At 46.0% G+C, this 144,179-nt stretch overlaps 1 protein-coding gene across 1 annotated transcript; it reads left to right on the top strand.

Moving 5' to 3' along the window:
- The first annotated feature begins 23,054 nt into the window (after window positions 1–23,054).
- Window positions 23,055–120,222, top strand: LOC144753351 (beta-microseminoprotein-like). Its single transcript, XM_078641075.1, has 4 exons — window positions 23,055–23,106; window positions 30,854–30,947; window positions 38,283–38,385; window positions 119,770–120,222. The coding sequence occupies exons 1-4, from the start codon at window positions 23,104–23,106 to the stop codon at window positions 119,897–119,899; spliced, it is 330 nt and encodes a 109-aa protein (XP_078497201.1). The 5' UTR covers window positions 23,055–23,103; the 3' UTR covers window positions 119,900–120,222.
- Window positions 120,223–144,179: the final 23,957 nt, after the last annotated feature.

Below are 144,179 nucleotides of genomic sequence, written 5' to 3'. Positions count from 1 at the left end.
CCCTGGCAAACAGCTCGGCAGCTCTCAGGGGGGCTGGCCGAGCTCTTTGCCAAGGCCAGTTTTTGTTCCCACTCCGGCCCTGACTATTGGTACCATCTGGGCGCAAGACTGCAGTACCTAAAATTGGAATAGTCACAGGCCTGCCCATGTTCACTCTCTACTATCAAGCCTTATGGCCTATTTAGGTCACCTACAGAGATACAGACACTTCAAACTACATATTGGGCCTGAGTTAAGTTACAGCGCTATTTGAATGCTGACTTCCTCTATTCTCCACACATACCAATTTTGGATACCCATGGCTGTCCCCAAATACAGAAACCTTAGCTAAAAGAACGCAAACCTGATGTAAGTGCATACTTTGGATGATCTATTCTGTGACTCCCAGTTGTGCTCAAATGCAGATCTTGTGGGAGGATATAACGTGTCCCATATGGACAGGTTTATCCTGCACATAACATGCGCCTCCATGTACCCCACACTCCAATCTTCTTTAGCGGAACCAGCGGATTTTCCCCCACTCTCACTATTCATTACATCAGCCAGAAATGCCCATTTGGTCTCATGACCATATCATTTAGCCCTGACGCTTTGGTCACTGGACGGGATGAGGGCGCAAGCGGCATGGAAGAGAAATCTAGGTAGCCCCTTCGAGATAAGACATGGGTCTACTGCTGTGAAAAAACTCTGCTCATCTTTAGAAATCATCGACATAAACTACATTTTAAATACTTGCATAGATCATACATTACACCAAAATTGCTGGCGAAGATGGACCTTACCAAACAACATTGCTGCCCTAGATGTGCGGCTGAACATGCTGATTTTCTTATTTAGCATGGAACTGGGCACTAACATTGGCATATTGATAAGAAAGTTATTCATCATCTCGCTCCGATGACCAACTCTGAATTAAGCCCTTCCCCATTAATGGCTTTGTTAGTTAAAGTTAAGTCATTGAGAACCGGTGTTCGTCAATTCGCTGCTATCGCTTTACTCCTCGCTACCAAGCAAGTCTCTAAATACTGGGGTGGATCCACAGTCTCAACAGTCAAGGCCTATATGAGGTACTTTTTTTACAAACTGTACCCCTGAAAGAATTAATAACAAGGAAAAAGTAAAGCTGTTCTGATTTTACTAAATTAGTTACTAGCTGAATTAATTTAATAATAGTTTAGGGGTAAAGCATCTACTCAAGAGAAAGTTTGGTCTCCAATACAAGTAAAATATTGGTTCAATGGGCTTGCTATAATATCTGGGCAAAGGCTTGGCGCACTGTGAAGTAGTTTAGGGAATTAATATGCCTGCTACTTTGCTGAGCATCTCGTGCAATCTTCCCAAATAGGAAAAAGCTCAGTCAAAAATAATTACAAGAGGAGGAGCTACGCTGCGAAGCAAGATGGCCGCATAAGCTCCCGGCTCCGCCGACCTCCGCCGGCAGCTCGAATATCCTGCTTTCTATCCTTTCCTCCCGCCGGACTCCCGTGCATATGAAGTGCTCCTGACTCCTGCGATGCAATCCCGGAATTTCCAACTTACCGGGTGACGAAGATATGTCGTGTTTTCTTTTTGGCCTACTTCAGGGCTGAAGCCGGGGCCTCGATTTCTAGCCCATCCGGGTTAGAGTTGATCAACATCGGCTGTGGGACCAGGGTTGCGTCCGGTCTTCCGAACTCGGATCATACTTGCATATACGATTGGCTACTCTGTAACCGGCTTACGCTAAGGACACGGTACAGTGACGCAAGTGCACATCGGTAGCCGCGGTCGGGGGTCCGACGCCCGGAGACCCTGCTGGGGGGGCCGGGGTTGACGGGCTTGGGCCCCGCGAGCGGCGAAGGTGTCGATATTGCCAGTTTTGAGAGCGCCCACTGTTGTCATCGGCTCCGTGTGTGCCTGGTGCCTCGGAGTTGTCCTCTACGGGGTTCGAGTCCTGCTTCGTCGCTTCGCGAGAGGAGATGGAGGGGACAGACGGCACACAAACATTAAGGTTCGTAATGGCCGCCATTGGGGCGCTCCACTCTCAAATCACCGTCATGTACCATCAGTTGTCTGTAACGCTGGGCAAAGTCTGTCTGAGACCGGACGACGACACTCCGACATGCTATCAGCACACTGTGGTTCCCGTGGAGTACTCTGCCTGCCATTTTGAGGTCCCCGTGCGGAAGCCTGATTCAGCCCGCTTTGATGACTCTGGCTTCATAGATAGCGCACCTATGATCATCGTCAGCTTTCCCTGCTCGAACCCTGCTCGGCGGAACATCGTTGCTAAAGGTTTTGATCGCCACAAACAGTTCTTCAGTGACTATCGGAGAGGTTTGCCATTCTTCTTCACTCTTCCTTGCCGGTTTTGTGGATGTCGCGAACTTATATCCTGTCTTCAATCCGATTTCAATGACTTGAACTTTTATGAACGCTTCAATTTCCTCGTGGTGACTGTGGCCTGGGAGACAAGGGCTTTCGTAAAGAACCGTACTGGCCAGGGTTGACTTTGACTTTTAGGGTTTGCTAATTTACATGATCTGTGCCGGGATTGTACCTTATAGTGTAACGGGAGTCGGGTGGTTTTGTTGATGTCCTCCCCAGGCTGGGGTTTAATACTTTGCTTCAAACAGTGGATAATACGTCTTGGGGAGGTCGCTGATGGCGGGGGGTAAGGGAGCCCGGGACTGTGTTTTTTTTTTTTTTTTTTGTTCTCCTCCTCCGCTTTTCTTTTCCTTCCTTTAGGGCGAGTTTCGGGGCGACAGGCACGCTGTTAGTGGGGTAGGCCGTAGCCATTACAGGGGTGCAGGGTGGGGGGATACGGGGGGGGTTTGTTATTTTAGTTTGTTTTGTTCTATGGTCCCTTTCTTTTCCTTTCTTTCTTTTCAGGGTGGTTGGCTGTTTATCCTTCAGTTATTTCTTACTCTATTGGGCGTCTTCACTAGCTTTTACTTTACTGTCTCCAAAGAGTGAGTTTTCTGGATGGTACTCGCACTAGATCGCTCGCTAATCGATTATTCTTTACTGCTTGTCTGCCTCTGCTAGGCGTTGCGTTACTAAGGCTATATTATTCGTTACCTTCTATTGACTGCAGTGCGAGGTACATCCCCCATCTCTAATTGCTCCTTCTTATATGGTGTGACGCCTCTTATAGTAATGCCACTACTGCTTCTTCAAAAAAGAAAAAAGAAACCTCTGTATTATCCTGTTTATCGATATCGCATTCTACCATACGCTGTAACTTACATCACAGCTGGTGCCAGGGCTGTTGACTGATAAGTAAATTTCCTATCTGATTTGCTGAGTTTACGGCCGGCCCCTGTGGTTGTAGGCCTGTGCTTGTAATGCTTTTGAATGCTTCAATAAAGGTTTTTAAAAAAAAAAAAATTACAAATTGCCCAGGAATGGAGGCAGTTCGAGGGGAGGTAGCAAGCTTGTTCTATTTTACAAAGATATGTGACTAGTGGCTTCCAGATTGTGGTGAAGCGAGTGTCTCGAGACTTCTTTTGCGCTGTGAAAAGTTCCATAGTCACTACATGCCATAAGGGCACAAACCAGGCAGCAATTGGTGGGGTCTCAGCTTTCTTCCAATATAACGCTATAAGTTGCTTAGCAGCTCCAAGCATGTGAAGGGCTATGCATCAATCACTACGGGTAAGTGCTTTTAAGTTGTCGGGCTTAAGGCCTAAGAGGATCGTGGCTGTGGACTCAGGCAGAGGGAAACCCAGCACCTCCTTGATGTGGCTAAGAACTTCCTTCCAGAGCAGGGTCAGAAGAGGGCATGCCCACCAAATGTGAATGAAGTCTCCAAACGCATTTGAACATCTCCAGCACAATGGGGAGGTTGCAGGGAACACTTTATGCAATCGAGAGGGCGTATAGTACCACTGCGTCATGATCTTGTACCCAGTTTCTCGTTGTGATATACTGTGATAGACCTTTGGGATGTCTCGCCACAAGCGACTCCACTGCGCAGGCGTGATCTCAGTGAGGGACGTCAACTGCCATTGTCACTGATACGGATGAGTGGGTACTAGCGGGGGATGCTGCAAGAGCTGGTACGTCCGGGAGATAAGGCCCTTTGATTCATCAAAGGAGCGAACCAATCGTTCAAAGGGGGTGAACGGGCGAGTGGCCGCCTGTTGCATCTCCATCGAGGATAACTAATGCCGCAGCTGTGCGTAGTAAAGCCCTGCTTTCGCCTGAAGTTGGAACTCCTCTCTGCATTGAGTAAACATTTTAAATGTGCCCCTTCGTAAAGATCACTGATCATTCTGCATACCTTTTTGCCATTTTGAAAATGCCTGGGAATTAAAGGCCGGGGGGAAGAGCGGGTTGGCCGCTCTGGGAGTGTTGAGGGGAGGGGAAGGTCGTGAGTCCCTTATGCACGGCCACTTTGTCCTATATATCCAACACCGTCTTTGTGGGCACTGCGATATAGGCACTGCGAGAGAGCGCAGTCCGGTGCAGCCAAACAAGATCCCAAATGGTTCGCCCTGTTACAGTCCTATCCATGTGAAACCAGATCTTGTCACTCACAGTCGTTGTCCACTCCGAGACAACCCGGAGATGGGCTGTCCAATAGTACTCCAGGAGGTTGGGACAAGCCAATCCTCCTCTGTCCCGCTGGAGCATGAGGATTTTATGGGAGAAGCATGGTCTACGCCCGCCCCATATGAAGCTTGTGAGATCCCATTGAAGGCTCTGAATCTGATGTTGCGGGATTGGGGTGGGGAGACATTGAAACAAATACAGTATTTTAGGAAGTATCGAAATTTTTATAGTGTTGAGGCGACCCAGCCAAGAAAGAGTCAGAGATTTCCATCCTCTCAGATCCTCCAAAACTGTCTTTCTGCATTCCCGCCAATTTACTTGGGTCCACGAGTCAGGGGAGGGAGTCAGCTGGAGTCCTAAATATCGAATATGATTAGCAGCCCATTTATAGGGGGCGAGTGTTTTAAGAACTGGTATCTCATCTTCACGAATTGTAAGATTCAAAGCCCAAGAATTACCATGGTTAATTTTGACTGCAATAGGGAGTGGAGCGCAGGGAGATATATATGTGGGCGTGACAGTGTAAGGTTGAGGTCATCCGCAAAAGGCGCCACCTTATTCTGCCGCCCCCAAGGGAAAGGCCATGTACATCCGCTGCTTGCCTAATTAGCACTGCTAGAGGCTCTACCACAAGGGCAAACAGCAGAGGGGACAGGGGGCAACCCTGCTGCGTACCTCTGTAGATGGGGAAAGGGTCCCTAAGCTGTCCGTTGACCCGTACCCTGGCCTGCGGTGAAAGGTAGGGAGCCATGATCATAGCTATCATGTTCCTACCCAAACCGATTTTCTGCGGCACTGCCCGGAGGAATGACCAATCCACCCGGTGAATGCCTTCTCCGCGTCGAGCGATAGAAGGCATGCTGGTATCTTCCAGTGTTGTGCCTTCCCCACAAGGTATGCAATTCTACGTACATTGTCCGCTCCCTGCCGGCCTTGAATGAAGCTGACCTGGTCCTGCTCCACAAGGCCACGCGTTTGGCCAGCATTTTAGTGTAAATTTTACGGTCCGTATTTAACAGAGCTATGGGGCAATAGGATGCACACAACGTGGGGTCTTTCCAGAGCTTGGGTATAAGGGCTATTTCAGCCATGCCCATGGAGGGTGTTGGCCCTTCCATGTCGGAGAAAGAGTGGTACAACCTCAGGAGGTGAGGTGGGAGCTGAATCTGAAACAGCCGATAAAAGACCAGCGGAAGGCCGTCCGGTCCTGTCGATTTCCCAAGGGGAAGGTCCTTTAGCTCTGCCGCCAGCTCCTCCGTAATGAGGGGTTCCTCCAGTTGTTTGGCGTGATGGGGGTGGAGTGAGGTCCAGGGGCATTGATCTAAAATATCACAAATCTGCTCGTGGGACGGCTCGTCTGGCGTGTAGAGGGCTGAATAGTAGGCCCAGAAAGCCGCGCACTCGGCCCTTTCTGTGGTGACCCCCTCCCCATCAGGGAGCTGGAGGTTGGCTATGTGGGCTTTAGCAGTGCGTGCTCGGAGGCGTTTCGCCAACAGTCTGCCCATCTTGTCCCCCCCTCGAAATGCCATTGTTTTATTGCTAACAGGGTTTGCTCGGCCTTATTGGTGCGGAGGCATCAGAGTTGTCCCCTAAGGTTCGCGAGCCGTCGCTTATATACGAGCGTGGGGTGTTCCTGGTCTGCCTTTCCAGGCTTTTAATATCTTTGGTAAGATTATCCTCCAAGAGACGGGCCTTGCACGCCTGTGCAATCGACGGGGATGTGATGTGACTGCGGATTGTAGCCTTAAAGGCATCCCACACTACAGGGAAGGGTGTTTCGGGATATCATTACTCGCGAAGTAGACTCAATGGCAGTCCGCATGCTGTCCACATCTTCTGGATCCCGCAGGATATGCAGCTGCAGGCGCCACCACGGAGTGTGTGTGGGGCAAGCGGCCGGATCCTGCAGGAGAAGTTCAACATGGGCATGGTCGGAGAGCGATATGGCGGACATAGAGACCACCAACGTATCCTTTATCGGGGTGTGAGAGATAAAAATATAGTCAATGCGCGAGTACGAGCGATGGACGTGTGAGTAATATGAAAAGTCCCGCACCTCAGGAGAATGGCAACACCAGGAGTCCAGCCGACCAAGGATTGCTATTTGTCTCCTGAGTGCAGAGGACATAGTCCCTGTCCGGTGCGAGGAGGCTTCACTATGGCCCTTCTTAGGCTCCCACGCCAAGTTAAAGTCACCCCCAAGATCAGCGCAGAGCCATCCTGTGGCACATGTTCCCGCAAAACTGCCCAAAGGTAGGAGTCCTGCATCTGGTTTGGTGCATACACATTACACAATGTGAAGAAGCGTTGCTCAATCCGTACCCCTGCCCTGATGAAGCGGCCATCCGAGCTACGGAATACCTTGGATTCCCCCTGCCTGATACCAACCCTGCATAGGATAGCCACTCCTGCCGTTTTAGTGGGTGCTGCAGCCCAGAATTGGAGAGGGTATTTAGGGTGCATCTGCTTTCAAAAGCTGGGTTTCTTGAAGGAGAATAATGTCAGGGTTGTGTTGTAAGAGGTAACGCCATGTTTGTGGGCGTTTGTTGGGAGAGTTAAGCCCCTTAACATTAAGGGATCTAGGGCCAGGTGTAGGTAGGCTTTTACCGGTTGGTAACGACCAAAATCGGCCGTTACCGACCGGTAAAAGCCTTTTCCTATGTAGGAGGCTATTTTACCGATTCGGTAAATAACGAATCGGTATTTATCGATTCGGTATTTACCGAATCATCATTTACTGATTCGGTATTTACCGAATCGGTAAATGATATGTAGGGAGCACTGTAAACAGTGATTCTGGGCTTTAAGAATTCGTTATTTACCACCAACTATTAGTTGGTGGTAAATAAGGAAAGCCTATGTAAATGAATAAATGTGCATTTACATCTGTGCCATGTGACAGACATACATGCCCTTAAGGCATGTATGTATGCCACATGTGCACACCAGCACTAATCAGGGGTGCAACAGGGTGTCAAAGTGACACCCTGCCACCCTTGAGTTTTTCCCAATTTTACCGAATCGGTAATTACAGATTCGGTAATTGACATTCATTCCTGTGGGCCTCCAGGCCCATAGGAATCAATGTCAAATACCGAATCGGTAATTACCGATTTGGTAAATACCGCATCTTAACGATTCGGTAATTTTTTACCGATTAATTACCTACATAGGATTTACCGATTCTAAAATACCGAATCGGTAAAATTCGGTATTTTAGAATCGGTAAAACCTATTTACCTACATCAAGCCCATAATCTTTAAGGAGCAGGGAACAGCCATAGTTGTATCCATAGCCATATTAGTCCATCATGCCACCATAGAGAGCAAGCTGGGGTTAGGTGAAGAGGGTGTAGGGGCTTGCCGCTTCTGTCTAAGGAAAAGCACTGTCGAGTACGGATTCCCCATCCGCCGCAGTCAGAGAAGGAAAACAAGGAGGAAAGAGGGACAGAGAAGTAGAGACATGTAGAAACAAAAAAAATGTAATCAACATTGGCCAACCAGGCCATATTGTTCTGTTCCAATCACGGGTCAGCCTACACCGCAGTGCCCGGGTGATCCCAGAGACGTCACTCTCTCAAGAACAGCTAGGGGGTGGGTCGTCAGCTGCTCCCAAAGTCGTCCAGATGAGAGATCCGGCTCCATCAGCACTGCATGTAGGGAGCTGGGGTGTGTACAAAACCTTGGGGTGATCGCCAACCCCGACTGGCCAGGGACATGTTCTGGGAGCAGAACTTGCAGTCGGTTGCATATGTGGGGATCAGTCCATCAAGGAGTTGGAGATCCTGAGCTTGCTGTCGACTGTTCCCCTTCCAAGGACCTGATGTGTTGTATAATATCATGCTTGGCTTGCAAGGTTGATTGGTCATCGAGATGCGGTGAGAGTCTGTGACCACGCACAGTAGACCAGGATGGTTTGGCAGGCACCCGTGTGAGAGGCGGGAGGCATGTGGGGCTAGCAGGCGGTGTTGAGGAGAGATATAGTAGTTGCGCCGCTTCTTTATAGGACCGTAGCACCCGAGGGTTGGAGTCCCACTGGAAGATGAGAGCGAATGGGTGAACCCACTGGTAGGAGATGTCCATGCCTCTCAATTTGTCTGTCACGGGTTTAAACTCTCGACGTCTACGCAAGGTGTTGGGTGCAAGAGCTTGAAAGATTTGTATCTTATTTCCACCGTAGATGAGGTCCGGCTTGGCACTCACCGCCCTGAGTATAGCCTCCTTTACCGTAAAGAAATGGACCCTAGTTAAGATGTCTGGGAGGACGCCCGGCCTGCCCGCAGGACCTGAAACCCGGTGAGCCCTATCCAAGGCCGGTGGTGATGCATCCTCGTCCCCCCAGACCTCGTGCAGGATCTGAGCCATGTAGGTCATAATGTCTTTCCCCTCCGCCCCAAGGGGAACCTCCCGAATGTAGAGGTTATTCCAGTGACTCCGATTTTCCAGGTCCTCCTGTTTCAGTTGTAACTCTATGTGCTGCTCTTCCAGGGTGGCCAGGAGCTGCCAGATTTGTTCCTGGTCCTACGTTCGGGCATCCACGGGCTTTTCAAACCCGTCTGCACATTCTCCAAGATCCGTAACCTCCTTCTGAAGCTCCCGGGCACAGGAGTGGACCTTAGTGCGGAGAAAGCCTATCTCAGTTTTGAGCTCTGACATGAATGTGGCCATAAAAGCTTGCGTGATGGGTGGCGAGTCCCCTCCCGTCTGCGAGGCCACCTCCGCAGGGGCCGATGCACCCGCCCTGCCCCACATAGCAGCTACAGGGTTATCTTTAGGGGCCGTCGCCGAGTCCTTTCCCACTTTGTTGCGTGTCATCTTTGAATGTAGTACGTCCTTCAGCAGCGCCACCTGTAGAGGCCAATGGGCGGTCACAGAGTTGCACTAGAGTGGGCCCGGGTGCCAACTGTACTTGCCTCACAGCAGTAATGGGGAATCAGGACGGGCCACCTCGGGGTCAGCAACAACACTGCAGTGGCCTCCGACGAGATGAGTCAGATCACTGCTCGTTTGTGTTGTCCCGTCAACGCTCCCCGCACCTTTCAAGATGTGCACTGTCCCACAGATCGGTAGAGGCCAATAAGGTTATGGTCTGGATTGGGGTGAGGTCGTATGCAGCTATTCCAGTGCATAGGTGAGAGGCGGTCGTATCTGGGGTCAGGGGCTATATGTATCAGCCAGTACCCCCCCCCCCCCCCCCAAGGCTGGTAGCTTACTGTCGTTCCCTCTAGCCCGTCTCACGCCTCTGTGCAGTGCACAGTGTGCTGTCAAAATACAAAATATTATCTGATCTGGGCGTCCAGCAACCACAATGGCCATGCATTTGGGGTGTCGCAGGGGGGATCATCCATTCAGGGACCAAGGGCGTGTACATCCCAGTGTAAAATTATGCGTCCATTGCAGCTGCCCCCTCGAAGCCCACGAACAGGTGGTTTTACGCAAGTGTCTCAGGTGAGATCGTGGGGTGCCAGACCCACCAAGGCCCTCTGGGAAAACACCAGTGGCAGTATTGCCAGTCCTCGGGACCCCCCCAATGTCCGCTCACTCGCTTCACAGTCGTGGCAGATGCACAGCGTATGTACGTTATGGCGCCGCAGGGTGCGGGATCCAAGAGTGGGGCGCGGATGGGCAGGCCAACATTAAGGATCCTGCACTTCACACTCCCCCTGCGTTGTATGTCCGCTTTACAGGCGCACCGCTGCCTGTTAGTCAGATAAGACGCCACTTCAAGGCGCCTATGTCGCCAGCACCTTCACACTTTCATCCCGCCCCACGCCAGTTACACAGAGGCCAGCAAGGCCCAAAGCAATGATCCCAGTCACGCGGGGAGCGTTGCGCTATCCAGAGCAGTGAGGGGGCTTGCTTCCGGGAACCCCCACAGAGCCCTTAATGCCTCCCAAGGGCTGCGCGCCGCACCCCACATTGGCTACTTACAGGGGCCTCCTGATCCTCCCATGCATAAGAGCGGTCGCCGCCACGGCGGGATCCCAGAGAGACGTGCCCCGCATTCACGAAAGAAGTCCTTCACACTACCTCCTGCCGGGATCCAAACGCCTCTGTTGCCTGTGATGTCGGGTGAGATCCCCGCCGGGCCAGCAGATACAGTCTGTGTTGATCCGCCCCAGGAGCCGATCCCGGCGAAGTATGCCGAAAATGGCGCAGCAGAGCACCCGGTTCAGCTGTTAGGCCAGGCTCCCTCTCCGGACCAGTTGCATGCTTTCCACTCCCCAGGGCCGATGCCTCAACTACTCCGCCATCTGCCCGATGTCGTGGATGACCGGAGAGTCCCCAGGCGCACGCAAGGAGACACCCGGTCTGATTGCCGTGGGCCAGCGGGCGCTCCCACTGGCCGGCCAATGCGCTATGGCGCCCTCACCTCTGCCACCGCTTCACAATGGGCCTCGGCCACAAAAAGGTGTCACCCGACAGTCGCCACTTCCTCAGCGTCTCCCTTCTGAATCTGGGTGCCGCTGGCTCCTAATGACTGTGAGGGGTACTCCCCCAGGCCGGGGGAGGCAGCTCTGGGCAGTTTGCGCTTACTCTCCTCCTGGAGGCAGAGGCCCCCGCTGTTCCGCCGTCTATTTAGGAGCAATAGATGTCCAGGGGGTCCCCGAGGAAACAGGATCAGCCCCTACCGCACACCGGGAGACCCCTGATCCAGGTGTTGTAAAATGGCAGGCTGATGTGCGGCGGCGTTGTCACCACTATCACCACCACCGAAACAATCCTCCATTCTTCAACAGATGTCCCTCACCGTCTGCAATCGTGACAACCCCAGAGTCGGTGTCAGTTGACCCCCAGCTCCGCTAAAATTGCTTAAATGAGCAGCGGCTTCCCGGAGCTCCTTTGGCGTGCATCTTACTGCATTGCCAGCTAGACCACGCCCCCTCAAGTTGCTTTTTTGAGGCTATCATGCAGAGTCAGCAAGGCTTTGTCCTCCCTATTCCTAGGGCAGACTTAATCCAAGGCTGAGAGTACTCGTATACTGAAAATGGGAATACTTGACACATAACTGACAAGCTAATCAGCACTTTCTTTTACCACCAAGTTGAGACAACCACAGTGCCTATGTGGTGGTGAGCCTCAGCAAGGCCTACCAGTGCAAGGGATTCACCCTACTCTGCACAGAGTCCTCAGACCAATAGGAAGAAGTTGGCACAGAAACTGGAATAGAAAAGACAGAGTTTATTAAACCTCATGAGGTGGAACTACATTCACACAGCACCCTTCGGTAATGCATGAAGTAGCACACTGACTGGAAGGAGCTTGGTCCCTTTATACCCACACAGGGGCTCAATAAGGGCGCTACAAGTACAGCATGCTGGTTTCAAATACATACAAGGTCACACAGAGAGTGTGCTGGCATCCCACACACCCAACAATTGGTAGTATTCGTGGCATTATGTGTATGATGCAAATCTGGATGAATGTGTTATTCAGGTAGGATTGGCGATGCTTCTGCTCATGATAGGGAGGCGTGTAATAATGGTGCTCCACTGGAGCTGTAGTAGTGGCAACAAAAAGCTGTCGAGCAGGAGCCACTTTCTCAACAAACCAGGTGATTATTGCCATAACCACCAGGACAACAACAAACCCTACAGCACAAATTATTCTTTTGTTATTCATTTCAGCAACAGTGATGATTGATCTTTCTAAAAACTTGTTGAAAACAATTGTTGGAGCTTTTCTCCCTGGTCAGCCGTTGATTTCTTCACCACGGGCCAAGACGGGTCTCACAACACTATGCAGGGCTGATCCCCCCCCCTTGTCATATCGGCATTCCGTTTCACAAACCCAGGGCGGTAGCTCAACCAGTCTCATTCAACGCTGCAGATTCTTTCCTCGGTCTCAAGTGGTATCGCGATGCTCCAGGAATCGTGTGGTCCTGGAGGACTTCCTCAGATTCGTCAGATGAGATAGCTTGACCTTTCTCTGTCCCCAGAATCTCTCGATGGTCGGTCAGTGCACAGGTTCCACCAAGGCAGGCGACACACGCTTGCAATGCGTGCTGTGGACCCAGTTCTTTTTGTTCGTCACTCGAACTGCTGTCCTTGTAGTCAGAAGCACCTGCTCCGGACCTCGCCACCTCGGTTCCAGGCTGTTCGATCTGTCGAAGACCTTGACCATCACATAGTCGCCGGGACGGAGTTCATGGGCCTCACCTGTAGATCTGTCAGGAAGAGCTTCTCGAACCTGTTTCAAGAGTAGAAGTTTGTGCCATGCTGATCTGAGATGTTGGTGCAGCTGCGTCTGCTGCCTTTTTCTCCTCTCGCAAACGGGCTGCTTCAACACGCAGTTTAACCAAGCGTCTGATCGTGTCAGCCACCTGGGACAAGACAAAGTTTTTTACAATCAGCTGCTACATCATCGGGCTCTATTTCTACCGAATATTTTCTAAACCATTCGATAACCTATGCGGCAAATGTATCGGTAAAATATATTTGCTCCCTTTCCTGCCAATCTTTTATACTATCTAAAAATTCAGAAGCAGTGGCAGTACTACAAACGGCTTTACGTGCAGCAGATCTAATCTGAGACGCACTTTCAGCAGATAACATCGAACGAGTTTCTCTAGCTTTGTCCTGTTCTGTAGGAGAGTCCTCATCTGACTCATAAGGTGCAGAAGGAAGAGTATACAGAGGTGGACAACGATCTAATAAGAGAGAGTTATCTTGGGGTTTATTAAGAATAGGAAAAAGAGGTCAATGAACAGCGTATTGGCCATTTACCTGTAAATGATGCTCCCTATCTTCCCTCTCTTTAATTTCTTTAATTTCCCTATTTTTCATTTCCAATGCTTTCGCATGGATACTCTTTCGCTGTTCTTTTTCAATCAAGGCTTGCTCACGCTTCATTCGCTCACGCACTTCTTTCTCCCACATTCGTACACAGTCAAACATATCTTGACTAGCCTTTCGCTTAAACATCCGTTGCTCTACATACTGAATCTTTCGCAAATCAAATGACCCATGCATAGGCCAACACAACTCGGGATCTTTACAAGTATATTTATTCCATAACGTGATGTGCATTATGGAAGAAATACCATACTTAACATACATGTCCCTATTTGGCGTCCCTTCCGGAGGGGCTGGTTGTGCTTCGTCGAGTCCCAAATTGGTACCACTACAAAAGCAACACATCCTACGAAGTTTGCTGAAAACAGGCATGCCAAAAATAGTGCAAAATATGCAGTATTATAATCAAAAGTAGCGCTTAAGGTATTCTTCATACGTTGCGCTGTTCAAACAAATTAAAAATAGAGAAAAATCTCCTCATTACCTGCCTATATGTATTGCAACACATACATATATTTATCAAACGAAATTCAATATTGGCCAATCATACAAACAAAGCCGCAGTAAGCGTTTCTAAACTACCTTACCAATCAAAGGCGTCATACCAACAGCAAGAGCCGCAAAACGGCTCTTACCAATCAAATGGTGTCCAAGTTCCAACTGACAAGTTCTCAAATCGACCAAATGGTCACTGCACGGCAAATCAACCGAAGAGATCTCCGTCGAGGACCGGCGCCACCTGGATGGTCAGATCAGAAAGAAAGGAAAAACGCCGTGGGTGCCAAGACTCGGGTCTCCTCAGGCAGCGATCGCGTCCAAAGCGAGATTCCAATCCTTCGTCGCGACCAGTCGTTCGGGCATCCGAGTCGCCGATGAGCCCCACGGTGGAAGCGCCAATTCGTGGTGGTGAGCCTCAGCAAGGCCTACCAGTGCAAGGGATTCGCCCTTCTCTGCACAGAGTCCTCAGACCAATAGGAAGAAGTTGGCACAGAAACTGGAATAGAAAAGACAGAGTTTATTAAACCTCATGAGGTGGAACTACATTCACACAGCACTCTTCGGTAATGCATGAAGTAGCACACTGACTGGAAGGAGCTTGGTCCTTTTATACCCACACAGGGGCTCAAATGAGGGTGGTACAAGTACAGAATGCTGGTTTCAAATACATACAAGGTCATACAGAGAGTGTGCTGGCAACAAGTGGGAGCTGCTGACAGTTAGCTAATTCTGGTGGACACATCCTGACAGTTACAAGTTGGGGACAGCTGTAAGCTCAACTGAGCATGTGCAAAGCATAAGAGGCTAAATATATCTCGTCTCCAGGCAGATTTCAAGAGCAGTTAACATGAAGGTAGAACAGAGCACATGGCGAGCACATGGCAAACAAAATGGCCGATAGAAATACAAAATGGATTCCACACAACGGACAAGATAGTCTCTAAATACAAGATGTCTTCTGCTAATGCTTAACCTAATCATTGCTAAATTACAACACCTAGGGCCATTTTACATACAGAGCCCAGTGAACGTAATCAAAGTGTGCGCCCATTTTATTCTCCCCCAGGGCACAGTAGTATTACAGAAGGTGCTTGTGTGCCCTGTTCTGTAATTCAGACAGTTCCAGCACACACAGAGTGCCATTGCTAACTTATGAGGGCATTCCCTTGACATGGACCGTTACGCTTTGCAGATGAGGACACAATTTGCTCTTCACCTGTACTGTATTATGGGTGCAGGCACAGAGGGAAGGAGGCTGGGAAGAGTTGCACTGAGTGTGCACCACAAATAAGAGGTGAACGGTCAGTCCACCCCCCCTTCCCAAGCGTGCCACCTGAAAGGAGAAAAATATCCTGCAGGGAGATCTCTGACACCACCCTTTTTAAGTCAGGCCTGATCCCTCCCGCACTGGTAAAGATGGAGTCGTTGTAAGGTGTTTTTTATAAGTAGAGGTAGTGTGCGCAGGTTGGTTGGGTGACATCGGTAACAAGCATTGGCATAGCCAATAGGTCTCGGCGTTGGTAACTTATAAGTGTTTAGTTATCCAGCAATTTCAATTTTCAAAAGTACTTTATTCGGGGTTTTTTTGTGCAAAACCATAAAAGTTCATGTAACGTTTAAAAATAGCATTCCAGGCTATCAAATAAAAACATACAATACAAAATACAATATAAAAGTTCTGGCTATTCATAACATAAAATGTTAAGCTGTTGAACAGTCAAAGGGGAACAAAAAGGTACAAGGGTTAATTTTAACTATCTTACATATCCAAGTATTTCCTGTACTTCATAGTGCATTTAAAAAAATCAGCCACATGAGGAATACTTTCTGGGTACAGTAATTGAAGGTAAAACAACGCAGGGCGAGCTTGTACACAGTTCATTCTTTTTAAAATAGATTTAAGATAGAAAGCCCTGGGGAATTCATAATATTTACAAAAGAACATGAAGTGAAGCAGATCCTGTGGAGACAATTTGTCGCAGCCACAGGGTGCTAACACCGTCCCCTTGTGACTCCATCTAGGGACTGCCAATAAAAGATGGAACAGATTAAACCTGAACCTGATTAAAAGAAAACGCTCATATGCCGGTAATGGCCAGAGTAAGTATTGCTCCTCGGCAGATGAGGTTATTAACATTGAATGAAGGCGTACGTTAGGCTTCAACCAGTCCTTTTCCTCTCTGTCTGATTTCTTATGGGTAATGAAAGACTGTTTTATGAATCTAAGATCTTTTCTCGTTATTCCTGCTGGGTTAAAAAATAAATCTGGTCGTCCCTCCTTGCCAAAGCTATCTCTGAGGTATCTCAACCAAGGTATTCTAGACATGTGTTCTAGGCTCAAGGTTTCTTTTAGCAAGCTGTGTGTTAGCCCAAGGTGTTTGTTGAGCCAACATTGCAACCAGAACATAAGAGGACGCAATGACAAAGTATCACTAATGAAAGGTAAGCCAGTTTCTTCATGCACCAATGTGTTTGGGGTTCTCTGTGGGACACACAATAGTTGTTTTAAAAATTTGTTTTCAACAACTTGTAAACACTCATGATTGCTGTATCCCCAGAGTTCACTCCCATAGGTAGCTATGGCCAGGCTTTTGGAGCGGTAGACCTTTAGCATGGCTGCCACCGGTCTGTTGCCCATTCTAGCTGCAAAATCAAAAAGGGCAGCATTGGCCCTAGCTACTTCTCCCCTTCTTCTATTCATAAGTGCAACCCAGTTCAGCTTTTGGTCCAAAAGTACCCCCAGGTAAGAAAAGGAGGTGCATGTAGGCACCCTAATTCCATTTACCCTAAATGGGTACTGTTTCCTGGCTGCCTTCCCCACCTGCAGCACATAGGATTTAGTGTTGTTTATATGTAAATCTCGTGTTAACATAAATCCATAGAAGGCGTCCAGCAATGTTTGTAGTCCTTTAGGGGTGCGGGCTAAGAGGACACCATCGTCGGCATACAGTAAAATTGGCAGGCCCCGACATCCCACGTACGGGTAGTCTGCCCCCGTCTTAAGCAAATGATCTTCTAGGTCGTTAATATATAAATTAAAAAGAAAGGGGGCCAGGATGCACCCTTGCCTGACCCCCCCGTCTAGTGCTAAAACTACGCGTGACCTTGAGATCCTTGGTATATCTGACATTGGCCTTTGTCTCACTATGTAAGTCCATATGGAAATTTACCAGATGTTGCTCTACCCCCATAGCCTTCATGGATTGCCACAACTTTCCCCGGTTAACATAGTCAAAGGCCGAGGAAAGATCCATGAAGGCCATGTAGACAGTTCCTGATCGTGCGATGGAATATTTACCCAGGATTAGGTAGAGGTTGAGGCATTGGGCCATGGTAGAATGACCTACACAGAACCCGTACTGTATATCGGAGATGATCTGATTCTCCTCTGCCCAAGTGGATAACCTCTTCAGGATAACACCCCCTAGAACTTTTACTATGGAGTCTATCAGGGAGATAGGCCTGTAATTTAATGTACAATTCCGGTCTCCCTTTTTAAATACCGGGACTATTGTTGAAGGACCCCATGAAGCTGGACAGGCTTTTTCTGCTGCGGCGTTTCCCACAGCTGTGAGAATAGGGGCCCAAAAATTTGGGTCTGATTTAAAAAGGTCAGGAGGAATACCGTCTAGGCCCGGGGACTTTTTATTAGAAAGGTTACTTATTCCTTCCATTAGTTCACCTACTGAGAATACCATTGTGTCCCGTCCTTGCCTCTCATATGAGGGTGATGGTTGTACATTTTTATCCTTAACGATGGAAACAAAGTGGTTCACCCATTCGTACTCCATCATGTTTGACCCCACTTTGGTTGCCCCTGTCGGTACTAGGGGTGATTGATTAATTGTGCGCCAGAATCTAGAGCTGTTAGATAGGGTCAGAGGATTTAAAAGTTCCTCCCATAATGCGTTCTTCAGCTCATTCTTTCTTTTTGTCAACACCTTTTTATAAATTAGACGGAGTGAGCTGATCAGGGCTTTATCTCGGGGATGTATTTTGAGGGCCTCTTTCAGGTCTCTTGCTGCTTTAGAACAGTTTTTGCAGAACCACTTAGGTCCACCAGAGGTGGTTTTACCCCCCCGTGCCTCCAATATCTTTCCTACATTCCGGGCAATATTCTCAAAGGCTGTAAGGACTCCTTCGCTCTCTGGATTGGAGCTAAGACAAGTTCAAAATTCCTTTTCACAATTTTTTTTTAATTTTTCGTTGAATTCGGTCGGTATTACCTTATTCCATTTGATGCGTCGCCCGCCATTAATGGGTTGCAACACGTTATCCCTAGTTATGTTATCCTTTTTTGTTTTTCTCATGAGGTTCCCTCCTAACAAGACACAGACTGGGTTGTGATCACTGTGAGCACTGGAGACTATTTGAAAACCTAATAAAAGTGTCATAAGGTTTCTATCGACCCGGATAAAATCAATAAAGGTTCAGTTTCTTCCTCCTTTGAAGGTGGATTCTTTTTGTGTTGTCATTGGTGGGGCGATGTTCATAGGGAACAGAAGGTCTTGCTCGTCTACCATGCGGTTCAGAACATTACCCTGGGTTGTGTGTTCAAAATGAAGTCCCGATGACAGGGGACATCCCATATCCTCCAAGGTATGTAGCATGGGATCACCACATAGATGGACGTTAAAGTCCCCGGCAAGCAACAAATTCCTTCTTGCAGGTCCCCGACATTGGATGATAAAATTATGCAGTTCTGTGGTCCTGCAGCCCTCACCCTGATTGTTTGCATTGTCAAAATTAATTACACACATACTGTTTGCATCTTTCCCCAACATGATTGCCTGGTAATTTTCATTGCCTGAGGGAAGAACCCTAACACAACATCTTAGTGTCAAAGAAAAAAAGATGACTAGGCCGCACGTAGCCCGCCCACTTCTGGCACTTGTTGCCGGAACACAAAAAGATTTGTAACCCTCAAGTGCAATGTTACTATTGGTTGCTCATGTCTCCTGGAGACAGATCGAAGAATAGTGCTTTATAGACTGCACCCATGATGGATCTAAGGCCTTATTTGCAAACCCCTCTATGTTCCAAGCGATGATGTTGTGTTCTGAGTTGCCATCTATGGCCGCCCCTATGCTCGCACTAGATGTGCCAATCCGTTTTATTCCGATGTTGTGATCCCCACAGTCTCCGACCGTTATTAGTAGACCCGTTGTACCGGCACCATCCGTTGAGGCAGCAGTGGTTGATGCCGTACTGTCCCTGAGTAGTACTGGGCAATCGGGCTGAAAACCAAGACTGTGGGAGGAGGTGGGGTTAACAACGGGACCGTTCAGTCAGTCACAGTTGTTTAGACCTGAAAGAATATTGAATCTATTTGTGACCTCCGTATGTGAGATGGTTTCTGATCCCCCCCTCGTTTGTCCCCTGAACGACTTAACGGGTATTGTATTTCACCCATCCACTCCTTTTCTATGTGTGTAAAAGTGCATCCTGTTCCTGTTATTGGTATCACAATCGTTCCTTGGCCTATAAAAAAACCCCAGGGGTAAAATGTCTATGCCTTGTCCCCTGGGTGCGGTACATCTCTCTGCTTCCTTCAGAATCTTTTCAACAGGTATCGTGCTGTTAAAATTAACTACTATGCAGTCGCCTTCTCTGCATTTCCTGGCATACCCCAGCCAAGCTACTCGGCGTGACATAATTATATTATGCCCTATGTTTTGTCCACTATATGTGTTATTTGCTAGCCAGTGGGAAACTTTGGGGCATATTATCAAGGGGGTTTATCTCCGCTTTTTTGGCTTTAAAAGCCAAGAAAGCGGAGATAAAATTATCTCCCTATTACCTAGCTGTCGCTAACACCAGTTAGCGACAGCTAGTAGGAGATAGCGACCATCTTGGGCCCCACTTTGCATTTCACTGATATTTATCACTAATGACATGCAAAGTGGGCGTGCCAAGATGTTAGCGACTGGAAACAGTCGCTAACATCGCTATCTCCTATTACCAACTTTTGGAGATATTCGCGCTAAGCGCGAATATCTCCAAAAGCTAACACCTGCCCTGAGCAGTTCTTAGCCATGTTATCCAATGGGAGGTGGATAACATGGCTAAGAGCATTAGCTCGGTAATGCATGAATATCGCTGACTTTTCAGCGATATTCATGCATTGCGGCCGTTTTTTATCACATTTGCGATAAACCTTGGTAATACCAAGGTTTATCTGAGATAAAAATCGCCGCAGCCTAGCGGTAAATTTTTGTCTCTAACCAAGCAATAGCAATAATTATCGCTATTGCTTGGTAATATGCCCCTTTGTTTTTAAGCTGGGAGAAGTCCTCCCTCCCCCCCAAGGGCAATGGTGGAACATTTCCCAATACTATTACAAGTGGGGTACTCTGAGGGGGCAGGTGCAGGATGGAACGGTTACCCGGGCCTTGGGCCATGCTGCTAGACTGTGTAGGCCCGTTGTTCTGTCTGACTGATTTAGATCCCCCTGCTGGGGGAGATTTGGAGGCCCTCAATGCGCTACGACAACCTCCTGACTTTTTGGGCCTACCTTTACTGTCCGCTCGATTTTTATCCCTTATATCTAGGTTTCCGCTAAGACATGCTGTAGAGGGTTGGCTTGTAATAAGTGTGGTTGAGTTATTAATACCATTCCCTGTGCTGGGATGTAGATCGTATCCTAACGACCTCTTGCTGCCCCCTAACTCTTGAAGCAATTGATTGTTAGCTGTGGTAGTTTGCTGTAACTTTTCTAGATTTACACTAACCACTCTAAGTCTCTCTATGAGAGGGAGTGTAAACGACCTTACTAGCTGTTCTACTTGACTCATCAGGTTGACTTCTGCCTGAGCAGTCAGTGGTGGTCTTTTGGGCAAAGGGTGATGCCTGCTGTTAGGCAGAGCTGGAACGCTATTGTTCCGGGCAAGAGCATAAGTCTGACTATGAATTCCAGATGGAGTAGACTTTTTGGCTGCTGGCTTTGGAATTTTTGCCCGTTTAGCTCTTGGACCCCCCCCCCCCCCCACACCGTATCCTTAGTGCAACAACATCAACTGTTGCATGGCTAAACACTTATAAGGTCCCAAAGGCGAGACCTATTGGCTATCCCAATGCTTGTTTGTACCTGTGTGCATGCACTCACATGCACTGCTCCTGTTTACCCTTTGTTATGAAAAGTATACATCATATGTACTTTTACATCAACATTGTTGCACAGATTCAATGCCATGTATCGTTGAGAAGAAGGCACTGTTTTCAAAACTAAGTTACCAAAAAAAGAAAATGAGATGGTTATGACCCTGTCCCCGGAGCTCAACTACCATACCTTTACTTGATATGCGATACCCTGAAGGCCCTAAACGTTTATACCAAGACAGAGGGATGTTAACACTAATACCTACATTAACATGTACTCTGACACCATTAACCCCCCTCCACTCCACCATTTCACCATTATCAGTCACACTTTTTGAGGGAACGAAACCAGATACCATAATGCCAGCATAAATCAAGACAGTCTGAATGATAACCTGGAACAAAGACAGCACTACGCTGACCAAAATACTGTCAGAAACCAAAGCTCATACCTCCAGGTAGCCACCAGCCTCCCCTCCTCGAGATAGCTTTCCTCAGTTAACCAGCCTCCCTGTCCACTCCAATCGCTCCAAAACAGCAGCACTCAAACTGATGATTCACACAACTGACTCCATGATCCATTGACATGAGTGCCCTGAGAGGTCTGATTACTCACCTCATACTTCAGTCACTTACTACTGTCTAAAGCACATCTCTCTCCCCTCAAATGAACTGCTAGCCCTGACCTGGATGAGATGAGACAAAGTGTACAAACCACCCTCTCTATCTGCTACCAGCATCCTCCATCCGGACACTGCACTCCTAACACTTCTCACTCGACTCCTCGACTGCTGAAGACCAGAACACATCTACCTTAACGCTTTAGAGAACCCACCGTGCACATTACCGCTAATGCACCCCACTCCCTAAATACTCTGTGCCCACATATCCAGTTACAACAATCTTCAGAGCTAGGCATCCTAACTACATTCAAGGATCCCTCTTCCCAAGCAGCCTTAGAAGACTCACATATTCTTAACTCAGCCACAAACCTCCTGCACATCAAGTGAAACTGACACCTGCCCTGCTGGACTGCAGTCAATAATGCAAGTGCCATAATGCCCTCATCTAAGACTGTGACCGTGACACAATTTTACTAATGGAAATCATAACACAATGTTACTATTAGGACAATTCACCCTCCAACTCAATAGAACAGGAAAAAATGGCGGTGGGAGTTTCCTTCGTTCACAAGGAACCCCTTAAGAGCAAACTGATCTACCCATTAAACTTAACCCCATTCCCATGCCTGGCTATGAAGAATACAAACATGACACCTAAATCACTGCAACTGAACATCTTCTACTGCCTACCCGGCAGCAAAAAGAGTGTTATTGATGGTTTTATTAATTATAGCACGGATCAACTCGCCTCTTGGGATTATATTGTCTTCACTCAGTCAAACATCCCTCCTCAAATCCTTTGTATCAGAAAGCAACCTACGAAAGCATTGCACCTTGCCTACTCTGAACCTCATCGTCATGAAGAAATACCCCACACAAATCTCTATCTCAGTTTGAATGTTTTGTGTTTTTATTCACCAAACTTGCAGTTCTGCTGTTTTTGTTTATTAAGATTGCAGTACTGGTACCATGCCCACTGCAAGCTTGGGTACTAAAAATATGGCACGGCCATAGGAGGCACAAAAGGAGTGCTCGAAGACACAGAGTAAATAGTCTATATGCTTGTGTACATGCCTGTGCTTGCATGCATCAGCACGCTAAAGCCAGAACTATTGGCTTAGCCAATGCTTGTTATTCTACGTCCGATCAGGCATGCAAATAATCTCTATTTGGATATTTTCCATGACGGCTTTGCTTGGCATGCATCCTTATCTATTCTCACTGATCTAAGGTGTCACACAGCAGGTGCTCTCTGCGTGAAATATGAGCCAGGAACAAGTGGCAAGACTGGTTTGTGGGCCAAGAAATTAATTTAATTTCCAAATCAGTGGCTATGAGAGAGACTGGGTAACAGCTAATTAACCACTGATGCTTACTTCACAGAAGTATGTTGGCACATTTGCAAAAAAATGATGCAGGACCGGTTTTAGTTCCTCTAATGTCTTCCGACAAACAATGATAGACACATTTAATGAATGCTCTCACTATATAAGCTAGCAAACACATTCTTTCAGTGTGAGAGATCTTCTCGGAAGCAAAGCATTACCTCAACAATGGTAGGTCTAACTTAAATCACTGTTTAAAGGGCATTCGTTTCTTTGCAGCTTCCATTTAAGGGATATCTGGCTGAGCACCCTTGGTTTCATTTTTTAGGTCTAGCCTTTGAGATCGCTTTAGTTGTCTCGATGGACAATAGTTGTTCCAATATATATTTAAACATTACGTTAATATAGATATGGAGCTTGTAGCAGGCTTCATCTATTTTATTTTCTGTCTCCTTTTTAACGTTATGTGTGTGTTTAAGTAACATTAGAACTGCCTAATATCCTGAGTAATTGGTTAGGTGTGCGATTTATGCGTGTTTCTTTCACAAATAATAACAATAAAATGCATAGCACGATTCCAATGCTTGTGATTTAAAAAACATCACTACTAAAACTGACAGATCAATGATTCATTTAATATAATGCTTTTATGAAGCCTAATGGCAGGCACGTTAATGTGGCTGCATGTTTTTAATATATGTTTTTGTGGCAAATGCTTAAAATTAACAATACAAAATAAATGAACTGTCACACCAGCTTGTCATTACCAGATCTATTGGCTTTGCCAATGCTTTTTCCTTATGGTAACTAGTATTCCCACAGTATTTTCAGAGCCTCTACATAAACTCTTATAGGGGTGCTGACCTTATGTAACCAGGACAGTGCATACAGGTTGCGTCCATTGTTAATATTGGGTCATTGTGATGTACTCCGGGGTGTTATTGAAATTATGACATTACTTGACGATGTTGATACAAGAAAGGTTCGAGCTAGAGTACCTGTTAGTAGGATGTGGTTAGTGTAGCTATTCGTTGGTTAGAAACATGGCTGTCTGTCTGCTTCCATTTATATTATCTGGATTTCAAGAAGAGATGTTTAGTTACTTTAATTAGGTTTCTAATTAATACATTAAGCTTCAAATAAATGTAAATGTAGGTATACTTGTGAAGCGCACTGCCGCCCCATTTCGGGGCATCCTGGCGCTGTATACCGCTGTGGAACCCTTCCTGTCTTTCCCTGTGAGATGCTCCCTACTGGGCACCCCCAAGGTGAAGCCAGGCATCCCAGCTCTATTGGGGCCGTTGTGGAGATTAAGCAAGCTATTGCCCAGAGTGGCAGAGTGGGACCCATGATTAGAGTAGGCATCGAGGCGAGAATTATCAAGTCCGTGGACATTCAGCCCAAGACCCTGCCGCGTCGGGAATTGAATCCTGGTCCCAGGCCAGAACTCTGCATCAGGGTCTGCCGCTCTAATCATTGAGCCACACTTCTCCATAATAGACACAAAGGGGCTCCCATTCTTTATTGTATAAGTAAGCATGCTGGGGCTTATTTACAAGTCCCTTGCTCCGCAAGCCATCATTTTTAATATAGGAAAAAGTGTTGTACAGGTGGCGCACCGGACTTGTCACTAATCCCCTCTATTTTTGACATTTCATCACCCTTCCTTTCACTTTTAGGGCTTGTTGGCATTAAAGATTAATGCAATTAAACAACAATAGAGTCAGGGTAAATGGGTCACTCCTGTACCCCTTAGTTAAATATTAAGCAACAACAAAAGAGTGACAACAACTACAAAATCATGAATATATGATCCCACATCGATAGCCACAAAGAGAAAGATAGGGTGAAAAAGAGAAAAATTAAAGAAAAAATATTTTCGATTTTTAAAAGGAACCCTCACTCACCGACCTAGTCGGTGACATGCTTCATCATTGGGTTCTAAAATAGTGGTCTAGGACACAAGGTTTCAAACTAATGAACCACAAATGGTCCGTTTTTCACTTGTTTATAACTGATGCTGTTTGACCATGTATTAAAATAAATATAGGTTTCAATCAGCTATCTTTTTAAATCACTTACCTTAGCACATTTCCTTGTTACTTTCTTCACATAGAAAAAATCCAGCTCCGCTGTATTACAGGCGTAGTAGCATACTGGGGTGGCATTTGGTTGCCCCAGTAGGACCCAATGATGAAGCATGTCACCGACAAGGTCGGTGAGTGAGGGTTCCTTTTAAAAATAGAAAATATTTTTCTTTAATTTTTCTCTTTTTCACCCTATCTTTCTCTTTGTGGCTATCGATGTGAGATCATATATTTATGATTTTGTAGTTGTTGTCACTCTTTTGTTGTTGCTTAATATTAAAGATTAATGGCCTTATTTACAAGGTTTTGCCATAGGGCAGCGCCGCAAGCCTTCCTGCAACACTAAAGGGGCACACTTTTCTGACACTAAACCCTGTCTACTTTGTTTAGTAAATTCGGTTTAGCATCAGAAACCCTGGGTGGTTCCTCGGGAATGCCCATGCACCACCCAAGGTACGCACCCCTTGGTCACAAGTATAGCACTGTTTTCAAGTTTAGCGCTGGAAAGTAAATTGGAAAAAAAGATTTTGCACAGATTTTTCATCACTTTTATGAGGCAAACACTGCTTAAAACTTAGCAAATATACCCCTAGATTTGTCGAAAGAAGAGTATGAGATGTCGTGAGGACCTTTTCGACTTCAGTGTTTATTTTGTAAAAGTTGTCCACTAATGGAACTGGACCACGGAGTTGCCATTATCATATGGTTATATTTATCAGTGAATATGAGTGGCGATTATGTGGTCACGTATAAATTGATAATGACTCTCTCTTAAACTGGCATGTGTGTTTCTTTCTATTATTAATATCAAAATGTAAAGGGCTTGGACTGGAACACTTGGACTCCTGTGACCGCACCTGAAGAATTGTGCGATTGATCACGAGGGGCGTAGTTGATGTTAGCTGGCAGTGGCATGGGGGTGTTTCATGTGTCTGCTTCCTCTGGGGTCTTTCATTACTGGTGGCCTTGGGGTTCTCCTGTGCTGCTCATGGCTTTGATGAGTTTTTTAATGCTGACGGCCAGTGACAAACTTCCCGGGGTGCTGATGATATGGGAGGGTATGTTATGGGGTGATGTCATTAGAGCCTTTAGGGTTTATGCCCAAAAAAACACTTCATATCCCAATGGCAATGGTTATATTCCATGATGACTGGACGGTTACTGTTTATGGGATGATTCCACTAAAGGGATTTGAGGAGTGAGGTCTATGGGGGTTTCTTAAAGTAATGAATTAAGGCCCTTGAAGGACTCATGGCACTAGGGGACATTCATAGCTTGGCTGCAGATGTATATTTCATTACCTGTGTACTGTCCTGAGGAATTCCTATTGGTGGTATACTGGAGGCATTTTATTCTTTGCTTAATTGCATGCGTCATACAACATACCAGAAAAAATATCTTTTATTTTAATCGATTTGATAGCTGGGCTTGTATGTTGTACCTTTAATTGGGTGTGCCAGGCACAGACCGGGTCAGCGCACCCTATTGCAGGTAATGCGCTGGCCCAGCGCAGCTGCAAACTTGCTCTTGCGCTGATGACGCAATTATTAACAGGCAGATGGGTTGTTTGCAAAATCTGCAGTGGCGTAACAAAGGACCCCACAGCCCCCGCAGTGCGGGGAGACCTTGAGCTCCAGGGAGGAGGGGTGGGGGGCTCAGCACAGTACCCTGTCCTGAGCACCCCTGAGTATGTCCATGAACATTGCAGGGGTGTCCCCTCAAGTTTCGTTACTCCACTGAAAAGCTGGGCCACCTTTCATTGTACAAGTCGCAATCCGTCCTGCACCTCAAAAGGGGAAAGAGATCCCCCTGTATGTGGGTGTAGTGAGTGACTGCATCCACTTTCAGGGAGAAGACTGGGGCCAATAAAACCCATTTCTCTCTTCCAGGGGGCATCGTCAGTGCCCACATTGAAAATGCGTCACCTCCTTGTGGCGCACAATCAGTGCACCTCAGCGCCTGCACCTGTAATATGGTTAGAGCACTGAGGAAAACTGTTTCCTCTTTTGCATAGAGCCCCGCCTCATGCAAATTAGAGAACCCCCTTTGATATCATGCTGGTGCCCACGTAGTACCGGCACTATCTGTATTACAGAAAGGGTTGCACAAGCCTCCTCAGGCTCATCTGTAATACCAAAGTGTCCCAGGGAAAAGAGAGTGGGTGCACACATCCATTGTTGAATACGGCCAATGGTGGCAGTCTCAACATTCCTTGGCAGTGACAAAATAAAATGAGCCGAGGGGTTTGGAGCAAAACATCAGATCTTGCCATTGGCAGTGTCAAAGTGCTGAGGGTACTAGAGGCATGCAGCTTTTCATAAAGTTTTGACTCTAGGAGCATGCCATTAGCATAGACGGTATTATTATATTGCATTTTTAATAGCTCCTTCCAGTGCACCAGAGGACATTTTTGCTATTGGTGTGATATAGCTTCAATGCTGGTAGTCCTATTAGGGGACTATTTGTTTCGGCCCTTTGCTGTTAGTTTGAACAAGAGGCATAATTTAATCGGAGATTTGCTTTATTTTAAAAGTTTGAAATATAACACTTTGTCCCTACCTTTATTAGCGCTTCCATGGAGTAAGGTGTTATGATGTAGGTTAGAGCATCCTTTTAAATTTCTCTTAGAGCATTTGAGTCAAATCATTGCTTAAGAGATTAAGCCAATTTTATTTTTACATAAATCAGAACACATTCTAAATAATCAGCGCGATAAAAAGTGCAAATGCACAACAAATAAACATGAACATTAGACACTTTGTAATGTGTTTTGCAAAACCCCACTGGTCTTTCAAACATTAATAAGGGCACTCGTTTTTTGGACAAGTCAGCATGCCTTTGGATTAAATCTAAATATCAGGTACTTTTTGTAATAAATAGAAGGTAAATCTCGAAAACACAGTACTCCAGTGTACATATATATAATAAATGAAAACGAGTTATTTCTAATTTAATATCCCAAGGCTGTGCCTACAAGCGGCTGGGGTCATTCTGAGCCCTTTCGAAACTCCCCTTACTGCAGGGTTCACAATTATGAGTTGTGTGGAGTTTATCGCACCCAGTAGTTTCCGGGTATAATAAAGTCTGCAGCTCCACATTTTCCCCCTGATTCCTTAACAGGTTAAACCTTCAATATATGCTGGGGGGGAAATGTATAGCAAATGTCGGGACATTCATATTGTCATTAGGAAAAATGCAAAATCCATGTGCCTCGTTTACAAGTGCTAACCTTGTATTCGGTGATGATGCATATTAACTGACCCCAGTAAATTCCGATCCCCTGGGTGTCTCATTAATTCTGGCACTATAATTATCCCCATCCCTTTGGATGCTTCAGTTCATAATCAGAGCCTCAATGACATTTCAAAATCGAATTTAGGAAACTCGGATGTCTTTTATTCCCAGTCTTTACATGTGATAAGCAGTTGCCTCGTATCTCTATTAAAGCCAGGCATTTCGCGTAATAAGCATTATGAAAAATGTTGCAAATCAATTACTACACCAGCATAAACGAAATTTCGCAGGGCCTAGTTTCTCCGACTAATATTGCGGTAAATTGATGAGTTACCCTGCTTTTGAAGACTGTAACCCAAACGTGGACCTCTGTGTGAACTATCAAGCAATCCACTGAGCCACCCAGAATGAAAAAAATAACTTGATCCAAGGAGAGCAAGTCATTGTTGGTTGCCCTGTTCGCGATCTGCTAGCCTTGCCAAGACTTTGGAAATGCTATTAACTAACGATTTAAAGGGATCAGAACTCGGTACATTCTTTTTCCCTTTCTGATAAAGCGCCTTGAGTAAAGCACTATGTCACTAATCTGAGACCTGACCTGGACAATTTGACACCCCCCATGGTGATGGCCAGTTGTACTGAGAAGTGTTATCATGCTCTAGACCCTATGCCAGCTTTTCCACCGGAAACCCTAAGCATAGACAAATGGTGAATCTAAAAACAAATGGGAGCGGATTCAGAAACACAAGGAGAGTTAATATGATAAATAAATTACTTTGAAGAAACCAAAAATGAAAAAGGAATTGCCCCATGATTTCAGAAAATAAGAGTGACACTGGAAATTGGAGACTTGAGAATGCTGCATGGATACCATTAAAACATGCTGGCTTTGTACTTTGCTGAATAAGATTATCACTGTGGTGGATGACAATTTGTGGACGGAAATAAACTAGGAAAGAATGAATATCAAAAGGAGATAATGAATTATAGGTATTAGTGCCTCCAGTCTATTTGTTTGCTTATAACTGGCAGAGCAAGGAGGTCATATTCCAATGGAGAAGTATCCTGAAATCTTCGGGATCCCACCAAAGAATTAGCCTGAGATACAATCATGCCCTCTGGGTATGGCATACATTGGCAAAGCTAAAATGCTGGGCTATTAGCTTTGCCAATGTTTTTTATTGAGCCCATGCAAATGCAAGCGTGAAGATGTGTGTCTGACAAGGCAAGCAATACTGCAGTGGGTGTTGTTTTAGGATGGCAGTCAAGTGTGTGTCCATCATTAAGGGTGGTGGTGAGGGGTGGGGTGTGTGTGTGTGCGTGTAAATGTAAATTGATACTTGTATAGCGCACTACTCACCCGCAAAGGTCTCAAGGCACTTGTACGAATACCGCTGTGGAACCCATCCTGGCTTTCCCTGTGAGGTGTCCACTCGTGGGCACCCCCAAGGTGGAGGCCAGGCATCCTTAGCGTTTTGGGGGCCGTTGTGGAGATTAAGCAAGCTATTGCCCAGAGTTGCAGAGTGGGACTCCATGATTGGAGTAGGCACCGAGACGAGAATTATCAGGTCCGTGGAATTTTGAGCCCAAGACCCATTGAACCCTGGTCCCGGGCTAGACCTCTGCATCAGGGTCTGCCGCTCTAACCATTGAGCCACACTTCTGCACTGTGTGCACGTGCATGTGTCTGTGTGTCTGTGTGTGCTGTTCAATCATGAGTAAGGGGTTGAACAAAAGCCCTCTCTATGAATATGAAATGCTTTTGGGGGGGAAATAGAAGGCCGGCCAACACACAGTTAAAGCGGTTTGTACCCAACACCTAAAAATGACTGAAACCAGAGAGGACATAGAACATTGACAGGTTTGTCATCATCACTGTAATGTATACCTCCTTGAGGGAGGGGTAAAGTTGAAGGAAGGTTTTCTTTTCTCTAACTTTTCAAACTTTGCATGTGTGCGGTACTGTATTGCACACATAAAAAGTGGAACAGTTTAAAAAAAAATTCTAGGCACAGTATTTTTGTCCTTGAAAGGTACGCTTTCAGTACAAACCTATGTCAGACATCATGCAGACACCATTGCACTATTGTGGAAGGATGTGTACATGGCTCAAGGCCAGCGCTGAGGAAGGTCGCAACAACACCATATCTTTGAGCCTGATTTCGATTTCGCCAGATGGTTTTTTCCATCACAATGGTGACAGATATCCCGTCCGCTGAAATATGAATCCTATTGGATATTATGGGATTTATATTTCGGCCGACGGGCTATCCATCACTGTTCTGACAGAGTAACCCGTCCACCGAAATCTAAATGAGGACCTTAGTAAACGTGCCACTGTCCTGTTCCCTCTCTTTAATATAATGCAGCACAGAAACTTTGGTTGCTGCCCTGAGTTACGTGACTCCTAAGTAAATGTGCTCCCTTGTGATTAGGAATACTTAGAAGTTAGATCTCGTTAATGATTTCTTGTAAAATGATATACTACACTTTGGAAAGCAGTCTTCTAAATACGATAATTGTGTTGAAGTGATAGTTAAGAATATCAATCTATACTTCTATACCAAGGAAGAGGGTATCAAAAGTTATAAAGCAAGCATCGTTTTGAATACTTTAATAGTTTTTATGTCATTTAATGAGTAATTTTTTCCTTCTAGAAATTCGTTCTTGCTTTGGGTCTTGTCTCCATCATTGCGGTGTCACTGTGCTATGCACAATGCTTCAACGTTTTTAATCCTTTGGATTCAAATGGTAAGAAAAACTAACTAACCCTCAAATGTAAGATCTCAGATACAAATTCGAACACGCAAATGACTTGTATTCCAATTGTCTGTAATGTTTCGTATGCATTATAAAACAAATGTAATTTTTTTGCAAACCCTCTCTTTAACACTTCATTATAGCCTACCACCTTTTTTTTTAACTTGTGTCTCAATGAGCATCTCATTTCTTAACTTTCTAGATCTGTGCCTTTCACATTGTCCTATGCTTATTTGTAATGCATATGCTCACCACTTAATCTTCACTCTCTAAGGCAGTCGCCACATAACAATTGTTTGCACTCTTGGGCTATAGAGGAGGAAGCATTTAGGTGTATCTTCTACATGTTTGAGCCAAACACACACTGTGTCACTGCATCACCAAATAAACATACAACATCCCAACACACTTCCGTCAAATTACTCAGCATCAACTGTCGCTCTTTAGTTCGCCACCTTGCTATATCTTTGATTGTATCCAAGATCCCCTACCTGACATATTGTTTCTTACCTAAATCTGGCTAGGGTAGTTCACAGTAGCAGAGCTGGCATTAGCACTTGCCAGCGGCGCGCCTACAATTAAAACAATTGTGACAGAGCCAAAGGCAGAAGAGGTGGTATAGTCAATGTGAAACAGCAGTGATAAGCTGAAGTTTAGCTCAGTGCACAAACCAAGACTGTGAAAGTGTCCATTTCAAAACCTCCCTAAACAATAACTTTACCCTCCCTGGGCTGCTAATTTCTGCCCGGGCCCCTCCAAAGCATTTCTGAGAAGCACTTACTATCTGGCCCTGCTCGTTATAAAACACATGAATTACAATATTATTGGCGACCTGAACCTACATATTGACTCAGCTCAGGACAGTGAGGTTTGCAACTTTCTGGACAACCTTACAGTCATGCAACTGTCCCAATTAGTCATAGCTGCTACACACTGTGCCGTACACGTTCCCAACCCTGTCTTTTCAAACTTAAGCAATCTACATGCATCTATCCACTGGTCTATGTCCTGGATTGACCATTATATGCCCCCCATAATTATCAATATTACTCTCCAGGAATGAACCTCAGCCCTCAATACTAGCCTGAAACGACCATCGCAGGAATTGGATTTACAGGAATTTAGTAATGTTATTTAAGCCAGCCGTCCTCTGTTAGATTCCAATGTGGAGGCTGCCAAAAACATGGCTAAGTCTAGGCTTATTCCAGCTCTTCAGACCTTTATCCCTGCTTGTCAGAGACCGGTCAAAAAGAAACCTTCAGCCTCATGATTTGACGAGACCCTTGTAGTGGCAAAAACTACACCGTAAAGTGCTTCATCGGACCTGGAGAAAAACCTACTTCTACCAAAGCACAATATAGGATAGTTTTAAAAACATATCACAAAATGATCAAGAGAGCTAGGGCTGAGTTCTTCTCCAACAAAATCCACAAATTGTACCAATACAGCTAAAGAAATATTTACTATTGAGGCTTTGGCTGATCACTGCGACGAACTAGCAGATTACTTAATGGGTAAAATTAAGAACATCGGCTCACATTTATCCTCAAGCATTTCTCCTTATTTGACTAACAGCACTGGTATCCCAAAGCCCTTAAGCCCCAGGGCCCAACTGAGTGCATTTCTTCTGCTCAATCCTGCCTCTCCTCAAGCCCTTTGTAACCAGGTCAAATCTGGCTCTCCCGATGACCCTATAAGACCTGACCTTATCCTCAAACTCTAAGCTCTTCTAATCCCATCCTTTTTAAAAATCATAAATCTCTCTCTGACTTCCGCCCAGTGTATTGTGCTTGGAAGCACTCCAAAGTCATTCCTCTGCTTAAACAACCTTCCTTGCACCCGGCCAAGCCAGAAAACTACTACTTCATCTCTCCCCTACCTTTTTTAACCGAGGTGGTAGAGAAACATGTCAATAGTGTACTGACAGAGTTTCTTGAGGAAAACCATATTTCAGGCACGTATCAAAATGGTTTCAGGCCTTTTCATAGCACTGAATATACACTCTTAACAGTGTCAGAGAAACTTTGCAGTGCCTTGGATGAGGGTAGCTCTTCAGCCCTAATTCTGCTGGATCTAAGTGCAGCTTTTGACACAGGGCACATAAGGTGCTACTGCAGATAATATATGATATAGGGATACGAGGGTGAGCCCTGACCTGGTTTACCTTTTTCTTGAGTGAGTGCTTAATTTAAGTAATTTTCCCCCCATTTTGTCCCGCCAGCAACCTTTCCCGCTGTTCATTTACCATCGCTCCTCCCCTCCCACTTCCCGCCAGCCCTGCCCACCACCTCCCAGGACCTACCTCTTAAGGTAGGAGTGCAGCCATGCAGCAGGCACACCTCTGGCGTGCAGCGTGCAAACCCGTCTGCACCAATTGCGCCTGGATCGGGCACATTGCCAGGAACCCTAGTTCTCAGCCACACTAAGATATACTTCCACAGAGCTCTGAGCTCTGGACCCCGGACTCTGAAACAACCCCTACTGCTGCACCTCGCCTTGATCCACAGTAAGACCTTTCGCCTGCCGGCACTGTCTCTACACCGGAGCACCCGATCGCATAGTAAAAATCTCTACTCTGACCACGACCACTTCAGATCAACTTCACTGCCTCCTGCTCAATTCATAATCTCTCTGCAAGCACGCCATGGAGATCTGTGTCACCATCACCTCCCTCACCCCTAGTGTTGTCTTCCTCACCAAGACCTGGCTCAAACCCGAATCTACGCCTGACATGCCACAAAAAACGCCTGATGGCTACAAAATAGTACATAAAGACCGCATCAACAAACACGGAGGTGGAATAGCCATTATTTACAAGGAAACAATCCCCTGCACCACCACTGCAGAAAACACCACCCCAATCGTGTAGCACCTCTGCTTCCAACTCCAAACTAATGGCATAACCACCATCAGTGGCACCCTCACCTACAGACCTCCTGGGCCTCGCCTCAGCTTCTGCCATGCCATCCCAGAACTTATTGTACCACTAGCCATCAACTCCAAACACTACATCTTCCTGGGAGAACTCAACTTTCACCTTGATGACCCTAACAACACAAGCATCCTTCTCGAAAACATGAACAACATTGGCCTCACACAACCAGTCACCAATTCGACACACATCGGAGGGCACACATTTTATCTCATATTCAGTACAGCCATGTCTCTATGCTCACCTGGACTGACCACGCCATCATCCACTTCACCATAACAGGACCCCAAGGCACTGCCTCCAAACCACACAGCACCACCCACCGAAGCTGGAACAATGTATCAGAGAGGCAGTGGACCAGTACTCTCAATACCTCCCACCCTAACTCCTATACCAATCTTAAACAGACAGTCAAGAACTAAGAACTTTTCCGCCTGGATCATCAGCTCCGCTGACGGAGCTGCCCCTCTCAAGACCATCAAACTCAAGCGATCCTCTAAACAGGCCAGCTGGCACACCATGGAACTGAGAATCACAAAATGCAACTGCAAACAACTTGAAAGGAAATGACAGACCAGCAAGGGACCACAGGCCGAGCCTCATTCAAAACATCCCTCACCCACTACGACCAACTCCTCCAAGAAAAGAATAAGAGTGCCCTTGCCAACTGCATTGAAGCCCGATCCAACAGCAGCAAAGAACTATTTAACAACGTCAAAGGGTTCTCCAATTCCTCAGCCACAGAAAACATCATCACATCCTCCCAGGAACTCTGCAACATCTTGGCAGACTTCTTCCTTGACAAGATCTCCACCATCAACAAAAACGTCAAACCCCAAACCACGACTGCTGACATCCTCAGCCTCATCGCTGCCACAGAAGCAATCCCTGACCATCTGCTAACCACCTGGATCCAGCTCACCCCAGAAAACATTATCGCCATCATGAACACTGTCTACTCAGGATCACCCACGGACCCATGCCCCCCACCACTTCTATAACCTTGGGATTAAGTCCATCAACAGCAAGATCCCCACTATCTTTAACACTTTCATGACCACAGCCACCTTCCCCGAAGAATGAAAATGTACAGAGGACAAACCCCTTTTTAAGAAACCGTCAGCTGACCCCAGCAAACTCCAGAATTATCGCCCAACCTCTCTGCTTCTCTACCCTGCCAAAGTCCTCGAAAAGGCCATCAAACACAAACTCACAGAGCACCTCAAGAACAACAACTTTTTGGACACCTCCTAGTCAGGATTCTGCACCAACCACAGTACCAGAACAGCCCTGATCGTCGCCACCAATGACATTAGAACCCTTCTGGACCGGGGATAATCAACTGCCCAGAGCTTCCCCGACCTCTCAGCAGCTTAGAACCATATCTCTCTCACCAGCAGAACTCAAAGATTATGCCTTCTTCTTTACACCTCGGAACCGAAGAACATCATCGGCAGCGTCCCTTAAGGGTTGTCCCTCAGTCCCACACGGTTTAATACCTGCATGGCCGCCCCTAACCAACATTATCAGAACCCATGACTACACATTGTATCCTATACCGACGATACCCAACTCATCTGAAAACCCATCCACCACGAGGACCAAATCCCGCCAGTGCATAACAAGCATCACCAACTGAATGAAAGACAACTGCCAGAAACTCAACATAGACTAAGCAGAAGTACTGATCTTTGGGAACAACTCTCCGTGGAACGACTCCTGGTGGCCTGCCAAACTAGGACCCTCACCCACTACTACAGACTATTCAGCCGCGGCCCGTGGAGGGAGTTGCGGTGGGGCAGAGAGGCGGGGCGGGGCGGGGGAGGGGTAGCATGGGCTGCATCGCATTTTGCGATGCAGCCCATGCTACGAAATTCGTGTTATTAATTAAATTGTTTACTTACCTCTAATTATCCATATTCCGGTTTTTAGCATCCTCCAACCTGCCCCTCCCCCGCCCCGCCTCTCTGCCCCACCGCAACTCCCTCCACGGGCCACGGCTGAGACTATTCCTGCAACCATGGCATCATCCTAGACAGCAAGCTCACCATGAAAAACCCGATCAACACGGTATGCTCTGCCTGCTCACGCACTCTTCTCATGCTCTGTAATATTTTCAAGTGGCTCCCCGACAATGCCAGGCAACCCATCACCCAAGCCCTAGTCATCAGCCAGCTGGACTACAAAAAACCCACTCTAATCAGAAATCCCCTCACACCTCCTAAAGAGACTGTAGACTATACAGAATTCAGCTGCCTGACTCATCTTCAACCTACCGAAGTGGACCTACATCACCCCACCTCAGAAAACTCCACTGGCTCCCCATCTAGAAGAGATGCCAATTTAAGATGCTCATCCACCCCTACAAGGCCCTTCATGACCACGGAGCAGCATATATCAACCACCAACTGAACTTCCACCAGCTATCCAGACACCTGCGCTCCACCTCCCACACCCTCACACATACCTTTCAGATACACCGTAGCAACAGCAGATGGCGCTCCTTTTCCTGCCTTGGGGCAAAATCCAGGAACCGCCTCCTCCTTCACCTACGGACCTCACCCACCCTGTCTGAATTCAGGATGGGGCTTAGTACTTGACTGCTTGACTAAGACCCTATGCAGCAGGATCTCAGCACCTGGATACCCTCATGGGTGATTAGCTGCACTCTACAAGTCGCGTTTGGTGATTTGTAATCCCAGGGCTCCTCATTGAGCCGAACCTTATTCAAGATTTACATTCAACCTCTAGTGAAGGCTATGAAATTCTTTGGTCTCCCACTGTTATCGTACATCATACGGAGACGCTAACCAGCTTTTTCTTTCCCTCTCTGCGAATTCAACTCAAGACATGACCAGTTTTCATAAAGGGATGCTTGAAGTTGCTAAGTAGATGTATAACAATTGTTTAAAACTAAATGCTAGCAAAACTGAAATCCTTTTGTTAGGCAAACACACCTACATCCATGGTGAACACTGGTGAGTACAGACTGCCCACAAACCTCAACTGGTCATCAAGAGTTTAGGAGTATGGATGGACGACATTGTTGCCTTTGAGGCCCAATCCAAGTCACTGGCAGGTACCTGCTTCAGTGTTTTGAGAACCTCAAACCATTCATTGGCTTTTTAAATCCCCAAACTTTGCAGACTATTATTCAATCCTTAATCATGCCTCACCTAGATTTTTGCAATGCCCTGTGCCTAGATGCCAACAAAGCAATCACAAAAAGACTCCAGGTTGCCCAAAATGCTGCAGTGAGGCTGCTCTTCCAAAAATGTGTTCCACCACTGGGTTCCACCAGAAGCTCCACTGGCTTCCTGTGGATAAGCGTGTACATTTCAAAAGCTTGTGCATTGCCCATAATATCCTTCACTCCCAAGGTGCTCACATTCTTGGCAGTCTTATTTCACCTTACTTGCCGGGTCAGCTGACTTCAACATAACCATTGTCACTCGGATCCACAGGGTAAAAGCAGGTGGACGCTCATTCTGAGCCACAGCCTCTGTCCTCTGGAACTAGTGCCCTCTTTACCTGAGGAACATTCATAAAAAAAATCTCAGCATCAGGAAATCACTTAAGACATGGCCCTTTTCTAACTAGCTTTTCCATTGATATATTACTATCACTAGGTGAGAGTATTGTACCTGTATCATGTGCTTTTGGTCTAGCACTGGGAAACCCTGTTGCTGGGGCAGCTATGTGCTTTACAACTCACTTTTTTTCAACATAACATAACATATTTTATATTGTATTGTTATTACATTTATATAGTGCCGACTGTTTTCCCTGGCAAGGTCTTGCAGCATTATATGGTCATGGACAAAACTTTTGAAATGGCTTCTTGGTGCAGATTCAAGGTTATTTGGAGAAAACAAAAATTCACTAAATGTACCTCTCCCATTTCACAAATCAGTTCCCACCCCAATATAGGAGTCTGTGACTTTTCAATGGTTTGATAGCAGAATTCTTGTCACAAGCCATTAATACATATGTACTGAATCGCAGTTTGAATAGGGGAACCCACAAGGTGCCTGTTCAAAATAGTGATTCGAAATCCAGTCACAAACCCATTTCAGGAGTCAGTAAAATGTAACAGACCTAAACAAGGCTTTGATTATCAGAAACAGCTTATTTGCATCTGGCCATGAATCCTCTATTAAAAAAAATGTGGTTTATGGGTGACAGGAAAAAACTGCAAAGAAAAGAGATAAGACAGACAATTGTAGTGGTCAAAGTGTTTGAGGAAAGCTCAGTTTAAGTTTCGGCAATTAATAATCTCAGATGTTATGTAGTAACATGATACACTGCTGAAATGTACATATGTAAGACTCTGAAGATATACCAGTGTTGGGTTATACACGTTTATCTCTAGTGTGATGTGTTCTTTATTTTAGGTTGCCAGAAAGATGGAAAGAAATATGAATATGGTGAAACTTTCATAATTCCGGAATGCAAAAAATGCACATGTACTAATACATCATTAACCTGCTGTGCAATGTAAGTTGAGACCACTTCACAGTTGAGAACTTTCAACACATAATATTGTGTCATAGTATTACAATCAAAACCTAAAGGTTCACGGTAAAATAGTATCAATATTTCAGCCTTTTTTTCTCTACTCTTAGTAAGAAATGTTCTGCTGATTTTTTGGAATCTTGTTCTGTTCTGTGGATCAAGAATATCATACACAATTGTACTTGCTAGACGTGTCAGCCTTAGGGTGGTCTTCCCCCAAACCTTTTGCCTTCTCCCCATCTGTATTACTGAATTGGTTTTTGTTGGCCTTAGAACTGTGTGTACATTAGCCCTGCCAATCAGTGCTAACATGCTTGTGCTCACTCCGTAAAACATGGAAAAATTGGCTTACAACTGATTGGTGTGTTTAATTTACTTACAAATCCCTAGTAAAGTGGTATACCACATACCCAGGGTTGGTAAATTAAATGTTACTTGTGGGCCAGCAGCAATTGTTGGGCCGCCCACTTCAGCAGCTCCTTAAAACATGTCTCAGGCTTGCAAGTGCAGCCCACAAGCAATGTTAAACTGCTAATTTGACTTGGGCATAATAAACCCCATGCCAGGCCTAAAACTTCCTTTTTATTACATATAAGTCAACCTTAAGGTAGACCCTAAACAGTCCACAGGGGAGGGTGCATTATATTTAAAAAGTTAGACATGTACTTTTAAGTTTTATATGTCCTGATAGTGAAAAACTCATGTATTCGTTTTTCACTACTCTTTCAGTACTGTGAGGTCCTGCCTCTCCCATAGGATAATGTTTGGTTACCTTATTACGTTTAGTAAGTGATAAAGTTGGTTTGGTACAGGTGAGAGTTTAATGTTTGATGTCTAAGGAATTGTAAATTAAAATCCTCTTTAATGGTAAAGTTGGATTTTAAGCCACAATTCTGAAAAAGTCCACTTTTAGAATGTTGCAAGTAACAATAGACTGGGTCAACCCTATAACACTAAGAACCAGGCTAATATAGCTATCCCAAATAATGGGTTCACTCGTGGAAAGGAGAGAAAATGAAAAAGAAAATGAAAAAGGTAAGCCCAGGTCTAGTGAATGTGTGTTATTGAGATGATTACATGAACACAAACTAGAAGATAAGTAATATGAATTTATAGTATAACCACAGTAGATACATAAGTAAATTAGAACTTATAAATTATAGTCACAATGAATATCAGTGGTGCCGTGTCATTAATGGGATAATGCAGTAAATAATTGGTGAGGCACAAGTGCAATACAAAAGACAAAACAAATCAATAGAAATAATAGGCTGCAATAGAAAAACATAGCATGTAGGAAATCCACAACCATATTAACTTGTTAAGTCGATGTTTCAACCCCTATAGTTAACTTGACTGGGGTCATCACCAGGACTGATTGGCAAAAGTAATTAGGGGGAAAGCAACCTATGAAGGAATAAGAGAAGAAAAGCACGATTCACCAAAAGTGTACAAGGGAAAGAGGAAAGAGAAACATTAAAACACTGCCAGGCTTGCCAAAAAGCTTAAGCTAAAAAGCACCATAATTAATTAAGGGAAAGAAATGTGTTTTGGCCAAAACTACCAGAGAAAGAGACTTTAGAGCACCAGACTAACAATCCACAGTAGACAAATTAATAAAGCTACCTGGGATAATGGGAGAGGAATTCCAGCATAAAGCCAACCGTCAAGGACAGGAAAGTACATCTGTGTAAACACCACAGAAGTCAATTATTTAATGAAGCACAATCAACTAACCAACATATAAGAGAAACAAGTGGGAAGTCAAAAACGTACAAGACACCCCCTGAAAAGCATTTTGCTTCTAGAGAACCAAGGGTAGTTGTAGTCCTGAAGGCAATTGAATTTAAAAAAACAATACCGAAAATATAGTTTATGGCAGACAATGAAGATAGAGGGGACTCAAACCAACACCGTAATGTGGGGCAGGATAGCAAATGTATGTTGTACAGAATGAATAGCATACAATAATATATACAAAGGAGACCCAATTTATAATATATACAGATCCCCTATCAAATAGCAAAATCCATGCAATCACAGTCTTTGTTGGAAAAATCACACCATCACTATCTAAGGCAGACAGAGTCTAAATTGTCTCATCATTTATATTGAGACATGTAGTAGCAAATTGTTAACATTCAATCCATCTGCATTATAATGTCACGAGAGTCCGGAGAACATTGGTAATTTTGGTATTCTTCTGAATTAGTTTTATTACTTTCCATTTGATGTCTTGTGCAGTATGGCCCATTTGGTGATAATGTTCAACTAGCGGGACAGTGATGGTTCCACAATTTACTCTACTCTTATATTGGAAAATCCTGCAATGAATAGGTTGAGTGGGTCCCAACATAAAATTTACTGCAAGGACACCAGATAGCATAGATCACATTTGGAGAGTTACAGTTCATATGGCAGGGAAGAGAAAATTGCACATTCATGTGTTGTAAAACCTTAGGGTTGAGCGTATCATTACAGACACTACATGAGCCACATTTATAGTGACCTACCAGGGGACCCAGACCCCACACGTGAAATATTTCGGTGGGATTGGCTGGATAATATCATTGTGAGACTGTAGCATTTGCCAATTAGAGAAGGCATTTTTTTTATTTTATGACTAGATGGAGTAAATTGAGTGACAAAAGTCAGTCTTTGTTGGGAGGGTTCTGTCAGTGGGTGAGAGTATATTTTCACAATTACAAAACCAAGAGGCATTTAAGTTAGTCCCTCTCTCGATGGCGAGAAATCAAGGTATCTGATTCTTTAAAGTAGTAGTCAGTTTTGCTGAATCCGTAAAAACTGACCAAAGGGCAAGTTGTCATGCAAACTGCGAGGATGGAACCTAGAGTACAGTCATGTGGAATTTTCCTCATAGTGCGTGCGATAAAGTAGTGTGTATATGGTGCCAATATCATGCCTAATCAACAGACCAACAAAGCTAACCTCTTTGGCACTATAATTCATAATAAACTGAATGTGTGAGTTCAGTCCATTAAGCCGTTGGTGGAAATTGATAAGTTTATTTTCAGATCATGTCAAAATCATAACATGTCATAACATTTACATATAGTCATGTTATGGTAGTATGTATTCTTGTCATTGAGCAGGAATTTGCTTTCATATTCATACATGTACAAGGTAGCTATGTTAGGGTAAAAGAAGCACCCTTTATCAGAAGGTAACATTCATCTAGAAATCTGAAGAATTTGTTTTGCATTGCAATACCCAGAAGTTGACGATAAAGTCAGTAGGGATCTCAATTGGGGTGAGACGAGTCTTCAGTCTCTCTTTTAAGACATTGACAGCCTCCTGTAAAGGAATGCTAGCGTACAGGGACTGAATGGCCAAAGTGGCCAAGAACTGATCATTGCCTGAGAATGGTAAATTCTCCACACAGTTGAGTGTGTGGTGTCTCTGATGTAAGCAGATGTCTGAGACAAATGGTTTGATACATTTATACATAGATTGACAAAGTGGTTTGAATAGTGACCCATAGCCAGAGATAATGGAGGTGATCAATCATTTCTTTAAATTCTGCAGAAGGTATTCAGACTCCTCAATAATACTTCCCCTAAAATACCAGTAAATATTGGTATTTTAGGGGAAGTATTATTGAGGAGTCTGAATTTGTATTGGCTAATGAAACCTTATTCTTTGGCCTGGAAGGTGATAGTTTAATCAAACTAGATATTCCGTTACAGGCCTTATTTCTTTTTAAAGGCTTTTCTTTTTCTTTTGCCCCCCCCCCCCCTTTCCTCGAGTGGACATTTATAAAGTAGTCATTTTCTTGTCCTAACCATTTGGTGCCTACAGCCTGCTTCCTGGGTTACATCACTAGGTGAAGTTGGCAGTTGGCCTTTGTGTATTCCTCAAAGGCAAGAGATAAACAAAGGTAAACGAGAGAAAGGTGAGACCCCTCGATACCAGAAGTGCCGAGAGGAACTCTCAAGAGGTAGTACACCCTCCAGTGTAAGAACACTTAATCACAAAAAAGTACTCCCCTGATATCTTGATTGTTCTAGATGGATCCTGATCAAACAGTGTTGAGCAATCCCTATGTGAAGCTACGAGTGGTGCACCACTAGAAAGTGGGAAAGGAAAGAAGTCCTTTTGTTTTATATCCCCTCACACACCCTAGTGGTGTCATGCTTTATCATTGGGTCACCCTGATGCCTAAAAGTCAGGGTGGGCTCAAACATATTTCAGGGAGCTCTTGGAAAAGTATTTGGCCAGGGGGAATAAAGATTAAAAACCCACAGACAGATCCCAGTTTCCCTTTATTCTTGGACCTGTCCGGGATATTAAAATTAAGACAAATATATAGGGTTGTTTGGGATACTATGGTCCTTCAACCCTAATGCCAACATGTTTCAGTCCATTGAGGCCCTTAAAGGGTACTGGACTTTCTTCAGGGCGATGTCGCTATACCACCCTGGAATTAACAGTAGTAAGGGAATTTCCCTATGCTATTTATAATAAGGGCAGGTAGCTTCTCCTTCTTTAGTCAGTAACCATGTTTATTTTGATCAGTCCATCTGTGGAAAGATAAAAGAACAACGGGACCAGACATAGTGTATCGTTCTTTTAAACACTTGTTAATTCAAGTTTGTGATTTGTGCTGTTTCCCCATGTGTCATAATGGCAAATAGGTGAAGAGCACACAAAACACACGACCAACATACCTATTCGGTGTGTGTAAGACTAATTTTATACCTTTACCACTCTCAACTATGTGGCAAAAGATTTGTGTTGTGGCAGCAATACGTCGCATACTGTCAGTACCTGCATACTTGTGCTTGTGAATCACTGTGTGTCACCCTGTCATTCACTCAAAACAGCAGCAGCTGTAATCACTCGCCGTGAAACTCAAACATTTACAGCATTCAGCCTTCACTCCTTACCCCAGTGTGGGAGAGGTTAAACTCCATGTGGGACCTCATGTAAAATTGGGGCAGCCCTGTTGTCACACACTATTGCAATCGCGTAATGTAGTTCAGTAAATTGTAACGTTTGTACATGAAACAAAAAAAAAAGAATGGAAGAGAAAGAAGCACAACTCCAAGTTACTGTTAGCGGTATTTCTCCTCTATTAGAAGAGCATTGTACTCGTACCTTAAATCAGCCATCATGCCCCCAGTTACTCATGACTCCAAGGGTCCTGCCCCGTAGTGGATCCTATTTGGTGTGGGTCCCGCCGGCTCTTCTCAATGAGGGACCGGAGAGAGCTGGTTAAAACGGGCCACGCAAGCATCGGAGAGGCACAGTGTGACACGCCTACTTCCGGGGTCGGATGTTGATGATGTGATGCGGCCCCCAAGACTGATGGGAAATGTAGTCATCCCTATTCTATGTATGTACTGAATTTGAACGCGGAGTAAAGATGCCCGTATTCATTGTTACGGGATGCAGCCATATCATATGTTTACTCACGGTGTTGGAATACGGATTCTATTCAAACTGGTTATCAAGCTGCGCCTATTTACAAAAACCAGTCACGGTCTGTGTTATGGAGACCAAGGAGGTTCTGCGCAATTATGTTTGTGAGCACATTTTTTAGCCACATCGAAGGTATGTCTGAATCGCTAAATATCCCTAACGGATAAGATGGGGTCACATAGCTTTGTGCAGCGGGGTATAGAAATTGGTATTTACAGAGGGGGGGTTGGTATTGGTGGAAGCTGAGGACATACCTGTGGCATTCTGTACAATTATATTCTAGTCAGCTATTCGAGTGTAGGGGTGAGATGCTAAACCCTATGTCATTATCATCTGGACCACAAGTCCAGATTCTTAAGAAGTCATGGGGGTCCCTACTTCGACAGTCAAGGACAGACAGCGTTTTCTGAAAATCTTTTTATATTTAGCTGATTCCACAGGATGGAGTCATTTAATCCAGAGATATGGGTTTTTAATCGATAAACCCATTGTTGTTCTCGTTCCAGGAGTACTTTAGAAAGTTCACCTTCTCCCTTGACCTTTTCAATAATCGCCCACTGTATGTCCTTGTCGGTGTGTTTCATCTCAACATAATGGGATGTTAACTTTGTGGCTGAGACTGCCCTTCTAATGGTACTCCTATGTTCACTTATAGGCACTTTTATTTTCCTCCCCGTCATGCCAATGTACATAAGCTGGCATGGGCATTTGATTAAGTATATTACTTTAACGCTGTTACAACTGGTATGTGACCGTTGTTCCCAAGCATGGTGTATGCCAAGGTCAATCTCTTTTGTATGTTCCGTGAAGGGGCATGCCACACAGGATCCACATGGGTAATGGCCCATTACTCGCGGGTTCTAAAAGAGACCTTCCACTGGACACGATATAGGGTCTCTTTTAGAACCCCTTTCCAAATATACTGATTGGTTCTTCCGCCCTCTCATCCCATGAATTAGGTCATATGCACAGGAAACCTGCTCAATCTTCTCACAGATATAACATTTGATCCGGCACACAACATCACGGTGTGTTTGGATGTTGAAGTGCTATATACGAGCATTCTGCAGAACTAGAGTATCCGTGTTATAGAAGACTTTCTAAAACAGGAGAATTGGGTCTGGGACACCCCTGTGAGCTGGGTGATCACATTGATGCGCCTAGCAGTCACTGAAAATGTCTTCTGTTTTGAAGACCAGCTATATCTACTGGTCCATGGAACATCAATGGGCAGAACCTTTGAGCCTACCACAGCGTGTCTGTACGTGGGCCAATTAGAACAACACATTTGGCCTACCAACCCTTAGTCTAACAACATCAGTAAGTGGTTGCGATACATCGACAATATCCTGGTCATCTGGGATGGTGACGCAACCTCCTTTGGGAACTTCTATGATTGGTTAAAAAAGCTAAACGCACACTTAAAGTTCACCATGAGTTTTAACAGTGAACAAGTCTCATTACCGGATGTCAAAATCAGTGCTAAGGATGGGAGGTTGGTGATCTCCTTCTACACTAAACCTACTGACAGAAACAGCCTGCTACACGCGCTCTAAGAGAATATTTACTGATTGGACAGTTCCTGCATATCCGCAGGAACTGTACTGATCTTAAAGACTACAAGGCAGAAGCAGAGACGTTGTCCGTAAAATTGGAACAAAGAGCCTATCCTAAAAATATTATTGAAAAAGCATGGAAAAGATCGCGGAATACACCAAGAGGCTCTTCTGGAATCCCATTGTAAAGAAGAAAAGGACACACTTATATGTGTTACAACATATAACGATTCATCTAACTAAATCAAGAAAATCATTAACAAGAAGTGGTCAATGCTAACATCAAATAAACTCACGTTCGAAAAACCAATGTTTTCATTTAGGAGAAACAGGAGTCTCAGAGACACGCTGATATACACTAACTCTCTGAAGTCCAAAATAACTCACCAGCAGACACTTTGGAATAACCCACCAGTAACGGGCCATTACCCGTGTGGATCCTGTGTGGCATGCCCCTTCACGGAACATACGAAAGAGATTGACCTTGGCATACACCATGCTTGGGAACAGCGGTCACATACCAATTGTAACAGCAAAAAAGTAATATACTTAATCAAATGCCCATGCCAACTTATTTACATTAGGACGACACTAGCCCCAGACTGTGCTGGAACTAGAGGCAAACAGGGCATTAGGAGCTGGCCAGCCTCCAACAAAAACTGTTCTACACAAATGGGGCCACTCCGAATAAAATGACCTAAATAGTGCTCTGGTGCGTTATGTGTATGTGAGTGTAGGCATCTCACAAAAAGTTTAGGACTGGCCTCACACACCACCTGGTGTCATGCTTCATGATCGGCCATCCTCACACTCTAAAAACTTGGTTTTATAGAGGGCGGGCATACACCTGATGGCAGGGATGCCCTTTTAAGCTAAGTGGGGGCCCAAAATGAGTGGGTGAGATTAAAAACCATTACAGTTGCCTCATTTAATTTGAATGAATTTAGGTAACTGTATGGTATCTAAAAATAAGTGAACGGCGATATGGGGAAGGTTATTAGCCCCTCGCCGTGTAGAATTGGGTCAACATGTTTTTGCCTAGTATCAACAGTGGTACATGGCATTCATCAGGACCTATCTCTATATTTATAAAGGGCTCCACTCTTACCAACACTGTGGTCAAGAAGTCAATGTGGGTTAAACACCGACCTGATAAAACGAAAGCGCTGTTTTTAAGAGAGCAACGTTGGGTGTTCCGCCTATGCTCATGGGAGATTGGACTTAATGACAAAATTCCCTGGCTACAAATGGGGCGGTAAAAGCCACCATCTGGTTTCAGTCTCCTCTGTTCTGGCAGAATTGTGGACACTGCACTGCTCCTGTAAAACATCAATAGGAGTAACATGCAACGGGACACGACTTTGATGTAAGGGAATAAATAGCCGGGCTACGAGGACTGTCTCATGTCCACCAAGAGGTTCTGCCCATGGATCATGTGACCATTTTGCCAATACCTAGTGTTGGACAATCTATGTGCGTTTCATGAAACCCTTTCCTTTACCCATTTCGAAAAAAATCCTTTTGAGTGGGAGGGTGTTATTCCCTGTTATTATTGTATGTAGTACCACACATAGAAATGGCGCGCCATTTACAAATATTTACACAGGTGAGGGACAATGGGCTTAAATACTACTCATCGAGTCAGGTACATACTTGCGTTAACTAAGCACCATAACGCGCATATACACAAATAGGGATCCCATTAACATCAGGGATATACTATGTATTACCTTGGAGCATGTGCATTTACTCCAAGCATTTCTCCTAATCACGGGCTAAGATCGTGCCTGACTTCCGGTTGTGACACCTGATACGCATACCTTCAGTAGAGGAGCCCACTTCCTGGCCAGAAGCACTCATGACCAGCGGGCCCGCCTGCAGCAAGGCACATACCAGGCGATTTACACAGACGCTCCTTGGGACAGCGGATATCAAACGCATACTGGAGCGACAACTTGGGCGCAGGTCAGGCTACTTTTGATTAAACTAACACTGGCACGTGCAGAGACACAGGAAATCATCCAGGTGGTTGGAATTAGCAATGATTGCACACCCCTCCCGCCAATTGTACCAATTAGTCACACTACTTATACCGCTCGCTCCACCAGGTTCATTCATCATCGGGGAGGAGAGCTAGATACGACTAGGTGATGCAGCAGAAAGCACACCTTGTTGAAGTAAGGCAAATGTGTGAGAATGAATGTAAGATGTATTTTTAAAAGTAAATTAATTCCTTTTTTGACAAACCTTGAAGCTTCTTGGTATTCAAACACGGCTATTTGTGCTTACATGCTCCAGGATTTGACTACAGGGGCTTTCCCTTTATCCCCCTTCCCATGAAGTACGTAGGGGGAAGGCTGTGGGCAAGACATGGGAGTTATTACTCTCACTCTTGGTTTTATGCCTTGTGTGTTCACATATGACAGTCACGTGTTACACACTTAAACCACACGCAATTAAAATGAGTTGAGTGGTTCCTTCCTATTATATGAATGACCTACATATCCTGATGGTTTTCTTGTGCGTTTTTCTTTTTTCCTTCACAGGGTACAGAGGTCCCCCAGGTAATGGAGAGTGACAAAGGTCACCCCACATTGACTTCTTAACTACAATGTAGGTAAGAGTGGAGGCATTTATAAATATAGAGATAGGCCCCGATGAATGCCATGTTCTACTGTTGACACTAGGCAGAAACATGTCGACACAATTCTACACGGCGAGGGATTAATAACCTTCCCCATATCGCAGTTCACTTATTTTTAGATACCATACAGTTACCTAAATTCATTAAAATTAAATGAGGCAACTGTAATGGTTTTTAATCTCACCCACTCACTTTGGGACCCCACTTAGCTTAGAAGTGCATCCCTGTTGTCAGGTGTATGCCCGCCCTCTATCAAACCAAGTTTTTAGAGGGCAAGGACAGCCGATGATGAAGCATGACACCAGGTGGTGTGTGAGGCCAGTCCTAAACTTTTTATGAGATGCCTACACTCACATACACATAACACACCAGAGCACTATTTAGGTCATTTTATTGGGAGCGGCCCATTTGTGTAGAACAACTATGTACATTGGCATGACGGGGAGGAAAATAAAGGTGCGTATATGTGAACATAGGAGCACCATTAGAAGGGCAGTCTCAGCCACAAAGTTGACATCCCATTATGTCGAGATGAAACACACCGACAAGGACATAGGGTGGACCATTATTGAAAAGGTCAAGGAAGACGGTGACCTTTCTAAAGTACTCCTGGAACGAGAACAACAATGGGTTTATCGATTGAAACCCCATATCTCTGGATTAAATGACTCCATACCGTGGAATCAACTAAATAGAAAAAAGATGATCAGAAAACACGGTCTGTCCTTGACTGTCAAAGTAGGGACCCCCACGGCTTCCTATGAATCTGGACTTGTGGTCCAGATGATAATGACATAGGGCTTAGCATCTCACCTTTACACTTGAATAGCTGACTAGCATATAATTTTACAGAATGCCACAGGTATATCCTCAGCTTTCCCCAATACAAATCCCCGTCAGTAAATACCAATTTCGATACCCCGATGCACAAAGTTATGTGACCTTAGGGATATTTAGCGATTTAGACACACCTTCGATGTAGCTAAAAAATGTGCTCACAAACATAATTGCACAGAACCTTCTCGGTCTCCATAACACAGACCTTGACCAGTTTTTGTAAATATGTGCAGCTTGATAACCAGTTTGAATTGAATATGTATTCCAACACCGTGAGTAAACATATGATATGGCTGCGTCCCGTAACAATGAATACAGGCGTTTTTACTCCGAGTTCAAATTCAGTACATACATAGAATAGGGATGACTACACTTCCCATCAGTTTTGGGGGCTGCGTCACACCATCAACATCCGACCCCGGAAGTAAGCATATCACACGGTGCATCTCCGAAGCTTGCGTGGCCCGTTTTAATTAGCATTCTCCGGTCTCTCGTTGCGAAGAGCCAGTGGGACCCACACCAAATAGGATCCACTACAGGGCAGGACCCTTGAATTCATGAGTAACTGGGGGCATGACGGCTGAGTTAAGGTACAATTACAATGCTCTTCTAATAGAGAAGAAATACTGCTAACAGTAACTTGGATTTTTGCTTCTTTCTCTCCCATTTTTTTTTTTCTTTTTCTTTTAGTTTCATGCACAAACGTTACAATTTGCTGAACTATATTACGCAATTGCAATAGTGTGTGACAACAGGGCTACCCCAATTTTAAGTGAGGTCCCACGTGGAGTTTAACCTCTCCCACACTGGGGTAAAGAGTGAAGGCTGAATGTTGTGAATGTTTGAGTTTCACGGAGAGTGATTACAGCGGCTGCTGTTTTGAGTGGATGACACGGATGGCACACAGTGATTCACACGCACAAGTATGCAGGTACTGACAGTATGCGACGAATTGCCGCCACAACACAAATCTTTTGCCACATAGTTGAGAATGCTAAAGGTATAAAATTAGTCTTACACATACTCCAAATAGGTATGTAGGTCATGTGTTTTGTGTTCTCTTCACCTTCTTGCCATTATGATACATGGGGAAACGGCACAAATCACAAACATGAATTAACAAGTGTTTTAAAGAATGATACACTATGTCTGGTTCCGTTGTTCCTTTATCTTTCCACAGATGGAGTGAACAAAATAAACATGGTTACTGACTAAAAAAGGAGCAGCTACCTGCCCTTATTATAAATAGCATAGGGAAATTTCCTTACTACTGTTAATTTCAGGGGGTATAGCGACATCGCCCTGAAGAACGTCCACCACCCTGGGGGTTTTAGCAGGATGGGCCTTCCAAGCAGATTTGGGTGGCCGAGCTGTGAACATCCCCACTTGCACTTCAAAGACACTGTCTCAGCTCACACACAAAAAACTTCGCACTAGCCTATTGTGACTACAGACAGCCTGGGACCAGAGCAGGTAGACAGGAAATTCTAGATACTTCTGTGTGCGGGGGGACTCCAAATGTTTCTTTCACTTCAAAGCTGGCACTAGAGATACAACTCTGACCTTCAGACCTACTCTTCAGTACACAACCACATTCACTTCAAACTCCTCAACCACACATACAAGCTCTACATAACATAGGGCCCGCCTACCTCAACATGCTCATCCACTTTCACCAACCTTTCAGGTACCTCCGATCAGCCGGTCTCTCACTTGTGCCCGTCCTCTCGTACACAAGAACAGAGTGGGAGGTCGCATATTTTCACATATAGCCCCCAAAGCATGGAATGACCTCCCCCACCACATCAGGTCTTCTGCGTCACTCCTCAAAATCCACAAAAACCTAAAGACTTGGCTCTTCTATTAACTCCAATCATGGTGGCCCTCCCTAACCTACCGTCAAGTGCCTTGATACCCCCACAGGTGATTAGCACGTGCTAAACTCTACAGAGCACAGTTTTGAGTAGAACTGTGCAAGGACTCTCAAATAACTGCCCTGCTACCTGTGGCCTTATGTGTACTTCGAATGACTGCCCTGATGCACCAAGAAGACTGCCAAGTACTAGTTGGCTGGCCTCCTGATCAGAGCCTCAAGGACAGAATAGACTCGAACCATCTTGAGCCTACACCTTGAACCAGCCTGAGTGACGTTTGATCTTCCAAGTGGTGCCCCTCCACTCCTTGACCCTTGGAAGTGGTGCTAAAGATGCCCAAATCCAAAACTTGGGACTTAGATAATTTTCTGCCTAAAAGTGCCCTGAGAACGGAGAGGTGACTGGGACCTACCTGCTTGCTGATCCACCTAAGATGCATCACTGATCAGCCTAACTTTGCAGCAGCTCCTACTACATTCTTCTCTGCAGCATTAAATGGTGTTCTATAGCTCCTTGCAGAAGGGGTATATGGCCTCATGGAGCCCTCATCAGCTATAGCCTGCATCTTCATCTTACTGGCGGTTTCTAACTTTCATTAAAGAGACTATGTCAAAATGTTCAATGCTACTTCATCCAGTGACTCCTCAACGATGACCCCTCCTATTCGGACACTGCTGGCTACCTTGCCCTACGGGCCTTCACATTCTCAGACATTTTTTTTCAAAACCTCTTCTATGTCCGAAGGCAAATGGAGACCATGCCCAGTGCAGTCCTGTGTCCGAATCGCTCTCCATCGTTATCGGCCCATAACTTTCCACTTTGCCCCAGTTTTGTGTTGATGTCTGTGGTTTGTCACCTTGATCTTTTAGGCACTACTTTAAACATTCATAACTCTAGTTCTACTGATGGGATTTTTTCTCATTTTAGTGTGAAAACATGTATTAACAATCACTCTATTTTTCTAAACTAGTGTGGGATTTTACTTGTGTTGTGTTTTCACTTTATTACTGTTTAAGTGCTGCATAAATACTTTACACACTGCCTCTAAGTTAGACCTGACTGCTTTTGTGCCAAGTTACCAAAGAGTTAAACACAGGCTTTTTAGTGATTATTGTGGTTCACCCTGACAAGGAGTGTGCTGTTGCTTAAGTAGGATTTCACCACCCTCATCCGACAACCCATTTTCTCTCATTTCTTGAGCTAGACTTGCGATCAGGCTTATCAAATATGCGGGGTCTGTAACAAAACTTACTCCGGCTCCCTGTGGTTGATGCTTCTATTTTGGCCAGGTGCAATAAGTAGCATATTTTTCTATCACTTAAAAATGTTCTTCAAGGAAAGAGGAAAAATGGCATTCAGCGCATCTAGGCCACATGTACCACCCTTCTAATTTGCGAATTGCAAATTGCGTCGTTTTGAGACTCGCAATTTGAGACTCGCAAATTGGAATTCACAACAGTGTCTTAGACACTTTGTGAATCCTAATGGGGTCACAAATTTCCTGCCTCATTAATATTAATGAGGCAGATTCAATTTGCGCCCCATTGAGAATGGCTTGCACTCCCAGTGATGGTGGCCTGCTGTGGTCAGCAGACCACCATGTCTGTGAGTGCTTTTTTAATAAAGCAGCATTTTTTTAAATGCAGCCCATTTTCCTTAATGGAAAATGGGATGCATTTAAAAAAGAAAAATGAAACGTTTCTGTTTCATTTTTTAAGAGTAGGCAGTGATCCATGGGACCACGGCCTGCTTTTAATAAATATTTTCACTACCAGTCACAAAGGAGAAGGGGTCCCTTTAGGACCCCTTCCTGTTTGCGAGTGGCCTACCACCCATTTGAAATGTGTGGTATACTGCGAGTGTTTTGCGGACGCAAGGGCAGCCACAAAACAATCTTACATTAAAGTATGACTCGCTATTAGGAAGCAACGCCCTTGTCACGCCCTTTCGTAATAGCGAGTCACACACCCTATTTTGCGAGTCGGTAATAGGTTACAGACTCACAAAATACGTTTTTTTCATACAGCAGACCTATTTTGTGGGTGCAAACGGGCAGATTTCCATTTTGCGACCGCAAAAAACGGTCTTACATCTGTTCCCTAATGTTCTGGCTCCAGGTGCGGCCTTATTATTAATGAAGATGGCATGAAGGAATGCTTGTAATTAAAAATTTGAATAAATGTTACTGAAGGAGAGCAGAGAACTGTAAAGTGAGGAGCCTGGGAATAAGTTTAATCATTGCTTGCAAAGTGTACAATTTAGCCAAATCAGAAAATTCATGAACATAACTCTTTATTAAACAACTGGCTTTGTAGACATTTCATCTTCCAAGTGCCGCCTCAACAGGCTTCACTTGGACTACTTTGAGTGCAAATTCAAAGGTGCTTCTTTCTTTTCAAACAGGTATCATCAGATCAGATTTTGGAATGCTTAAAGATAAGCTGCAAGCAGTTTTCGCATGTTTTCAGGGCAAGAGAGTTACCTAGTTATTTGTGCCATGATTTGGAATTGCCTGAATACTACTAGAAGCTGAGGGAGCACGAAGGCCCTGGATAAACTGAGGATCAATCCTGAAGCATGTGGCATAAGATAACCTAGTAAAATCCGGCTTCTATACTTTACGAGACTCAGATATGGTTACGCTAAAAAGGTGCATTCTGCAGACTCATAAGAGATAGGCATTTGAAAGGGCTCCAGCACATTGATTGCTTATCACTACATAAACTAGTTTCTACGAGTTCTTCTGGCCTGAAGATTTTCACAGGACTATTAAAAGGGCACACACATTAAGCAAAGAAGTTGTCTGTTATGCTTGCAAATGTGTTGTCATGTAATAGCGCTGTTATTCTCCAGAACGTATTGCAGTGGAGGCTGGTGTTCATGGGCGAGATGGGTGCCGCCCTTCCACCCTTGGGGGATTAAAGAAATATGAGCTGGAACACCGAGCAGCTAGCAATAAATTGTGCTGGCTGCTTGGTGAACAAACATGGGTAAATCTAGTTTTTTCTTTGAGGGGGTGGCGGATGATGGCATTGGCTCTTGACTCTCTGTGCATGCTTTTGGCTGGGCGAAGATTTCTTCGACCTGAAGCCAGAAAGCAGAGCAGTGACGACACACAGGTGGGCAGGATCTGTGTATCACTGCCAGAATACAGCTTTTCATTTGGGCGAATTTTGTTTAGCCCAGGGAGGAGTCAGAAGCTCCCATTAATTCCAATGGCTGGGGGCAGGCCAGCCCATGAGCTTCGGTAAAGTAGTGGGGGTGTGGCAGTGGCCTCCTCAACCTCTTCCTCGACACTTGGGAACCACCCAGAAACAGTTGTTGTTCAGATGTGATTGGTGTGCTGGGGTCAGGGGGAGGGGTTAATCCAGAATTTTCCAGTTTGTTGTTTGGGAATCAGTCACAAGTTGGAGGCCAGAGCAAGGGAACATATCGAGCTAGTGTGGGATTGAGGTGGTAGAGGCGAGAACTGTGCCACTGACTGAATAAGTAAGCATTGTTGTGTAATTTAATTAATAAACCAACACAGCCGAGTGACCTGACAGCTGCCTGCAGCTTGAATTAAAGTGAAAGCGTGCATGACTAATTTAGAACGAACACGGGCCCGGCCTTTCACAGATAGACAGACAGACTGCCAGCAGCCAGTGAAAGGCCCGGCATATGTTTCTTCTAAATTAGTCACACACTGTGCCGCTTTCATTGAGGCTGCCAGCAGGTAGACGAGACACCTGTTACTTTGATTTGATCTTCCTAATCCTTCCTGTGATAACACCGTTTCTGTTGAACAGGCCACCTCTCAATTAATAGCTATTAAATTAATATTACCCACAAAAATGGAGCTCAATTTATTGTGTGCACGCCTTAAAATAAAGGTTGTTGTTGTCATGAAGAAAGAGCATATTTACTCTTTTTCAGGCAGTGTTTGGCTTTGCCTTCAGTTTCACTTTGATTCCCTCAGATCAGTGCGAGAATGGCTGTATTCTTCCTGGCACGGAGAGCTCTTAATCTGCTTCCTTCGGGCTGGGGTAGGGGTGGGGGGTTAGGAAGGGTGGGGGTGGGTGTGTGCAATCCATGAATTTGTATTTATTTGTTTATTTATTTTATGTGTTTTATAGCGCAGACTTTACATTCAGGAACATTTGCATTTCAAACCAACTTGGTAATGCGAAAAGCATTCTTGGGATGAGGGCGGTGTATATGTGTGAGTTTCCAGGCCTGTGGTGTTATTGTGCTGCCTGTATGTGAGTGTCAAGCTGGGGTGTTTATGTGTGCCAGGACTGTGCACTGCGCGTGTGTTTGAGAGAGGCTGCTCTTAGACGTGCTTACAATGCGAGCCGTGAGTGTCCATCCCTGGTGTATGTGTAATTCCGTAGGATGCATCTGGAGAAGATGATCACCCCCGTGGTTGACAGACTTCTCCTCCACCACACCAGCCCGTCTGCAGCAGCAGGGCAGGCCTGCACATTTCAGTGAAGCACCGCCTCGGGGACTCGTGGTGCCACCCTCTGCCAGAGTCTTTTAAACATGTATATCAGCACGAGTTTGGGCGCGGGTCCGGAGCGACTTTTTCTCTCCTTACGGCAAAAAACGTTTTTCATCATACAGCCAGACTGGTAAACCCACAAATACCCACCCATATCTTTTAAGAAAAAAAACTGATCCATGAAAAGAAAACCTTTTTTCGATTAAACAGTCTTTACTCATTTTAAATATGTCAGGCAGCAGGCTACCAAAAACACAAAAGAGAGCATGGAGACTTACTCCTAGCCGCTAAAATGACAAGTGGCTAAACGCCCGTCACTGACATCTACTGTGATCTGCTGGTCAGGGAATAAAAATCCCACAAAAGGTCAACTCTACCTATCGTCAAGGTCATGACTGAGTGTTAGGCAATGGGATAATAGCAAGCACCAACGCGAGAATGGCTGCATTCTTCCAGCCATGGAGAGCTCTTAATCTGCTTCCTTCGGGCCGGGGCAGGGGTGCTGCCTGTATGTGAGTGTCAAGCTGAGGGGTGTTTATGTGTGTTCATCAAAAAAGGGGGATGAGGAATAGTTGTCCCGTTCAGTTCCCCAAGGACAATATTAAAGTAATCAAATGGAAAAGGACACTTGTATCTACAAACCCATTGGTTCACTTTGACAACCCTCATAGAAGCCAGAAGTGTTTTTTACGATGCGGTACAGACATTTATCAACTGGCTAAATGGGCAAGATCGTTGGCTAAACTTCACGTTCACTGCAAGCAACAAAAGCATCGATTTTCTGGATTTGACGATCTTTTGTCAAAATAAAAAACTGGAGACAAAGACATTCACGAAGCCCACTGCCAAGAACAGCCTCCTGTCGTATCTGAGCTACCATCCCCAACCTTTGAGGGATAACCTTCCATATAGCCAGTTTTTACGACACAAACGCAACTGCAGCATAACAAGTGACTATAAACATCAGGCTCATATTCTGAGTAAGAAGCTCCAAGATCGAGACTATACCACTCGCGTTATTTCCAAATGCAGAAAGAGGGCCAACAACCAACCACGCGACTGCTTGTTGCAAACATATGAGAAGGAACCAGTGAAAGACCTAGTGACCTGTGTCACGACTTTCTGTCCTGCGACATATGAAGTCCAGAAACTAATAAAGAAAAACTGGTCAATCATCAATTCTGGTACCTATAATTGGCCGAAGCCCAGATTCGCCAACAGGAGAACGAAAAACATCAGAGATGTACTCGTCCACACACGTCCCCGCGTATCAAGACCAGCACCTACCATCCGGGATCTTCATATGGCCCCAGTGACGGGACATTACCCTTGCGGGACATGTGGAGTGTGTAAATTCACAAGGCCAACAAAAACTGTACAACTTACTGATCAATTGCTATGGACCCAACGTCAACACACGAACTGTAATTCGAGTCACGTAATCTACCTAATCACCTGCCCGTGTCAAAAACAATATGTGGGCATGACCTGCAGAAAGGTGAAAGTGCGTCTGGGAGAGCATAGAAGTAACGTGAGACTTAAGAAGAACACTACTAAGTTATGCGCCCATTTCGTTACAGCTGGCCATACATGCGATGAACTGAGATGGACAATTCTCGAGATGCTCCAAAACAAAGACAGTAACGCTGAACAAATTTTGTTCGAAAAAGAGCAAAGATGGGTGAACCGTCTTAAGACCCATGTAACAGGGATGAACGACAACATCCCGTGGCATCATTTCTACTGAATTCTCATCTGAGAGTATATCTCAATTTAAATCCAACTATTCTGCATTTTTGTAGAAAACAAAGAAAAAATTAAATTAATAAAATAATTTAAAAAAATAGAATAACATGATGATCACATTACACCATATCTTTTTAGGCATGTTATTAAGCACAATGCGACACACTCATGGCGACTTTTAATATTTTGGGATATATACATCTTTTTTCATCTTTTTTGATATCCCGATTCTGTAAGCCAAAACGCATTTGCACATTATCCTAATGTGGTTTGAGCATAATTACACACAACAATTCAATAGACGGTTTACACGAAAAATGGTTAAAATATTTTGTGACCTTTTAATGTGTTAACCTTAAAGCTGTAATACTTGTTAATTCAGAAGTTATGGTTCAAATGTTACTATCCTAGACGCCTTTCTAGACGCTAGTCTGTCTTCCAAAAGCGACAGACCTCTCCTGTTTTCATTCCGCCTGTCATAACACGCTGCCCTGGCCTACCCCGGAGCTTCCAGGGGCAGAGCCAGCACAAGCACGGCGCACAACGCATGTCGGTAAGTGCGAGGCCCCCGGGACACTATGCGTCCAGGCGGTGTATCTCGCTAATTTTAAGCTGCATTCATCTTTTTCAGCGGTGAGTAAAAAACGGCGGCTCTCAGCACCCTGAGGGAGTGATTTTCGCCCCGCAATCAGGTATTTACTAAAAACGCTATATTGATTTCTAAGCCCTCGCGTTACTGCAGGGTGTGTGCCATTTGTTGTATTGATATTGAGACCGGTGTGTGTCAGAGGAGGAGATGTTCTGCTTGGAATTCAGGCATTTAACAAAACGCTCAATATTTGTGTATGCTCATTCGAGTGCTTACATTCAAGTGCTCGTATTACTGCAGCATGTGTGCCTGAGAGTGTTTTACTTACATTGATAACTGTGCTTGGCTGCACATATTACTTAGGTTGTGAGAGCCCACACTGCCTGGGAATTATAAGAATAGAGACTAGAGAAGCATAATTCTGGCTTCTGTTTGATTATTTATTTATTTTTCACAGGCGTCAAATATTTCTTCCCACTAAGAGTTTTGATAAAAAACTGACACTTCATTGTCCGCGATAGAAACTAAAGCCCCCCCCTATCCCTACCCGTGTTTCACCATTTTTTTTTTGTGAGTTTATTCGCACTAATCACTGTGCACCTTCAGAATTACACTTTGTCATTGAATACAGTGTGATGGAGACTGTGTGTGAAACAGTCAGGTATGCTTCGAAACTTCATGTGAAATTACACTGAGAATTGAACAGCATGATTTTGTTGTTTTTGTTTCCTTAATACAGGATAATTTTCCCATGATTGCCTATTAAGCATTCGAATACTGCACGAGTAGTGTAAGTACAATTTTGTGTGTACGTCCTGACAAAAGCTCCACCGACCCTTCTGGGCCCTATAGGAGCTGAAACATGTCGACTTTTAAAAAAACAACGTATATGGTAATCTAGTCACACGATTACCGAATATATCCATTGACTTTTAGTTTACAGTATTCACCGTCTTTATTAAATTTGGTTTTGGTGCTTATACTGTTTTTTAACTATACCCTCACTGGTTGGCCACTGCACCTATCTTTTTTGATCTCTGGACACTTCTACACTCTCCAGAGGTGCCTCGGGTGAGGCAGGCATACCTTACATTTGACCACCCAATGACTATGCCATGTCGCTAGAAGAGGGGCGGATAAACGAATATACCGCATCGTAAAAAACACTTCTGGCTTCTATGAGGGTTGTCAAAGTGAACCAATGGGTTTGTAGATACAAGTGTCCTTTTCCATTTGATTACTTTAATATTGTCCTTGGGGAACTGAACGGGACAACTATTCCTCATCCCCCTTTTTTGATGAACGCCTTTAAAGCAGCGTACAGCTGTGGGAAAAATCTATTCTTGCTATATTCTCAATAGCAGAGTGATTTCTAACTGCAAGTGGTGAAAAATGGAGGGAAATAGTGGCTTAAGTTTCACCGGGAGTGACATTGATGAAATCTTAGCAGCACAGCCTCTGCTTCAAAACTCAGATCTCGCGGAAGTAATTGCACAGACAGATGACTGGGATAATTTGTCGAACAAAAAAAGAGAACAGATATGCACGGCCATACATGGGATCATTATGACCGAGTACCTACGATCAAAAACGGCACCAAAGGGCCTATGGATATCAAATGCTCCACGTATATTTTTACACGATTTGGCGTTTCGTCGTGATTGGTCATCAATATCGTGGAAATGCACCCTTGACTATTTAGTTTTAATAGTTAAAACAGCAAAGAGACTTTCGGAGGCTCTACTGGATGAGATAAAAATCTGTGAGCATGAGTTACAAAAGAATATCAACCCTCTTGTCTATAAAAAAAGACTAGAAGAGATAACCAAAGAAATGGACGAAACACAAGAGTTCCTGATGCAAACCAAACTGCAGAAGTTAGCAAAAGATGTGAAGAAGTTCAGCCAGGAACGTATGCACCCTTACTCGAAGCAGGATTACATCACGACTGAGTCCGGGTCTGATGCTGACTCTACAGGTGGATCATCAGATGGTTCAGATGGGAATCAAGAACAACACCCTATGAGAAGAGGTAGCTACAATTCTAGATTCCGCGGACCAAGACGAGGAAATCGAGGCAATAGAGGAAATAGAGGTAACAGATGGCAAAGACCACCCTTCTTCCAAGGAAACCCGATGCCCTTTTTCCAACCTTTCATGCCACCATTTGACGGCTGGATGAACCCCTACAATACGAACATGGATCAAAACCCACAGATGGGAAACCAGATGATGCAAATGCCGATGGCCAGCACCTCACACCAAACGCAACAACCTTTTTTAGGCCAAGGCCAAAACCAACAAAGAGGCAAGAAGAAAAATCTGTCCTGGCAAGATCAGACACCCAATGTACAAACCAGGAGTATGGCATCAGCCCAATCAGGGACAAGCAAACCAACTCTTTAATTGTTAATCTGTCTGACATTCCACTGACTACAGACCAAGAGACTATCCTGAACAAAGGGCTTGGTTTTGTTCCAACTCCACCACTTGATCCTTTCAAACTGAAGTGTGAGGTATCGGAATTCTGTAGAACTTTGAAATTAAAGGCCTTTTTTGAAGGAACTCCAGCCCAAAGTAATGAAGGAGATACTACTCTACGCAGGAAATCTAAATTCGTTCCACCTACTAATGCAATCCCTCTGGAGATCCTAACTTTCGAACAGGCTATTCTTAAAGGCATTGATAACCTAGACCATAAGAAGAAATCCTTTCAAAACTTGACTAGATCGGAACGCCGAGCACTCGACGAGCTGAAAGAAAATGACAATATAGTCATAAAACCCGCGGACAAAGGGGGAGGAGTTGTTATTTTGTCCAAAGAAGGTTATAATCAACAGTGTCTCGCCTTACTTTCAAATGAAACGTTTTACAAACGACTGGATTCGGACCCCACAGAGAGAATCACTAATACAATAGCGATTATGACACACGAAGCAGAAATAAATGGATGGATTTCGAAAAAGGAAGCAGACTATTTGACACCAAGATCAACAAAAGTCCCTTTCTTTTATTCCTTACCAAAGACTCACAAAAATAAATCCCCCCCTCCGGGTCGCCCAATAGTCTCGGGCATAGGTTCTCTTTTGGAACCTCTATCGAAGTTTGCGGACCAGTTCTTAAAACCGGTGGTACAACGGACACCTAAATATCTCAAGGATACTCGAGACCTTTTGTTACAAATTGCGAATAAGGATTTTGACCCAGAAACTATGCTCTTAGTGGGGTTAGATGTCGAATCCTTATACACCAGTCTACCCCAGGATGAAACATTACAAATGCTGGAAGACTTACTTTTCCAAGAGGAATGGAATTACCACACTCCACGTCATTTCATTCTGGAATGTTGTCATATGGCTCTCAAAGAGAACTATTTCGAATACAATCAAGAACTTTTCTTACAATGCCACGGGACTTCGATGGGCAGTGCCTTCGCCCCATCGGTGGCGGGATTGTATGTTAGCCAGTTCGAGAAGAACTGTGTTCTGAATAATATGAATCCCTTCGTTTCTAGTATTCTGTACTGGAAACGTTACATCGATGATGTTTTGCTAATTTGGGACCTAAGACATGACCTCCAGACATTTATCAACTGGCTAAATGGGCAAGATCGTTGGCTAAACTTCACGTTCACTGCAAGCAACAAAAGCATTGATTTTCTGGATTTGACGATCTTTTGTCAAAATAAAAAACTGGAGACAAAGACATTCACAAAGCCCACTGCCAAGAACAGCCTCCTGTCGTATCTGAGCTACCATCCCCAACCTTTGAGGGATAACCTTCCATATAGCCAGTTTTTACGACACAAACGCAACTGCAGCATAACAAGTGACTATAAACATCAGGCTCATATTCTGAGTAAGAAGCTCCAAGATCGAGACTATACCACTCGCGTTATTTCCAAATGCAGAAAGAGGGCCAACAACCAACCACGCGACTGCTTGTTGCAAACATATGAGAAGGAACCAGTGAAAGACCTAGTGACCTGTGTCACGACTTTCTGTCCTGCGACATATGAAGTCCAGAAACTAATAAAGAAAAACTGGTCAATCATCAATTCTGGTACCTATAATTGGCCGAAGCCCAGATTCGCCAACAGGAGAACGAAAAACATCAGAGATGTACTCGTCCACACACGTCCCCGCGTATCAAGACCAGCACCTACCATCCGGGATCTTCATATGGCCCCAGTGACGGGACATTACCCTTGCGGGACATGTGGAGTGTGTAAATTCACAAGGCCAACAAAAACTGTACAACTTACTGATCAATTGCTATGGACCCAACGTCAACACACGAACTGTAATTCGAGTCACGTAATCTACCTAATCACCTGCCCGTGTCAAAAACAATATGTGGGCATGACCTGCAGAAAGGTGAAAGTGCGTCTGGGAGAGCATAGAAGTAACGTGAGACTTAAGAAGAACACTACTAAGTTATGCGCCCATTTTGTTACAGCTGGCCATACATGCGATGAACTGAGATGGACAATTCTCGAGATGCTCCAAAACAAAGACAGTAACGCTGAACAAATTTTGTTCGAAAAAGAGCAAAGATGGGTGAACCGTCTTAAGACCCATGTAACAGGGATGAACGACAACATCCCGTGGCATCATTTCTACTGAATTCTCATCTGAGAGTATATCTCAATTTAAATCCAACTATTCTGCATTTTTGTAGAAAACAAAGAAAAAATTAAATTAATAAAATAATTAAAAAAAATAGAATAACATGATGATCACATTACACCATATCTTTTTAGGCATGTTATTAAGCACAATGCGACACACTCATGGCGACTTTTAATATTTTGGGATATATACATATTTTTTCATCTTTTTTGATATCCCGATTCTGTAAGCCAAAACGCATTTGCACATTATCCTAATGTGGTTTGAGCATAATTACACACAACAATTCAATAGACGGTTTACACGAAAAATGGTTAAAATATTTTGTGACCTTTTAATGTGTTAACCTTAAAGCTGTAATACTTGTTAATTCAGAAGTTATGGTTCAAATGTTACTATCCTAGACGCCTTTCTAGACGCTAGTCTGTCTTCCAAAAGCGACAGACCTCTCCTGTTTTCATTCCGCCTGTCATAACACGCTGCCCTGGCCTACCCCGGAGCTTCCAGGGGCAGAGCCAGCACAAGCACGGCGCACAACGCATGTCGGTAAGTGCGAGGCCCCCGGGACACTATGCGTCCAGGCGGTGTATCTCGCTAATTTTAAGCTGCATTCATCTTTTTCAGCGGTGAGTAAAAAACTGCGGCTCTCAGCACCCTGAGGGAGTGATTTTCGCCCCGCAATCAGGTATTTACTAAAAACGCTATATTGATTTCTAAGCCCTCGCGTTACTGCAGGGTGTGTGCCATTTGTTGTATTGATATTGAGACCGGTGTGTGTCAGAGGAGGAGATGTTCTGCTTGGAATTCAGGCATTTAACAAAACGCTCAATATTTGTGTATGCCCATTCGAGTGCTTACATTCAAGTGCTCGTATTACTGCAGCATGTGTGCCTGAGAGTGTTTTACTTACATTGATAACTGTGCTTGGCTGCACATATTACTTAGGTTGTGAGAGCCCACACTGCCTGGGAATTATAAGAATAGAGACTAGAGAAGCATAATTCTGGCTTCTGTTTGATTATTTATTTATTTTTCACAGGCGTCAAATATTTCTTCCCACTAAGAGTTTTGATAAAAAACTGACACTTCATTGTCCGCGATAGAAACTAAAGCCCCCCCCCTATCCCTACCCGTGTTTCACCATTTTTTTGTGAGTTTATTCGCACTAATCACTGTGCACCTTCAGAATTACACTTTGTCATTGAATACAGTGTGATGGAGACTGTGTGTGAAACAGTCAGGTATGCTTCGAAACTTCATGTGAAATTACACTGAGAATTGAACAGCATGATTTTGTTGTTTTTGTTTCCTTAATACAGGATAATTTTCCCATGATTGCCTATTAAGCATTCGAATACTGCACGAGTAGTGTAAGTACAATTTTGTGTGTACGTCCTGACGAAAGCTCCACCGACCCTTCTGGGCCCTATAGGAGCTGAAACATGTCGACTTTTAAAAAAACAACGTATATGGTAATCTAGTCACACGATTACCGAATATATCCATTGACTTTTAGTTTACAGTATTCACCGTCTTTATTAAATTTGGTTTTGGTGCTTATACTGTTTTTTAACTATACCCTCACTGGTTGGCCACTGCACCTATCTTTTTTGATCTCTGGACACTTCTACACTCTCCAGAGGTGCCTCGGGTGAGGCAGGCATACCTTACATTTGACCACCCAATGACTATGCCATGTCGCTAGAAGAGGGGCGGATAAACGAATATACCGCATCGTAAAAAACACTTCTGGCTTCTATGAGGGTTGTCAAAGTGAACCAATGGGTTTGTAGATACAAGTGTCCTTTTCCATTTGATTACTTTAATATTGTCCTTGGGGAACTGAACGGGACAACTATTCCTCATCCCCCTTTTTTGATGAACGCCTTTAAAGCAGCGTACAGCTGTGGGAAAAATCTATTCTTGCTATATTCTCAATAGCAGAGTGATTTCTAACTGCAAGTGGTGAAAAATGGAGGGAAATAGTGGCTTAAGTTTCACCGGGAGTGACATTGATGAAATCTTAGCAGCACAGCCTCTGCTTCAAAACTCAGATCTCGCGGAAGTAATTGCACAGACAGATGACTGGGATAATTTGTCGAACAAAAAAAGAGAACAGATACGCACGGCCATACATGGGATCATTATGACCGAGTACCTACGATCAAAAACGGCACCAAAGGGCCTATGGATATCAAATGCTCCACGTATATTTTTACACGATTTGGCGTTTCGTCGTGATTGGTCATCAATATCGTGGAAATGCACCCTTGACTATTTAGTTTTAATAGTTAAAACAGCAAAGAGACTTTCGGAGGCTCTACTGGATGAGATAAAAATCTGTGAGCATGAGTTACAAAAGAATATCAACCCTCTTGTCTATAAAAAAAGACTAGAAGAGATAACCAAAGAAATGGACGAAACGCAAGAGTTCCTGATGCAAACCAAACTGCAGAAGTTAGCAAAAGATGCGAAGAAGTTCAGCCAGGAACGTATGCACCCTTACTCGAAGCAGGATTACATCGCGACTGAGTCCGGGTCTGACGCTGACTCTACAGGTGGATCATCAGATGGTTCAGATGGGAATCAAGAACAACACCCTATGAGAAGAGGTAGCTACAATTCTAGATTCCGCGGACCAAGACGAGGAAATCGAGGCAATAGAGGAAATAGAGGTAACAGATGGCAAAGACCACCCTTCTTCCAAGGAAACCCGATGCCCTTTTTCCAACCTTTCATGCCACCATTTGGCGGCTGGATGAACCCCTACAATACGAACATGGATCAAAACCCACAGATGGGAAACCAGATGATGCAAATGCCGATGGCCAGCACCTCACACCAAACGCAACAACCTTTTTTAGGCCAAGGCCAAAACCAACAAAGAGGCAAGAAGAAAAATCTGTCCTGGCAAGATCAGACACCCAATGTACAAACCAGGAGTATGGCATCAGCCCAATCAGGGACAAGCAAACCAACTCTTTAATTGTTAATCTGTCTGACATTCCACTGACTACAGACCAAGAGACTATCCTGAACAAAGGGCTTGGTTTTGTTCCAACTCCACCACTTGATCCTTTCAAACTGAAGTGTGAGGTATCGGAATTCTGTAGAACTTTGAAATTAAAGGCCTTTTTTGAAGGAACTCCAGCCCAAAGTAATGAAGGAGATACTACTCTACGCAGGAAATCTAAATTCGTTCCACCTACTAATGCAATCCCTCTGGAGATCCTAACTTTCGAACAGGCTATTCTTAAAGGCATTGATAACCTAGACCATAAGAAGAAATCCTTTCAAAACTTGACTAGATCGGAACGCCGAGCACTCGACGAGCTGAAAGAAAATGACAATATAGTCATAAAACCCGCGGACAAAGGGGGAGGAGTTGTTATTTTGTCCAAAGAAGGTTATAATCAACAGTGTCTCGCCTTACTTTCAAATGAAACGTTTTACAAACGACTGGATTCGGACCCCACAGAGAGAATCACTAATACAATAGCGATTATGAAACACGAAGCAGAAATAAACGGATGGATTTCGAAAAAGGAAGCAGACTATTTGACACCAAGATCAACAAAAGTCCCTTTCTTTTATTCCTTACCAAAGACTCACAAAAATAAATCCCCCCCTCCGGGTCGCCCAATAGTCTCGGGCATAGGTTCTCTTTTGGAACCTCTATCGAAGTTTGCGGACCAGTTCTTAAAACCGGTGGTACAACGGACACCTACATATCTCAAGGATACTCGAGACCTTTTGTTACAAATTGCGAATAAGGATTTTGACCCAGAAACTATGCTCTTAGTGGGGTTAGATGTCGAATCCTTATACACCAGTCTACCCCAGGATGAAACATTACAAATGCTGGAAGACTTACTTTTCCAAGAGGAATGGAATTACCACACTCCACGTCATTTCATTCTGGAATGTTGTCATATGGCTCTCAAAGAGAACTATTTCGAATACAATCAAGAACTTTTCTTACAATGCCACGGGACTTCGATGGGCAGTGCCTTCGCCCCATCGGTGGCGGGATTGTATGTTAGCCAGTTCGAGAAGAACTGTGTTCTGAATAATATGAATCCCTTCGTTTCCAGTATTCTGTACTGGAAACGTTACATCGATGATGTTTTGCTAATTTGGGACCTAAGACATGACCTCCAGACATTTATCAACTGGCTAAATGGGCAAGATCGTTGGCTAAACTTCACGTTCACTGCAAGCAACAAAAGCATCGATTTTCTGGATTTGACGATCTTTTGTCAAAATAAAAAACTGGAGACAAAGACATTCACGAAGCCCACTGCCAAGAACAGCCTCCTGTCGTATCTGAGCTACCATCCCCAACCTTTGAGGGATAACCTTCCATATAGCCAGTTTTTACGACACAAACGCAACTGCAGCATAACAAGTGACTATAAACATCAGGCTCATATTCTGAGTAAGAAGCTCCAAGATCGAGACTATACCACTCGCGTTATTTCCAAATGCAGAAAGAGGGCCAACAACCAACCACGCGACTGCTTGTTGCAAACATATGAGAAGGAACCAGTGAAAGACCTAGTGACCTGTGTCACGACTTTCTGTCCTGCGACATATGAAGTCCAGAAACTAATAAAGAAAAACTGGTCAATCATCAATTCTGGTACCTATAATTGGCCGAAGCCCAGATTCGCCAACAGGAGAACGAAAAACATCAGAGATGTACTCGTCCACACACGTCCCCGCGTATCAAGACCAGCACCTACCATCCGGGAACTTCATATGGCCCCAGTGACGGGACATTACCCTTGCGGGACATGTGGAGTGTGTAAATTCACAAGGCCAACAAAAACTGTACAACTTACTGATCAATTGCTATGGACCCAACGTCAACACACGAACTGTAATTCGAGTCACGTAATCTACCTAATCACCTGCCCGTGTCAAAAACAATATGTGGGCATGACCTGCAGAAAGGTGAAAGTGCGTCTGGGAGAGCATAGAAGTAACGTGAGACTTAAGAAGAACACTACTAAGTTATGCGCCCATTTCGTTACAGCTGGCCATACATGCGATGAACTGAGATGGACAATTCTCGAGATGCTCCAAAACAAAGACAGTAACGCTGAACAAATTTTGTTCGAAAAAGAGCAAAGATGGGTGAACCGTCTTAAGACCCATGTAACAGGGATGAACGACAACATCCCGTGGCATCATTTCTACTGAATTCTCATCTGAGAGTATATCTCAATTTAAATCCAACTATTCTGCATTTTTGTAGAAAACAAAGAAAAAATTAAATTAATAAAATAATTAAAAAAAAATAGAATAACATGATGATCACATTACACCATATCTTTTTAGGCATGTTATTAAGCACAATGCGACACACTCATGGCGACTTTTAATATTTTGGGATATATACATATTTTTTCATCTTTTTTGATATCCCGATTCTGTAAGCCAAAACGCATTTGCACATTATCCTAATGTGGTTTGAGCATAATTACACACAACAATTCAATAGACGGTTTACACGAAAAATGGTTAAAATATTTTGTGACCTTTTAATGTGTTAACCTTAAAGCTGTAATACTTGTTAATTCAGAAGTTATGGTTCAAATGTTACTATCCTAGACGCCTTTCTAGACACTAGTCTGTCTTCCAAAAGCGACAGACCTCTCCTGTTTTCATTCCGCCTGTCATAACACGCTGCCCTGGCCTACCCCGGAGCTTCCAGGGGCAGAGCCAGCACAAGCACGGCGCACAACGCATGTCGGTAAGTGCGAGGCCCCCGGGACACTATGCGTCCAGGCGGTGTATCTCGCTAATTTTAAGCTGCATTCATCTTTTTCAGCGGTGAGTAAAAAACGGCGGCTCTCAGCACCCTGAGGGAGTGATTTTCACCCCGCAATCAGGTATTTACTAAACACGCTATATTGATTTCTAAGCCCTCGCGTTACTGCAGGGTGTGTGCCGTTTGTTGTATTGATATTGAGACCGGTGTGTGTCAGAGGAGGAGATGTTCTGCTTGGAATTCAGGCATTTAACAAAACGCTCAATATTTGTGTATGCCCATTCGAGTGCTTACATTCAAGTGCTCGTATTACTGCAGCATGTGTGCCTGAGAGTGTTTTACTTACATTGATAACTGTGCTTGGCTGCACATATTACTTAGGTTGTGAGAGCCCACACTGCCTGGGAATTATAAGAATAGAGACTAGAGAAGCATAATTCTGGCTTCTGTTTGATTATTTATTTATTTTTCACAGGCGTCAAATATTTCTTCCCACTAAGAGTTTTGATAAAAAACTGACACTTCATTGTCCGCGATAGAAACTAAAGCCCCCCCTATCCCTACCCGTGTTTCACCATTTTTTTTTTTGTGAGTTTATTCGCACTAATCACTGTGCACCTTCAGAATTACACTTTGTCATTGAATACAGTGTGATGGAGACTGTGTGTGAAACAGTCAGGTATGCTTCGAAACTTCATGTGAAATTACACTGAGAATTGAACAGCATGATTTTGTTGTTTTTGTTTCCTTAATACAGGATAATTTTCCCATGATTGCCTATTAAGCATTCGAATACTGCACGAGTAGTGTAAGTACAATTTTGTGTGTACGTCCTGACGAAAGCTCCACCGACCCTTCTTGGCCCTATAGGAGCTGAAACATGTCGACTTTTAAAAAAACAACGTATATGGTAATCTAGTCACACGATTACCGAATATATCCATTGACTTTTAGTTTACAGTATTCACCGTCTTTATTAAATTTGGTTTTGGTGCTTATACTGTTTTTTAACTATACCCTCACTGGTTGGCCACTGCACCTATCTTTTTTGATCTCTGGACACTTCTACACTCTCCAGAGGTGCCTCGGGTGAGGCAGGCATACCTTACATTTGACCACCCAATGACTATGCCATGTCGCTAGAAGAGGGGCGGATAAACGAATATACCGCATCGTAAAAAACACTTCTGGCTTCTATGAGGGTTGTCAAAGTGAACCAATGGGTTTGTAGATACAAGTGTCCTTTTCCATTTGGGTGTTTATGTGTGCCATGACTGTGCACTGCGCGTGTGTTTGAGAGGCTGCTCTTAGACGTGCATTCAGAGTCGGTTCTTGCAGTCAGTGTGCATGCAGGGAATGTGCATGATTCGATCCTTCCCTGTCGCATAATTACAGTGGCCCTATTTTTTATCATTAGTGTGGCTGTGGCATGAGTGTGTGTGTGAATGTGTGTCATGTCTGTTCTATGTGTATGCACAGTGAAGGCGTTGGCTATGTTTTTGCATGTGAGGTCGAGCTATTGTGCACATGTGCATGCATGATGGGAACGCTTGTGTGCGTTGGAGGTGCTGTGTGTGACAGGCAATGTGTATGTGGGTGCCAGGTTTTTTGTTGTGGTCCTGTGGTGTGTGTCATGATTTCTGTCTACAGAGTAGGTGCATGGGTTTAGATGTATGTCAGTGTTTATTCCTGTGTTATATATGTATGTGGGGGTGAAGGGGCATGTCCATGGCGCTGTCTGTAGGGGGTCTATGCAGGTGTTTCATTTGTGTCTATGGTGTGTAATGTGTCTGTTCTTGATAATGTTTATTGAGTGGATTTGGACATGTGTGTGTGCGAACACCTACCTTTGTATGTTAACAGAGCTGAGCATGTGTGGCGGGTAGTATCGTGTGCCTCATCCCCAGTTCAACCGATACCCACAATAGATGCACCTCTTTGCTCTCTCACTTCCAAGGACGCCACAGGGGCCTCTTCTGCTGCAAGACTCTCTCTATGTGCAGCAGGTCACACTGACTATCCCCTCCTCTGTTTGTGTATGAATCAATTCAATCACATTGCTCTATATTATGTAGTGGAGAGGTGAGCAGTCACCTCAAAATCGTAGTTGGAGACTCCACCTTCTCGTAAATCCTGAGGCAACAGCGCCTCCCTATTGTGAGTGCTGCCAATCTTTTACCTCAAGTGCACATGCACAAAAAAATCAATACTGTTATTTTTAAGGCTTTTTTAAGCCACTTTTAATGCAGAGTTAATGTAACAGGATTATGACAGGTATCAAAATAGTTGTAGGTAATGTGAAAACACAATGTACAAATTATGAAGACGGACAACATAGCACTTGGTGCATTTTATGGATCCCTACATGCCTAATCTCATCATAAAAAATGTGCTCCTTGATAAGATTTCAACATTTAGTATGTTGAGTGTACTTGTATGTTTGGTGCCTGAGATCTCAAAATTGTAAGGGTTAATGCAGGCTCTATGTGTATCGTGATTGTGTTGGTCTAGGATTTGGTGTATGCCAGTGTGTCTTTAGATGGGTGTATGATCACTCTGCGATGTGGGGGTTTGTGTGAGTTGGATGTAGGCTTGTGGTATGTTTGATGGTACATCTGAGTGCGAGGTGTGTAGTGGACATGTGTTTTCAGTCCTGTGTTTGTGGTAGTTGTACGGGCCAGTAGAGTTTGCGTGCCTATGCTATTTATGGTGGCAGTTGGGTACTTCAGTGTCTGTCCTGGTAATTGTGAAGGGTTTTATATGGCAGGTTAGTTCTTAGTGGTTGTTGAGGGTTTGCTAGTGCTATGTTTGGTGTTGTGTGTGGTTGGTGAGTTTGTGTTTGAACTGGTTGTGTAGTTGGTTAGGTTTGTGTATGAAGAGACTACATGTTGCGTTGTACTATGTGCACTGGTTAGTGTGTATTCTCTTTTTTTCAAGCTGGGTTGTTTTGAGCTTGGCCAGACGATGAAGCGAGGAAGAGGAGGAGAGGTAGAGGAGTGGCCTCGAGGGCAACCCTGGCTCCACTGGGAACAATCGACATGGGCTGTTTTGTCATTCCACTTTGGCAGCCACTTACACAGAGCAGGAAGTCAGGGTGGGAGCGAGGGGGCTGCGGGGCACACCGGAAGGATGTGGCGCGTACAATAGTTTGTGTACAGCCTCTCACCTTGGGCTGGTGGACGTGGAGAGCGCATGTGTTTACAGGATTGATTCGCTCACAGGAGGCACCCCCATGGAACTGGCTCACCCTGTGGCACCCAGCATACACGTGTTGGCAGATGAGTGTGCCAAGGTCCAGTAAGCGCTCTAGGTGGCACTTGTTGCTGAGCTGTCCCCTCCAACCTACAGTGCCAGTAAACGTTAACAGCAGGTATTTACCCACCCTTTTAATAAACCACTGCTGAATATAAGGGCGGTTATTTCGGCACTAGTGTGAGACCCAATAAGAAAGTGCCTTAGGTCATGGTTGCCATCTCTGACTTATAGTGGCAGTTGCTCTTTTTTACTATGCCTTGCAACTGCGAGTTCTGCTACACTTTGAACCCAGTTTGGCCCTTGGGGGCCCTTTTGTTGTTTTTCCTCAGTATACGGCGAGCATTTACACTTTCATTTTATGTGCGTTAGTTCAGTTGTTTTAATTGAAACAAACAAAAATTACAATTCCCAGAGTGCACTGATTTGTCAAAAGAAATACCAAGAGAGCCAGCGTTGTGTCTTGGAGTCGGTGTATGCTCATCTAGAAGCCCTAAAAGGACGCGGAGCTAGTTCGCTTACCGTGATGTCAGCCTCTTAACTGATTTAATAACTGGGCGGTAAGTAACAGACTGTGGCCAAGTGGCCCTGGCTCACAGATGTACTAACAAGCATTTGCAATGCAGTAGGTCTCGCATTTACGCAAGTTTGAGCTATTGACATTGCAAATAACAATGACTTTTATTTTTGTTTTCGTTTTAAAAACATAAATAAAAGGCATTATCATCTATAAAGCCAATAGTTTAAACCAGTGTAACTGCAAGACCTATTGCATTGCACATGCTTGTTGTTTTAGCCTCTCAGGTTTAGGCCACTTCAGTATTTTACTGTACTGTATTATAGCGCTTGTATAGCACTTACCACCCCTATGTTGCGCACCGACATGCTTATCCATGCAGGTAGCACACTACACCCTGTGGCTTGTGCGGTTGGAAGTGTGTTGTATTTGATTTAGGCTTATGTGGAAAGTGTTTCCAAGTCATGAGTGAGGGCCACCCCTGGAGCAGCCATCATGTTACAACGCAGCACTTGTCGGTGTAATGGATGAAGAAGTGTGAGAGACTGACATATGTTTTATAAATTGTATTATGTCAGCAGTACACATATTTATGCAATGTTGTTGAGGACTGAGGTGCTGACAAGCTCATGGAAGGGGAGGAGTCCACATGTATGTCAGGGCTGGGCCGTGGGATAAAGCAGACTTTGTTGTTGGTTAAAAGATACTTCCATCTTTGGAGTATGCATAAGGCTGTTTGGATGCTTCCGGGGTGGCCAGATAATATTTCTTCTCAGAAGACTGCCTCAACTGATGCGAAAGACGCTCAGATGGCATGGATGTTATATTTCAGCTGCGTCCTTTTATGTTAAGCATGTGTTTTCATCCTTTCTCGTCAGATAAGGACCAATACAAGGCCCAGCTAGTGCCCAGCCCTTCTGTTATTCCTGAAGAGAGCAGATTGGCTTTTAATTGACTCAGGAAACCTCTTCTTAACCAGATGCTTACTCTAGTCACTGATATAGGGCTTAGTGGAAGACACAGTTGTGCTTTAGGTACCACGGGGAAAGGGAGACCACTGCTGCTTAGGATTTCGGGAGGGGATATCATTCGGTAACATTTTCCAAACAATAGCTTAATGGCACTTATTTAGATCTGTGATGGAAGGATGAACGTCTTCATCAGCCCGCCAATCCTTGAAACCTTGACCTGCAGGCTACCCTAATGCACTCAACAGGTGCATTATTCAACTGAGAAATTTCACAGGCTTCATCAGATAGGCTGATGGTACTCTGAGGCCGGTGTGGTATTGGGCACATTTTGTATTTGTTTCTAAAGTTTTCTTCTCACTTGTGCTCTAAAATGCTATATTTGGACCCTGTGTTTGCAACAATTTGCAGTAAATATGTGGTGTAAAAGCCACCATTTGAATCAATTTTTTGAAAAATGTTCTAACCCCCCGCACCCTCCTTTTGCAGTTCGTGCTCGTTCGCTTCGCTCGCTCGCTACACTACAATACAATTACACAAGCCGCACCTGGTAGTGCATGACTGAAAACTCATTCGGTGGCTATATCATATCTTGTATTGATTTCACTTGATGTTAATATTATTAGAGGGTAAGATGCAGTTGTTTGTTTCTTTCACTCAACTTGTGCAAAAGAAAACCCGCTCTGTTAAAGTCTCAGAACCCACACAACGGAAGGACACCTTTTAGTACTTTTCAATTTGCTGTGGAATGTGAAGTAAACTAATCAATATATTTATATTGAAACTTTAGTGAATTGATAAAAGGAATTACCTATTTGTGCACAGAATCAAACAAGTATAAGGTTAGTATATCATAGTCATTCTAACAAATTGGATTCTTCCAGTGGTGAAAATATTGTTAAATAGAAACTATCTGCCTTGTTTAGAGTTTCGTGGACAGGATACTCTGTTAAAATGTCGCAGATATCCTGTTTGCCGCTTTACAAGTGCATTATAGCCTACAGCAGTTGTAGTATGGGATATTCACAACATTTTTGGTGGACTATCCTGTCCGCAAACTCAAAATAATCCCCATATTTGGTACAAGGAAGCAATTTATAAATTAAAAAAAAAAAAGTTACCTGACTATTAAAAGCAACATACGGAATTACTGAAAGTAATTTTGGTAGCCGTGTTAACCATATGGATTCAGATAACTGTGCCAAGTCTTTTACATGCTCCTTCTCTTTACACCTCTTGTTAAGCCTTAGACTTTCAGAAGTGACAAATGTTATCTTCATGGATTTCATCAGCCATTCATCAGTGCATAAGAATTTAGGTGTTTGATCAATGTTATCTAATTCATAAGTGCTTTCTTGATCCACACCACTCATAGTTCCACTTGAAAGTATCCATTTCTCTGGGAGGATACTAATATTGTAACCTGTAACTGATAATAAGTGCCTCTGTAGCAAATGGGTTACCCAATTTAGTCCACCAGGATTTTACATGATTAACTTCCCAGTTTTGGGATTTTTATTTTGACTGAGTCTTACTACCTGAGTCTCACTCACTGTAAACTCATGCCAATTGGACTGAGTATGCTAACTGACAATGTCCACCTTTAAGATAAGGCTGCTGCAGCACTGTTATGGTAATAGGCTGCTTACATGTGAATATGCTGCATACATGACACATGTGTGCACATATTTGTGGGATTACTGTGCACAGTCCAGTATCTACACAAAGGCAACCTGTCTCAGAAGGAACTGTGCAAGGATTGGTGTGGAACTGGAGTAGGTCTTATAATATGAGTGGGAATTCATAGTGTAGGTCTGTGGTGTTTTCACTGAATTATACATTATAGGCAAAATCTGCCCTAAAGTATGGTTTTGCTCCAATTAGGCCTAGGAGGTTGAGTAAGGTGCCAGCCTTTAGTAAAACATGTACACAGAGTTTGAATTTGCAGTACACCTAACAACCCAGATGCACACCTAATGGAACTTCAAGATTTGTTATATTTCTATGGATCAGCTAATATTCAGATTCCAGGCCTTTGTACCCTTCCCTGCCACTATGCCAAGTTAATTACTCTGCTCAGCCATCAAATGGATCATAGGCCTTCCCACATAAATGGTCAATTAACAGTGATTGACCTAGTTCCTGGGAGAGAAAAGGGGCAAGGAGGAAAGCTGCATCTTATAATTAGCTTTTCATACTGCACCTGGGCTGGGCCCAGACCCACTGGAACAAAAGAGGGAGCTCAGACCTCTGGAGTCAGCACAGAAAGAGGTGCTCCTTCCAGAGACAACTTGAAATTGCCATTTTGGATTGCCTCAGAATGCTGTGCAGAATGGTGGGGACAGGGACTTAGGGATGATGTGGCATTCTAGGATGGGCCATTGGTGCCTGGCCCCTAAATTTTCCAGCCCTACTTAAAAACTCTTGTAGAAGGGAGAGATTGTTGCCCTTCTTAAAAGGAAATGAAGAAGACAGGCACATAGCACTCCACTATACCTCGGGTGAGTTTAGGTCTGGAGATTGGTACAAGGATAATTTTCTGTATTATTGGGAAGGGAGTGTGCATGGCCCTCTAAGCTTATTTGATGTCATCAGTCGGTCAATCCCAATGAGGGCTGGTGCAATACAACTGGGACCCTGGGATCGGTATTGCTGGGTCTCCGATTGTCATAGAGAAGGGGTGCGCCACCATGCATTTCTGCATGACCTTCTGCTCTCCAAGATCATGGGGAGTGGGACACACACCACACTACATGCTCCCTGCCTGCAATGACGCGGACAGCAAAATCAGCACACCAGTTCCAGCTTCAACTATGGATGGTGATAGCATATGGGTAGCCATCTGGGCAGCACAGGAGTGGGCTCCCTACCAGTAGCAGCATGCCGAGGGAGTGCTGTGGGGTAGTGGGGCAGGGTGGGAGAGGGCCAGGGTGAGGGGGTAGTGGCGTCATGCATATGACAGACAGGAGTAAAGTAAGTAATTCAATAAATAAAACAATTTACCTTGCTCGCACTGCATCGCCAACATTCAAGGGGCAACCTAGGGGGAAAAAAACCCAAAAAGGTAAAAAGAAGGCACATGGTGTGAGACAGCAATGGAAAGAATGGAACAGAGTAACCTGTTCTTTCCTTTTGCACACCAGCAAGCAAGGAGCCCAGTGAGGGCATAATCTAAATTATTTCCTCTTGTGGTGCCAAAAGAAGAGAAGGGCACCGCTAGCGTTATTGCACAGTGTTTGGAGGGCTGCATAAGGACAGCAGCCCCTACAAATAGGTTTTTAATTTAGCAAAAAGTAACCCACCATGCCAGGGGGATCAAATTCCTTTCACCAAGAGATTTTTGTTTGGATTCTAAGGTGTTTTCAGAGCTGGAGCTTTTGCTCTTCGACTCTTCAAGTTTAGGGAACTCTTATGATTGGTCTTATGGCTGCATTTTGAGTCCTGTAGATTGTGAAGAAAAACTCTTATACATGTTTTTTAAGTCAACATGCTTTACTGGCAAAATTTATGTTGATCAATGAATCATTAGCAATATAATGAATGATATTGGTTATTAACGACATGCTTATTGTTTTTAAAGGTTTTAAAATGTTCAAACATGACATGCGGCTCATTCTATTAATCTGGTGACACCCTAACATAACCGGAAGGCCTGCTTTTTATTTATTGACCCCTCTTATTATGTGTTACATTGATAAAGGATAACATGTTGTTATAAATTGGGTTGTTGGTTGACTGGAGTATGAGGCTTGGTCATGCAGCAACCAAAATCCTAGTAAGGGTAAGAAGCAGGCCAACCCTAATTCAACCTGCGATGGTTCTGAATGTGATGCATAAATTCCCAAGATGCAGAGGCGGCAGCGATGCGAGTCTTTTGCAATAGGTCTAATCCATGCAGCAGCGATGCATCAATTCTGCTCGGGGATGCATCACTCAGCAGAGAGGATGTGTCGGTTCTGCTGGAAAGCACCTTAGGCTCACTTCCAAGGGTCCAGGACTGGGGTGGCACCACTTGGCAGGGTAGAATAACAGCTGGTGGAGTCCATGTGCAGACGTAGGGTTGTTGGAAGTCTTTTATGTCCCTGAGACTTCAGATCAGGAGGTCAGCCAACTAGCCCTTGGAGTCACTCTGGGTTCTGAGGTCAAGTGATGCAGGTCCAGTTCTTCTCAACCAGGCAGAGGGCAGTAGGCTGCAGATCAGCACAGCAAAGCAGGAACCCAGCAGAGAGCAGTCCAGCAGATTGATAGTCCTTTAGCAGCACAGCAGTCATTCTTCCTGGCAGAGTATCAACAGGTCCAGAAGTGTACTGAAGTGGCGGTATCTAAAGACCAGTACTTATACCCAGTGGTGCCTTTAAAATGGGGGAGACTTCAAAGACACGCCTTTGAAGTGCACAGAGGGCCTCCCTTCCTGCCCTGGCTCCAGATTAACATCAGGGGGTATGCAGCCCTTTGAGTGGGGACAGGACACAGGTGTATGTGAGGCTGGGTCCAGCTCCTCTCTCCCATACAGCTAGAATGGCTCATCAAGTCACACATAAGCTCCCAGTGTTTGTGGCTGGTTAGGAACAATACACAAAGCCCAGCTGTCACTCACCTCAGACAGGTTATCAGAGACAGGCAGCAGGCACCAAATGGCTAAAGTAAGAAACTGGCAACTTTCTAAAAGTGTAATTTTCAATATTGTAAGTTCGGATTTTAAATTGTGATTCAAGAGATACAAAACGTAAATAGTTTAATGGTCCCATTTGGTAATTACTCATATAAAGTCTAATAAGGTAGGGGGCGTGGCTAAGCGCGCAATGAGACTGGACGCGCCTTAGCGGAGCTCCGGTGCTAGCCTCTGCACCAGGGATAAATTATCCTGCAAATACGCGTCTCAGCTGGCTGGAAAGCTGGGCGTACAGTCGTGCACACCCGTGCTACCCTCGGTCCAAAAATCGGATCGCTAGACGGACTGGAGCCGCTCCGGGACCCTCACGAGCGAGTGAGCCGGGCACCGGGAGAGGGCACCGGCTGCGGGAATCACGCTACACCGGGGTCTGGACCGGAAGTGCGGGCCGCAAAGCCGGGCCTGGCCGTGAACTGGCGAAGAGCGACCGGTCCGGAGCCAAATACGCCAGCGCTGGAGCACCCTCAGGTACAGTGGCGCGACACGCCCCGCTAACACCTCTGGACGGAAGACACACTACCCGACCGGGAGGCGCGGCACCGCGATCAGCGCCGCACTGGCAGAGGGAGAGGAGGTAGCGTGATCGGCAGCACCGCAGGGAGGCGGAAGGCCCCCAGAGGCACCAGCGTGGTATCGACCGGACCTCAGGGAGAAGATAATCGCTGGCAAAGGGCACAGACGGCTAACGGAGGCCCAAGACCCAGAGGCCCATTGGCCTACCCAAAGGTGGTGGAACCGGAGGCCTATGCGGGGACACCGGGACGTTGGAAGGCCCCAGCGAGCACCCGTAACGAATACCTGGACACGGCGACACCGGGGACAAGCAGGAGGCAGGACGCCGCACGGAGCTGGGGCATGACGGGGCCCGAGCGACCACAGGCAGCAGACGGCAGAGCACGGGCGTCCGACCACGGTAAGGCGACTGCAACGCCAAGCGGGAAGGAAGCTTGCAGGCATTGAGCCCCGGGGGGACAAGTGGAGCTCACCGACTCACTGGCACCGGGAACTCACAGGACTGCAAATAGCACGGTGGAGACCCCCACGCGCGAGTTGCCTCCGACCCTGAGTGGGCACACCGGCTAAATACCGTGCTACTGGATCTGGGCGCGCCAGTCCCTGAGGAGGAGCAAAGCACCTATGACCCCGGCATCGGACTGAGAGTGAGACGCCCGAGACAAGCTGTAAGTGGCACTGGCGGAGAAGACCGCAGCTGCCATAGCGACAGACCCTGGGGCGATTCCCCCCCCCAACTGCCGGGCGCAGCACGGCCACGACCAAGACGCTACACCCCGGCTACAGAGACGCTGCCGTTGGTGCGCCAGGAGCGAGCCACACTGAGCCCCGACAGGGCTGACTAGCAGGCGCGCAGGAGCCCTGTGCCAAGCCACGGAACAACAGGGAGTGAGGCAACTGAGGGACTATATACAACAAGACGGCAGGCACTGGTGAGAGATCGGCATTGGACGGGAGAGTTCGCATGGGCAGTGCTATCCACGGCAATACCAAGAGACGCGGCGAGATCCGCCGGACCGCCGGGAACCGGGTGTGCGTGCCAGATACAGTAGCGCCTGGCCTACCCCCGGGCCCGACAGTGGACAATAAGCACTCACGCCGCAGCAGACCCGCAAGTACTACAACAATCCAACCCACGCAGTTCAGCAGCCCAGGGAGGGGGGAGCACACGTCAGCCCTGTGGTGACGCCCCACGTGCCCATCTCGGCTTGCAAGAGCCCCTTGCCCTGCATTCATCCGACGCGGGGGGACATCTGGTAGAGGCGCAGACAGCTGCACTGCTCGAGGAGCTGCAACTGGACAAGACGCTGCCCATGTCTGGAGGGGCAGGGAAACATACGGGAACCGGGGGAGCGACCATAAAAGGCAAGATGGGCAAAACATTGAAACAGGGGGAGGCAGACCCCATAGTGACCAGGCTAGACACAATGCTAGCAGCCATGGAACGGCTAGACAACTCGATCCAATCCACGCGTACGTCACTGGAGGCAAAAATAGACGGAGTTGCCATCGACCTGACCCACCTGAGGGCGGATCACAAAAAACTCGCCGACCTTACCAAAGCTCTGGAACATACGGTCACGGACCTGGAGCCCCGAGTCACGCAAACGGACAAACAGGTGAGAGATCTCCTCAACAGGGTTGAATTCCTAGAAGACAGGGCAGAGGATGCAGAAGGACGGGCAAGACGGAACAACATCCGGATAGTGGGAATGCCCGAAAAATGGGAAGGGAGAGACCCCGAGACACATGTGGAGGACTGGTTGCGCACACTACTGCCAGAAGGGACACTGTCGCCACACTTCGTGGTGGAGCGGGAGCATCGGGTCCCGTCACGCCTACTCTCAACGGGCTCCAACCCGCGCCCTCTGCTTATCCATATCCTGAACTACCGTGACCGTGACTCAGTATTGAGGGAAACCCGTAAACTCGACAAAATCCAGGTTGATAATGCCAGCATCATGCTTTTCCCGGACTACACAGTCCAAGTGCAACGCCAGAGGCACTCCTTCTTGGCAGTGAAGTGCAGATTGCGGCAACTTGGACTCACGTACTCCCTCCTCTTTCCAGCAAAGCTCCGAGTGGTGGCGCATGAAAAGACACACTTCTTCGGTAGCCCTGAGGAAGTGGAAGCATGGCTAGATAATGGAACAGATAAAAAAGTCACATGCCCCACGGAGTCGAACCGACCCAGGAGGAACAGAAGCTCCAGGCGGAGACGCAGGCACAGATCGTCGCCAACACCCGCAGAGGGAACGCAGCAAAGCACGGGCCCGCCAGAGGAAGAGATGCACCGGGAACAGCAGGAAGCACTTCGCATGGTAACCGAGATCAGCAACTCCCCAACCCAGCACTCACTGCCGGTAAACAGCCCCGAGACGGTGCTGAGTGACGATGAGGCAATGTACGGGTTGCCAGACTCACAGGCCCACGAAGACCTACCGGACATTACCCCACAGACAGCGGACCTGTTCGGACAGAGAACAGGCGACCATGGGCCCCACCCCTCTTCCCGTCCTCCCCCATTCTCTCGCCGCCCGCCCTGAGTGGCGGTAACAGGAGGCATGCTGGAGAGGCCGCGAAGCCTGGGTCTACCGGGCGCCACGGGGACGGGGGACCCGGAAGTTTCCATTTGTCCTCTCCGGTGGTCCGGCCCTTCGCCTGAGAAGGGTACTGCAAGTAAGCCACGGTTGGGCGAGGATTGACGACCCGACGAGTGACAGCATCTGCAGGTAACTTGACCCACCCATACATATTGCGCAGGGACCTTGCCACACCCCGCCGCCCTGGCGGGCCTGTTTCGCAGGCGAACTTTGCAGACAAACGCCAGAAACTTCGCGCATCCTTTCACCTGGCCCACTACAGGACCAGCTGAGACAGACAATTTTCCCCCTGAGCGGGACGAAATGCACATTCTCGCTTTGTTTATTACCTGAGATACCCTTATCTAACGCGCTAGACAGCGACCCCCCAGAACTGAAAAGTTGACCATCTCATTAGAGTGTTTGGACGTCTGTATGTTTAGCAGCCGACCTTTTGGTATTATCTCTTGTTTATGTTATTACAAGCTCTGCTTCTCTCGTTGGAGAGTGGACAAAACACCAGCCTCAAAACTGCATATCATAGCTACAAATGTTAGGCTTGATGTAATGGGTGAACCGGGACTAGGCAATGTGACCGGCGGCGCTGACGGGGGGAGGGGAGAGAAAGTATTACATGGCAATGGCAGCTACGATTAAATTTTGCACATGGAATGTACGGGGGATGCACACGCCCTCGCGCAGATACCAGATTTACTCATACCTAAGGAGGCATAAGGTCCAAATCGCGCTTTTGCAGGAGACACACATAGCCGCACCTGAGGTACACACGCTGCGCCAACGCTGTCGGGGGCAAATATACGCGACAGGGTTCTCCGCATACACGCGGGGCGCATTGATATGGGTCAGGCCAGGGATTCCTTTTGAGGTAGATGATTCCCATATTGATGGAGAGGGGAGGCTGGTGGTGGTAAAAGGACGATTGGATGGACGCCCAATAGTAATAGCATCGGTATACGCCCCCAACGCAGACCAGCAGGGTTTCCTCACGAGATTCTCGACGATCCTGTCCGCATGGCACGGACTCCCCTGGGTACTGGGCGGGGATTATAATTGCGTGCTGGACACAACATTAGACCGATCCTTCCCGCCACTACCAGGCGCGCCAGTGGTGGGCGCCATGAAAGCTTTCACAACCTGGGCAACACACTGGGGACTCAAGGACATATGGAGGCACTGTAACCCAAACACTCGTACATACTCATACTATTGAGGAGCACATGACTTACATGTACGGCTCGACAGGTATATGCTCATCGAAGACTTATTGCCACATGCAACAGACACTCAATACATGGGCAGAACGCACTCCGACCACAATCCACACATATTAGTCCTCACATGGGCAAACGTACACCCTCCGGTCCCCACATGGAGGCTGCAACCAAACTTACTGCTTGATGCGCCGTTCTGCGATTCGTTATTTGCGCAAATAGTGAATTACTTTGAGGAAAACACGGGCACAGCGTCCACCCCTCAGATAGAATGGGACGCGTTCAAAGTCGTGGTGAGAGGACACTGCCTAGGCACGCAAGTCAATCTTAGGCGACAAGTAGAGAAAGACCTGACAAAGGTGGAGAGGGAGCTATTGCGGTACGAACAGAGAGCGCCGGGTGACGAAGAGGGAGAGGCGCGGGACGTCCGGGCGGAACACGAGAGCTTACTGGAAAGGCTACGCTGCCTGAACTATGCGGCCCACTCGGCGCGCACACATGACAGGGGAGATAAGCCCGGCAAGCTGCTAGCCTGGCTCATTGGCAGGGAGGACAGGACAAAGCCAGTAATGGAGATACAAGGTGGAGGGGGGGTTATGCTACGCACGCAGCAGGAGATACACCAATCATTCACCGATCACTACGACAGGCTATACCGTTCTTGTTTACCAACTCCGGCCCCGAACACCACAGACTATTTAGCGCCGATACCACTGCCAGTATTGAGAGACGCCCAACAAGACGAGCTAGCAGCTCCGTTCACATCGGAGGAACTCCGAGTAGTTATCAAGGCGCTGTCCAATGGCAAGTCCCCGGGTCCTGATGGACTTCCGGCGGAGTTCTATAAGGCGTATCCGGACTTGTTAATCCCAGAACTCATTAAAATGTACGAGGCAGCGTTGGAAGACTCCTCATTACCGCCCACCCTCAACAAGGCGACCTTGGTCTCCCTATTGAAGCCAGGTAGAGACGGGGCACAGCTGGGCTCATACCGGCCGCTTGCCCTTTTGAACACTGATTATAAAATATTGGCATCCACATTGGCCCAGAGGCTAGCACCGCACACACTCACACTGGTCCATGCGGATCAGAATGGATTCGTACCAACGCGCGGCACTTCCCAGAACATCCGTCGGTTATTCAGGGTGCAGGAGTATGCGAAAACGCCATGGCCACGTTCTGGATGTATAGTATTAGACCTAGAAAAAGCATTCGACTCGGTGGAATGGCCGTATCTCCGGGCAGTGATGCAGAAAAACGAACTAGGAGAGGCGTTTATAGACATGGTCAGCTTACTTTACCAAACGCCCACAGTCAGGGTCCGGATCGGAGGCCTATTGTCTGCAGCCATCGGAGTAAGGAGGGGCACAAGGCAGGGTTGCCCCCTGTCGCCACTGCTCTTTTCCTTGGCGATGGAGCCGTTGGCGGAGCTGCTGAGGAGGCAAGGTGAGGAATGGGGTATCCCCCTAGCTGATGGTACACATGCGGTCTCGCTATATGCGGATGACCTGCTACTATACATTAGGGATCTCACCAGGATACCGCAAAGCCTTATGGACACCCTTGACTCCTTTACGGCGCACTCGGGGCTAAACGTTAACTGGGGGAAGTCAGGAGTATACCCATTCCATCCGGATATGCGGGAAAGTGAGGTGAACCTGGGGGGCCTCAGACTGGCCTGGCACGCTGACACCTTCAAATACCTGGGGATTCACATCTATCGGTCTCCAACAGATGTACTGGAGGGAAACCTGGTCAGAGCCATCTCCTCCCTACGGGCCCAAATGGGTTTTTGGAAAACGCTCCCGCTCAATGTCCCCGCTCGAATCACCCTGACGAAGATGATCGCACTGCCCAGACGGCTCTATTTTTACTCCAACGTGCCGGTGTACGTCCCCAACCGGATATTCAGAGAGTTTGAAAGCATGGTCCGGACGCACATTTGGAATGCCGGCAGACCCAGAGTAGCACTGAGGAAGCTATATGCTCCCGTGGCAATGGGAGGGCTAGCGGTCCCAAATCAAGAACATTACTATCTGGCAGCACAATTGCAGTGGGTCGCCGGCTGGCTCGCAGGAAAGGACCTGACAGACACGACTTCGGACACCGTAGCCCTAACACAAGCTCAGGCACTCACACTGTTCCACCCTCTGGCTGTGCAAGCCCGCCAGACGCGGCTGCACCTGATAGTAGCGTACAAATGTTTCCGCCGTGCACTGAGACTCACACGGGAATTCAAGCCCTACGCCCCCGCGCTCCCATTACTGGGCGCGCCTAGTGGAGGTGGGGTTCTCACTGCAGCCGCACTGGAGAGCTGGGAGCGGGCAGGAATGGAAACGATGGCGGACCTCTACAAGGATGGTGCCCTGATCCCGTTTGAGAGACTCAATGCGGATGCCGACCTACCGGCAGGGCAGTTCCTACTATATGCGTCCTTGATCCGCGAATACACGAAACGCTGGGGAGACATGGCGGAAGAACCGCAGACACACCTGTTGCTACAGTACCTACACGTGATGGGCAACGGCTCCCACGTGATACACTGGATAGCACAGGCTCTGCAGTCACATACCACTTGCACACTCCAGCCGCTGAGAGACAAGTGGGCGGCTGACCGGGGTAGAGAGTGGTCAGACAAAGAGTGGGAACGGATCCTAGAAGGACCGCGCAACATCCCGCGTAACTCACGATTCAAATGAATACAACTGTACATTGTACACAGAGCGTACCTCTCCCCGGAAAAGATTAACCGGTATTTCGCACTAGACACGTCTGGCTGCCCGCGCTGCTCACTACTGAATGCTGGATTACTACATATGTTGTGGGCCTGCCCCCGATTGCAAGAGTATTGGCAGGACGTAACAGCACTCTTAACGGAGGGAACAGGAGTAGAGCTACAGCCCATGTGGGAAGCATGCATGCTGGGGTTGTATAAGAGAACAAAACACAACAAACCCCAAGCCAGGTTCTGGGACCTGGGCTTGGTAACTGCGAAAAGGCTCATAACAAGACGCTGGAAAGACAAACACCCTCCACAGGTGCAGCACTGGCACACCTCACTCAATTATTGGGTGATAGCTGAGGGAACAATACTCCACAGGGAGGAGACAGCGGGCTTGCGGGCCATACCGATAGCGCAGACATGGGACGACATCCTCCAGTCTTTTGACCGGGCGTACCGGGAAAGGAGAGGCACGTAGATGAGGGGCCAGGCAGACTGCACATACACGACAGAGCCGCAGCAGGGAGGCTCACCCATGGGATGAGAAGGGAAGCTACCGGGTGAAACCCCGTAGGGACTACCGAGTGAGAAACACCAAGGGTCACGAGAGGGCGAGAGGCCGAACTGCCAGCACATCCCCCCCCCTCCTGCCCCCCCCCCCCCCCCACACACCGCTGCGTCCATGGGTACCATGACTATGCAGTCAGTAGACAAAGGGACGAGACTAACCAGAGGAGCATCCACACTGCCCCCCCCCCTACGCACGCCGCGCCACGAATGAAGGAACACACGAGCAATTGCCCCAGGAAACACACAGACACAAAACCTGGCCATCGAATCTGACAGACTGGATTATGCAGAACAGAGCTTCTTTTTCTTTTCTTTGGCTTACTGTTTGGTTCATTTCTTCCCCGTTAATCGAATTTCCCCCTCATGTTCAACAGTTGAGTTTAGACAACTGACCTCCCCCCCAGTTGATAGAGCTACAGTTCCGAGACACATGAGCTGCCCATCTAGGACATAGCAGAATTGAAGGCTCACTGCCCCACACTGATGAAACAGGGCGGTAACCAGACCACACCGCTACGACATACGAGCACTGCACCACGACAAGGGGCTGACCTGACTGAAGGGTATCCAACAACACGCGCGCTCAGCTACGCCGCAGAGCTCGGATAGAGCGCATAACCCGGAAGGAGGCCCTTGGCGGGCGCCCTACGCCTGAACGAGATCTGGGACTCAAGAGAGATGGGGTACACTCCCAGCAATACTGCACTGCGAGGAAACATTAAACCTTACATATTGTTGATTGCCCCGATAACTTTAACAATGTAGTTAATTGTTGACTCACTTGACTTGACTGACAAGCACAATATAACTGAAATGATTATTTCTTGTTGCGAACCTAATGTGGCACAGATTGACGCTTCCTCGTCGTGAAATGTACAGAGATGGAACTCTATGCTGTATGATTAAGAACAATAAAAATATTCAAACAAAAAAAAAATAAAGTCTAATAAGGTAATCCTAATGTTATCCTATGGGGGATATAAGCCTTGAAGTAATGAAAAATGAATGTAAGTGTTTTTCATTACCAGGACATGCAAAATTTAAAAGTACATGTTCTGCCTTTTAATTACATTGCACTCTGCTCTCTGGGTTGTCCAGGGCATACCTTAGAGGTCACTTATATGTTTAAAACGGGAACATTTGGGCATGGCAAAAGCTTTATTTTGCCAGGTCGACAGTTTAAACTGCACACAAAGGCTCTACAATGGGAGCCTGAGACATGGTTAGAGGGCTACTTAGGTGGATGACACAATTAGCTATCTTGCGACAATCTTATCAGAGGGGCCCAGATTTTCAACCCCTTTTCTCTTGCTCTACATCCTTTTCTAGCATATACTGCAGTCTCTAACCTGTATACTGCCAAGAATCTACATAGCCACTGTTGACCTGTTGGTGGAACTGGACCATGCCAGTGGGTGGCTAAACAGAGTCTGAATACTGTCATGGCAATGAATAGAAAGGCCTGAACCCGTCCCGGAAGCAGAGGGTTACTCACTCAAAGTACAATCAACTGAGGTGACAAAATCTACTTTCTGGCCCAGATTAGATTTCAGAATAGTACCAACATCTCTTTTAATGGTATCCAGATCTGGGCAGGAAGCAAACATGTGTACAATGTCTGCAGCTGGACAGCCGCATCATGGGCATGTTGAGCCCGCAACTCCTCCCCTTTTTGTAATCTTCTCCGAGCTTATATAAAGATTAAACCATGTTTTAAAACAGTGCAGCTGGAGATTAGCTGCAATACATGAAGTGCGGGCCATATATAATGAATCTTCCACTTCGCCCACTCCCACCAGTAGTTGCTCCTGCCAACGGTCACAGTGTTTAGATAAGTCATCCGGCATTTTCTCATTACATTTTTTATAAATCCCTCCGAGTGTAGCTGACCCTTTAAGTAATGCCTCGACCAGCATCACCAGAGCAAAACCACTACTGCCCTCTGTCTTTCTTGCTAGAAAATCTCTCATTTGGAGATATTTAAAAAACTGTCTAATCTCAAACTCAAATGTCTCCTTAATCTTATCAAAAGCAATCACCCCTGTCTCATCTATGACATCACCAACCATCCTGACACCTTTGTTGTACCAGTTTTTCATATGTCTGTCATTAAAAATACTAGGGAGTGACTCAATGCTATACAATGGGGTATAAGCATTAATAAGCCCCAGACCGAGCCTTTTCCCGACTAAGGTCCAGATTTTGAAAGCGCAAGTCAACGTCTTGAGCTTCACCCTTTTATAGTAGTTTAAATCTATATGTTGCAAGAGACAGCCGCTAGCCTTTTTCCCTAATAGCAATTCCTAAATTGAGGCGGGCGCAGCCATCTGTAACTGATCTATTTCACCCTTAAGCAAAACACCCATTTTATATAATATTGAAGCCCAATGATATAACTGGAGATTAGGTACCGCCCATCCACCTCTATCTCTAGGTAGCATTAAAAATGTCAGCGTTCTCCGAGGGCGACAGTTAGCCCAGAGGAATTTAGAGAACATCTGATTCATAGACTTAAACCAAAACGTTATCAATGGTAAAGGAATTGCTCTAAAGAGGTATAACATTTTTGCCAAAAACAGCATCTTAATAACATTGCACCTCCCCACCAATGTGAGTGTAAGATTATCTAATCGATTAAAACCTACTTTAAATTTCATAAGTAGTGGGCCCAGATTAGTATCCACAATTTCTGACACGTACGTCATTATTTCGACCCCAAGGCCCTGTCCCTGTGTGTCCCTCAATAGCTGCTCCGGGGACTTCACAGAGGGCACAGTCAGTTCCAAAATACTGTTGTAAATTCTTTATTTGCTTGATTAATAAAAATCTTTGCAATTGTTCATAAAAATACTTAGTGAGCACCATTCAAAGTACATAAAAGCTAGATATAACAATTAGACATTTCATACAATCACATTAGTATAATAACATTTCTTAATTTGCAATATTAATAAATATGAAATAGAATCAGTGTGTGCGAAAGTGCATCTTTTGCTGGCCTTAAGTGAGAAAAAGTTAAAACAAAATGATACCTATGAGTTCCAAAATACTGGTGTTTACTGGAGCCAGCTCCTGGAGTTTCCTCTGTTCGCCCTCATCGTGCTTCAATGGATCAGGATGCCGGCAGGTGCTGACGGTGCCCCCAGTTACCCGAGGAGCCCGCGAGCGACTGCCCTGCGGCCCCTCCGAAGCTCCAGGGCGGCCTCGGTCCAACGGGATGGACAGGAGAAATGGAAATCCGTCTGCCTCCCCTCGCACATCCCAACAATGCCAGCGCAAGGGGCCAAAGAAGAGAGCTTGAGAAAATTACCCAGCACTCACACAACGATTAAGCGGTAAGACGGAAAACACTCTAAGCAGCGGATGGGAGCCGCATGCTCAGCTAGCAACCGCTAGCAGCCGCCATGTTCTCCCATCCCAATTGGCTGCCTTTGTGATCCTTATATGTGTTTTCATCCTGGAAAGAGAAATCTCTCTGGAGAAGTGTAGCCCCTCTTGTTTTGCGTGTTTTAATGGAATTGTATGGGGTACCAATAGGATGGGGGCCTACCAGCGTTGTCCTGTTTAAGATGAGTTTCCATCAATAAAGCTATGTTAACGTCTTTGCTTTTAGCCATTGGATTAATGCTCAACGCTTAATCGGAGTGTTACATCCCTGTATAATGATCAAGACAATCTTCAGGGCTACCATGGCGAAGTGGAGCATATCCTCGACTTGGAATAGTTTTTTGTTATCAGTGATGTGTTTAAGAGTGAGACCCCCAAGGACAGCTATCAGAGATGGGCTAGTTAAACTTGGGATGCAATGGTTGTGACTTTTGGCTCTGAGAGAGCGCAAACTGATATAAATATATGAGTACATCACACTTACCTATAGAGAGCATAATTCATGAAGAGAAATGCCATGAGTGCTAATAGTATCTGAAATTATATTCTAAATGTATAGCTAATATAGAGATTTAAGTAGAAGTGGAACTAATACAGAAATGTGTGACATTATATGATTTTAGTAGACGTGATTATTTTGAATCTATGTCGTGTAGCTGTTAACATATAAGATGGTCTGTGGTAAAACGCAGAACGTGGTAGGCCTCAGGGCCGGAGCTGGAGCTAAAAGGGAAGGTGTTTCTTTTCACGACACAGATTGTTTAACGTTTTTGGTCATTGCATTAATGGGCCATGATTTAGAGTAATGTTTTCTAAATAATAGAATAAGAGTTTTAACATGCTTTAATTAAATGAAGAAATTGAATGCTATAATCATAATGTGAAATATTGTAGGCCTGAAATGTTTTAGCATTGATTTACACGTACATGTCTGGGCTGAGAAATGTTGCAAGCTTTTTTTAGAAGTCTATGAGAGTTGGGTTCTTGGCGGCAGATATCTGTCTGCAACAGGAAAGGGGGGATCCAATTATAAGTGAATGAATAGAGGTCTGTTCAGTAGACGGCCCAGACATGGAGGAGGGTTCTGGAATGTTTAAGGGGTATCAGCGGGCCGGAGAAGAGACTGAGAAGCAAGGTCAACTCTAACGTCTGAGGCCCAATACAAAGCATCATGGAAAAAGCCTGAAGTTGCACCACGTGAGAGGCGTTTCGCAAGGGGCGTCTCAAATGTTGTTGACTGTTTTGTATTAGGGACAGCACCCCTGGGTGGAGTTAGAGCAGAGACCTGAGGACCCTTTAGAGAGCGGATGGGTAGGCAGTGAGGGGTCATGACTGGAGAACTTTAGGTTTTCACCAAGAGACTTAGAGTGGGTGACTTCCCTTGGGGGTCATTCATTGCTGACACCTTTGTTAGGTTGGGATTTGGTTAAGTAGGGATACCATCTAGAACAGGGTAGGGACGCCTAACCTGTGTTTGTTTACCTCCAACCTAAATGAAGGAGAGATATGCGTCTATGCTGATAGCTTTGCTATTTTTAGAACTTGTGTTAGTGATTTCTGTTGCTCGTCTGAGGGCTTTTCGAGAGCACATGTATGTAATTGGACCTGTGTACCTCGTGAATCTCATTCTGAGATGCTTGTATTTGCAGCTCATTATATCTTTACAATAAACTTTTGAAACCTAGAAGTTGTCCGTGATCTTTGAGAGTAGAGTCCTTTCTTGGGTGAACTAATTTGCAGATAGGTGTACTGTTTCCTTCCAAGACAGGCAATAAAGGTTCAGTCGACCAGATCGAGGTTTGGATCAATAGATATAAGGTATCGATCAAAATCTCGCCCTTTCAGTTGGTAGCTATAGAGGATGGTTGCCTTCTTGAGGACGGTGACCTAGGCCAGGTTAGCTTACCCCAAGGCCCCTAGAAATCGATGATCGGAAGAACAGCCCGCAGATGAAGATCCGGATGACGTGAGACAGAAAAAGCAGCAGTATCGGTCGAGAGTGAGTATAAAGGGTTATGCGTGTTAGATTGCGGTGTTTTTGTATTGTATCTATGTTGTAATGTCTGGCGGAGTTGAATGTCTGTAGAGTGACTGTGGAACAGGTTGTGAGCGCGCGCAACCAGTGGAAATCTTAAGTTCAAGGAGAGCTTAAGTGGTTCGGGTGTATCGGACACCCAGAGTAATTGTCAACTAGTGTGAAGGGGGTCATGAGGTACCATTGATCACCCGAGAGACCGAGATAGGGGGAACGTAAGAGTGAGTGCGTGAGTAACGGACGCTGGTCGGAAGTTACTGTGTGTGTAAGTAACCTATCAGAGAGACGATAGACATCTCGTCAGTTGTGTTGACAATTACAGATAGACTGTGGACGTACAGTCGAGAGAAGTGACCGCTTGGTCGGAAGTAGTCATTTTTCAGTGTATGAATGGGACGCATGCATAACCGGGAGACGAGTTGAGAAAGGAGGGGTGCTGCTGCGAAGCGGAGAAAAGAGACGTCAGGTGGTGTCGCGCAGTGATTGGCTGACAGGAGAAAGACCGCGCTGTGATAGGCCAAGCTAGCAAAGCCGCGACAGGATTGGTGGATTGTCATCAGGAAGTAAACAGAGTAGCGAGGCTGAATTTTGTGCGCATAATTATGAAGTGTTTTAAATGGTTGAAAGCGCTGTTTAAGAAAGAGAGGCGAGGATCGTATGAAGGGGAAGAAGCCCCGCCGGAGGGTACGCCAGCTCGTTATATGGCAGTAAATGTTGGGTTGCATACGATCCTTTGGATATCAGAGTGGAGTAAGATTACTGAAGGAAACGAGGAACTGACGTTCCCGAAGTACGGGACGTTCAGATTAGAGGTGTTACATCGATTGAAATCAGTCATGACCTCAAAGAGACCCTTGCCTAGACCAACCCAGTTTGAAGCCCTTGAAGCATGGCTTAGGGCAGCGCATGAAAGGAATATGAACAGACGACAAGAAAGGGTGAAACGCTCGGTGCAGGCTGCAGAGGTTCCAGCGTGCCAGGGCCCTTGCCATGACCTGTATCCTGGGGACTGGGTCCTGGTGAAGAAACATGTGAGAAGAAGCTGCTTGGATATTCGTTGGCGTGGGCCCTACCAGGTCATCCTGATCACAAGTACAGCTGTAAAGGTGGGAGGCCTGCCCAACTGGATACACGCGTCGCATACGAAAAGGGTTCCAGCACCTCTGGAAACAGCTCCTCTCTCGGATGGACGTCCAGCTGAGGACCAAGAAGCCATAGAGGGGGCTAGCCAAGCTGTAGAGGTGCCAGTGGAAGCAGGGAACGAGTCTGACCAAGCTGAGGACGGTCAGTACAACAGCGAAACAGAAGACGCTACAGAAGGAGAAGACAGCTGGGAGTACGAGTCTGACCCTGACAGGTCTGAAAGAGAGCGAGAACAGACCAGAAGGAGAAGGAGTAGAAGGGCACGTGGAGAAGCAAATTGGCCGCAAAGAAGAAGTTCTAGCCTGAGGTCAACTCCAGAAGCAACCCTTCCTCCGATATCAGAAGACTCAGACCCAGAAGAAGGTGCTCAGGGCGCTGAGGCACCGAACCGAAGGAGGTCAAGAAGAGTGCGTGTGCCTAACAGAAGATACTCCACACCTGAGTGGACATATCTGGCGACAAATGTCTGTGAAACCGGAGACAGGGAGGATCCGAGCGGTGGTGGTGTCCAGTTCTGAGCCCATTATCACCGTGGAAATACAACTGTTGGTACCCGGTGTCGAACAAGAAGGGTCACTAACATTCGTGCTCCCCAGACCTCCCCGCCTCAGCAAGTTAAAACACATGTTTCTTACAGAATTGAAATTCCCCGACTTTGGTACCACGATAACAGCACATGAAGAGCATACTCTTCGCATGGAAATATTGAACTATGCTATTGAAGCTGCAACCACAAATCTAATAGTCGATTGTTAAAGGACTTTGTAAATAAAGCAAGCAGAAGAAAAGAAGATTACCTAGCGCCCAGGAAGCAGAGAATTTTAGGGAACCCCTTGAGTGGATGGAGAAGGGCTAGGGTTGTCTTTTTGAACTGTGAAAGGACTTTTTGCGAAAAAGGCTGTCAGCCTCCAGCTGTGTGGATTCTAAAGACAAAAAAGGATTGAAAGAGACTGTAAAGGAACGAGAGGAAAAGAACTTTTTGCAAAGAAAAAGGGAAAAGCTAGATTGTCTGACGAAATGGAGGCCGGCACCCCGAACCGCAGAGCTAAATGTATAATAGGTACACTAATAGTAGGAGTGATAATATTAATAGCTTTAGTGGTAACAATTTCTTATGTAAAGGGACATGAGGAAGAGGTAAAGGTAACTGATGCGAATTCTGTAGTAACACTTACACCCACTGTTGCAGGTGAGAAAAGGGAAAACACTCAAGAGAAAGCGTTATTGGCTGCAGAAGCCCGCAGGTTACATGTAGACGAGTCCCAAGGAGACTTTAGGTCAAATGCTTATGCTAAACTTTTGTATGAATACGTGGATGCCATGGAGGTTAAGGATTGCTACGTCTGCATGCAGTTGCCTGCGTCTGTAGATGAAGGAATTCGATATCATCACCTCCCTCTGACATATGGCATTACATGTAGCTTATTGCTTAGTATATTTTATGAGAGAGATAGTTTTGAATACTATTTCTCCAATTATGATTCTGTGTTGCCAGAAGTCCCGAATTATAAGCAGATGAATAAATGGGATTACTGGAAGAGTGAAGACAGATTGGCCAAGTTCTTCATTCCTTGGATTACCTTAGATACTTCACATGCCCGTAGAAATAATCTGACATGCAAGGTGTCAGAAGTCGAGAAAAAGTTCATAGGGCAGGTGGATGATCGTTACAGGAGACAAAAGATTTTGAAAAAATCAGGACAAGGGAAATTAGATTGGACCGAGGAAGAGAAGTCACACAAGAGAAAGGGTAGTAGTGGTCCAATAGCTTTAGATAAAGCGCAGAGAGGAAAGTTATGTCTTCACCGAGCCAAAACGTATTATGAAAATGTATACGTGGGTGAAGTTGACTGTGAACATGCTTTTAATTTAGAGTACTACACTAAGGATTTCCTGAAGGGAATGCAAGTGATTCCAAATGTGTATTTTGTATGTGGAAGAAATGCTTACGTGAGACTACCTGACAACTGGTATGGATCATGTTACTTGGCAATTGTCTTCCCCAAAATATATCATGCACAAGACTTATTGATCATTGAGGGCCAGACATCATCGAGGGGAAGGAGAGATTTAGGCGATGCAGAAATGGTTGGAGATGTCTTTGGAGCTATGTTCCCTCTTTTGGGAATAATCCTTAATGATGTTAAAATTAGACGACTGGCAACAGTTGTCGACAGGTTGTCTGCCAGCACTGCTCAGTCCTTAATGCTGGTAGAAGGAGAGATGCAATCGATAAGGGCTATGGTTCTTCAAAATCGGCTTGCATTAGATGTCTTATTAGCAAAAGAGGGCGGAGTCTGTAAGGCTTTGAAGGTTCAGGAATGTTGCACTTACATACCAGACCTTTCAAAACCCCTTGAGAAAGTTATTAAGAACATAACTAATATACACAAAGAGATCGAAGACTTGAGTAGAGAAAATGTCTGGGAAAAGGTGGGCCACAGAATGAGTACAGTTGGAGGGTGGTTTTCCACCTTAGGCAAAAGCTTTATTTGGTATATCCTAAAGCCTATCATCATAATATTGATCTGTGGGATAATATTGTGGGGATTGGTGAGGGTATTCAAATGGTACAGAGCAAGAAGGTCAGAAAGGGCCCAAAGAGAACAGTTGCAGAGATTGGCTGCCATACAAGATAATCAGTACAGGAGCCTGAGAGCTCTGGAAGCGCAGAGAATGCCAGCAATAACTGCAGTTTAAATGTTAGTGATGACCCCGAGAGGTCATCAAAGGGGGGAACTGAGAGAGCGCAAACTGATATAAATATATGAGTACATCACACTTACCTATAGAGAGCATAATTCATGAAGAGAAATGCCATGAGTGCTAATAGTATCTGAAATTATATTCTAAATGTATAGCTAATATAGAGATTTAAGTAGAAGTGGAACTAATACAGAAATGTGTGACATTATATGATTTTAGTAGACGTGATTATTTTGAATCTATGTCGTGTAGCTGTTAACATATAAGATGGTCTGTGGTAAAACGCAGAACGTGGTAGGCCTCAGGGCCGGAGCTGGAGCTAAAAGGGAAGGTGTTTCTTTTCACGACACAGATTGTTTAACGTTTTTGGTCATTGCATTAATGGGCCATGATTTAGAGTAATGTTTTCTAAATAATAGAATAAGAGTTTTAACATGCTTTAATTAAATGAAGAAATTGAATGCTATAATCATAATGTGAAATATTGTAGGCCTGAAATGTTTTAGCATTGATTTACACGTACATGTCTGGGCTGAGAAATGTTGCAAGCTTTTTTTAGAAGTCTATGAGAGTTGGGTTCTTGGCGGCAGATATCTGTCTGCAACAGGAAAGGGGGGATCCAATTATAAGTGAATGAATAGAGGTCTGTTCAGTAGACGGCCCAGACATGGAGGAGGGTTCTGGAATGTTTAAGGGGTATCAGCGGGCCGGAGAAGAGACTGAGAAGCAAGGTCAACTCTAACGTCTGAGGCCCAATACAAAGCATCATGGAAAAAGCCTGAAGTTGCACCACGTGAGAGGCGTTTCGCAAGGGGCGTCTCAAATGTTGTTGACTGTTTTGTATTAGGGACAGCACCCCTGGGTGGAGTTAGAGCAGAGACCTGAGGACCCTTTAGAGAGCGGATGGGTAGGCAGTGAGGGGTCATGACTGGAGAACTTTAGGTTTTCACCAAGAGACTTAGAGTGGGTGACTTCCCTTGGGGGTCATTCATTGCTGACACCTTTGTTAGGTTGGGATTTGGTTAAGTAGGGATACCATCTAGAACAGGGTAGGGACGCCTAACCTGTGTTTGTTTACCTCCAACCTAAATGAAGGAGAGATATGCGTCTATGCTGATAGCTTTGCTATTTTTAGAACTTGTGTTAGTGATTTCTGTTGCTCGTCTGAGGGCTTTTCGAGAGCACATGTATGTAATTGGACCTGTGTACCTCGTGAATCTCATTCTGAGATGCTTGTATTTGCAGCTCATTATATCTTTACAATAAACTTTTGAAACCTAGAAGTTGTCCGTGATCTTTGAGAGTAGAGTCCTTTCTTGGGTGAACTAATTTGCAGATAGGTGTACTGTTTCCTTCCAAGACAGGCAATAAAGGTTCAGTCGACCAGATCGAGGTTTGGATCAATAGATATAAGGTATCGATCAAAATCTCGCCCTTTCAGCTCTTTTATGTCTCTTGCAAGTAAAGATAATGTGTGTTTCCATGTGAGGAACTGAACAGGTTAAATGGGGTATACAAGACTGGCGTCCTGGGTTGGCAAGAGGATGGGGTAGCATGAAGCCAAAATGAGGGCTAGGATTGGTGGAAAAACAATGAATGAATTGAAGAAATGGTTAAGCATTTAATCAAGCAAAAAGTAGAAGGATCGGGCTCCACTTGTGATAACAAGCAGCCGTTGCCCCTGTCCTGTCAGAAGAATCATTACAATCCTATAGTGGGACTGGCCATGTGAAAGCAGCAGACATGTATTAATGGGCTGCTGGTTGTCTTGCTTCAAAGCTGGTTGCCCTCCCCAGAGGATGATAGGCAGCATTCCTTGTCCTTTTGCCGGCAGAGTTTTCAAGCTGCTTTGCGGGATTTGTGCGGTGCCAGGAAGCATCAAACCCCTCAGGGAAATCTCTCTGGAGAAGTGTAGCCCCTCTTGTTTTGCTTGTTTAAATGGAATCGTATGGGGTACCAATAGGATTGGGGCCTACCAGCGTTGTCCTGTTTGAGATGAGTTTCCAGCAATAAAGCTATGTCAACGGCTTTGCTTTTTAGCCATTGGATTAATGTTCAACGCTTAATCGGAGTGTTACATCCCTGTATAATGATCGAGACAATCTTCAGGGCTACCATGGCAAAGTTGAGCATATCCTCGACTTGGAATAGTTTTTTGTTATCAGTCATGTGTGTAAGAGTGAGACCCCCAAGGACTGCTATCAGAGATGGGCTAGTTAAACTTGGGATGCAATGGTTGTGACTTTTGGCTGTTTTATGTCTCTTGCGAGTAAAGATAATGTGTGTCCCCATGTGAGGAACTGAACAGGTTAAATTGGGTATACAAGACTGGTGTCCTGGGTTGGCAAGGTGATGGGGTAGCATGAAGCTGAAATGAGGGCTAGGATTGGTGGAAAAACAATGAATGAATTGAAGAAAAGGTTAAGCATTTAATCAAGCAAAAAGTAGAAGGATCGGGCTCCACTTGTGATAACAAGCAGCCGTTGCCCCTGTCCTGTCAGAAGAATTGTTATAATCCATTAGTGGGACTGGCCATGTGAAAGCAGCAGACATGTATTAATGGGCTGCTGGTTGTCTTGCTTCAAAGCTGGTTGTCCTCCCCAGAGGATGATAGGCAGCATTCCTTGTCCTTTTGCCGGCAGAGTTTTCAAGCTGCTTTGCGGGACTTGTGCGATGCCAGAAAGCATCAAACCTCTCCTTGGTCCGTTAAGTTTGTTGATTTTTGGGTTTAATCTTGTTGCGATGGCAACAGGGAAGGGAGGCCCAAAATCTTTTGTGCTTCCTGTATGTCCTTCACCACCTGGCGCTTGTCATTGTATGTAAATAGGAGACAAAGTAGTTAGCCCTAGCTATAGGCTATCTTTGCCTTCTGGAGTTGCTGCCCGATTTTGCGCAAGTCTGTCCCCATATAGGCAGAGACATTTGAAAGAGCAAGATGGAGTCTCCGCAGAACATTAAAGATTCTTGTTCGTGATCTGCTGCTAGGATCTTTGCCTTCATCTGGATATAGTGAACATGGATGAGAACATGAGTGGTCAGGTTACGTTGCTGTTGGTAGGCTGAATAAATCCTGTGGGTATGGTCCAAATGGACCTAAGCATTGTTTGGGAGCTGGAGCAGACGTGAGAAAGGGGCTTGGATGCCGGCTTCAAGGTCTGAAGCCAAGATTGTTGCTGCAATGCCTCAGATGCAAATATTGTTGCAGTAAGAGTGATTCTCTAGGTCATCAGGTTTGTCCAACTGTGAGCATGGTTGAGCACAAATTATTCTGCTGGGTGTGATATGTCACAGTGGTCTCTGCTTGGGCCAAACAGGGATCCAAATTGTTTAGAGATCGATTGAGATCAGATAGAGCGCTACTGAAATCTTGTCTGAGAGAAGTGATGTTCTTGCAGAATTCCGTATGCATTGAGTCGATTTCTTCTTTGGTGGCTGGCGCCTGGGGGTGTGAGCAAATACCAGCGTTGGATATTGAGGGATGTTGTTGGTATGGTTTCTGGAGCATGTCTTTTATTGAGGAGTGTGTAATACTCATCTTTGGGGACACCATGGGTGGCCAGCCGTGAGGGTGTCTCTCTGACATGAACCCCTCGGAGATGGGCCCTACAGTGACCAAGGGGAGAGAAAATGATAGCTCTCCTTCTTGCTGGAATGACGCTGATTTCTATAATCCCTTTCAGCTTGCTCACTTCCTATTCAAAGTTGCCGGCTTTAAAGAGTATGTTCTTGGGCTGCCCCAGGTCCCCTTTGTTTGCCCAATATGGTGATAGCGACAAAAGCGCACCTCTGCCCTGTAACTGTTCTCCAAGAGGGGGTGCCAATCTCTCCTCCTCTTCTGTGGGCAGTTATTTAGTGGTGTGACTAGTGGTCTTTGAGGGAGGTCACATTCCACCACCCAGCTCCTACCGCCCACTCTCCTCAGTGAACTGTAGTAACCTCACAGGGTGTCCACCAAACTCCTCACACTGCCCGGCCTTGGTGTCTTCGGATTTCAGAGGCTTGGGATACGCACTACCCTCTATGTACTGGGTGTGCCCTCCGATTTGCGCTATGGTCGTGGGCAGGGTGAATTGCTTGTGGTAGCCTGAGGATCACAGGCCCTAAAGGCCTATATGTGGTGGGTCTTCCAGCAGCCCACCAGAAGACACTGGTCTCAGGGCTGGCACATTTGGGATCTGCAGAAAGTAGTTGTAGGCACGGAATCTATTGCGTTTCAATCAGCCACCAGGCTCCCTTCAAGTTGTTATACCTCATAGCTCAGCAGTAGTCTGTTGTTGGGGGCAGGGGCGCATCCCACCTCTGGTCTGCTTCGAACACAATACATGCCCTCAAATCTTCTTTGGGCTCAGGCAGGTGCTACCAATGGCTGGCAGTTATTCCTGCTGCTTGTCAGGGTCTCCCTCTCACTTCAATGATGCCGATCACAGAGCAGGCTTGGATGAAGTTTGAGCTAGTACGTTGCCTTTGCTGGAACTCTCGCAGCACTCTACAGGTCCCGCGGCCACTCCACTATGGTATTGGCAGCCATGTTGCTCACTCCGCCGCAAAAACACTGGCCCCAGGTTTCAGCTCACCAAGAACAGAGTCTCTGGCTTCTCAGCCCACAACTCCTTGGCACCAACCTGGCAGAGCCACCACAAATTGGCTGTGGCGCCACACACTTGCTGTTAGAATTGGGGGTCTCTGGTTGGCGCAAGTATTCACTTGTGATAAGCAGGGACCCTCTCCTCTAAGTCAGGGCGAAGGATGACCCCTTATAATTACCCTTGCTCACCCTCTAGGTGCGTGGCGTGAGCAGCCAAGGCTATTCTTCAGGCGTTTCTGAGTTAAGCATTTGTAATAACACACACAGTAAATATACCAATCCCCCCACAAATGGACACCAGGCTGTAGTTATATAAAAATATGTTCTCTTTATGTAAAAATATATATGCAGGCAAGTATTTATCACAAGACCATTAATAACGTTTTTCTAAGCCACAAGATTGTAATTGGGCAAGCTTTTCTTAATTACAGTTCAAAAAGTGTTTCTTTGTCGCTTCATTTCCAACACAGTTCTCTTGGCAAGGTTGGCAGTCCGTTAAAAATACTCCTTGGGCAGTTTCTAGGACTTTAGGCCAGTCTTAGGCCTTCTGGGCGCTTTGTAGCGCTTCCGTGCATTCAGTGCGGGTGAAATCGGGACACTCTCTCACGGCTCACGCATCCAGCGTGAGCACCCGTACGCGGCGTACACTTCGGCCAGAGAGAAGAGGAGCGTACCGTTGTGAGTCTCGGGTGCGAGGCGCACAGGTCTCTCTTGAACAGGGAAGTGCCCCGGTCACTCTCTCACATGCGGTGCGCTACCAGCAGGAAGGTGGGTAACGGGGAGGCCCGGCGTACCAGGGTGGGAGCGCTCAGTCTACTCACGGTTGCAGAAGCGGAAGCGGCTGGTGTGAAAAGGGGAAAGCAAACGTTGCGGGCCCCTAGCCCGGTGCGGATCTTTACGAAGGCTTCGCTTCCTTCGGGGTGAGGACGAGTCGGGCACGGACAGTGCGACTTGTTCAGTTCAGGGGTGACGTTGGATCTTTGACATCAGCGGGTGCGGGCACACAGGCAGGAGCGGCCCTCGACCCTCAGTACGACGGTACGGGAGTCTCCACAAGGGGGGCGGCGCGGCCTGCAAACACTCTGGGACAATGAAGCGGGGACAGCAGGGCATGGTCCGGGCGGGCTGCGGGTCCCGGCGTAGATCACGATCTCCAAAGCGATTCCGGCGGGAGGGGCGAGAGCACTTCAGCGCGCTCCTAATGACAGGCGGGGGCAGAGGAGCAGGCAGCCTAGCCCGGGGGCAGAGAGCGACTCTGAACGGAGCGAGGCTATCACGGGTGAAAAGGCAGGCAAGCTCCTGAGTGCCGCAGCCCTAGGAGGGGGCGATGAGGGGCGCAGTCTTGCTCCGGCGGGAGGCACACCTGGCTCGAGGTTTAAAGACGAGCAAAGGCACCAAGAACCCACTAGTCCTGGGGTTCAGGTCAGGGGGCAAGCTCAAACAAGCCCTTGGAGAATGTTTCAAAGCACAAGTCTGCAAAGTCTTTTCAAAGTCTTTTCCTCTCCTTCCTCAGCAAGGCAAGCAGCGGGCCAGTCCTTCCAGCGTCTTCTTCTCCTTCTAGTTGGGCAGAGGTTCTTCGTGGGAAACAGGATTCTGATTTACAAGGAGCAGGGCTCCTACTTTTATACAGCATTTTCTTTGTTCTCACAGGCCAGGGGGGCCTTTGCATAACTTCTTTCAGTCCCTGAGCACTTTGTGGGTGTACCCTGGTTTCTGCTTTCAGTGTGAGGGGCAGGCACATCAGATGCTTCACAGGAGGTGGAGCCAGCATTGTGTGGACAGAGGCAGCCAGGAGTACCTTGTTGACAGTGCTTCGCCTCTCCTGGGCCAGGTGTCGGCTGAGTCATCAGTCGCTCCCCAGGGGGCGGAGCCAGCTTTGTGGTGGCAGAGCACAGCCCTATTCAGAGTCCAGGGGCACTCCCACCTCCCACCAAGGTGTAATCCGGGCATTCACCACCTGTCATCCCCCAGCCCTGTCACTCACATAACCCAGACAGTCAGATACACATCCAAGCAGAGGCGGGCTGAAAAGGTTAGGCAAGCAAATGCTAAGTTTCTAAAAGTAGCATTTGCAAACACAGGATATTAAAATAAACTTTACTAAAAGAAGTATTTTATTATTCTGAGTTCAGGCATACTAAACTTTATTTTCTACTATGTTCCCTGAGCCTGCTGGGATTATAGAGGGTAATAATTCCAGCAGCCCATCTTGGCCTAAGAGAACAGGTAGCCTTACAATAGTGAAACACGAATTTGGCTGTAATTCCCTATTAGGACATGCCACACACACCAGTGCATGTCCTACCTTACACTTACAATGCACCCTGCCCTTGGGCCTACCATAGGGGTGACTGATATGAAGTTAAGGGAAGGTTTAGGGGCTGGCAAGTGTGTGCACTTGCCCAGCCAGCATGACAGTACCAGACTGCGCGCAGGTTCTGCAGTGGCAGACCCTAGACACATTTTAAAAGGCTGCTTCTGTGGGTGGCGCAACCAGCGCTGCAGGCCCACTAGCAGCATTGGCATTTACAAGCCCTGGCACTCCTGGTGCACTTTACTGGGGACTGACAGTAAATCCAATGAACCAATCATGGACATCAATCACAGTTACACTTTATATAGGGAGAGCATATGCACTTTAGCACTGGTCAGTAGTGGGAAAGTGCCCAGAGTCATTAAACCAACAAAAACAGGTCAGAGAGAATATTGGAGGAAGGCAAAAAGTTCAGGGATGACCCTGCCAAGAGGGCCAGGTCCAACTCAACCCCCTTCCAGCAAAACGCAGGGTAGACCAATCACCACTGTGATGGGCTTCCCTGCTTTGGGCGATAGAACATGGACCTGGCCCGCAACAGCAGGGGCACATTCCAGTTTTACGCCAATCTGCACCTACTTCAAATCCTCTGTTCATACTCTCAGGGTCCACCAAGTCAATCCATGGGGCACCCTTCTCTTCCCCTGGGGACACCACCTGTGCAGCATCTAACCTTAACTTTCTCACAGGTGTGTCCCAACAGACAGACATCAAATCCCAGTAGCCACTGACAGTAGTCAGGGCTGAGACCCAGGCCTCATGCCTTTCAGGGCTCTCAAACCCCTGTGGGCTTAAGGAGCGGGGGACAGTAGCCCCAGGTGCTTGGCACCTTTTGTCCATTCTCCCTCTTGTCAGTCCAGGTATGACATCCTGGCACTGACCCACCAGCCCCAGGCCTGTACCTGGCAGCTGGACCAAAGACTGGGGTGGCCTCTCCCACACCCGGTCCTCCTCCTTGGGGCTCTGTACCCTCCCACCTGGAGTGGTACCCCCTTCCAGAATTGTCAGGGCACCTGGGGCAGGTGACCTGCACAATTCGCCCACCAGTTCAGGGGTGCTATCCTGCAACTGGGGTACCAGGTCAGGGGGGACACCCTGCACCTGGCCCTCCATCCTAGGGTCTAAACCCTTAAACGGCACCGGGGTCAGAGGCGAGGACTCCCTCCCTCTGCACCCCCTTCCAGACGGTTGTCCCCTCCCACCTGTAGTGGTACACCAAAAAGACAGACAGGTAGGGACACTGATTACAGTGGTCCCACCCCCCAGGTCAGACAGCCTCTGAACCTGGCTTCCCAACTCAGGGACCCAACCCTGCAGTCGAACACTCACCTGGCGCACCAGGACTTCCTGGGGAGCACACATGCCCCCCCTGAGGGTAACACATACTTCCTGTGTTGTGTGACAGTCTGCCTGGCACCGATCTCCCGTCCCCTGTCCATCTGACAGTGCCCGAAGATCCCCCAGGACAGAAGTGGTGTTACCATGGTCACTTCCTGGGGACGCAGCCATGCTAGCTGGCCCCTGACCCACTGGTTCTTCCACTGGGGACTCTTTCCCCCTCTCACCCCTCCATCTGGACCTCTGCACCCTCCCAACTGGAGCGGTACTGCCAGACACCAGAACTACTGGAGCTCTGCTTACAGAGTCTCCACGTTCTCTAGCCACTGGGGGATCCCCCTCGGAGGGTGACTCATCCGGACAGCCTAGGCTCCCCACCTGGTGTTCCCTTAAAGAACCATCCAGGCTCTGAGACTGAGGTTGGGCACTACCGGGACAAAACCCATTCTTACTCCTTCCCCTTAAGGACAGGACGTGAGGCCCTACACCCCTCTCACTACTACAGGACCTAGCTGGGCTACTCTGCGCCACTTCCACCACTCTGGGCTGGAAGATACCTGAGCCACTCCCCACAGTATCACACCCCAATGCCTCTCCAGACCCTCTGGAATCCACCACAAGGTCTGCCTCTAATGTGAGCTCCCTGGGGTCAGAGAACTCACTCTCAAACAGTTGTTGGCATAGCTCTGGAAAACTGGGACTTAAAGTATGCTCTCCCATAATTGGATTACACAGCCCCATAGCAGGGTTAACCAAACTATACTTCACCTCTCCATCCAGCGCCTCACACACATACTCCACACCATTCTATGAGACTGGCCAGACAGTAGCGGACTGTCTCTGTCACACAACCCACACTCTTCTGGGCGGTCTTTACACTCACCCACCAGGACCTCAACCATGGGGGAATCCCTCCCACCACTAGGACCATGAACTGCTACGCCAGCTATCCTATTCCCTTCAGGGACGCTGCGCACTACTGGAGCTACCTCATGCCCTTGAACCTCCTGGTGTAAGTTAACCCCCTCCAAGTTAGGTGCCATATCTCTAGGTGCGCGCACTATGCTGTCAGCACTAGATACCTGAATGTTGCTGCCACCAGCTGAGCGGGACCCCACCTCCAACTCAGCAAAGCTCAGTCTCTGAGCTACACATATCTCTTGTTGCTGGGCTGAAGCCCTCCTGGCTCCAAGCTCCAAATCAAGTTCTCTCATCCTCAAGTAGTGAGCTCTTTGGCGTTTTTGCGCTTCCATTGCCAATTTTTGCTTTTCCAGTTCTCCAGTTCTATTTGTCCAGCTAACTTTGCCTAAGATCTCCCAGCAAAATTATAGAAATGGAAATCTGTGGCTGCGTTATAGGTCCGCTCTCACTATGTGGTGATCAGCAATTCACTGTATGTCAACTACAAATGCAAATTCGCAAATCCTCACTGCTGCGTCCAATGTTAGAATTGGGGGTCTCTGGTTGGCGCAAGTATTCACTTGTGACAAGCAGGGACCCTCTCCTCTAAGTCAGGGCAAAGGATGACCCCTTAGAATTACCCTTGCTCACCCTCTAGGTGCGTGGCGTGAGCAGCCAAGGCTATTCTTCAGGCGTTTCTGAGTTAAGCATTTGTAATAACACACACAGTAAATATACCAATCCCCCCCACAAATGGACACCAGACTGTAGTTATATAAAAATACGTTCTCTTTATGTAACAAGCATTGAAAATGCAATAGGTCTCGCAATAGAAGAGTTTGACCTTTTGGTTTTGCAAATGGATGAGTGGCGTTGCGTGGATGAGTGGCATTGCGTGGATGAGTGGCGTTGCGTGGATGAGTGGCGTTGCGTGGATGAGTGGCGTTGTGTGGATGAGTGGAGTGGCGTGTGTGAGTGGCGTTGCGTGTGTGAGTGGCGTTGCATGTGTGAGTGGCGTTGCGTGTGTGAGTGCCGTTGCGTGTGTGAGTGGCGTTGCGTGTGTGAGTGGCGTTGCGTTGTGAGTGGCGTTACGTGTGTGAGTGGCGTTGCGTGTGTGAGTGGCGTTGCGTGTGTGAGTGGCGTTGCGTGTGTGAGTGGCGTTGCGTGTGTGAGTGGCGTTGCGTGGATGAGTGGGGTTGCGTGGATGAGTGGGGTTGCGTGGATGAGTTGCGTGTGTGAGTGGCGTTGCGTGTGTGAGTGGCGTTGGGTGTGTGAGTGGCATTGGGTGTGTGACTGTGCTGCCTGTGGCGAGTGCAAACTACAATCAATTGGCACAGATTAAAATAATATTTTTAAAACATGATTTTATTATGCCAGTTTCAAAACTAGTAGTTTCACTTAACCTGCATTAACAGTAGCACTTGGAATATAGGTATTTAAACTCTTTGATGTCGCACATACGGCATTGAGTTGGGAGATCAACAGCTGAGCTGTACATTTTCAGTTTTGCGTGTAATTGTGTTATATCTAGGGAGACGGTCGGACGTGAAAGTGATCGGGGGAGGAGGGGGGTGGGGAGCACGTGAGTGGTGTATGTATATGCCTAAGCGAGGTGCTTGGGAGAGCGAGGCTGTCCAGGAGGGAGGGGGAAAAGGGAGGGGTTATGGCAAGCAGGGGGCCTGATTATGGCCACAGCTTGAAGTCTTTGAAGTCTCCGCATGCTGGCAAATGGTGATGAGGCAGAGAGTCTTTGATTCAGAGTTGTACTTCTGGATTGCTTTACTTAGGGAGGAGCCAGACAAGCATGAGGGCCTTTGAAAGTCGGTAGTATAGACGGTATGTGAATGGCGACTTTGGGTGATGTTATCATACATGGTTCATGGCCCTGCACTGCAGAGCCGGCATAGCGGAAACGCTTTATTATTTACTGTCAACGAGAACTGAAGGCGAGGGTGCTAGGCAAAATGCAAATCTGGCGGGCGAGACAGTGCAGTGGCCCGAAGATGGGGGGTTGGGTAGTGTGGGGTAAACAAGAGCCACCCAGCAGCACGTGAGCGGGAGGCACCACTTGTAGGGGGTGGATGTGAAGAGGACTCGTCCCTGTGCACGCGAAAGTGAAAGCAGCGGCCGCATCAAAAGTGTGCAAATTTAAAATACAAACTGCAACGAAGTAGAGCATCAAAAAGAACCCGCTGTAGACTTACTGCAATTTGAGAGATGCTGTCGCGTGAAGGGACAAACTGAGTGTGTTACTGCAGTAGAAAGTGAAGAAAGGCAAACCAAAATGAAAAAAAAGTTAAAACAAGAATAAGACCAAAAGAGACAAGACGGAGGGAAGGCAGAGAAGGGGAGGGGGGAGGAGAAATGCGACACGGCGGGCAGGGGAGGGGGTGGAGCGGGGAGAGGGTGTGAAAGCAGCAGGGGCCTGGAGTGCGGCTGAGGGAACTGAAGAAATGCGACACGGCAGGCAGGGGAGGGGGCGGAGCGGGGGTGTGGGAGGAGTGCGCCTGAGGGAAAATACATGCAAGGCAGGCGGCTGGGGGCATGTGCACGCGCTTTTAAGCTCAATGCGCATGCGCATTGAGCTTGAATTTCACGGGCACTGCAAGGAATCGCCACGATTCCTTGCAAGTTGGTTAAAGACTGTTTAAGCCCCCATAGTCTCGCAAGCTCGATGCGCATGCGCATCGACAGGCGAGACCTAAAAATATATATGCAGGCAAGTATTTATCACAAGACCATTAATAACGTTTTTCTAAGCCACAAGATTGTAATTGGGCAAGCTTTTCTTAATTACAGTTCAAAAAGTGTTTCTTTGTCGCTTCACTTCCAACACAGTTCTCTTGGCAAGGTTGGCAGTCCGTTAAAAATACTCCTTGGGTAGTTTCTAGGACTTTAGGCCAGTCTTAGGCCTTCTGGGCGCTTCGTAGCACTTCCGTGCATTCAGTGCGGGTGAAATCGGGACACTCTCTCACGGCTCACGCATCCAGCGTGAGCACCCGTACGCGGCGTACACTTCGGCCAGAGAGAAGAGGAGCGTACCGCTGTGAGTCTCGGGTGCGAGGCGCACAGGTCTCTCTTGAACAGGGAAGTGCCCCGGTCACTCTCTCACATGCGGTGCGCTACCAGCAGGGAGGCGGGTAACGGGGAGGCCCGGCGTACCAGGGTGGGAGCGCTCAGTCTACTCACGGTTGCAGAAGCGGAAGCGGCTGGTGCGAAATGGGGAAAGCAAACGTTGCAGGCCCCTAGCCCGGTGCGGATCTTCACGAAGGCTTCGCTTCCTTCGGGGTGTGGACGAGTCGGGCACGGACAGTGCGACTCGTTCAGTTCAGGGGTGCCGTTGGATCTTTGACATCAGCGGGTGCGGGCACACAGGCAGGCGCGGCCCTCGACCCCCAGTACGACAGTACGGGAGTCTCCACAAGGGGGGCGGTGCGGCCTGCAAACACTCTGGGACAATGAAGCGGGATCAGCAGGGCACGGTCCGTGCGGGCTGCGGGTCCCGGCGTAGATCACGATCTCCAAAGCAATTCCGGCGGGAGGGGCGAGAGCACTTCAGCACGCTCCTAATGACAGGCGGGGGCAGAGGAGCAGGCAGCCTAGCCCGGGGGCAGAGAGCGACTCCGAACGGAGCGAGGCTCTCACGGGTGAAAAGGCAGGCAAGCTCCTGAGTGCCGCAGCCCTAGGAGGGGGCGATGAGGGGCGCAGTCTTGCTCCGGCGGGAGGCACACCAGGCTCGAGGTTTAAAGATGAGCAAAGGCACCAAGAACCCACTAGTCCTGGGGTTCAGGTCAGGGGGCAAGCTCAAACAAGCCCTTGGAGAATGTTTCAAAGCACAAGTCTGCAAAGTCTTTTCAAAGTCTTTTCCTCTCCTTCCTCAGCAAGGCAAGCAGCAGGCCAGTCCTTCCAGCGTCTTCTTCTCCTTCTAGTTGGGCAGAGGTTCTTTGTGGGAAACAGGATTCTGATTTACAAGGAGCAGTGATCCTACTTTTATACAGCATTTTCTTTGTTCTCACAGGCCAGGGGGGCCTTTGCATAACTTCTTTCAGTCTCTGAGCACTTTGTGGGTGTACCCTGGTTTCTGCTTTCAGTGTGAGGGGCAGGCACATCAGACGCTCCACAGGAGGTGAAGCCAGCATTGTGTGGACAGAGGCAGCCAGGAGTACCTTGTTGACAGTGCTTCGCCTCTCCTGGGCCAGGTGTCGGCTGAGTCATCAGTTACTCCCCAGGGGGCGGAGCCAGCATTGTGGTGGCAGAGCACAGCCCTATTCAGAGTCCAGGGGCACTCCCACCTCCCACCAAGGTGTAATCCTGGCATTCACCAACTGTCATCCCCCAGCCATGTCACTCACATAACCCAGACAGTCAGATACACATCCAAGCAGAGGCGGGCTGAAATGGTTAGGCAAGCAAATGCTAACTTTCTAAAAGTAGCATTTGCAAACACAGGATATTAAAATAAACTTTACTAAAAGAAGTATTTTATTATTCTGAGTTCAGGCATACTAAACTTTATTTTCTACCATGTTCCCTGAGCCTGCTGGGATTATAGAGTGTAATATTTCCAGCAGCCCATCTTGGCCTAAGAGAACAGGTAGCCTTACAATAGTGAAAAACGAATTTGGCTGTAATTCACTATTAGGACATGCCACACACACCAGTGCATGTCCTACCTTACACTTACAATGCACCCTGCCCTTGGGCCTACCATAGGGGTGACTAATATGAAGTTAAGGGAAGGTTTAGGGGCTGGCAAGTGTGTGCACTTGCCCAGCCAGCATGACAGTACCAGACTTCACGCAGGTTCTGCAGTGGCAGACCCTAGACCATTTTAAAAGGCTGCTTCTGTGGGTGGCGCAACCTGCGCTGCAGGCCCACTAGCAGCATTGGCATTTACAAGCCCTGGCATTCCTGGTGCACTTTACTGGGAACTGACAGTAAATCCAATGAACCAATCATGGACATCAATCACAGTTACACTTTATATAGGGAGAGCATATGCACTTTAGCACTGGTCAGCAGTGGTAAAGTGCCCAGAGTTATTAAACCAACAAAAACAGGTCAGAGAGAATATTGGAGGAAGGCAAAAAGTTCAGGGATGACCCTGCCAAGAGGGCCAGGTCCAACACTTGCAAATACATAATTTTAGGAGGGATATCAGGCTTAGTGTGCATAGCTCAGGAGAGACGTGTCTTGCCTGGTCTCCTCCCAGGAAACAGTCTTTACTACGCAACCGTTACAATGCATGCCATTACGTTGCATGGCGTTGCAAAGCAGAAGGTGTGCAGAAGTGGGTAGAAGGTGTTGGATTTAACTCCAACACCTTCCCTGCTGTTGCACACACTGGAGTTGGAATAGAAAAGGTATCAATTCCAACTTCCAGCGTTCCCCCGACTGAAAGTCGATGTAAAAGTTGGCGTTGCAAGGGCATGTGCTGTAATGGCATGCATTGTAACGTCACATGAAGTTCTACTGAGGGTTTGGATTGTACAGCAAGGGTGCTTAAACAGTGCAGTGAGGGTAGGTAGTGATGGACACAAAGAACAGACGTAGGACGGTGCTGCCAGTAAAGAGGAAAACCCTGAAGCCTCTCAGGGCCGGCCTGGCATGAGAAGCCAGAATACCACACAAAATGTACAGCAGGTACTGGGCACACGTAAGGTATAAACAAGTTGATAAGTGATTTAGTTGATTGAGACAAAACAAGAGACACCGGTTTGTATGGTGAAGACAATATATTAAACTTTATATACGTCTTCTTTCTTTTGAGTGTTTACAGAACGCCAGCCGACACGTGTTTCATCAACAGGGCAGTGCCTGTGACTCATCAGGACTGAAAGTGGCGCTTGTGTTCAGGGCGGTGTGAAAAGTCGTAGACGTCGAAATCACGGGTTGAAAGTCGAGGGCAATGGTCACATGTGTGACTGGTAAGTAACCGCATAGTCGTGTGTGACTGTCGCGTTGTCTCCTTCGGAAGAACGATGTCGCTAAACGTCCAGTCGGGCAGAAAGTTGTCACACATGTGACCATTGCCCTCGGTGTCTCTTGTTTTGTCTCAATCAACTAAATCACTTATCAAGTTGTTTATACCTTACGTGTGCCCAGTACCTGCTGTACTTTAGTCGAAGCTGAGGCCTGAACCCTTGGGTGGAAATACACCAAATTTGGGAGAAAGGTAGATTTGGTTACGCAATCAAGCTTTCATTTATTTGATATAAATCCATTCAGTGGTTGTTGAGAAATGATAAGATATCTATGGCCACAAGGACTCAGTGAATAATGACAAGCTCCTGCATATTATGTATTGTACCCCCAAGTCCCTTTTAAACATGTATATAGATGAGTTTACACATGATTATGGCACCAAATTGAATTATACTGCCTGTTGCACCATCTTCTTTTGTATTAAGAGCTGGGTTCTTACGAGCTGAACATAATTTTTAACACTGTTGTTTTTATAATCTTTTTATTGGATTGTTTTTATATTTGAGAAATATCCATTTTACCTGCTTTTATTGGATATTTCTGATCTTGCTTTTATGACAATCTGTCGAATAAAGCTTTGTTGATGATGAGGGCACTGCTTATAACGTATGCAGGTGGGCCCATGCCCCATGGACCGCAACCTATCCGGGGCTGAAATAAATTAAATTAATGCAGGGGACCCACATGGCCCCCCCACCACTTCCCCGGGGACAGCCACCTCCTCGGGGCACTGCTTATAATGTATGTGGGCAGGCCCATCTCAGCCCACCCACACCCTGGGGACCCCATCTTCCCCGGGGCTGAAATATATAAAATTATTGTTGGTGGTCCAGGGACCACCACCTCCCAGGGGTTAAAATAAATTAATGGATGGGGTCTGTTGCGAATCTCCAGCCATGGGGTCCACCACCGCCCGGGGCTAAGTTCTACATAGGAGCCATTTATGGCCTTGGGGACTTCTAGCCCCCAGGGCCGGCTCCAGTTATCTCCCAAGCTGCCTACCCTTGGAAGGTAGCTGTTTGCCTTAGCTTGGTGGGAGCTGACAGCTCCCACCATGCAAAGCAAACATAACTCAGCTTTCGGCGAGTCGGAGCTGTCAAACAGCTCCGGCTTGCAGAAAGTGGATTTTTCATTTTCTCCAGTGCATGCAAACATGCGAGAAACAGATGAAAACAATGCACCTGAAAGCAGGCAGCTACTACTTCAAGCTGCCCCCTGCTTGCAGGAGCAATGACATGGACCACAGGGCATTGAGGTTTCCCCGCAGACCCAACAGTGCTCACTGGGTGCCCTAGGTGGGCTACAGGTCACCCAAAGGAGCTAAAAGCGAGAATAAAGGGCAGAAAGGAGCAGATAGAGACAGAATAAATGTTAGAGACAAGCAAACAGAGGCAGACTAAAGCTCAGTAATGAATAGTTAGAGGCTGATAAAGCTCAGAAACAAGCAGCAAGAAGGGAACTAAAAGTCAGAAATAAGAGACAGGGTAAAGGCCAGAAGCGCACAAGAAGAGGCAAAATAAAGGTCAGAAGAGAGCAGAAAGGGGCAATATAAAAGTCAGAAACCAGCAGCAACAGACAGCATAAAGGTCAAGAGCAAGCGGAAAGAGGCAAAATAACGGGAAGGATGAGCATAAAGAGGCAAATAGAGGTCCTAAGCTCATGCATGACATCGAATATTTAAAAAAAAAAAAATTGTTCTTTTTTGTCCCTAGACTGTCACATAGGATCAACACCTAGGAGTGAAAAAGTGAATGCCATTAACTGAAGGGAAGGGTAACAGAGTCACAAGTGAGTCTTGGTCATTTTATGCCATCTCCTGGGGCAGAAGAAATAGTACCTCAATCACATAAGGAGCAGCTGATGAGCACTGATTATGGTAGATTAATCTGTTCTTGGTCCCTGCCCCACAGAGATGAATGGAAGTGACGTTTCGCCTGCACTGGCCACTTACGATGCAGCTAAGAAGACTTTAACTGAAGCCCACAAATGGGAAGCAATGGGCAGGCCGCAAACCAATTAATTTAATTTTAGTTGGGGGTGTGGCCAAGATGACGGCGAGGTAGGACGTGTCTCACTGGCTCCCCGCCGACCACCGAGCAAAGCACCGACCTCCGGCTGCCTGTGGAGCAAGGAACTTTAAGGAAGGTGGCCTGATGGCACAATACACCCGGGGAGCCTGAGGATGAGGCAACAAGATCGGCTGAAGCGGTGGAAACCCGAGTGGGACGGGTATGCTCAGACGTGAGTCCCGTGCTCTCCATGCCACTCTAATCAAGCTATCCAGGCTGATGAGGGCTGAAAGCCCAAAACCAGTCCTTGGATGCTTGTTTCCAGTCCAGGGAGGACCTGGCTTGGCTGTTCGGGCTGGACTGTTCCCATGCCCATGGGGCACAGGGTCAAGACTGATTTGCATATGGCTGGGTTCAAACTGGAATTGCATGGTGAGCAACGAAACAATGGATTTAGGCCCAGATCTCTGTACTGGGGTGAATGTATGACATTGTTCTTCATTCTGTCCATCATCTGTTGTTTTTGCACTTGAAGCGGTGGAAGCGGCACCCAAGGCTGGCCCGGCGAGGCGGCTCCACAGGCTCCCTTGAGACGGCCCCGCCTGGAGAATTACCGCAGCCTCTGAGACAGCCCCGGAGCGGGAAGGTCCGCATTAGATGGTCTACCGCCTTGCGTGCATCTATCAGCATCCGCCGTGATGAGCAGACCATGGCACAGCACAGGAGGCGCCAGGACCGGCTGCGGCCGCAGGTTTGGAGCGCCACCCCACGATCTTGTCTGGCGGCAAAGCACCGACACAAGCTATGTCCTAAGGTGAGAGAGGGGAGAGCGGGCCCGGCCATCCGACGCACCCCAACACCAGCACTAGCGAGATCGCGCCCTAGAGGCAGCGATGAGGTAGCAGTGGTGCATGCGGCATGGCTGGGCCGATGCAGTGCACTGTCTGGGGGTAGCCTTGACCTGGCTATCTGCTCTTGCTGGCAGTCGGTGAGTTAGACCTCACACGTTGGATTGACACAGTCCAAGCTATGGACAGAGGTGAGTGTGGGGCGGCTTGACGCTTGTCCACATGGCGCAGAGCGATCACTGCACGGCTACGGGAGTTTCGGGCTCAGCCTGGACTCTTGCGACACACGGGACAGAACTGCGTAGGCAAGGCTCGCATCCAGGAGCAAAACGATTGGGTCTCCAGAGCACGCTACAGCGCCTGCCTGATTCCTAACATTGCCAGCTACCTCCGGAGGAAAGATTCAAGAAGGGAGCATGAGGAGGCACGGGGGCCACAAGCGTTTCTGCTGTTAGAGGCAGACACCGAGGGCGGGACCCGGCGCCCTGCAGAGGTGGCTCGGCTAGGTTTGGGTGCGGCTTGTAGTTGTGCGGTGGTAACCCACTCGAACGCCTTTCCAGCGCCCCCTCCAGCATGAGCATTGCCTTCTCTACTAGAGTCCGGGATCCACAGGGGACTAGGCTCTGCCACTGGACAGGCAAGGCTGCAGGAGGCATGGATTTACCAGACGGAACAGTCCCGAGTTGTGTCAGAGAGAGCGACCCCTGAGGCGGGGGCAGCACTGGGATTCCTGCACTGAGCAGGTCGATCCACCTGTGTACCACACGGAGGCAGCGGGAAGCATTGAGCCTGGGCGGTGTGCTCTCATTCAGCTGCGGACCCTCCAGTCATAGCGAGTCCCTACATCTATAGCAGAGTCCACAGGCGGAGGTCACTCAACAGGATGAACCAGGCGCTTTACCGCCCTGTTTCGCTACATCTCACGGGGCGGTGACCCCCCACAGCCTGGCTGGACCATTTAGCATCCTGAGGGGGCACGCACAGGGAGTGAAACGGGAGGCGGAGATGCTTTTTGACACACACCTGGATCAGCTTGGAGGGGTACTAGAGAGCCCTACGGCCTTGGCGTACTGGCTACATATCATTACTAAGCACAAGATATGACTTCCACCAGGGGAAATAAAGATAAGACATTGAAAGAGCTCTTCGCACGTCAACAGGGGGGCACCACCATGGACCACCCATCACCAGGTGACTCCTCCACGATGCCGGCGGAAGACACCAAGGAGGAACCAGTGATACGGGCCTTCTCGAATCACTGTTCAAGACGCTTCGTGAAGATCTACAGACGGGCAAGCGTGACCTCACCTCTGAAATTAAAGACATCCGTAGAGATGTAGACAACATCGCCGAGCGGGTGGTCACACTAGAAGACAAGGGCAATAATAGGGTCACAGAATTAATGGTCCTTCAGCAGGAGGTCATTCATGAGCAACAGGCGAACTTACAAACACACCTCGAGGACTTGGAGAATCGTTCCTGCAGGCACATCAGGATCAGAAGGGCGCGAACCAATGAAGAAGCCGATGATATATTCAGCTACGTAGAGAGCTTTTAATCACATCCTGGGAAACCCACCCAACACAGGCCTTAAATTAGACAGAGCACACAGGGTGGGCCTCCCCATGTCAGATAAAGCTCAGCCCGCGGACATCCTGGTCTGCGTCCAGGACTTCAGCACAAAACAGGACATACTTCGCAAAGCCAGAACCATGCATCCAATTACCTTTCGAGACCAGACCCCAATCATGTATCAGGACCTTGCGGTGCTCACCTTGCAGAAATGCCGGACCTTTTGCCCCATCACAGCTCATCTACGACAACGCAACATTTCTTAATCGTGGGGGCACCAGTTCCGCCTTATCTTCCGCCTGGATAGCAAGCTGTATCAACTTCGCTCCCTTACAGAGGCTAGTCAACTGCTGGGTGTTGACATTCCAGAGGAGGAGGATGGGGGCTGTAGCCCCGGCCCAGGTACAGGAGAAGCACAACCAAGGTGGCGACAGCAGGGCCGCAGGTGTCACACCAAACGCACAGACCCAGCAGAGATCACAAAAGGACAGCAGGCGGTATTGGAGGCCCTCCCGGAAGCCTTGGCGAAGATGCAAACTTCCTAAACACCACAGGGACTGCCTGCCCTCTCTTCCTTTCATTTGAGGTGGGTGGCGGGTGGTAGGGGCGACACACTTGGTAACACCATGGACCCCATGAAGATTTCCTGCCGATCATCCCCTGATGACGGACTGAACTTGGACCACTCAACTTCTTTTCTTAAGTTTGTTCAATTTGTTTATATGGGGGTTTCTGTTAACTGGGTCCCCCGTCGACTACTCTCTGGCCTGTACCGAGTTGGGGTTCATACACAGGCCTCCCTCCACAGGTGCACACTAGTCCTCACAGGTTGGCCCCGCTCCTGGCCTCACACTGCATCCTGTGCGCTTAGCCTACTAGCTGCCTCCTAACACTCTTAAAGTCCTCATGCTCAATGTAAGAGGACTCAACAACCCCATCAAATGTAGGGGGATCCTTTCATACCTGGAGAGTACGGGGCGGACGTCTGTTTGCTGCAGGAGACCTACCTGCTTTCCAGGGACTGCCACAGATTAAAATCTTGCAAGTTTCCCACTCAGCTCTTTTCGTGTGGCCTGTCTAAGACAGCGGGGGTCGCGATACTAGTGTCCCAAGCATTTCAGGGGAAGGTGGGGGAAAGACGGCCGAAATTAAGGGAGACTACTCTCCTATCAATTTTTAATCGTGGGGCATACACTGATCATTGGGTCCATATGCACGTCTAACGAGGGTCAGAAGAGGTTGCTTCACAAGGCACTGACGGAGGCCAGTACTACAACGGAGCGCAAGATCCCCTTGGGGGGAGACCAAACCTAGTATTTAACAGTACACTTGACAGATCGGCCCAGCGATTCGAACAGGTGGGGGCACTCTCACAGAGCAGCCTGAATAGATTCAATGAGCAGGGCCTGGTAAATCTTTGGGGGGTCCAACACCCACAGCTTAGAACATACTTGTTCTACTCTAACGCCCATAAGTCCTATTCCAGGCTGGACTATTTGTTATGCTCCTTGGAACTCCGCAATATCTCGTCAGCGGTTGACATTCTCGTAGCATCACTGTCTGACCATGCGCCAGTGATGGCCACTCTGACCCTGCCTCCTCTTCAGCGACTCGCACAACAATGGAGACTTCGAGACGCCCTCCTGCAGCGGACCAACGTGGTGGACCAGGTACAATGTGCGTTAGACGAGTATTTATTACACAATGACAACCCAACACCATCCTGTCCACCAGATGGGAAGCACTCAAGGCCATGATCAGGGGCGTATTAATCGCCATTTCCACGGCAGACAACGTGGAACGCAAGCACAAATGGGACGAGCTGACACAAAAAGTCAGGGAGCTGGAGCAAATGCATCGCCAAACTAGTGCACCCTGTACCTGGCACCACCTGTCAGCAGCATGGGCGCAATTAGTGGCCATATATCAAGACAAAGTGGAATACTTAGCACTGCGTTCGTGCCATTCTTTTTATGTAGGAGGTGACAGATGCGGGCGTCTGCGTGCTCACAAGTTGCGAAAGCTAGACTGCGGCAGGGCGTTCAGGAGCTCCAAGACCAAATGGGGGAGGTAACCACAGACGATGCGACTATCGCTGAGACGTTTAGAGGATTCTATGCCCAACTATATGACAAGCAGAAGCTAGAAGCCGCGGACGCCGATGCTTACTTGATGCAGGCACGTCTCCCCACTTTGACACCGGAACAGGCGGAGTACCTGCACGGGAACATCCAGGTTGAGGAGGTCATAGCGGCTATAGCACGTCTCAAATTAGCAAAATAGCCTGGCCCGGATGGCTACACTGTGGCTTTTTATAAACAGTTCTGATCCACTCTAGCCCCCCTGCTCACTAGGCTATATAACATCTTCACCTCCCTGGGAGCGATCCCCCGATCTATGCTTGAGGCTGCTGTAGTGGTAATTCCCAAACCGAGAAAAGACGAAACTTACTGCGGGGCGTATCGTCCCATTTCACTTTTGAACATCGATCTCAAATTAGATACGGGATATTGGCGAGCAGGTTAGCTCCTCACATGCCGGGCTTGATTGACCCCGATCAGGCGGGATTCATCCTCCAAAGACAAACAAGCGATAACACTAAGAGGGTCTTGCATCTCATAGAAAAGGCGTTGCGGATCTCACGAGAATACATGCTCCTTACCATTGACGCAGAAAAGGCATTCTATCGGGTCCAATGGCCCTATTTAGAACAGGTGCTGATCCGAGCCGGCCTCGGAGAGAAAATGAGGACATGGATCCCGAATTGTTATCGCGACCCCACGTCATCAGTCAGGGTCAATGGACATACCTCAGCTCCCTGCCCCATTAGCAGAGGCATAAGGCGGGGTGTCACCCCTGCTTTTCGCACTCCATTTGAAACCACTGGCTCAGAGAGTTAGGGACCATCCGCTCATCACGGCCATACGCTTTGGGGGCGATACGCACACCATTAGTTTATATGTGGACGATGTCCTCATGACATTGACAGACCCCGGAGTAGCTCTGGGAGCCTTCCTATCGGAGCAGGACTCCTTTGTGGAGGCCTCTGGGTTTCAAATCAACATCGCAAAGTCGACAACTCTTAATCTCTCTCTATCTCCACAGAAGCACGCATGCCTTCAGAGGCAACACCCACTGCAATGGTCCCGAGACACGGTCCCCCACCTACTTGGGGATTCTCTTAGTGCCTACCCTCCACTCTACGGCGTCCATTAACTACGCTGACTTACAGGCTCAAATACCCTCCGACCTGCGGCGGTGGAAACATTACCCTATCTTGTGGCTTGGGAGGATAGCAGCGGTCAAGATGACAATCTTGCCCATAATTTTGTATCTCTTTCAGACGCTTACTTTACAGCCACCGGACGGTTGGCTCAACAGGGTACAGTCGGAACTTTCCTTATACATCTGGCAGGGACGCAAACCAAGATTGAAGAAATTAGTTAGCTTTCTCCCATCCACTGAAGGGGGACTCTGGATCCCTGACATCCAACTCTACTACGAAGCTTAGCTGCTCTATCACCTAGTGGAGTGGAGTCGCACACTGGTTATTTCAAGATCGGGCAGTAGCGGGTACTTCTCTCAGGAAGATTCCCTTCCTCAAGAAACAGCATAGACCCCCTAACCCCTACACCGCTCACATCACACATACTACCCTAACAATATGGGATCAGACCAACAGGAGACACGGGTTGACGACTTTTCCCTCTCCTCTCACCCAACTTTTTGACAATCCGGACTTCAGCCCAGGGATGGGGGAGACTTCCTTCACACAGTGGCAAGCCTCATGATGTTGAGCACTAGGTCTCTTCTTTGATACCCAGGGGGTGTTTCCTTTTTCTCAGCTCAGGTCTGATTATGGATTGCCAGAGTCCGAACGGCTCCATTACCTGCAGCTGCGACACTGGGCGCTTCACCCAGACAATAGGCCACACGCACAAATACTTCTTACTCCATATGAACGATGGTTATTCACATCATCATCCGTCAAGAAACTTATCTCAGACGTATATAAGATGCTACTCTCCTGATACAAATACACGATGGGAAAGAGACCTGGGACGCGAACTAAGCAGTAAAGAATGAGAGGGGGTGTACTACAGGGCTCGACACACAGTAAGCAATATGGGTCTCACAGAAACTTTGACCAAGTTAGTCACCTACTGGTATTACACCCCAGAACGCTTACATCAAGCGGACCCCACGCAAAGCACGGAATGTTGGAGAGGTTGTGGGAAGACGGAACGCTGGTCCACCTCCTTTAGGAATGTGAACACCTGCAACAATACTGGTCCCAGATTTTAGACGAAATTTTGATAAGAATTTTGATACGGAGCTCCTCAGATTCCCTAGCTATATTCTTTTGGGCGTGCCGAACCCTCTAACATACCCACTCAAGTCAAAAAGAGGCCACCAGATAGCAATTGCGCTGGGCACTGCCACCCAAAACATTCTGGTTCACTGGAGGACTTCCCGGATTACCACTCACTGGCTCCAACACCTTTGACACATAATGGGGATGGAGAAAATATCCCTTACACTGGCTGGGCAGGGCTCGACATTTGGAGAGCTTTGGCAACCACTCTTGGGCATCCTCACTCAGGAGTTCAGGGAACTTACCTACCCCAGGTAATTACACCTCCTGCTTCTCACCACACCTGAAATTGATTCCCCAGGAGCCGCTACACAATTGTTATTGTTACACACCTAACACAATCTTCAACTCACAGTGGGGGGAGGGGGGACAAGTGGAGGCAGGAGGGCTGTTCTTTCTTTGTTCTTTCTTGTTTTCATTTAGTTTTAGGACTAATTTGTTTAAAGCCATGCCATATGCTAGGGCTCTGCGTAGCCCATGACTAGCTGTTTTACAAACTGTACTGTGATACTTTGGCTTCTATAAATAAAAAAAGAGTTAAATCATAAAAACAATAGTGTCTTTCAAGCTAGGGTGACTAGATCTTGAAAACCAAAAACTGGGACATTTTGCAAAAGTAGAAAATGGACTACAATTTTACATCAACGGTGCTGCGCAGAATGATAACTCTTATCAACATAGCAACAAAGAAGAAGCACTAAAAAATGTAATGAAATGTAATTTCTAAGACCAGCATCATACCTGTTAATTAAATGTCTTACTCATAACAGCAGCTAACTAGCACAACTTTAGATCGCCTAATAAATGCCTCTCACTGGTTTTAGTCGACCCCTGTAAAAATCTGGCCATGAGCCAAAATTGCCGAAATCTGCCAGGGCAGCTCGTGAAAACCCGGGACTTCCGGGTAAATCCGGGATGCCTGGTTACTCTACTCTCAAGCGAGCCCATGGGCTAGTATGCTGTCGCAGCCTCGACCCTAAAAATGGGGGTTTCACCGTGATGCACCTCTTCAGATCAAGCAGCAAGTACCACAGAGCACCTTCTTGTTATCAGTATCCGCTGACGTCGCTGATCTGGACATAGTGCAGTGCAGGTGTCGAAGAGTTCTGTGTGTCTGTTTCTATGTTTTTTATGAGGCAGGTTTGCTTCAACACGGTGTGAAAAAAATACACCAAAAAGCACCATAGCCGGTTGGCCTCGTATTTGGATGAATACCATGGGGAAAATATGATGAAATAACAAGGTTGTTAAAAGGGAAGTCAGATTTTCATTATTATACAATGCCATGTTAAAACTATTTTGGAAACGTTTGAGACGGTGATGTTCGTATTCAGATTTGTAGATATTTTAAAGGCGTCAACCGTGGCAATAAAGAGTGAAAATAGTGATCATATATTTCTAAAATGATCTAAATGGTAAAAATGTGTTTAAAGTTGTCGAAACAAACTGTAATACTTATGTTGTACTTTTCTATACGGAAAACTCCAAACAGAGAAAAGAGAGCTGAGTTGTGAGATGTGTCCTGATGACCGACTGTAATTGTGCCCTCTTTCTGTCTTGTAGGGCGGCCTATCCTGCTATGTACAACAAAACCGAATGCATTGCGTTCCTTGATGACATCCAGTGCAAATACAGAGTGGTGAAAAAGTGCGACCCCTGTAAAAAGTGTGAAGTTACTGTTTGGACTTTATAACACAGCTGCATAGCTTTGAATCGGACCTTCTTTCAAGCAATCAACCAATCAGGGATTTGTAGAGCGCACTGCTCACCGGTGAGGGTCTCAAGGCGCTTTCGGGAACATCTTTCACTAGAGTTAAATAAAATCAGTTTATGGTGGCAGGAAAAGAAGACTATTTCTGTCATGTTAAAACATGCGCTTTTCAACTGCATTGGTTAAAATGTATTCTCTAAATCCAATAAATGTAACCCTATCTAGCCAAAATACTTATGTTACATTCTGGTTTTCAAATTCTTAGAAGATAATTTCTTATCAATAAAGCGAAACATACATTAATATTCAATGTAGCCATTGTGCCTTTGTTTCTATCTATATTATTAGGGATTCATCAACAGCTCTTTTGCCTCTGAACCCTTATCTATAATACAGCACGGGTGCGATAGTGCTTTCTCATTTACATGGGGCCAGGAACCACATGCAAATCAAAGGAACACCCCCTTGACAGCCCACCTTCTCTTTGATATCCTATACAAAGACGTTGCTGCCCTCTGGTGGCGATTTGAAAAAATAGGTATTTTATTGCATTTCAAGATTCTATATTTTGTATAATTTTGAATTTTTAAATTGTGACCTCAATTCGGCCATATATTAGTAAATAATTTCAAAAAGCATACCTGCCAAATTGGTTATGTGTAACATTCCTATGCTTTTAGTCTGTGTATGAGTGTATGAGTGACATTCTACTGTCAAACGTGTGACACTGAGTGACTCTTTCTCGTCACCAAATCATAGCAATGACCAATATTTGATAGCGTTTTCTGGTACTGTATGGAGAAAAATAACAGTAACGAACAGACGCCTAAACAAGCATGTCCTATTGGCGCTGCAAATGTTTGATAGCAGTATTAGGTAAATGAGCAATAACAATGATTCTATTGGAAATAATTAGAATTGAAAATTAACTGAATATTCTGAAAATGTGGACTTTGAATTAAACATTACTGAGGTCTGTGGAAGGGATATTATTCTTCGAAGTGTCTCAGTCACTCATGTTCCCCCCTTCCCACTGTTATGTAGTCAGCAGCCTAGTAGTTGGGTGGGCGGAGCTAGCTGGGATGAGGGGAAGAGGAGGAGTATAGACAGGATAAGGGGCAGTTAGAGTAGGGACAGGGACCTGATAAGAAGTGTAAAATAAAGCTTGTGAATAGCTACCCACGTGTCTGTCATTATTAGCAAGCCAGACACGACAACTGGCGACGAGGATGGGATGGTGGAGCCTGCCACCCACAGAACCCTAAGGAAGGCGTCCTGTCCCCTGCAGCGTGCAAGAAGATACAGCTGCTGTGACTCGAGTGTCGGAAACAAGCCCAGCGCCCAGATCGAGAGGCCAGTAGTGATCGCACCTGCCCTGTGATCCTTCAGATGTGTAGAGCCCAGCAGAGGAGCACTGGTGAATGCCAGCGCCAAAGTGACACTCAACCCCGATGTGTGCAAGTTGGCCCGTCGGTGAAGAGGAGAAGTCGGGAGCCCACCCCGATTCTGACTGATAGTGCTGGTGACCAGAATATGCCTGGGGCCCTGCGGAAGCCCCGTGGACGTGCCCAGAAGCAGGAGTGCTGTTCGCGCCGAAAAGAAGGAAGAGCTCACCCCCGATGCGTGAGACATCGCAGGCGCACTGCGAAGTGAGATCGGGAGCTTGCCCTGAGCCCACCGGGAGAGGTGTGGTGACCAGGAGCCTGAGAGGCGCTGCTGAAGTCACCCTGCTGCCTAAGGAGTGGCTGCGAGTGAGTGCTGTGAAGAACGCAGCTAGCGCGATCGCGCGCCAAAAAACAAAAAGAATTTAAAGCTCACCCCTGCAGCGTGAGCCTTGGAGGGGACGGAGGACGCGGCGTCGGGAGCTCACCCCGGTCGTGCCTGTGCCGTTCGCTGCTGTGGTGGAGGCGGCGACAGCCTCTGCATTCGGGGAGAGGCCCCTGCACCCGGTGAGTGGAGTGGAGCGACTGAAATAGTAAAGAGATAGCCAAGTCTCGTGAGAGCCGAGATTTCATAGCGGCGGCCATCTTTAGGTCAGGCAGCCACAGACATCCCCTATGTAAGGAAGGGGAGCGGCCATTGCTGAGTCAGGCAAGCAAGGTGTGCAAATAAGCTTGGCAAACCAAAAGGAAAACAAGCAGTGGCGCACACAATAGCCAAGCAGTGGCAAATGTAGGTGAGCAAGCATTGATAAATGTAGAGAAACAAGCACTGATAAATATAAATAAACAAGCATTGACAGGTATAAAGCAGCAACAACCTAACAAGCATTAGCAAATGCAAGAGACATGTAAAGGCAACAGTAAAGCCACAGCAACACAACAAGCACGAGCCAACGCAAGAGGCGAAACAAATAAAAAAAAAAAGCACGAGCAAATGCACAAGGTAAAATGAGAAACAAGCCAAACGCGGGTAAATGCAAGAAGTGCAATATATAAACAAGCAAACGCAAGAATTACAAGTGAAACAAACACGAGCAAGGACAAGCACCAAAGTAAACTTCCAGCGCTGCGCAAAGATAAATAGTCAACAGTAGGAAGAACCAAGAAATCAAATTATCCAAAAGCACAAGTAGACGGACATCAAAGAAGCTTTTCCTCATTCTTGAAACCACTGGATAATCTGTGCTAGGCCGAAAAGAGACGCAAGAATGAGATGTCAATAGCATCGCACCTCATCGCGGAAAAACTCCAAAGAACCTGCAGTTAGCACGCAACACCAAAGAGAGTGGAAAATCGCAGAGCCACAAGTCACACATGGTGCAACTGAATGGTGACCATTTGACGGCAGGCGAGCCAAGCTTAACTCACTGAAGCGTACGGAGACAGTCGTGCCAGGAGCGGACAACATACAATAGTCACCGGAGAGCGGGGAAACTCACCAGAATTCAAAGGAAACCACCAGACAAAGACTAGCGGCCGGGAAGGGTCAGCAAAAGAAGACAAGAGGAAGAGTAAGGGAACAGTCCTGCGACATTGCCATGCCAGCACATTCCACCATCATGTCGGGGAGAGAAGACACACATACATCGAGCCCCTGCATTGGAGTGCCACCCCCAGTTACACAGACCGGCAACCAGAGTATGGGTCCAGAATGGAACCGGTGGCTGGAATCCCTGGACACATTTCTTGACGCTATCGGAGAGCGAAGAGACAGCAAACGTCTACTACTACTACTCCAATTGGTGGGTCACGAAGGCCGACGCCTGATCAGAATCTTTTCAGCAAAGGATACAGGAACATATAGAACACTCAAAAGAACGATACGTGCTCATTTCACCACAAAGGAAGATGTCGATCATGAACGCATCGTTTTCAATGCAGCACGGAGGGAACCAAGGGAATCACTATCTAACTTTATAACGAGACTACAAAAGTTAGCACGGTACTGTCAATTCAACACATTCACAAATGAGGAAGCAGTCCGTCTCCGGGCGATTGAGAGCTGTCTAAAACCAGACGCACAGCGCAAGATACTTCGAAGGCAGTTCTCGTTAAAGGAAATCATCAGGAGGGCAAGAGCTGGAGAGCGAGCCGAAACAAGAGAGCTGTCAAGGGAATTGCATGTCAATGCAAGAAAGGAAAATGAGCGTAAGGAGACATCCCTCGTGTCAGAACATCAAATCCAAGAGGCAAACAAAACCAGAAAGAGGGAGGATGAAAGTAGACCAGCTACAAGACAGCGAGAAAGACAAAGTGACATGAAATACTCTGAGTCAACAACGCGAAGACAAAAGACTGAGATGATTCAGGATTATGACAGCCCCACCGATATAACCTCAGGGAGTTATTCAATTTCAATGAGTCACTCAACAAATGGTACAGACTATTCTGAAAAAGAGTCAAGTGGGATGGATCACATGGACAGAACCAACGTCAGCCTGCTCATAAAGTACGAAGAAAAGACAAGCCACAGAACACCGGACCAGTCATGTCAAATCTGGGAGCGCTACACAAGCATGCCCGAGCAACGTGCGGGTCACCAATTTTCACAGACAAGTCAGAAGAACCATGTAACCGACGAAAACACCACTCTCAGGACACAGACACCAGGGCCCCCAACAAGCGAGAGGAAGAAAGAGACCTCACAAAACTGGGTGATTCATTCCGACATCAGAAAGTGATAGGCAAGCACACTCATGACACTAGTGAAAATGAGGAAACTGGGAAGAGAGAAATAACATCACACGAAAGGGGCAGCGCCAAAAGGCCGTGGAATCGAACAAAAGAAATAAACGCTTGGTTGTCAGACAGTCTCTCCACGGAAACAGCGTGGAAGACATGTCGAGAGACATATCCCAAGAAATGTCCCAAAGACAATTCTGACTCTAAAAGCAGTTTGTCACAGTCTACCGGTTCAAGAAGTACATCAGTCAAGACACACGTGAAAGAAGGGCCCCGAAGAAAATCAGCAAGAGACTTCCCTGAGTCAAAAGACATGTCGGTACAATCACTCGGATCAACGGACTCAAGCTCACGACGAACCCCATGGTGTCGATCACCTGAGCGGACGTTGGACTCAGAGACTGTTCCATCTATCCAAAGCAACACATCTCACGACGATGGCTCGGAACAATCAATCATCTCGTCAAGCAACTTGTCCGGGTCGTTGCAGTCATATCTGGACCCGAGGAGGGTAGCGTCGCCCCTGACGGGGTTTGCGAGGCTGACTCCAAGAGCTTTCGGAAGAAAGTCAACCACATGGGACACTGTACATTGGTGGAAAAAAGGACCGTCTCATCACTCCGTCAAGAAGACAAGGTGTGTTGGCAAAGATGGATCAGCATCACGAAGACAGGAGGGGACGAGAACGGAATGTGCCCATGCCCTAATGCTCAAGGAGTTCAACACTGACAAATGCGAGTGGGAGCAGATAGGACCAACAGAGCCGGTATATGAGTCACAAAACCGAAACAGGACATTCAGTGCTCTATTGTCCAAAATGCAGGGTCGTGAGCACGAGAGCATTGATGCCCTTGACCGAATGGACAAAAGAAGTGAACGCACAAACGGATGCTTAGAAAAACAAGTGCCACAATGGAGAACAGACCGCCACTGCCACGCTGAGACATCAGTAGTCACACAGCAAAAAGAAAGCGCGACAACTGTGGACTCTGAGAACAAGCAGTTCACGCAAAATGTCTCACATTTTCAAGAAAACGCTCCTGAGGTCAAAGATGTCTGTGCTGAGACAACAGAAGGATCGACCAAACACCGGCCCATCACTGATTCGACCCTACTGATGTTGGAGGACCGGATTGGATCTGAATTCATGCATGGGGACACCTTCCGGTGGCCCAAACAGACTGTCTGCCAATTCAAGGGGCTGAGTGGACAAGTGCGAATGTGGTAGAGGTTAATTTCATTTTGCTAAGAAAGGGGGAGATGTTATGTAGTCAGCAGCCTAGTAGTTGGGTGGGCGGAGCTAGCTGGGATGAGGGGAAGAGGAGGAGTATAGACAGGATAAGGGGCAGTTAGAGTAGGGACAGGGACCTGATAAGAAGTGTAAAATAAAGCTTGTGAATAGCTACCCACGTGTCTGTCATTATTAGCAAGCCAGACACGACACCCACCAATTTCCTTTGCACTCTCTCACACTGGTAGCCACAGATGTCCTTTCCTTTTCTCCCGGCATCTTTCTGAGATCTCTACTTATTTCACACCTTATCTCCTTCCTCTTCAGCTGTCATTTCACTTTGCAACTAGTAATTCCAAAGCACCATCTTAGCTACAGTTGGACCCTGCTCCAATAATCCTAGAAAGCACCAAGCACCAGCTACAGCACTCTAGAATGGTTCCAGGAGGCACTTTAAATCTATAGCGAGGACTGTTCTAATTGTTTATATTCGAGCCCCCTTTCTAGTACTTCACACTTGTCATAAAAGGCACTTTAAAGCTATAATGAGGAGTTTTTGAATTTTTTATAAAGCTAATTTTCACTGTGGAACCACAACATTAGGTATGCTGGTGTATACCAGACCGTGACGGCATCCATCAGTCGGTAAACAGCCATAACAACGCGGGCATTACCCCGCGCTGCTATTACAACGCTGCTTTTACAACGCAAGTCGTTACAACGACTTGCGCTGGAGGGCGCTGTTGGATAGGGAATAGTTTAATTTTCTATTCCAACACCTTCCCTACTGTAAGTTGGAATAGAAAATTAAACTATTCCATTATCCATCGCTTACAGCGCAAGTCGTTGTAACGACTTACGTTGTAAAAACAGCGTTGTAATGGCACGCGGGGTAAAAGTCCGCATTGTAATGCCATACAACCCATCAGTCCAGCAGATATCCATAGTTACACTCACTAGCTGAGGTAGCCAGTGTGTTTTATTATGCCTACAGGCATCTGTAGCTTCAAATACCAGGACAGGAGGACAATAGACCAATGTTTTAGGGTGAAGCGGTTGTCTGTTTTATTTACAGTTTGCATAATGTCTGCGCTATGACAATATCTTGTAATACTTTTAAATAACTCTACAATAAAACCCAATTCTGATTGTCTTTCTGCATGCACTTTCTTGTGTCACACACACACACAAACTGCCCAAGTGAAACAGTATTTCCTTTCCTTTAGTCTGTTGCTGTTGGTATCGCAACAGCTGTATACCTCGTTCGCACACTTTCACATAAAATAGTACTCTCAATTGGTATATATGTGTGACAACTGGTCTGTGTGCTTTCCGGGGGAGGGGAGGGGAGTAAAGATTGGATGAGCACATAGTTGGTTTGAATCAGCATGCGGTCATAAAACTTTATGACCCACCAACAGACATTTTTATTATTATTATTATTATCAGTATTATGGTATAGACTTGTGGAGTGCATGGCTACCCAAAAAAGGGTTTCCCCTTGCTACGCTACTCTACGGAACCCATAGTCACATTACACAAGATTAGAACATCCAAATCTTCAGCTTTTTACAGAAAAGCAATAGAGAACAACAAGCTCTTAATTCAGGAGTAAGGCGTTCCATAGCTTTGGACCTAAAAAGAAGAAGGCCCGGCCTCCTTGCCAAAAAGGAATGATTTGAGGAACTATCACAAGGTTGCAAGTTACTGGACTGCAAAGCTCGGTTGGGTAAGTATGCTGACACCATAGAATCAGGATAGCTGGGGCCTGAGTTGGAAAGACATTTATGAACATAACAGAGTGCCTTGAATCGAACACGACTTTCAGTTGGAAGCCAATGTAGTTCTTGAAGCATGCTAGCTGTAGAATACAATTTGGAAGGTTGTAGGGAGAGTTTTGCACGATCTGGAGTCGTCTAAGCAGACATTTTTTACTCCCAGATAGAGAATATTATCGTAATCCAGCCTGGAAATAACCAACCCTGTATTGCGGTTCTTTGTGCAGAACTAGGGAGACATCCCAACATTTTCTTAAATCGTCTTAAAATGCCAAAACACGTGCCAGAAACTTTGGTTTGCATAGGCTTTCATCAAGCCATACTTCCAAATTCTTGACTATGAGCACAGGAGTAGGAACTGACATAAATAGGCACTGACATGGGGAGGACCAGACATGCGGTGCATGAAACTCGTGTTGATTTCCGACTCATCTCCAGGGCTCTCAATCATGTCCAGACATGACCACCCACCCACAACATTAACTCACCCAGATACCTAGAAACAACTCTGTAAACAGGCCGTGCTATAGGTGGCTAGGGTGCTCTCTGCCCCTTCGGGGGCAGAAAGACTCAATGTGCCCATTTGGAATGGGGGGAGTGAAGGCTGTTGCCCAAAGGGCCGCTCCCCCTCCCTGGTGTCTAGTGGGTGTATCCCTGTTTGGGGATCGCCCTCCTGCAGTGATACCCAAGCAGGGATCCACTAGGGAGGGGTACCATTGGAAGGGAGAGATGCTCCCCTTTCCAATGATACCAGGTAGAAGATTAATTTGGATTTGATTTGACACAAAAAAGAAATTGTCAAGATAACTATGGGTGACAAGGAATTGAAGATGTTGAAGCTGAGAGGGATAAGAACTCATGTGAGGGAGTTATTTGAGAATATCAAGGACTGAAGTGAAACTGAGAGGTGTAGGGAGTTGTGATCCAAGAAGGAGAGAGTCAAGGTGAAACAGGAAAAGGAAGCAACCAATCAGGACAAGGAGAGAAATTGAAGGAGAGCTAGTAAAGGAATACCCTTTAAGGGAAGTACAGGGAAGAGCAGGTGTTGCACTCAGTTAGAGCAGCTAGTGACCATTTCAAACGTCCTATGGGAGGATTCGGATGCGATTTTAAAAGTATCAGTACTAACGGATCTGTGGTGCTAAACGTAAGAGAGTTGTGGATTGACCGACACAAGAACCCCTTGGAGTAGCAAACACAAATGCATCGTCCCCATTGGCCAAAACTAAATATGACACAGTCATTGCTCACTTTTAGACTAAGGTTTCACAAAATGAAATTAATTGATCCAAGATTTTTCAAACATCCTAAGAACTCAAAGAATCTGTACACTCATACTTTGAGAGATTATTGCAGGTGCAGAGGAAGCATAGTGGTTTGAATGATTCACTTGGTTAAAACATGGGAGGGTTTCTTGCCTCCTTTCTTTAAGGTATACGACCCAAAATTAGCAATCAGGTCATGCAGGGTGTTCTCTGCTGGCAAAGCAAACCCGTAGACGAATTCCTGCAGTATGAAAAATATTGCAGTGACGTGCTGGATGCCAAATGGAGGGAACTGAAAGAGAAAGCCCAAAACAGAGGCGTAAAGGGATCAAAGTTGTCAGGTTCAGGGGTAGACCTTGATCCTAGCATAGGATTGACCATGCAGTGAATCTCCAATTTTCCATGGAGTAAATTCCCAAAGAATTGGAAGGGGACGGGCAGGTAAGTCAGGACCGACATAAGTGCAATGAAGAAGGTTACCCGCTGTCATAATTTGCTACAAGGTCAGTGATTGGAAGCTAAAGGGCCTCTGTAATCTGACTGAACTGTGATTGCTGCTTAAGCTTCTAATTTTGTGACACAGGGAGAACGTCCCTCTGCATACAGACCTGAATTAACACCAGATCCCCTTGGGCCCTTACAGATGCAAGGAGGAAATTCCCATCTCCACACAGCTCATTCACACCCTAGACTGCCCTCATAATATTTGGGTGCTCTACAGAATTCAAACAGTCTCAATAATGGTGCTTGAGGGGAAAAGAGGAGTGCATTTTGGCACAGTCCTAGAAGAGGATCAGAGTGGCACATTGGGGATGGAGAGGTTAATGGACATCCCATATTCTTTCTGATAGACACAGGAGCCACTCGTTCAACTGTTGGAACAGTTGAGGCGCTGAACCTAATCCTCTTAAGAATGGAAGTCCAAGTGGTTGGCATCACAAATCTGCAGCATACAAATCAGGTCACAGCCCGGTGCCAGTAAAAATTGGGGCCATTAAAGAGCATCACCAGTTTGTTATATGTGATTCAAGTCCCGTATATTTGCTGGGGAGAGACCTACTATGTAAGCTTAATTGTGTCATATATTGTATACCAGACAGAATGACGGAGTAGGGCTGGAAATTCGAGCAGCAAAAGCTGAGTTCAAATTGCCGGCACCGAAATCTGTAGTCAGATTATACCCAGTTCTTACTAAGGAAGACTTACATTCAGATCTAAAAGAGTCAGTCAGCGAAGATGTGTGGGATTACACAGGAAAATAAATTGAGTGGATTAAGGGTGTTAAACCCCTAAAGATACCTGTTGTAAATTGCTTCTTATAAATTATATGTTCCATTTGGTATGTTCCTACCACCCCTTCCCTCAGGAACAGTTGTTGTATCCCTTTAGAATGTTGATGAGGGCGCTCTCCTTAGAACGCTGTGTGAGGCTAGCAGCGGTGAGACCAGACATGGAATAAACCGCTCTTCTTCTATTCGTTGTACGAAGTTTATTTCTAACAATTTGGCGACGGGGCTGCGCGGGGGGTAGTTTCTGGTCTTCCCCCGTTTCTTATGCGCTGCAGATTGGCCGTGACATCCACTGGAAAAGGTGCTGTGACGGATATCAACGCTGCCTTTCATTCATGTTGGTGCCGTGAGTTAATTTCTTTGAGTATAGTGGCGCGTCATTGGCCGCACCTGTGCAAGACTGTGAATTACAATTGAACGTCTCTTTAAAGTGACTTTCCACTTGACGTTGCAGTTTGAAGGACCTGAACGCGTGTATTTTCCGGCAGTTTTGCCTATAATTGTTGCTGGACTGAGGCGAATGTCAACGTTGAGCATTTGGTGTGGAGCTATTAAGTTGTCACAGCGTACTGATAAATTTGAGGAAGTGTCCTTATTCCAGTGTACCTTCCCTTCAGCGTAGCGTGGCAATTAAGCAACGAGAGACCTGCCAAATTATAGGGGTTAAGACGTGTGGCATAGCTGATTAATAGCGGTGTGGTAAATCCCGGCAGTATTCGACGCATTCATTCAGCTGCTGCGTGCTGGCAATGTGAGTAATCCTCGTACAAGGTTCATGCAAAGTGAATCACTCATCGCACGGGTGTTTTCCTGTCAGCTTTTCGCGCTATCAGCTGTTCGCGCTGAGGAGAAGATTTGTGCGCTTTCCATTGCGGCCACCAGAGGGTACTCAACCTTTGGAAGTCCACTGCGCTAGCGATGTAACTGTTGGCAGTGTTTATGGAAAGTATCTACTCATGAGGATTCGCGTAACGAACTTGTGAGTAAAGCCTGTCAGAGTCATCATCTCTACGTCATCACGCTGCTAGGCACAGCATTTGGGTCTAAAATAAATTCCTAATCTGTATCAATTTCGCTGACAGGCACAGCATTTAAGAACCTGCCAGCGAGAAACTATTATAAAGAATTCTATGGATTGTAAAGGGGTGATTTTTATGCATTTATGCTCAAGTGCCATATGTTTATGACAAGAAAATGCAAGTGATATATGTGAAAGTGTAACATGCTATAGTCCATTACAAAGTATATTAACCTATTGTGCTTATCTTTCACTTGTGTTTACAGCGGGAAAGGTTTGCATTAGTCAAAACAGTTTAGCTTAATTTAAGTTAGCATAATTAAGCAAACCATAGGAACCCTAACTTAATAATCTATAGTGTGTACCAGGAGATTAATCCAACGTGGTATTATGGCAACTGCAATGTCAATGTCCCAACCACCACCATTTCTTAAAGAGGATGGTGAACCCCTCACTGCTTGGAAGAATTGGGTGAGGATATTTGAATCCTATTTAACCCCTTCGATGCTGATGACGGAACCGTTCCGTCATCAGTCACGGCTGAGCTGTGCTGATGACGGAACGGTTCCGTCACGACCGCGCCCTGTTCTGGAATGTCCAGCACAGGGGCGGAATCGGCGCCGCGGTCAAGGTGTTAATAGCTATTGGTGGTAACAGGTTCTCATCTGTGCGGAAGTTACACATTTTATTGCATAATCTAGGGAAGCATGCTAGAGAAATATATGACAATTTACCTGATATTGTAAGTGAAAGCGGAAGTGGTAGTAGTGATGGTGATGTCCCATCAGATGTATATCAAATAGCGTTGATTAAGTTAGATGCCAAATTTGGTAAGAAGATTAACGTAGTTTTGGAACGACACAAGTTTTTTTCTAGGTCACAAGGTAAGAATAAAAGAGTAGTAAATTACATTGCAGTCCTTAGAGGGCTATCTTTCACTTGTGATTTTGGGACTCTTACTGACCCACTGATCAGAGACCAACTGGTTAGATGTACATCTGATAAAAAATACAAGAAAAGTTGCTAGCAGATGCTCCGGATTTGAAGCAGGCTGTGTATATAGCTAAGAGCATTGAACACACAGCTTTCTGTATGAGTGAGATGAAGGACTCTGTTGAGGTAAATCAAGTTTGTGATGAAGAGGTATTGAAAGTTTCTACAAAGAGTGATAAAAGCAAAAGTGTACAGATGGGAAACTCCGTTCAAAGGACTGAAAATCAGAAGTTAAAATGTTTCCGTTGTGATAATCCTAACCACCTAGCAAATAGTATTAAATGCCTAGCAAGATCTGTCATATGCAGGAAGTGTAACAAACGGGGACATTTTACAAAAGTCTGCCATGATATGAAGAAAGATGTAAACCATGTTATTCTTGATGAGGAGGTACCTAGGGGTGACATTGTATTCCAGGTGAATGAACTTCTTGAGAGTTCTGACTGTGGTTATCCAGAATGTGAGATATTGCTTGATAACATACCTTATGAAGTTTATGCTGACTCGTGTTCCCCATATACACTCATTAATGAAGCTACATTCAAAGCGAGGTCAGTTAACCAAGAATATGAGGTATTGCCTCCTGACATCAAACCGGGGGGATACAACCATGATACCATACCATTAGTAGGAATGGTCATTATGCAGATCAAGTTCAAGGATAGAGTCACAGTGGGTAAAGTGTACTTAACCAAGAAAGGATCATGTTTGTTAGAGTGGAAACACCAGAAAGACCTTGGCATAAAATTAGATCCCAATGCTTCAGAGCCGGTATACTTGGTTGAACAACCTAGCGTTGGTACAGAAGTATCTGAGGAGTTCCCTGAGGTATTTTTCAGTGAGTTGGGATTGCTTAAAGGATTTCTTCATAAGATAAAGCTTAAGAAACACTGCAAACCTACTGTGCACAAAGCAAGATCGGTACCGTTTGTTGTGAGAGATTCTCTAAAAAGTGAACTTGAGAAGCTAGAATCCATTGGGGTTATTGAGAAAATTGAGAACTCGGAGTGGCTCGCCCCCATTGTGGTAGCTGCGAAAGGAGGGGGAAAAGGGATTCGCTTGTGTGTGGATCTTAGGGACCTTAATGCCAACATCTGGGTGGAGAGGCATCCTCTTCCCAAGATAAATGAGATGCTCAGTGTGATAAAAGGAGCACAATACTTCACTGTTTTAGACCTCTCTGCAGCATACCACCAGGTTGCCCTTCATCCTGAGTCTAAAAGCTTGACTTCCTTTATAACACCCTTTGGGGCATACCAGTACAACCGGATGCCATTTGGGGTAGCATCCGCAGCTGCCGTATTTTAACGCATTATGCAGCACATTCTTGAGGGTCTTGGTAAAGTCCTGTGTTTCCAGGACGATATCTTAATTTATGGTGATTCAGAGACAGAACATAACAAAAATCTGAGAGAGGTACTAAACAAATTAAGCAAGGCAGGCTTTACAACCCAAAAAGACAAGTGCAAAATTGGTGTTAAGTCCGTGACTTACTTAGGTCATACCATTTCGGGAGAGGGAATCAAGCCAAAGACTAGTCTGGTGGACGCAGTAATGTTAGCTCCCGCCCCATCTAATAAAGACGAGCTCAGATCCTTCCTGGGTTTAGTGGAGTACATGACCAAATTTGTTGAGAATTTTTCAAGTCACACATGCTCTATGAGAGAACTCTCAACAGGAGTTCCAATATGTCAAGTCAGCCATTGCCAAGGCACCCACCTTAGGTATGTTTGATCCTAACGAAAAAACTACCTTGACCACTGATGCCAGTATTAAAGGCCTGGGGGCATCCCTCACTCAAGTGGTGGATGGATGTGAAAGAATAATTGCTTTTGCTTCCCGGGCGCTGAAGGAACCTGAGTCCAATTACTCAACAATTGAGAGGGAAGCTTTAGCGTGCTATTGGGCAATAAATCATTTAAAGTTTTTTTTGTGGGGAATCCCCTTTACATTACGAACTGACCACAAACCCCTAATTCCATTGTTTTCTACAAAGAACATTGAGAAGGCCACGCCACGTATATCAAAGTGGATTTTGGCATTACAAGGGTACAATTTCATCATGTGTTATGTGGCGGGTGTAAAGAACACAATAGCAGACTGCATGTCGAGGTTACCGATTCCTAGTGAGGAAAGCTTATGTAATCCACCAGAGGAAGTTATTCTTGCAGTTGAATACCCTGCAATCAATAAGGAAGAGTGGGAGAAAGAAGACCAAGTGTTGTGGAATTTGAGGAAGCTAATTGGAAACGGTTGGCCTAAGACTAGCAATGAGATGACAGAAACGCTAAAACCATACTGGGTAGTGAGAGATGAGTTGTCCTTTGTGAGTGGTCAGGTGAGCAGAGGGAATAAAATTGTTCCTCCTGGGAGCATGAAGGAACGCATTATTGCATTAGCACACGAAGGCCATCCAGGGAGAAGCATGACCAAGAGCAAGGTTAGGCAGCACTATTGGTTCCCCAAGATGGATGGGTTGGTGGAATTGAATTCCCGATCACACAAAGAGAAATAGAAATAATTTTGGGCATGGCTTGCTATTGTTGACAATGGATCCCAAGTTATTCCGTCGTGGTGAGGCTGATACAAACTGATGTCAGTGGCCAGGTACCAAGGGATGATGGGAGCATGGAAGCCTTTCAGGAGCCCAAAAATTGACTTTGCAGTGGACCCGCTGTTGGAATGTCAGATTACACCAAGTATATCATAGGTTTTTGCCATGAGAGCGATCAGAGTGCTTTGTCTATGTTGACACATGGAGAGGCCAAATGACCAGTGTGCTACTTTTTGGGAACCCTTGATCCAATGGCCACAGCATTGCCTGATTGTCTCAAAATGTTGTCCAAGGTTCAGTCTAAGCATTCAGAACCCAGAAGGGATTGTGATTGGTCAACTGCTCATTGTTATGGTGCATATAGCTCCAATGAAATTCTCATGACTCGCACTCATATTCAGCATTTCACCAACTGACGCTTAACACGTTATGAGAGGAGGATTTTGGCTCCGTACAAGGTTTTCCTAAGAATATGTTATACCCTAAATCCTGTTTCTTTAATGCACACCCCAGATGTGTGCACGTACTTTCTTTCACTGAGTGTGGGTACATGCCGGGGTCGAGTTTTTTCCAGAGAGGGAGGGGAGATAGAAGTGGTAGGGTCCCTAGAAGTATTGCGAGAGAATGAAGAGGATAGCGGTGTATTGTGTGCTGAGGAGAGAGATGTGTTACCTCTTTCATCTAACTTAGTTGAGGGATGTGGTTGATTTTCCTCCAGAGCAGAATGGGCAGTGGGGGTAGTAATAGGGTCCCTATACGTGATGCATGGTGTTAAAGATGAAGAGGATGTCTGCAGTACCTGAAATGGGGATGTGGTTGTTGCTTCTATCTCCACTTAATAGTGATGGGGGTCGATGCTCTATCTGAATAGAAGGAGGGGCGGGGGTAGTGATAAGATCCCGAGCAGTGTTACTTGCGGTCGCTGGAGTTGTCCGTACAGTACGTGGAAAGGACGGAAAGTTGGCATTGCCTCTTTCCATGGAACTAGGTGAAGGAGAAGGAAGACGTTGAGGAAGGGAGCTGCGGGACGTAGCAGCAGGAGTCAATGCAATGTGTGCATAGGCCGGAGCGCTGGTAGTGTCTCTATTCTCATGTCTGGGGGAGGAGGGTGGTTTTCTGATCATCTGTAAAGGAGGGGGTGGAGGAGTTAGTGAGGACCTGATTGGAAGTGAAAGTACTGAAGGTGTGTGTTTTTAATGTGGCGAAATATTTGTCAAAAAGTTCTAGGTCCTTATTAGCTGCTTGAATAAGGACAGTGCCATTTTTGTAGGACGTTATATTCAAAGAGGCTCTGAGGTTCTGCGTGGGATTCATTGTAATCCTAGTTCCATAGGGAATATTTTTATGGTCTTGGATGGATAGTAACTGGTGAAAGGCCGATCGCCATTTGGCAATCTTTCATGTGAAAAATAAGAGGTTATTGATTATGATGCCTTTTTTGGCGTTGTAGGAATGATCCAGGATCAGGGTATCCGGGTTTTATCTGAGGAGGTTGTATTTGAAGGTTTTTGAGGCATTGTTTGATGCTTAGGAGGGTATTGGATAGAGTAGGCACTGTTGCCTTCCGGTATCATGATTGGGTCAGTCATGATGTGAGATTCCTTTGGCACTGAGGAGCAACCAAAAAATAAAGTAAAGGAAAGAGAGCTGTTATCAGTTGGTTATAATAACATCAAGTAGGTGTTGAAAATTGGTCTTCAGCGTAAGTGAAACTTATGACAAAATTACAATATATATATATATATATATATATATATATATATATATATATATATATATATATATATATATATATATATATATATATATATATATATACCTACTGGCGGTCGCCAGTAGGTATATATAGTTAGGATTTTTTCTCTATGGGTTTTTTGAAAATTCTATGTCTAATAACTTTGGCGTTTGTGGACGGAATTGGCTGAAATTTTCAGGAAAATGGCACATTTTGTTTCTGAGCAGCCCCTGAAAAATGGGGGGGGTTTCGTCCAGGGGGGGTCGAGAAAAAAGGGGGGTCCCAAAACGTGTTTTTAACATTGAGTTTTCCATAGGGCGGTTGGCCTCACTTTTAGCCCGAACGGCTGAATGGATTTGCACGAAACTTGGCAAAATTGTAGGGACTGGTAGCCCGATGTGCCTTTTGTAGGTCTCAATATATGTGCTCCAGTGGATTTTGAGAAATTAACGTTTAAAAAAAGATATATATCTGTAACAGCGGACTGGGCAGCGGCCCAGGACGCGTACTTTTCGCGCAACGGAGCTTTGTGAAGCGAAGCTGATTGGTTCTCCGGCGTCTGTCAACATTCCAAACAGTCCGTAGCGGCCGCCATCTTGTCTCTCGGTAGGATCGAGAGACAAGAGGAGGTCAAAACAAAGGGGGAAATAACTATAAGGGGGCATAGTAGATCCTCGCTGACCCCCTAGGTTTGATGTGGAGGTTTTAAAAGGGCCCCGCGGGGCAAAAAAAAATAATAATAATAATAATCGAACGGCTGAATGGATTTGCACGAAACTTGGCAAAATATTAGGGACTGGTAGCCCGATGTGCCTTTGCTAGGTCTCAATATATGTGCTCCAGTGGATTTTGAGAAATTAACGTTCAAAAAAAGATATATATCTGTAACAGCGCTCCGCTTCGCGTAATGGAGGTTTGCGAAGCTGATTGGTCATTCTGTCACTGGGCTATAGTTGGGCTACATCTGGCTGATATTTGGGCTACATTTGTTTTTTTGTGTGTCTGGCGGCCATCTTTGGGCTACATTGGGCTACATTGGGCTTCATTGGGCTACATTGGGCTACATTTGGGCTCCAACATATATATAGGCCAATGTAGCCCAATATATATTTTTCAAAGTTAATTTTCGTAAAAAACACTGGAGCATATATCTTGAGACATAGCAAAGGCACATCGGGCTACCAGTCCCTACAATTTTGCCAAGTTTCGTGGAAATCCATTCAGCCGTTCGAGCTAAAAGTGAGTCCAACCGCCCTATGGAAATGAAGGAAATGAATGGGTAATTTGTAATTAGCAAATAGCTCATCGCAAACTAGGAATGGTAAAGAATCGCTATTTATTCCTTAAAGTTCGCTATTTAGGAAATGCAAAAAACTTTGATGATACATATGGCGGTTCATCTCTAACAAGATAAGAAGCATAGGGATACATTTATGATGACTGGCGCATCACCAGGGATGTGTTAGTCATTCTGTGCCGCTGTTCCGTCACCTATGGTGTGCTGCATTTACAATGCGGCGCATCATGGGGCAAAAACAGCACAGATGCGTGATGTATCTGTGCCGTAAAGGTGGCGCATTGCTGGAGTTGTATCGCAAGTGTGATGAAGCTCCAGCAAGGGTCGGGGGTGCCCCTGTCGCAGGGTTTCTGTTCTCACACAGAACTGTGGACAGAGGATTGGAACCTCGGCGAATTAGGGTGTCCCAAAACTCACGTTAGTAATCAAAAACTCCTTAGCAAGCTAGGTACAGTGTCACATTGGATATAACAAACTCTCAATGTTTAGACAATCCAGAATATGAACTTATAGTACCTCAGGATACGTGGAACTCATGAACAGTCGGTCGTTATATATTTCTTAGAAACCAGAACATGGAGTTAAGAAGAACACATGTGTATTTGAAATGTTTATTTACTAATGCCGTCTTCTCAGGCGTAGTATCTTAGATAATACAAGTACACATATTATCAGTAGCAAAATTACCAGCATAGTTACTAGTACATAAAAAGCGAATGGTGATAGTATGTTAACATGCTGTAAATGAATAAGAGTTAGCAACACTTATAAGCAGCCGCGGGCCGTGGAGGGAGTTACGGTGGGGCAGGGAGGTGGGGAGGGGGAGGGGCAAGGTAGAGAGGGCTCCACCCTGCTTCTCCCCCTCCCCGCCTCCCTGCCTCACCGTAACTCCCTCCACGGCCCGCGGCTGCTTATATCTCACCCTCGCTAATACACATATTATATTATTTGCTAAGAAGGTCTCTTTGTGTTGGTTTAGGGCGTGCCCATACTTTAGTGTCTTAGATTTGAAGGAATCACATCAGCATACACCAGCTCTCTCTTCATGTGAACCGCATCAACTGTTGTGTATGTGTGTTCGGCAAAGCAATATAAAACCCGCCTCATGCCCAGAATTGGCAGAAGTTGCACTTATGTTATGAGTATGAAGTCGTGGAGATCAGACCTCATAACAATTCTGTATCGTGTTGTTCTTGAAACTTTAGCACTCGCTGTACAGATATAGTTTAACAAGCAAAGCAGATAGTAGAGCAATAACATATTATTCTCATGTAAACCACGATGAACTACTAGGTGGAAAGCTAAAGCAACAACTAAGTGTCGTGTGCAGAAGTTGCAAAAAAGGAAAAATGGCGTTTAAACCGGTAATGAGCCCATGCTAACTTAACACGGTGTAAAGATATCCAGGACCTAGATGACACCTCCCCATGATCCGGAAACGAACTGAATAAGATAATAGAAGTGCCATCTCATGAGAGCAGATTGCAAGTTTATATGTGGACGGTCCGCAAGGTAAAGCATTAAAAACTAGGAAAATTTAATGCTAAAGAAAAATAAAACAGCCAAGTACTTTATCGAGTCTTAAGCCAATAGGCAAGGTAAATAATAAAAACTTGACAAATAAGTCAATGAATTGTCAATGAAATGCTAGTACTCAGCATATCAAACATGAAAAAGGTCTATGACATAACTGTGTATGCAAAATAAGCTGCAACAGCCTCCAATAGGAAGTCACCGTCTTCATCCGAAAACAGTTCAGCCATCCAATTTAAAAGCGGAAAAGAACATACGTGCTCTCCCAGCACCGGATCCTCTATCACCATCAGAGGACAGCTCGGTGGGTTTTCAAGAAAGCTCTGTTCCAAGAAAGACTGTGCTGCCACCAGTAAATTCCAGGGACCAAGTAGTCCATGCATCAATGCCACAGCCATAATCCTTTCGCCAGGACAAACCAACTCGTGAGTAATGATAGGAGTCATCAGCTGATTAAAGTCGACGTCAGGAGAAACCGGTCCGCAGAGACACAAATCAATGGCCCAATCGAAATCACAGGTCAGGCAGTGAAATACAGGCTGGACACAGGTGAAGTAGGAGAATCGAAAAGATAATCCATATGCCGTGCTTAATATCGCCAACGGCATTGTGCCATAATATTCTAGCATGCGATTGCGGAACAGTGTCAGCAGCTGCAGGGTGGGAGGTTGCATAGGAGGGACATCCATATTTAAAAATGTAAAAAAGCACAAGAGCGTCCGCTGGTAATGCAAGTAAAAATGCCAATCCACGAACCTGAGTGGAGAAAATAGAATGAAAGGAAGCAGGGATGACTCCAAAGATTTTCTCAAATGAAGTCACGAGACCACTGGTAACAACTTTAAAAAAGTGCGCCAGGGCCTTTGTGGAGGATGCGTTAAAGATAGTCGGAACCATCTTGCTGAAATTGAAAGGCAAATCTGAATTGAAAAGGGTGTGCACCTCTGTACGGGTGTTCGCTATGTGAAGCACGAAAGTTTCACGGGCCGAACTCAAGGCCACCTCTCTCTGAGACAAAAGAGCTCTTATTCTTGCCATGCCGTTGAAATCTGTCCCAAGGTTGGTATTTGTGGCCAGATTGAAAACTCCCTATGTTCATGTGTGGGAGGAAATAGAACATTTCTGCAGCAAATAACCCGTTCACTTACTGTTACGATAAAAGGAATACTTTTAATTAACTCAGAACAATCTTCATTATTGAGCATCAAATAACTACCATTTTCCAACAACTTGAACGTGGGGATGATAGCAGGAACTGGCGTGCCTTGCAACACGCAAGCCATATTTGGTCGGTGTTTGTTGCATGAACCGTGTAACTGTATGTGCCTACACATTAGTGAATGATCTGGCGTCTCAGTGCATTCCTCTCCATTCAGATAAACTTCTTGATCATCTTTGAAACATCTGTATGTGTATGGAAGCGACCAGACCTCATGAAGAAAAGCACTACCTAAAGGTTCATAACGACCTATTGGTATATATTTCATACAATTTGAAAACTTATATAAAGCAAAAGGCAGCGTTATTAAACCGTGGATAAGGCACGTTGCCAAAAAACCCGCAATCCTCTGCTGATGATGTCACTGAGCATGTCATGAATGATGTAATATGTGACATCATCAGCAGTGGATTACGGGTAATAGTATCTCTAGTTTACTCCCCTATAGCTGTCTTTCTTTTAACATAAGTGTCTGTTTCCTTCCCTTATACTACATTTTACAGCTACAGATATTAGCTGTTAAAAAACCAATGAAATTCACTGAAAAAACCATAGGTTATAGACCATATATAGTTAGGAATTAGCATTTACAAAACCTTGAAAATTCACTGAAAAAACCATAGGTTATAGACCATATATAGTTAGGAATTAGCATTTAGAAAACCTTATTTTACTCACACAAAACCATTGAAATTCCATATATAGTTAGTTGCACTAACAATATATCGCGCACCCGCAATCCACTGCTGATGATGTCACATATTACATCATTCATGACATGGTCAGTGACATCACTGATGACATCACTGATGACATCTCAAATGACATCACTGATGACATCACTGATGACATCTCAAATGACATCACTGATGACATCATGACACACCAATACCAGTTACTACATAAGCACTCACTGATTCCTACGTCTACACACACATTCACTCATTCACCCATACAATCACTCATACATACAGTCACTTATTATTACAACACTATCATATGCACTCATACACCTATGCAGACAGTCACACACTGCCACTCATCCATGGAGTTACTCACACACCAAGCCAGTCCTGTAAAGAATCAATCACACTTCCATTTCTTCATCTATACAGTTAAACACAGAACACCATACTTCAGTGACATCACTGATGACATCACTAATGACATCTGAAATGACATCACTGATGACATCTCAAATGACATCACTGATGACATCATGACACACCAATACCAGTTACTACATACACACTCACTGATTCGTACGTCTAGACACACATTCATTCATTCACCCATACAATTACTCATACATACAGTCACTTATTATTAGAACACTATCATATGCACTCATACACCTAGTCAGTCCTGTGAAGAATCAATCACACTTCGATTTCCTCATCTATAGTTAAACACAGAACACCATACTTTTCACACATATACTAACACATACTTACTCTCTTATACAATCACTGATACAAGTACACATTGATATGCACAGAGTCACACACCTCCCAGCCAGCCACACACACACTCAGTCTTCCATACATCCAGTCATTCTTCAATATGTAAAACGTATTTAAACTTTACAAAAACACACAGACACTAGATGATGTCATCAGTGATGTCATTTGAGATGTCATCAGTGATGTCATCAGTGATGTCACTGACCATGTCATGAATGATGTAATATGTGACATCATCAGCAGTGGATTGCGGGTGCGCGATATATAGTTAGTGCAACTAACTATATATGGAATTTCAATGGTTTTGTGTGAGTAAAATAAGGTTTTCTAAATGCTAATTCCTAACTATATATGGTCTATAACCTATGGTTTTTTCAGTGAATATATATATATATATATATATATATTCACTGAAAAAACCATAGGTTATAGACCATATATAGTTAGGAATTAGCATTTACAAAACCTTATTTTACTCACACAAAACCATTGAAATTCCATATATAGTTAGTTGTACTAACTATATATCGCGCACCCGCAATCCACTGCTGATCATGTCACATATTACATCATTCATGACATGGTCAGTGACATCACTGATGACATCACTGATGACATCTCAAATGACATCACTGATGACATCACTGATGACATCTCAAATGACATCACTGATGACATCACTGATGACATCTCAAATGACATCACTGATGACATCACTGATGACATCTCATTTGACATTACTGATCACATCACTGATGACATCATTCATGTGATAATACGATGAACCTCTTCAGACTCTAATATAACTTTAGATATACTCCGTGTAAACAGACACTCACAGACTGTCACTCATCCATGGAGTTACTCACACACCTAGTCAGTCATGCAAAGAATCAATCACACCTCCATTTCCTCAACTATACAGTTATACACACCTTACTTATTCAAACATATACTAACACATATTTACTCTCTTTTACAATGCCTGATACAAGTTCACAATGATCCATACAGCCACTCACACATTCACTGGCTCTTATGCACAGTTATTTATATATGTCAACTGTCACATGTACTGTGTTTTACATATGTACTTACTTTGACATGTAGCACTGAGATATCCATTCACTCACCAATGCACTTAGTCAACCGCCCATACAGGTGTTTCTACATGCATTTTTGAACCCATACATCTAGTGAATCAACTGCTCACACATCTATGCACAGAGTCATACACCTCCCAGCCACCCACACACACACACTCAGTCTCCCATACAAATACTTGGGCAACCAAACAATAACCCATATACTTACTCATATAGCTACTGATCAACACATGCAGCAGTTTACAGAACAACAGACATAATGATGCACAAATTAAGACAGTTTAGTCACTAATCCATGCACTCAGTGACACACATTTATTCACTCACTCATACAGTCAGTCATGCACCTACTAAATCCTTCATCCAGACACTTATACATCCACTCATTCTTCAATATGTAAGACATATTTTAACTTTACAGAAACATAAAGTCACTGGATGTTGTCATCAGTGATGTCATCAGTGATGTCATTTGAGATGTCATCAGTGATGTCATTAGTGATGTCATTTGAGATGTCATCAGTGATGTCATCAGTGATGTCACTGACCATGTCATGAATGATGTAATATGTGACATGATCAGCAGTGGATTGCGGGTGCGCGATATATAGTTAGTACAACTAACTATATATGGAATTTCAATGGTTTTGTGTGAGTAAAATAAGGTTTTGTAAATTCTAATTCCTAACTATATATGGTCTATAACCTATAGTTTTTTCAGTGAATTTTCACGGTTTTGTAAATGCTAATTCCTAACTATATATGGTCTATAACCTATGGTTTTTTCAGTGAATTTCATTGGTTTTTTAAAAGCTAATATCTATAGCTGTAAAATGTATTCTTCTTTAAATCAAAAAATATATTTTATATGTTTATTAATAATTTTTTTTATTATTTTTTTTTGTTTCGCTCCCGGTCCGCGAAACGGGTCACTTCCCGTTAGCTCAAAATGGTGCCGCGACCCGGTCAACGTTCCGTTTGCGCAACTGCTGCGTTAGAAAACAACATCGTGACGCGTTGCGTCAGCTTGACGTATCGCGTTGTCGCGTGAAACGTCATATGACGCGCCGCGTTAGCGTACCCGGAAGTGAACCGGTACACGAACGAGGCGCGAAGCACAGCTTCCCGGAAGCGATCTGGGACGCGGCGCAAAGCGCGTAACGTAAACACAATAGGTCATGTGACTTGTTAATAACACTTTTCATTGGTTCATTTCACTTTTGGTTTCCTAATGATGTAAGACTAGGTCATGTGACCTAAAAGTAACACTTTTCATTGGTTTAGAAGTATTGTTTTTCCCAAATGATGAAAACCCCTCCTTCTTTCCTCACTCTGACTTTCATCTTTGTGAGAGGAAGACCCTTTGTGATCACTGAGCAATGGCTTCATTAGTAGCTTCAGCTGGTGCACCCCCACCACCTCCACCACCTTCAAGGAAGAGAGGACCACCTGCTGAAGTTATCATTCAGCAAGAGGAGGAAGAAGAAGAAGAAGAGGAACAGCAGGAAGAGAGGCATTTTTTGCCTGAGGAGCCCAGGAGGTCTCATCTGAAAGAAAACTTTATTTGGCAATTTTTTAAATATCCTCGGGGTCAAAAAAAAGTCAATGCACGGTACGTAACTTGCCTGATCTGTAAGAAGGATTTGTCCAGAGGGAC

Source organism: Lissotriton helveticus, chromosome 5_1 (assembly GCF_964261635.1).
Source record: "Lissotriton helveticus chromosome 5_1, aLisHel1.1, whole genome shotgun sequence".
Lineage (NCBI taxonomy): Eukaryota > Metazoa > Chordata > Amphibia > Caudata > Salamandridae > Lissotriton > Lissotriton helveticus.
The sequence above is the reverse complement of the archived record's forward strand: the minus strand, read 5'-3'. Positions and strand labels throughout refer to the sequence as shown.

Coding starts and splice junctions, on each gene's coding strand:
- LOC144753351 (XM_078641075.1), top strand. Junction 30,948..38,282: donor TAATCCTTTGGATTCAAATG/GTAAGAAAAACT, acceptor TCTTTATTTTAG/GTTGCCAGAAAGATGGAAAG. Junction 38,386..119,769: donor TCATTAACCTGCTGTGCAAT/GTAAGTTGAGAC, acceptor TCTGTCTTGTAG/GGCGGCCTATCCTGCTATGT.